This window comes from Chiroxiphia lanceolata, chromosome 10 (assembly GCF_009829145.1).
Source record: "Chiroxiphia lanceolata isolate bChiLan1 chromosome 10, bChiLan1.pri, whole genome shotgun sequence".
In the NCBI taxonomy this organism is placed as follows: domain Eukaryota; kingdom Metazoa; phylum Chordata; class Aves; order Passeriformes; family Pipridae; genus Chiroxiphia; species Chiroxiphia lanceolata.
In genome coordinates this window covers 14,163,689-14,307,867 of record NC_045646.1, presented here as the reverse complement: position 1 = coordinate 14,307,867, position 144,179 = coordinate 14,163,689, and the positions used below count along the sequence as shown (strand labels likewise).

Below are 144,179 nucleotides of genomic sequence, written 5' to 3'. Positions count from 1 at the left end.
CACTCATCACTTCTTAGACATTTAAAAGAGAAAAGATAAAAATCTAGTAAAGTTTGCTGTAAGTTTTTATCATGAGCAAATATTCTCTGGAAGATGTTCAGTCCAAAAGAGCTCCTTTGGCTTATCTTTGAAGTAAGGAGCAGCACTACAATACAGCATGCTGCACATAAAATCCTCAGCTTGAAGATAAACACATCAAAAATGAAAGAGCAGACACAGATGGGAATATTTATAAAATAACTATACAGAAGCAGAATTTATGTATGAGTTACAGTAAATGCAAGGGTATCCTCCTCTAAAGTTTCTTTGTGAAGCAAGGAAATATTTTTCAGCTATATGAGACCAATTCCTTTTGCAATAGCTAAGAGCTGAAGTTTTAGTTTGTGCATATTTTACTCAGTTATCTGAAGAAATCAAATAATGCTGTAAGGGTATTTCCAGCAAAAAGAATAAGATTTGCTTACTGCAGATCTCCTACACTTTGTCAACGGGAATTTCTTTACATTTGAACATTCAGATTATGTATTTTATCTATTTCTCTGAAAGAAAGAAGTGTTCACTTCTCATGTGTTAACACATTTCTATAGTTCTAGTGATTTCCTTTGCTCAAGAACTGTATTAGCTTCCTTCATTGCCCAGTGTCAGTTCCTGCATGAAATCTGTCAAAACCACACCTGTCCCTACACTTGTCTACTCTTTTGCCTGCTAGCTTTGCAGAACTTCTTTGCCATAGAATTTTAATGCCAAGCATGAGATTGGATAGGTATTAGAGCTACACGCAGTACTGCATGTGGGAGCTTCTCAGCTGGGGAACGCTGGCTAGGTTGGAAGTTTGGCTATATTTTTGAACACATATGCTTCAATGATACCTATCATTTTTGGCTGTACATGAAGAAAAGACCCTTTAGGAATAAAGTCTGCAACTAGGAGATCTTTAAGACAGTTAAAATGGTACGAAAAAAAGAAATAGGTCTCCAGGCTGCGGTATTTTGATGACATTCCTCAAGCGCCATCTCAGGGTTCTGGTCATAAAATACTCCATGTAGGGAATATTTTTGTTGTTTTAATGGCTGCAAAGTTTTCCCCTCCTCTGCAATATAATCTCAATTTATTTTTATTTTTTCCCAAGCTTATGATTCCCAGCATTTGAATGCTGCTATGGCTTTATAATGTCCTTTTGTCCCCTTCAGACTAAAAGTAAATAAAAATGGGAACAACTTGCCAAGAACAGATCCATTTATTTGCTCAAACAACATTTCAAAAACACCTGCACAGCTATTTTGGAAACATACTGAGATGTCCATTCAGCCTTTCCTGTCTGTGTAATTTCAGGTAGATTATGTCTACCTAATGATGAAAAATGTACAGCATTTCCAGTACGTCTGTGTTCAAGCCGAAATATATCTCATTCATCCTACTTCTGCTATTTAAACAATCAATTTAATTGCTATTTAATCAATTAATTCATGCAAAGTTCATACTCATATTCCCTTTGTGTCAGTGATATTTAGAGAAAAATAAATCAAGTCCTGTCTGTGTACTCTTCTGTGCGCCGTAATTATCAGAATAAGGGAATAATTTCTTTCAAGTCTAAGCTGCATGAAGAAAAAAATCCTATTTGCAGAACAAGGCCAAGATACAGCCATGGAAAAAATCAAGCATGGGTTTGTGCCAGTACACACATACACACACACACACACACACACACACACACATACACACACACACGATGGATAATGAGATGAAGACTGAAAAACCCTCAGCAAATACACACCACAACAGTGAAACATGGCAGTGGTCACCTACTCTAACAGCCACCAGCAATGCCACAGGTCAGCATGAAGGACTTGCCTGTGGGATCCGAGAAACTGCTCTTGCCTGGAGCCCTCTGTATCCATCTCATCCCATTGGCTGTATAAACTACAAGGAAAAAAAAAAAATCAAGAAATGTCATCTGTGCTGTTTTACAGAGCATAGCTCAGTTATACCCCTGATATATAATAGCTACCTAGTTCTGATCCTAAGGCATCTTTCATTAGGACGGAAGAAACAGTTTAAAAATTTACACTTCAAGAACACTTTAAAATAAAGATCCCTTGTGTCTGCCTTCCTTGCTCCTGTCTACATTTATGCAAGAGCCATTGGCCACCCGTGCTCTTTTTTTTTTGTCTCTGATGGAAAGCTGACATCTGGCAAACATATGGGACGTGAAGGGGGTATGGTTTGCATGGAAAGAAATGTGCACATCAGGGATGGGGGCACATGCAAGGAGTATAGAAGAATCAAAAGTTCATAGCTTATGTGGCCAAAATGCTCTCATGCAAATTAATGCATGTGATTGAAGTACAAGAACTGATAACTTCCTATTTTTTCAAGTAATGCTATCAAAATCTCCACTCTACAATTGATGATGGCACAGCAAAGAAAAGTCTGAGACAGCTGGATCTAGAAGTTTTATGGCAAAATACCACTTTATACACCAGGACCCGTCCTTCTTTACATGGTACGTGTTTTAAAGAATGACCAAATGCTCAAAATAGCTCCCTAGTGAATCACAGTGTACAAAAGTGATTCAGAGATGATGAGTCTCTAAATTTGGCTGGGCCAGAAGTTCACTGTTGCATTGTGCACCCACCCACGTCTTACATTCTCCCAGTATTGCCAATGGTAAAAACTAGCTTTTAGTAGCTTATGCTTAATAATTTCTTCCTCAAGTTCTCATGAGTTTGTGTTCACTTCATGCTAGAGTAACTTTCTTTAGAAGGCACTTCTTACAGAAATGCCTTAAATACCACCATGCCTGAGTTACAAGTCTGAGAAAAAAGCAAGTTAACCCCCCAAATCGTTGTCTCTCATAAGCTCAGACACTTGCTACAATTTAGGAGCTAAAACATCCAAGGAGTTCATCCTTACAAAGCACAGTCCATTTTCTCCAAGCACTTTATAAACACCCTGGGGCAACTAAGTTAGATCAAGCAATAGCAGCAGACCCTAAATTTCTCTGTAATCAGTGTGTTTACTGTGGGACTCAAGCAGGATGAAGCTTGCTTTCTCAGGCACTCTCACCAACTCCATCTCTCCACCCTAACTGCTACCACAAGAGGATGAAGAAAGACCTATCATTCAAATATTAACGCCACCAGTTGGACACACCTACTCCTTACAGAAGAACAACAACTGTTATCAGTCACCAATTTACTTTAAGGAACCAAGACCTGAGCACTTATTCTACTAGTTCTGCTGCTCTATGACATGGAGAAGATAATTTACTTTTTAAGCTTGGAAGAATATGCTTTAAGGTAAAACTGAACACTACTCTAAAAAAACAGTGGAAAAAAGCAAGGTTGCAAACCTTCTCTTCACACACTGCAGTGGATGTACACTGTGAGAGATTAGTAATCCATGTCTGAGAAAGCTTAAAGCCTGAAGTGTTAGTCAAGCCCACTCTGAAGGGTAGTCTTGATGTCTTAAGTATAGTAAACCATCTCCCAGGCTTACAGTACTGCTCACACTCACTGCCCCTCCAGCTGAAGCTGTGGAAATGCAATGCCTTCATGCCCCCTCCCTTCCTCCTCTTTCTGCTCCCCACCCTCAACAGAGTACAGAAACAAAATGCTGCAGAGTCATTAGTAGCTGAGCAACTCATTTAAAACTAAGCAAAATTCTTCAAAAAAGACAAAATTCTGATTTGATGCCAGAAGACTAGTTCCTGACTAAATTTGTTACTATAGGACTATATATCTCCCTTGCCAACCTCAGGCACTGAGACATTCGACAACCATAAACCACTAGTAAGTGCAGCAGGCAAGAGCAAAGGGATCAATATTCAGGACCCAAAACCCAAGTGAGTTTTTTCAAGAAAAGGCAGTTTTCTCCACTACCTAAGGGCCATGGCATCACCCCAAAGCACCACCTGCAACACAGCCAATACCTTCTCACTGGCCAGGCTCTCAGTTTTGCTATTTCTGCAGCTGCACTGATGCCAATAAAGGCTGTAATCATGCTGACTGAAATCCTTCTTCTGAACTGTTGCCATACTCCATTAAATAACTTAAGACCAATATGTTTTTATCAGAGAGCTGATCTTACATTTGATCCTTGTGCAAAATAATCCTGAGGGGCACTGCTTTAGCACAGCCAAAACATCTTTTCTGAAGTGAAGTTCAATCCAGAAAACTAACTTTCCAGAAGCAGTAAGTTACCAAGAGAAAAAGACGATGCTGCATTTAACAGCCTTAGCATCATGCCAGGATATCAACTGCTTCTCAGATCTCCTCCTGTTAGTTTAGGACTGAAGTGCCATAGGAACACAGCACACAGCTCTGCACTAACAGCTGCAGAAGAAAGCAATTGCATGGGGTGAATTCTGAACTGTCCTCATTCCACCTTTCCCCAGCCCTAAAATACACTAAAAGACAGCCATCATCCTGTGAGTGGGATGCATTTATACAGATCTCACCCATATATCAAATGGGAAAATAATTATAGAAGGAAAGATTAAAAAAAAAAAAAGAGGGAAATGGCTAAAAATTTTGCTGTAGATAAAAGCTTCTCTTTCCAGTTGTATTTCAGGTTTGGACCAGGGGTCTTCAGTACTGTTGAGTAAGATTATCTTCTTCATTAGATTCCAAAGAACTTTTTATATGAAGATGAAGTAAGTATTTGGGAAACCATGTTGGAAAGCTGTTTGAAGTGACACTTCCACCATCTAGGTACAATAAAATCCTGGCAGTCAAGTCAATTACTTATTCTTGCAACTCTACAGTTAACTCTATTAGTGCAAATCTCATCTCTAAGAACTACCAATATCAGTTCTATAAATTTATTTTATGAAAGTTGTGCCCTCCAATTCACACTCTCCTATGGAATCAAAAACATCCCATACCTATAAACACTAATAGTCAAGTCATTTATCTGACACCTCAGTCATACAGGGCTGCTGAGACAGATAATATGTTCCCTTTCACTCACAAAAATAGCAGAGCAGCCTACTCTGCCATGCAAGAAAGTGAGGGTTCATGGAAGAAAAGATTCAAAAAATACTTACTCATTCCAGAACTGAATCCACTGAGGCCATGTCAGAAATAAATCAAACAAAACTGAAGTTCTTAAAAAATCTCATTGCAGTAGCTGAAAAGAAAAATCTGAACCAATTCTTTGAAGCAGAAAAACAAAAGCAAAACTAGATACATGCACATGGGTGGAAATAATCACAGAGGTCCTTTCTAGACTTTTCTGTCTCTTTAATATCCCAATCTCCTTATTTCATACATGCTGAGAAACTGCTGTGGAAGCCCTGCATTGAATTAACATTTATTCCACAAATACAGCAGATATGGGAAAGGCATTAAAAAGAAATAGGCACAATCAAATAGATTTCATTATTATTGCCTTACTGCAAAAAAAAAAAAAATCTATCTTCTTTTGGGGCTTGTAATAGCCTTACTCCTACCCATTCACAATAAGAGTGAAACAGTAATCCTTTGGGAACAACAAAAAAAAAATAAAAATAAAGTGACAAATACATATTGGAATTACTTGTCCAACATGTGTAAAATACTACTAAATGCCTTGAACATTTTTTAGGAGAACAGATGGAATAGTTCACAAATATAAAATAAAACCAAGCTATACTCAGTATTGTTAACCAAAAGAAGACTTAAAAAAATCTATTGCCTATATACTGTTCTCTTACCCACATCACAGTCCCTCCAACTACTTAACAGTTAAAAGTAAAGTTAGATGAAAGCAGAACAGACAAAATATTTTACAAATGTCTCATCTGTTGCAGAGCACCCTTATGTCCCTGTACTCCCAAGGTTTTCTCATACAGTGTTGGAATTAGGGTTGCTGCTTTCCTACTAATGCATGTATCTTCCACACCCTGAAACAAACTTTGTTAAGGAGATACAAGAGTCTAAGTGTTTTTAAGAATAATGAAAGAATATTCTAATAGAGACAATTCTGTTTAGCCCGTGTCAGCCTGTGCACTCAACAGCATAGCAGAGCTTTTGGAACTAATTCAGGTGAACTGTTCAGAATAAACTTCTTTTCCTGGCATGTGTCAGCTTCTAAGAAGTTCATGAGAACACTTCCATACCTGTTGCTGTCCATCTGAAAGGCAGCTGTCAGCTTTTGCAAATACTTCATTAAAAGAAAAAATAAGTGAGAATCTTAGTAACTTGAGCATGGTAAACACATTTTCCCCTCCAACAAATGTGCAGCACAGTAAACACAGCATTACGTGTCATTATGTGACAGAGGGAATTAATAGTTGTAAACAAAAATTTAAAAGTAAGTAAAAACATTCATATGTTTGAGGGGAAAATATGCATTAAAAAAATAAAATGTGACAGAGAATAAAAAATATATAATTAAACCATAAGTGTGGGGGGGAAATCTGCAAAAGAACTCCCCCTGTGTTATAGGATTGTATTTTTGTGAGGTTTTCCTCATAACAATAAACTGACTGTAACTGATCCAGTGGTAGAAATATCATTCTAAGTCAGCTTAAGAGATCACAGGCAAATTCTCAGAAAAAGATGATTAACAAAGGCTGCTTTCATTCTGAAGGCTTGAAGATTTTGTTATCTGTAAGGCTTGCCTAAGCACAGGCAAGAGAGAGAGAGAGACACTAAGACAGCTGTTCCACGCCTGGAAATAAAGTTGAGGGATATCAATCTCCAAATATTAGGCTGAAAAGAAGAAAAGTTGACAGTGTAAAGAGAAATTAAAAGAAAGCAATGCATTTCCCATCAAAAGCCATTCCTTTTCAAGCCAGCCCATTTTAATACATTTTTGAGGTTACCTCACTTTGATGTATTTGCTTCAGCATAACTTTAAGTACAGAAAAATGTAGAGTATGGAAATAAGCAGACATGCTTATACTCAGTAAAAGAAAAATCTTTGAAACCCTCTCCCAGTCCTGTCAGCTGCAAATAAAGTTTCTGTCTGGGAAATGTGATATAAAGCTTCTTCAAAGATTCACAGGTAAAAAGTGAATACTGTTTAGATCATCAAATAGCCTCTATATAAAAACAAAACCAAGAATTATCACTCCTGCTGGGGTCGGTCTGAAAATGTAATGCAAGGCTTGGTACACGGGCACCAACACACAAAAGAAATCATTTGAGTAGTAAATAAACCAAAACCCTACACTTAGAGAAACCTCCCATCTAAATGTATCTACAGATCGTTAGAAAATACTTGTCAGTAAGTCCAGTTTCTGTAAAACAATAGCAAATGCAAAGAAACTATCTAATACAGTCAAGTAAGAGCTGTTACATTAATTTAAAATTACCCTTTATTTTTCACAAGTTTTTCCAACATGTTGTGCATTTTGGCACGGTAGACTTTGAGACAGCTTCAAGTTTCTTTAAATTACAAACAGTAGATACAGTAGGAATATTTTAAACCAATTTCTTTAAAATAAATGTCAAGTTAAGACCCTTAGCTTTGAAGAGAGACTGCCACCATTTCATCTTCCTGATACAAAATTCAAGTAATTTTAAGAGTAGAAAATTGTCTCTAGAAAACATCCTATTATTACAATTTACCAGCATTCTGAAAATAAACATCAAATTTCCAGTAACAATTGGGTGCAATTACACACTTAGAAAAATAACTCACTTTAAATGAAGGTCACTTGCTGAAGAAAAGTAAGTTTTCAACAGGATGAGTTCTCAAAAACAAATCATAAACCATTTTTTCCTTGGATAAATGACTTAATCCTTGTTCTATCTCTGCAATTAATTTATTTTTTCTTCTAAAGGTGTACATTTCAGAATTGAAAATGAATTAAGGAAACAGGCTATGGGGATATTTTCCCTTCAGTATATGCCAGCATATGCAATTATTGCTTATCTGAAACAACTGTAAACAAGATGCACTTCATTTTGTTTTTATGTTGTGATTTTTCACTGCTTGGTACCAAATATACAGACCACACAAACTTTAGCTGTGTCACTTTACTGCACGAAAACCACAACAATTTTTTCCGATGATTTTGTATCTAGAGTTGTTTGGGTTTGTTTTTTCCTCAACGAAGAAATGGATTCACTATGCTTTTCCATTTGCCCTCCTTACCTACTCTTTAGGTCAGCAGAATGAAAAAACAAGCAGGACACGTTTATTTGTGACTGAAGGCTCAGAGCAGATACCGAGAAATCTTCAACAATATCAGAACATTTTCTGTTTTTCATTCTTTTTCCCCAAAGTACCTTTGTTGCGTAGGTACAGGAACTTAAAGTTTCTTTTATCACCATCTTCCAGAAGAAATCTATAAATAAATGTTTGTGTAAAGAACACTGCTGTTGAAGAGGGTCAAAAAAAAAATAAAATTAAGGATCAATAAATGATACTGCAATGTATCTTGTGCCATTCAAGATAGGAAGTCCTTCGTGTAAATGTGTAAGCCTTCCCGGGTGCATGAAACTCCATCCTTTCCTGGGAGACTCAATGGAGCAGTTGTACCTTATAAACTTACATCCACCTCCCTGTAGTAAAAACACAAACAAAGTAAAACCCTAAACATTTATCCAATGTTTTAGTAAAGTAAGTTCATTTGTATACATTCATGACTTCAAATATTTTACCATTATTAATAGGCTGTTAATTTTTTTCTTTTACTATCCCAAGGTTATTTAAATGACACCATCTTTAGAGCATCACACACATGCATCTGCAGTCAAATATTTCCCTCTTCTTTGCTTTAGCATTTGCTGGATAACAACTCATTCAAGCAGCAACTCTGAAAAACATCTTCAATAACTTTACTGTAAATTATACAGGAGAGAAGCAAATCATGTTCACAGGCCTTGTTTCAGGACTGCATCCCTAACCAGGATAGCATTTAAACAAATCTTAAATGAATTAATCTGGCTGCTGCTTTCAAACTGAAGGTTTGCTTTCTAGAGTAGTAAATGTGGCAAGTACATTTATGGGTTTTAAGGACTATGGATGATACAGGCTTATAAACACAACAGGTTAAGCTTCTCTGCTAGTCAATGTTGGATATTACTGCCACTGCCCTGCCTAGCTCTATGCTCTGGGGACTGTTTTATTTGAATCAATATCAGAGTAGAAAATAATTTAGCTCAGAAAAAAACTAAACAGGTAAAAGAGTTGAAAATTTTCATTCTGCAGCTGATCTAAAAGAGAACCATTAAAAAAGTTCTATAGAAAAGAAGCCATTTGAGTCAACTTGGCCCTATTTAAACCTGAAAAGGAATGAAGGAATTCAGAAATATTAAAAAAGAAATGGTTAACATCTCCAAAGTTTTTCTTTAAACCCCTTCTCTCCCATCATCTGAAACCAGTTTGATCAATTCAGCCTGACTGCACCAACAGATCTGAATCCTGCAATTAAGCAAATTTAGTACTTGTCAAAAAACACTAAGGCATTATATATATCCCAATTTGTGATGTGCATCTTTTCCTTTTCATCTTGGTCTCTAAGAATATGCATTTGGGCTCTACTTTGAAAATAACATTGGGCACTCAAAGGACATTTTTTAAGTCGGTAAGTTGTCAACTTACTTGAAAGTCCTCTCCTACTTTGTTGAGAGCGATGTTGATTGTGAATGTAGAGGAATCATGATGAGGTCTGAGCGACCGTTGTCTGTCAGGGCTGTATTTCACAACAAAATTCAGTAAAGCATACCCCTGAAATAAAATATACAGTCAGACTTCAAGTTGTCAACTGCCAAGTCACATACACGACTCTTGGGATTTTTTCAAGTTTAGGTAAAAAAACAAACAAACAAACAATATTTGTTTATAACTACTGCTATGCCATGTATAAACTCCCCAACAAAATCAAATAGGGTAATTCGATAAAACTCTTAAATTTAGTCATGCCATACAGTAATTATCTGCAAAAGTTTTAATCCCATACCTTGGTATAATAGCCAGCAAACACTTTCAGCGTCACTGGTGCAATGAACTCCCTTATGAAATGCAGCCATTCATTATCCAATCCGATTTGCTTCATATGAATATCATCAGTTGGGACATTTTCATAACCTCCAGAAATACGGCTGTCCTAATGAAAACACCACAAACAGCCATGAAATATGAACACGAAGTGTTTCTGGCATTTCTACAAATATTTATTTGAAATCTACAGAATCACAGAACTGCAACAAAGCAATACTTCAGTGAGCACATGTGAGCTTGCTGTATAGCAAATTCCACAGCTAACTGTCATAGAAAAATCCTGAGACATTAATTAGCAAAAGCTGGAAGTTTTTTAAAGGATGAGTAAATATTTGGATGTGTTGCCTGTAAGTAAGAGGGCTTCTTGGGGTAATGGTTTTATTTATTGAGTTGCAGATGGAATTGAAGTTGTATCAGATTAAGAGAGTACAGGCCTCAACCTGACATGGCAAAAAACATGGAAATAATTTGAAGATGAAAGTATGGTAAAATCCTTTCTGGAGGCTCCTACCTTCAGTAAAATTGTGACTACAATTATTCTCATTTCCATGGTACCACATTTGTGAATTAGACAAATAAAATCCTCTGATTTTGGTGGTAGTTAATAAATACCTCGAATTTTCTGAAAACACTGACACAACATCTCAGAACATCCCCTATAGGGGGATGAATTTGATAAATTAGTACTTAGGTGGTAAATTAGCAAAACTTGTGGAACAGTTATCAACAGCTATCCAAAAATCAGCCTTGGGTAACTGTCAGGTTACCACTACAGAAACTGCACTACTGTTAGTGTCTAATTTGCTAGTTGAAAGCTCGCATCGGGTTTATGTGGCACTTTTGGTAGCGGGGGGGGGGGCTACAGGGGTGGCCTTTGTGAGAAGCTGCTGGAAGCTTCCCTTACATCTGAGAGGGCCAATGCCAGCTGCCTCCAAGACAGACCCACAGCAGGCCAAGGACAAGCCCAATGGTGTCAGAGACAGCACCTGTGTGATGGCCACGTCTTTAAGAAAGGGGGGAACAAAAACCAGTGCAACAGAAATTGCAGCTGGAGAGGGGAGTGAGAATATGTGAGAGAAACAGCCCTGCAGACAGCAGAGTCAGTGCAGAAGGAGGGGGAGGAGGTGCTCCAGAGATTTCCCTGCAGCCCGTGGTGCAGACCATGGTGAGGCAGCTGTGCCCCTGTAGCCCACAGAGGTCCAAGGTGGAGCAGAGATCTACCTGCAGCCCCTGAAGGACCCCATGTCAGATCAGGTGGATGCCCAAGGAAAGCTGTGACCCCATGAGAAGCCCATGCTGGAGCAGGGTTCTAGCAGGACCTGTAATGCTACAGGGATCCCACACTGTAGCAGACTGTTCCTGAAGGGCTGCACCCCATGGAAAGGACCCACACTGGAGCAGAGGAAGTGTGCAAGTCCTCCCCCTGAGGAGGAAGGAGTGGCAGGAGACAATGTGTGATGATCACAATCTCCCATTTTCCCATCCACATGAGTTGCTGGGGAGGAGGAGGTAGAGAAAACGAGGACTAAATTTAAGCCCGGGAGGGAGGTGTGGGGAGGTGTTTTTAAGATGTGGTTTCATCGCTCATTATATTATCAATCAAATCAGAGTAGGAAGGAAACTAATCTCCTGAAGTTGAGTGTGTTCTGCCTGTGATGGCAGTTGATGAGTGATTTCTCCCTGTCCTTAACTCATGAGCCTTTAGCTGTATTTTCTCTCCCCTGTTCAGCTGAGGAGGGCAGTGATAGAGTGGCTTTGGTGGATGCCTGGTGTCCAGCCAGGGTCAACCCGCCACTGGGTTAATTGAAGAATATCTCTAAATCTACTGAACAAGAAGCTACATGCTAGACAAAACTAAGCATTTTACACCACAAAGCAGAGGTTTCAGGCCATTGGCAATTGTTGGGATATTTTTTGTTGCAGTACACTGTGACTCACTATTGTAAAGGTATTCACTCATTAAGGTCATGTTTATATAGGCTGACACTTACTTGGTGTTTTCCACCAGACCATTGTCCAAAATGTTCCATTTCTTCTACCAGTTCGTCACAGGCAGCGTCAGAAAATATGGGAAACCAAAACACATCTGGACACGGCTACAAACAAAATAAAATTTAAAAACTTGATCCACAAGTACATTCTCACAAAAGCAAAAAGTAGGAGCTACCTTGTAAGCCATGACCCAGCATTAACAGGTGTGTCAGTGTACCCATACATTCTGTGCCTTATGGGTCTAAATAACAACCCTGATCTTCTGCATTACAAACTATTATGGGGAACAGTTTAAAACATTGTTTTAAGCACAAAAACAATTTATCACAGCTTCTTAAGGAGGCAAAGTTCATTAAGTCACTGTCCCTAATTGTCACAGAACTCATCATCCAACACAAAGGCTCTGTCCAGATCAGCTGCATGAAAGCAAGAAGCCTGGACCAAATGGACCATCATGGCAAATATTCAGTTCCGATCCAAAACATAAAAAAACCTGTTCAATCACAGACCAAAACAGCATTTGTGTGGAAATAGTTACTGTATGCCAATTTATTATCAGTCAGTTCCACAAATTTTTAGAAAACTACTTATACCCACCTGTTCTACTATATTATCAGTGAAGATCTTTGAGTAGTTTGGGTTTATATAAGTTTCCTTCCAGTCCTAAAAGAAACATGATTTTAAAACATTACAACAAAACAAATAAATTTAAGTGACAAAAAACAGTTCATCATCTATTCATTTGCTCTACTGAAAGCAGTGAAACAATTAAACAATTTCTTATACCCATAAAAAAATTGGTTCTTATCATGTCAAAACTCATGAAACCTGTTACATCAGGGCCATATCTCCAACTCCTTACTCTCATCATCAGTTAGCTTATTGCTATATTGTCATTTGCTTAGATGAGTCAAAGAGAACACCTTTCACACCTTTCAGTACATAATCAATATTTGGTGCATAGTAGACAAATGTTCTCCATGTAAAGTCTTTAAAACCTAAGCCCTTTATAATATATAAACTTCACTTTTTTTTTTGATAAAATAACTCTTTCATCAATAATTAGATGCATACCACAGGATTTTCAAATATCTGCCAGAGGTCATTGTTGTAGTGGGAAGTATTGTAATTGGCTGTAGAAAGAAGTCTTCCAAATTCATGTCTGTTGGTAATGTACATGAAAACACCCTATACCAAGTAGAGAAAGCATCATTAGCAAAACTGTCCATCTTAGCAAATACCAAGTTTTAAAAAGGTCTGTTTATGACTGCACTTCCATAAAATATATCACACATTTGTACACACATATTATACATGTGCTGATCATTTAGCATCCTAATTTTCAAATGTTTGATTCCAATCACCAGCTACTGTTCATAATATTTTCCTTACAAGTATTTGGTTGTATTATTTTCTAAACACGTTAAACTGAAACATATATTGTTGAGAACATAAAACCATGTACAATTATAGAAAGGAAAAAACAGAGAAGCAACTGGTTGATTTGTTTTCCAGAAAACCTAAGCAGACACACTGGAAGCATCTTTTCTCAAACTGAAAATGCTCACACAAGAAAACCAACATCTAGGGTCTAGTTTCCAATTAAAAACTGAAAGAATAAGCTAACAATCAAAGGGCTCTTGAAAGTCAGAACAAGAAACTTATTTCAGAGTATTCACTACGTGATCCGTCTGGTGAACTGGCCTGAAATAAAAAGATATTGGCAAATACAGCATACAACAATATTCAGATCAGCATACAAAACAGCTGAGCACTCTGAAGTCTGGTCACGTAATTATGTGCAAGATATGAAGTTTGGTAAGATACAGCTTTATTATCAAGCTATTAACAGAAGATATTAACAGAACTCTCTTGATTAGAAATAGTAGTAGAAAATAGTATTTTTAAAAAGAAACTTAGGTTCTGTGGGACTTTTTTAGTTTACAGTTTTTCAGACTAAAACTTCATTTCTGAAATGTTTGTGACTTTTGGATTTGCAGCGGATGAAGACATGACCATTTGGGCATTTTGGTATTTCTGTCTATGTTTTTGTCTGAAAAAGAGTTAAACTGTTAGAAAGATAATGATTATGTTAAACATACCCAAAATCATTGGGCACTTACCAAATCATAAAATAGCTGCAGCAAGGAGAATAAGGAGGGCCTGGGTCAAGAAATACAGCTTAAACTGACATTGTGGTCACTGAGGGGGCCTGGCAGACCTGGGTGATTAGAGCTTTGCTCCTTCCTAAGACTGCTGAATCAATTTTAGCTACAGAGGCACAGCGTCAGCACACCTTGGCCTCAGAAGCACTGAGAAACCTCCCTGGGGAAACAATGAGCCTCTCTAAGATACATTGAGCTGGTCATGAAGAACCTGTCCCTGGCAAAAACTTGAACCTCAGAAGACTGAAGAGAAAGCTAGAGCAGTATTTCATCAGAGTGAGTGGACAGAAGAGAAGTTATCTTCCTGTGGTAGAATAATACTGCATGTAATAATAACTCATTAATAAAAAAAATAAAGCAAAACCTTTGGGGGTCTGAGCATATGGAATGTTTCCGAAGAAGGGGAGTCTTTTTCCCTTTGTAAAGTCTAAAATGAAGGAGAATCATCACATCAGTTTTCTGATACATAATCTCTCTTTTTCTGACTACGAATAGGTTTCCACAGTTACATCAGGTAAATAGCAGCCTTTGCTTTATAGCTGATATGCCTTTACAGACAACATGCATCTCCAAGCAAAGCTCTTAATACACATGTCCAAGCTGTTTCCACCAGCCCCTTCTTATCTGCTGCCAATACAAAAACAAGCACATACCAAACCATCCTACAGCCCAGACTGAGAAGGGGGAAAAGAGAAAGCAATTTTCTGAGGAGCCAGTCAGATTAGTTTAATGAGCACATGGAAAGCACAGGTTGGCAATAACTGATGCTGAGAAGGTTTGAACACAACAGGATTGGACAGGAACGTTCTGAGGAATCAGTACAAACAAAGGAGATCATGCCTTGTTATGAGGGAATAAAAAAATCAATACTTGCCAACTTTTCTTGTTCAATTCAGCAAAATTATTTTTCAATGCTATAGTGTCTGGAAATAGGTCTGGTTTAGGTCTTATTTGTTTCTGTGCTGAAACTAGTGTAAATATCAGTAGAAATGTGGATTTACATATTCATAACTTTACAGTACAAATACGATTTCTCTCAGTACTTACAGCTTAATGCAAGTAACACATTTCTGATACAGTTTTTATCTATCTAGAAAACTTAATGAGTAATTCATGCTCCTTAAGAAGATTCCGACCATTTGATAAATGATTTAGGCTTCTCATATAACATAGCTCACCATTATTTTAAATACATACCTACTTAGATAAAAAAAAATTGCAAAATATTCCAACTTAGTCTGCTACAAGCTCCACATTGTATAAAAATGTGCATAAAAGAGGTGGTCCAAATGCACTGGTAAGTTTTAAATAAAACACAGCAGAGAAGTTGAGCCCTCTTTCATCTGTTGAGGTTGCGCCAATGAGAAAGGTATTTTAACCTCAATAGAAATTTCCAGGGAATTTAAGTGGAAACCATCATGCAGTCAGTGCACCAGTGCACTGCCTTTGCAAAAACCTCTATTCTCAACAATGTAAAGAAATAAACCTAGTGTTCTATCTCACAAAAATTGGCCAGTACTTTAAATTAGAATTAAAATATAATATCCAAGATCAATCAAGTAAAGCAGTGAAGTACAGCAGGACACACAGACATGAGTGTATTTGAAAGCAAGCTGTTATAGATACACCTTACCATTTCCCTGGCATTCCTGCAGAGTGCCATATCAGGATCCAACTTATCACGCATGAAGTAGTTCTTTTCTTTCATCTCTGATCTGAGAGTTTGTCCCTTAATTAAGTATATATTAGCCATGTAAGGTATATTCCATACTCCTCTGTTGAAAAAAAACCAAAAACAAACCCAACACATACAAATAGTTTAAAGCTATGAAAACTAATTTGTTGCCTATTCTATTAAATCAGGATCTCTATATCTGCTGACAAGAGTAAGCAATTTGCAAGGAGAAGAAGCTGAAAGGTTCCTAAGACATTTGAAAAACTACATCTGGACATCTCAAACATAGGCGTAGGCAGTAATTCAATTTTTATGAAGTATTGTTATAAAAATATAGAGAAGTCAAATTCTCTATGGAGTTTTAACTAGAAATTTACTTCATATTTCTATAGTTAAAGCAATCAGTCAAACTATCTTAAAATATTATTCTACACTGCCAGATGGAGAAAGTAATTCCAAAACAGATTTTTATATGAGTTTAAAGACTTCACTGAGACTTCACACAGCTGGTCTGACCTCCTCATACAAATACCCATGGACCACAGCAGGCTGTGTATTTATGTGAGTTGGGCCAATATCAACACAAAAGCATTGCTTTCAGAATGCTCACTCTGCAGATTTCCTCCCTCTCAGCACCACGAGTACATCTTTCAGTACAACTGAAAACAAGCAGTCAATCTGTTTCTGACCTTTCTGTTCTTCCAGAGCAATGAAAAGGCATCACCACATGGGAAAGTCAAACTTGGAACAACTTACATCACATTCATTAGGGGAAGGATAAACCCAAAAGTTTATCCTGGACAAAAGTATTGCCGAAGAGCTCCTTAAGATATATCTGACATAATATACAGGATGAAAAACACAATGAAATTACAGTTGTCCCACTGGTCAAGCATTTGTCCCAAAGAGATGACATTTGATGAATGCAACAATCATTCCTTTTGGCTAAGGTTCCAGGGACAAAGTTTTGGGGTTGCTATTTTTTTGTCCTGCCTTTTCCTGTATTATGCACTGCTAGAGTAATCAGGCACAAACAGACCAGTACTAGTAATGACTGTGTCCAGTACTAACACCAGCTCATTAGGTTAAGCACTTTGCTTCTTTTTTTTTCAAGCTGTGAATGGGAAATAACAAGTGTATTTCTATGAAATCGAAAATGCAAAACAATATAACTAACCTAAGGTCTTCAGGAATTTTACCATATTCTTACATTTTCATGCAATACATTGCTAATAACCATATTGGGTGCCTTGGCTTTAACAATTAGCTTACAACTACTTACACTCTGTTCCCTTGGACAATATCAACATAATCTTCTGATCGGGCATAGTAGCCATCTGGGCTCAAAGCACCCCAGAAATTGGACCAAAGCTTCCCGTGACGAGTTACGAGCGGAGCAATTATCTTTCTGCGAAATGACATATTTGAATAAGAAAATATCAAACTCTGAAGCATTTGAAATTCACATCAGGAATTGCTGCTTGACAGGTACAAAATGCTTTGTGAATTCTTGGTCTCCAAGCCTGTTATGGAATGTGGCAATGAAATATCACAGGTAAACAAAGAGGATCAAACTCTATGAGAACAGAGGGGATCTTATTTTCTCTGGACGGGCCCCCGAGAATCCTTTCAACCCAAAGGAAATTCTACAAAATAAGAGATATACTACACCTGTTCTGTTCTATCAGTATTCTTAAAGTTTTTGGGTTTGTCAGCACGACATCTGCATCTATACTTAAGTAATATTCACATGCTTTATCCTGACGACAAAGGTCCCTAAAAAGACAAAAAAAGAATGATTAACTCCCATGTGTCCAGGAAAAAAAAAAAAAAATCACAAACAGTAAAACAAACAAACAGATAAAAAACCCCAAACCACAACTAAGTACTCTACTAATTCATTGCATTAAAAACCCTCTGCAGAACAGTATTGTAAAGAAAGGTGTGTTTGGATTACAGTAGAGTGATTAACTAAAAGAAGATTTAAATACATGGATCAGATGCCTTATATTTTTCTTTTAATAAACTAAGTGACCTCTAACCTTTACCAAGTTCAGTAACACCTACTATACAGTTTCCTAATGGACAATAGGGTGGGGGAATCATGCTACTAATTCATATAGCTGGATATCGGTACAGTCACTTTATAGTGAAGTAGTGAAGTATGAGTAAGCTCCTCTAGTAAGTAACTGCATGTGGTTGTAATGTTATCTTTGGAAAAAGATTCTACAGATGTGATCTGATGATCTGAATAGTAATTGAAACCTTATGGAGGGTGTAAGACAAAAAGTATAAAGAAATATACATTTTAAGACCTTTTCTTTGTCTTTTTTGTGACTTACAAGAACAACAGGGTTGGTAATGAGAAACATAAACAAAATGCACAGGCAATGAATAGAATTAGAAAAAGTAATTGAATTTGTCCACACACTATTTCTATGTTACCATTTTGATCTCAGAAGAATAAACTATCCGTGCAGATTCCCAGGCCTTCAAGAGAAAGCTGCCACCAAGCAAAAAACACATTCTACTGTAAAGATAAAGGATACACAGACCAGGTTTGTGTGTTTCTGTCAGGCTGCACTTGCTAGGATACACCTGCTAGAGTGAATTTAGCTTTCCTATGCCATCAGAACAGCAGGAGATTACAGCAAATCAAACATACTTTTAGAGAAAGTGCAACAGTTTCCTCAAGTCAATACTACAGCAGTAGCTTCCTATCATGCAGGTGGTGGCATTGATTTTGTGTATTTTTTCCCTATTTTAATTCCATCGTAACAGCTTGAAACACTAAAATTATTTTACTTTCTTGTTTTAAAACATCTATAAATACTGCTTTAGTTTAAGTTCCACTTGATTTGATTGATTGTGACTGTTTTCTGCAAAGGAAAAGATCTCTGTCACTTCAGAAGATCTGATAAACACTGGATGTGACAGGTTACATACAAGTCAAGAAAACGGCTGGCATGGCTTCCTGCCTGCTTTTCTTCCCTTCCACTACCTAGCACTAAATGTTCCATAAGAACTACTACTTATCAACATCTTATAGGTCTTTTTGTTCAAACTTTCTTCTGCACAAAGGACTGAAGAGGTGTAACTTGGCTGGCATCATAAAAGGTACAGCTTTTTTATTCCATAAATTTAAGACATTCTTCCTCTTCAAGTCTGATCACTAAAGATGTGATAATTGATCTGAGATAAATTTTTAAGATACTCAAATATCAGAAGTGGTCTTCCCATTACTGCTGAGATCACTGTGTTTGGACAATACCCTCAGTTTAAATCCTTGGTCTGTCCTTTGAGGTAAAACTAGAGACTTTCTTCCACCATATGCATATATTTTTATGACAGAAATTCCTTAATCAGCACTTTCACACATAATTGTCCCAGCTGAAACTACCAGGTTTTATTTTGGCCATAACATGGTCCTACAATTCAGTCTTTATGACATTTTCCATTACTAATCTATTCTGTTCAAAGCTTTATAACTACTGAATGCAATTCACATGTAGCTTTATCATTAGCTTAATTACAATTACTAATAGTAACCTGACTTTTATATTGCACTTGGCATTGGATGTTAATTTTCTTCCAAAAACATTCAGCTCCTTTGTCATTATTCTAATGAGAAAAATAAACCCAAGAGACCAACAGACTTGATGCCAGTCCAGGGTTCCAGCCACAACACTGGCCAGCACGTCCCCAAAAGCAGGTAAACTGTTTTCTGCTAAAGAAAAATATGAGTGGAATTAACATTTTTAATTACAAACATGTGATAAAGTGGAACAGATTTATAGTTAGTTGTAGATAAACATAACTGGAAAATTAATTGCATAATAACAAAATGAATTGTCCTTCAACTTCTGCCTTTTTATTTTTTGCGTCCCCACTCCCTTTAAATCCAGAACCAGAGAATTCTATTACAATTGGTCCCATGTGCTTAGTGTTAGAAATCCTCCTGTTCTTCATTCACACAGTAATCCAAACCACAGAATACTAAAAAGCTTTGGTCTAAGTCACATTCATTCATTCAGTAATCTACTGAAAACTCCTTGAAAGCATTACTGTCTTAAATAGTCCAGAAATGTCAGTGTTACCATTCTGACTTATTTTTCCCTCCTATTTCTTTCTCTACAACGTTGAAGACTGGATTACCAAATGGTAAAACTTATTCTTCACATTTGACATGATGACTTGTACCTGAAAATGCTAGGAGAATTATGCTTTAAAACACCAAGTTTTGCCATTTGGTGATCCTTTGTGCTTCAAGTTCACTAACAAAAATCTCCCTAAAACACTACAGGTTTCACATAGAGATAGAAAGACACTGATAAAAGTTTCAGTCAACATTAATAAAGCATGCATACTCTCAAGAAATTCATGCATCTTCTCTTTAGGCTTTCAGTGCTGCCAAGTAGCTTTCTCAAGGAGATAAATGTAATCCTGAATATTCTCATGCTTTAAAGTATTACATTCTTACAGTATATGTTAATCTCTCCAGATGCAGAAATCCCAGATCATATGTAAAACTATTTGTTATGTATATCCAGGTCAGTGGATATACAAGGAACAAGTGAAAAGTGCTTTCTAGCAATGCTCATATGCATTGTAATATACTTTCTTACCTAAATGCAATGGCTAAAACCTTCAAACTACTTGCTTTACACTCCATCTGCTCTAAACCAAGACCAAATGTTGAAAAGAAGGCTGTATTCTTGTACATAGAGTAATTTCAGTGTAGTGATTAACAAAAATTTAGAAGGTGGCCAAGATTTTTTTGTTGGAAGTGTAAAGTGAAGCTCAGCAGATCAGTTTGAAGTATTTTGCAATCAGAGTGATGTTTAATTTCGTTTACAAACCACAAACCCATCTGGAACAGTGACCTCATCTGAAAATGGGAAAGTGTCACTGCTCTCTTCCTCATACTTTCCACTGAGATATTCCAAAGAATTAGCTGTTTATAAGAGTGAGACATATTGTCTACCCAATTTCTTTGCCATTGAGCCACCTTCTTTTTTGACACAGTTTGAACTTGCAATTAATCAAGTTCCTGTTTTTACACCCCTTAGTTTGAAAATACAATTCCAAATGTGGACTGAAAGCCCAAAGTGAGAGCACTTAAACCATCTGACAGATCTCTGAAAAGGTGTTCCAGATACAAGACTTCAACACCCACTGAAAGACTGGGTGACATCACCTGCCATTCAGAGTCGCATTTTGCATCTCTCCAGGCAGCCAGGATAGTATAAAGAAACTCTTATCAACCATCACTAAAAACAAACAAATGTAGCCAGAAAACAGCACTAATGTTTACTTCTGCCTCTCATGTTTAAGTATTGTTACCACAGTCACCACACCCGGAAGCTACTGAAATCAGGAACAGGTGGAAAAGTTGTTTTTCTGCAACCCTCAAAACTCAAAATGCTGAAGTGTTTTGGAGAAGCAGCTCCAGAAAATCCAAGTCTCTAATGGAAAACACGTGACATCTAGGAGAAAAAGATTTAATCCCCCCTGCTCTTAGTTCAACCACAGCCAAGACACTTGCCCTACTCAAAGGGCTGAAAGGGGGTCCTCCTGTGTCCATGACATTGTTTATCAATACCAAATGGGAGCTCAGAGACAATGATTTAATATCCTCCTTCAAGAAACACACAGGAAATCCCAAATTTAGCTCCAAATTCAACGGTGTTGTCAGTGAACTCTAACTGATTCTGATCTACTCTTCCTGAAACTTTGGAAAGCTTTCAGTGTAAACTTCCATTAAAATGTGCACTTTACCACTAAAAGCTGAGCTAAAAGAAATTTTTTTTTAAAGTTGAGGAAAAACTGCATGCAGTTCTGTTACTAATGTTTTTGAGGGAGGAGAAAAAAAAAGAATCAACCCCCCAAAAAGAAAAACCCTGAAGACTAAGTACTGGGGGAAAAAATATCACACAAAATAAAAAGCTTTTTATAAATAAAGCCTCAGAAATGCATGAGATAAACACCCATATTTCCTGATTTTCTGTTATTGCTTGAACATATTTAATTACTATTTTATGTTTTCTGACATAACAAATTCTGTAACAGCTGGCTGAAATCTCATCTGCAACCAAGGCAAAAATCACAGATTTTTTTCTTAAAGAAAAAAAGAAAAAACTGTAAGAACTATACCTTATAGACAAAGGCTACAAAAAAAAAAAAAAAAGACAGACATGGAAATCAAGTGATGTACATTCAGGAACATATTAAGAAAACACAGCTGAACCTTCCTTCTCTTTATTCTACTTTGTTCTCTTTCCATTTTGATTCAGCCCACAACAAGGCAAGTTGTGCACTCCTGTTCCCCAGTATTGTTGAATTCTAACAAGTTTTTGCAGATTGTACAATTTTTGGTCCCTACTCAACTTTCACAAGCGCAGGAGAGGGCTTTCCATGTCAAGAAGAAGCAAGAAAGTAAATGATTCAATTATTCTTTATTATGTGAATGAGAAAAGTAGATCAACTGCACTATATACTCAAAGTATTCTGCTGAAAAACTAGTCCTTCAATGCTTAAGTTGCCCCCTCTATATTTATTGAATCCTGTTTTGCTTCTTCAAATAAATAGACTCTGTGTGAAATGTGCAAGTGAGGAGAACAAATTAATTCTAAATCTACTGGAAATTAACAGAGATACTAAAACCAGCTAATTTGGAAAAGGAGAGAAAGCAAGTGTTTGAGGCAGATGGAACAAAACTATCAGTCAATAATGCAGACAGAGGCAGGAGAAAATTAATCAGAAGACTGAATATATCAATCTCTGTAAATCAAAACAATAAACAAGTTTGAAGAATTATTCTTTTCAAGTTATTCCCATTGCAGTATTAGTGAGAAATGAGGTTATGATGCTCAAAGCCAGATGAAGGGTTGAAAAGCAAATAATTTATTAGAGCAACTGCCCTTGCCTTGAACATCCTGTACTTCCAAATTAGACTTTTTAAAAGAAATGTAAAATGTGCTTGTTTCAGTGAAGTTGGTGAGGTTCACAAGTGCAGCCTTGCAGACCAGGTGTGCAAAGCAAGCAGCAGATTAACTGGATCTGCTTCAGACAAATTGAAGAGAGCCACTGAATTATATCTACATTGTTCACATGAAAGATCCTACTACTAACACTCAGGCTTTTTGGATGATTCAGTGTTTTGCCATTGTCTCATTCCACACACATTATACTTCATGTTTTCTCTATATAGGATGTATCTCTTTAGGACAGACTCTTTATTAGAGGGGCCTTTCAAAACGGGAGCAACATGGGTCAAATTACATCCACACAGGGGATAACACATCACACATATGATTATCTCCTTGCCTTTCAAATGGAATTTAAAATAATTTTGTGTAAATATTACAGAATCACAGAATCAACTCGGTTAGAAAAGGCTAAACAAATAAAAGACCTCTGAGATCATTGAGTTCAACCGAAATGGATAGCATTTTTATTTATTTAGCATGCTAAATATGCACTTAAATTACTATTTTTTTATCCATAGATCAATCAAAGACCATATATCAAAAGCTCTTTCACATAAGTAGGTAGACTCTATCAAAAGACGACAGGTTTAAAGATCTTTGGGTGAGATTTAGTAACAGTATAGATAGTGATTACACTGAAGATTCTGCTTTATGCTGTCTATATAGCAACAAAGAGGCAAAGGCAACTCCAGAATCTCCACCTCAGTTACACATAACATACACTAAAAAGAGTTTGCAAGCATGGCACATTTGCTTTAGAGACTATTAGAAATAAAGAAAAGAATTATTTATAAACAAGTGAATGGTTGCATAGACTAACACTGGACATCTGCGGCATTCCTAGAAAGGCAAGGGGAGAGGCTTGGATCTCAGCCACAGATCAGTTTCCAAGTGGCTTCAGCACAAACAAAATGCCATTTAAACAAATTTCCAAGAACACCAGAGAAACTCAAGACTAGACCTTCATTCTTTCTGTTGATGCTATGAACAGCCTACGCTTTGCTCTTAAGCTCTGAACAGAAAATGGCCTTTTCAAACTAACTTCTCTGCTTATGGAAGATTTGGTAGAAGACAGAGTGAAAGAACTATCAGAGAATGAAGTCTGCTCAAGGGCCACCTGGGACTCTGATCTTGGTGGGATCCTGGTCTGTAAAACTCTATACTATGACTGATGACCTGGAAGAGCCACGAGCAACTCTGTGGTAGCAGCCAGTGCTGCAGCCAGTAAAGAGACCTTTGGACAGGGAGACCTGATGTGGGATACAAACTCCGAGGTTCAGATTCAGGCCTGGCAAGTGCCAGGTTTAAAAGTTAAAGTTTTGGATACTCTAGTAAGAAGAAAAAACAAAACAAAACAAAACAAACAAACAAACAAACAAAAAAAAGGTAAAAGGCAAGACAAAGCATAAGATAAAGTCAGTTGCCTTTGCAAGGTTCGGTTTTGGTTTGTTTTTTCCTTTTTTTCCCCACTGGAAGCAGAAGCTAGATCACTTAAAAAAATATTCCTGCCTCTTTGAACCACAGGAAGAAATATAATTCCATCACCTGTACACCCAGATCAAGCCTTAATGGTATGTTTACTTAAATATAATGTCACTTGAGGAAAAGAGTAGAGACTAAAACAACCAAAGTGCGACTGTTAAAAGCATATCCAATGCAACAGGTACTTCTATTCCATAAAAAGTTAGCTTAAAAATGTTTTGAATAAAAAAAACAAAAATAAAAAAGATACTATTGTTTATGCATTGTCTATGCCTCCATCAGAAGATGAGACTATTAGGTAGTCCAAAGCAGAAGGATGTTTTCACAATGACTAAAAGCTTTTTATATTAGACAAAACCATAAAACACTCAACAGTTCATATCTTATGTCTAGATCTTTTCTACCAAAAAAAGCTCCCACTTTCATATCTGAAGATGTAAAGTTGTTAATGGTTAAGATGCCAAATAACATACATGCAAAATGAAAACATGCTAGTGGTACGCATCAATAGAACATATTTATAAATTACAACTTACATTCCCATGTTCCGGGCTTCTGCTTGACTCAGATTTTCTTCAGGTCCAACAATTTTTATATTTTTGATAATATTCTTGGCTTTTTCCCAGAATTTCTTGATGTGCTTTTCATGGTAAACCTCCTGCAATCATGTTAACACTGTTTATAGCAGATGTAAAGTACACTGCTATGAAATCATAAACATAAGTGTCCAAGAACACACTGTATTCTTCCCTAAAGAAACAGATGCCAAACATTTAAAATAAAGCTCTTCTGTCCAAAATTTTAGCAAAATAACCCAGAACATCAGCAATATTAATCAAAGTTGTACAATGATGCAAGATTCACAGATTGTTTATGCAATATTTTTCAGGATATTTATGTTACAATCTTTAAAACCCATCCTACAACCTCACACAGGAGTTTTTCATGCCACTCTAAATCGCTTTAGAGCAGGAGCTGCCACCTGTATCAAAGTGTGCAGGTACAGTCATGGTTTCTTTAAAATGCAGTCACATAGTCACACTGATTGTTTCTTTAATTTCTATTTACCCTACTTCTATTTACGAGAGCTCAGCTGCATTCACTACTTCCAAACCAGTGTCTTCAGAGTAGCTTCTGCCTATTAAGCCTGACTTTAGAATAATTAAAATATTGGGTAAGGGTTTTCCTCCCACTATAATAAAAAGCTATTCAGTCTTTATATTCATTTCAAATACCATATGACTTCTGGCTGAAGTAACAAAATAGCCTACAATTCCTATGTGCATATCACATTTATACCTTTAACATCCCCTTAGGAAAGCACATTGAAGGCTTTAAAGATAAGCTCTACTTCTGTTACTTATCTCTTTCATGCTATCATATCAATAGTAATGTACACACAGTGAGAAAGGGTACAATTAAGTTTTACTCCCATTTCTCTTCCAGCCCAGTTTCTTCCAAACGAATCAGACACATTTGACACCTTGCTCACTAAAATCACAGAATGGTTTGGGTTGAACAGGACCTTAAGGATCATCTCCTTCCAACCCCACACCTTCCATTAGACCAGGCTGCTCAAAATAGCAAAACTTGACTGAAGGTACTAGTGAAGGATCAGCAACACCAGATCATTAGGTAATTAGCAAAAAGTATTCAAAAGCAACTTCTCGGTAGTACCAATCAGACTATATCTGAACACATCAGTCTTTCCCGTGGATCCCAGCAGGAATGCCAAGAGAAACACAAATGCATTGGAGTATCAAGATGAAAAGAAAAACCCATGTCAATTGGTAGATGACAATTATTAATAACATTTGGCCAGTCCTGAAGTGGTCAGGCAGTTGGCCCAGATGATCGTTGTAGGTGCCTTCCAACTGAAACTATTCTATTTTTACTCTCTTCTCTTGTTTTATGTCAAGCAGTACCTCCCCCAGAAGCACACACTTCAAAATACATTCTTTTTCATTACTAAAAGAATCTAGGCAGTTTCTTTAAATAGATTTCAGTAAGCCCTGCCATAATTTCATTTAATTTGTGCATTTTTCACAGTTCAGCATACTAAACTAAAAAATTATCTCTTCCTATGCATTTTAACTGTGTTCCTATATAGAATCTATATACTCCCTCACACACTTTGATTCATCACATAATTTCCAAAATTGAAGTTTTGCACAATAGTAACATCATACTTACATTATTATGAACGAAGATACTGAGTGCCTCCTGTGGGTAGTCCAGAGTCAACAGTCTGTCTAAAAATTTAGGTAGGAAAGGAGTTGGTTGTTCAATGAAAACACCAATTTTTACTCTTGGATATTCCTAAAAAAAATGATATTTTGACATAACCAATAAGATTTGCCTCCTTACTAAGATTAGTTATATTAAAGAGCAACTAATGTCACGTTGTAGTAAATTTAGTCCACACAGCTTTCAAGCAATCAAAACCAACCAGCTCAAAAGTGCTATGTACCCTGTTTATTTTCTCTGGCTTCACAAAAAAGCAAAGATAATGGATTAAATATTGCTGGAAAATTCTTTGAATTCAATAACAAACTGGAAGCAGAAAATAATGTATTATTGTTTTTAAAATTCTTACTTTAAAACAATAATAAAACACTAAAAGAAGCATTTAAGGAAATATACCTAGAATGGCATGGTAAACTCATTTTTTTGAAAATAACACACATACATAAATAAGTTATATTTACAAGAAAATATAAGGAAGACTAGCTTTTTAAAAATAGTTAAAGAATAAATACCACAAAATATTTTAGTCATTTGTACTTTAAGATGAAAATTGCAGTACCCTTCTATAAATGTATATGCACTATTCCTCCCTGATCATTTCAAGTGGGCTTTGCATTACTTCCCCATCCACTGATTTTAGGAAGACCTTTGATAAACTAATTAGAGATTCTCTCCTCACATCCAAAGATATTGAACTTTTATCCACCTTATTTTAATGTGAATTCACATCTTTTGAACAGTGGTATTAATTCCTGGCGTGAAATTCCTGTGCTTGATAGAGATCATAACCACTAAAACAAACACTGACAGCACCTTTGTGCTTTGTGTATTCCTAAAGTATAGCATTACATTATGCAAGACAAAGAAATTTAACCTTCAGAGGCCTCAACTCCTACACAAAGAAATACACTGATTTAACAAAAATTATTTCCATCTCAAACCCAGACAATTCTTACAAACGTCTAATCCACTACAAGGCTCAGAGAGAAACCTTATATGAGTATAAAAGGCTGCCAGTTAGCTTTCCTTAGCTTTCCAACACCCACTTGAAGAGTGTCTGGATAAACCATCAACACATGCTGAGATTTTAGTGTCACTGTCTACATCGGAAATCCAGAAACACCCTGGCACAGGCACCAGATCGGAAACATTAGGCACCAGTGTTTACCCTGACTACCTCCTATTCACAACTTCATCTGCAAACCTAATAAGCACTCACAGGGAGATCCTAATATCTTCAAAATAACTGATGAAGACATATGTGTCTTGAAAAAGGCACCTGAGAGTGGTGGCACAGGAACTGGTACCACTGATGGCCAGGAAAGCCATCGGACCAAGCTGAGCACACACATGTGCTGCCAACGCTAGAACTGCTGCAGTAATTGTATTTTGTCATTCTCCCCTTATTCTCTAGGACAAAGGGAAATAGGTTCAGGCTTGACCTGCAAAGATTATACAGAGAGTGAGGAATTATTGACACTGCTTCAGTACACTGAAGTGTGAACTACTTGGCTCTGCACTAAAATCTGTGACCAAAGCAAAATAGTGTTTAAAAAATTAAAAGTAAAAATTTCTGTAAACTGCATCTTCTCAAAGTAGAGTTCATCAATGTAGACCTTCCTTTACCACAGAGTTGTCATGCATAATCTGAATCTACATTACAACAAGTATTTTGAGTATATTAAGTCAGAGGTTTTGGTTCTTCCCTGTTGTGCCTAAGCAAAAACACATTGGAAACACACAGTCTGCACCAGGATGTTACGTTTTCTCTGAGGTCATATATTTTTACTTTTTCACAAGCAGTAGTTGAGCATGTGACAATTTTTGGAAGAAATACAGAACAGTGTCTCAGTACAACTACACAGAGCAAAGTCCCAGATCTCCTGACACAGGAGTTCCCAGTGAAGTGAGAGGATGAGTGAGGTCATCCTTTCCAGATGCACTGGGAAGTCTTCATAGCAGTAGCAAGCTTTAGGACTTAAGAAGCAGTTCTAGGGCAATTAAGTTTGTTGTCCAGTTTAGTTTAGGTTTTGGAAAAAAAAAAAAAAGAAAAAACCCAACAACTTAAGAAAAGTGGCAAGAATTTACATTTTTGTCCAGGTGCATTCTTCAACTTATTTTCCATTACCTTGCTTTTATCTGAAGAGATAACTAATTTGAGGGTGGCACAGGCTGCTGACATTACCAGATGAAAGCAGCTACTGAGTGTTTCCATACCTCAGCCATGATCACTGCCCAGGAGATCCTGTTTCTGTGAAGGGCGCAAGGACTGAGCAAAAGACTAAGCACGTGAACCTCTCAGCTCCTTTGAACAAAACTCAAAAAACCAAGCAAAATCCTCAGAAGATATGAGTGTACAAATGCAGAAAGTTAAATAAAACAATATGGCAAAAATTATCAGAGTAGTACTGCTCTTTTCACTGAGGATTTCTTGTCAAGTAGCAACCAGACAGGCCTGAACAGAAAGCACGTTCAGAAAATGAAATACTGCTTGTACTTCGAAATGCCTGAAGTAAACACTTCCACTGAGGCCAAGAAAAGCCTTGTTATTTCTACTGGCAGAGTAAGCGAGGTATGAAGCCCAAAGAATGCAAGGAATACACATTCCAAGCAGATGTACATAAACCATAGGAAACTGTCCAGTAAATCATTGCAAGCTACTCCCCATCACTGGCTTTAAGATTTAACTGCTCCCTCAACCATGTTTTAATTACCAGTACCATTAGAAAAAACTTAGACAATTTGTTTTCTGCAGGTAAACTTTATGATGCGAGTGCCAACACTGTTTCATTAAATCACCATTCAAATGTTGTCTCTTAAAAACAAAAATAAAATTAAAAAATATTAAAAATATCTGAAAGTTATTACAATCCCAGTAATGACTTTTTAAATTTATATCCCAGTCCATTAGCTACTTATTGCCCAGAAATTCTCTCACTTTTTCCCTTCACTATAAAGATAACAAGCCACTACTTCTTTCATGCTATCCTCAACACCACCTTCTAAGACGTGTTCTCATTCAAAACTTCAGTACAGAACAGAAACAAAACAGTTGCTGGAAACAGCCTGTTAAGAAAAATCAGAATTTCTTTTTAAGTATAAGCCTCACAATTCCACATGGTAGATCTTAGTCTTTACTCTGCCTAAAATTTACTGAGTACAAGCTGCAATATTCATAAAGACACTGAAGACATCATGCTTGGAGCCAAAGAGCCAAAATTGCCAAATACTGGATATACACACAGGTCATGTGTATGTTTTTTCTACAAGAATTCTGTACTGAAATCCAGTCTCAATCACATCATACTTTTTCTACAGAAACACATTTACATATACAATACAGATATCTGTATTGTCCTTTACAAGGTAAAGCAGTTTTGACTGTTTATCTCAGAAAATAGGACTTGTAACCATATCAGTTAACTATTAAACACTACTTGTAATAGAAATTGTTGAATTGATGCATACTTAGTATGTTGTAGGTCTGCTGCTAAAAATCTGAAATATCTAAAGAGTTTTTCTACTTCCCCCAAAATTCTAATTATTCACTTGTACGTTGTATGATTCAAAAATTATTAATTCACCCTCAGTAACAGAGGTAAAGATCTGGAAAGGCTTTTGCAGATGGGATCATTTTCAGTAATATTGAGGAAGCCTATATTAAAGCCACTGATTATTCCAGTGAATTAGAATTTCACCTTTACAGTTTCATGTACCAGAAAAAAAGTCCTGATGTGTCTAAGAAAGATGATACTGCATAACAAAGCCACTTCGCCTCAGAAATCACTATACACCTCTCAACTGTATTCAAAAGGGGTTTGTTCTGGATATGAGTTTTCTTACCGTTAATGTTGACAGGTCTAACAAGTCTAAATCACAAACACTGCAACCAGTTTCCCGTGTCCAAGCATTAGGAATATAGTTTCCCAAATAATTCAAGTGAATCTGGTAAATAAATGAACAATTCAGATTAATGAAACATGTATGCAAATGGTGATCTGTACCTTTAAACAATTCAGGCTTATTCTTTAATCTCTTGTAACTAAAGGCAACTGACAAGAAACAAACAAAAACAGACGGTAAAAACTTTTTCTTATTCTTTTTATTTACAAAACAGATTATATATGTACCATAAAGTCTATGAAAATGAGTACTTCATAGCAATGACATTGCACTTGAGATAAAAAAAAATATTTCATGTCAGAAGGTGAGGATAATTTGGTATCCATTTCAAAAAGTTTCTCTAACCAATGCTATTTACTAACCTGCAAATTGGAGAGATTAAATATGAAACAGAAGTATCTTCTAAACAAAAAACTTTGTTTGGAATAAATTCTGGGAATTACTTTCATGCTAGTTTCTTTACTAACTAATTAAAAATTTTTCCAATCCTAGTATACTATTGTCCTCTTAATTAAATTCTAAGTTTAAAAGAGAAGAATCTAACCACATTGACAAAGTGATACATAGTAAGAGTTTCCTCTTTGTTTTTAAAACCACATCACTACATGCAGAGATTGAGTTTTGTTGAATGTAACATAACTCATGGATTGGTATAAGAAGTTCCATCCTAAACTGTGTGCCCTACTGTAAAATACAGAACTTTTCTCTGGCAATGTGTCAGTAAAGCCAGTGATGACAGATAACTTCAGGATTTAATTGAGGCAAAAATAACTGTAGCAATATGGAAGAAATTGGTCAAATATTTCACTACTAGTGAGTAATTATAAGCCGAACAGATCACGGTATCATTATATTCACTAATTCCAAAAATGAAAAGCAGTGCAAAAACTAAGCAGCAGCCATCTCTGGGATATTAATGAGTTTCAAACCTAATTCTCCTGAAAGCCATTTTTCTGAAAACAAGGAGCTAGCTATAGTAAGGAACAATTATTCAGAAGAACTCAGAAAGTAGCCATGCCCAATCCTTCAGCCACCAGATGCTCCTATAAATGATGCACCCTTACACTTCTTTGACACAGAGCAAAAAAATGCAACTGCCATATTACCAAACATAGTCATTTCTCTCAGAGAAACTGTGCAAGGTTCTCTGGACCAATGAATCTCACACATGCACAGAATCTGTCACAACAGCTCTTTCACAGGGCAGAGAGTGCTCTACCATGAACCCAAAGCTCATGAGCCATGGGCACACCGCAGGCAGTGATCAGTGACACTGAAGACAAAAAAGCCACGCACACACATAGAGAATTTTTTTTTTGCCTGTATTCGATACGTGTTTTTATATATGTATATACACACCCAGGTCTCTGGTAGGAATGGATGTGTTACTGCTTTGTATCCCAGACTGTCAGTCTTGGTTAGCTTACCTTCCCCCTGAAAACCTCTTCTTCTGATCACAATTTAATAACCAGATAGACATTCATCTCTAGCTTCAAGAACTGTTTTGTGCTAGTGAACAAATTAACATAAGCTTACTTTCTCCTAATATCCCATGCTACAATGAATTTGGGAGCAGAACAAGTTGTTTCAGCAGTGATATCAAGTTACAGTGACAGCAGAATAACATGATTGAGAGAGCTATTAGAATAGGGGTTTTATCCTTGCAATTCCTAATATTAAATGGAAATGTGTAGTGGTGGTTGCTATGACAGCTTCAGACACTTCTACCACTGTTTGGGTTTTTTTTACTTATATTAGAATTGTGGTTTTGCAAGAAAATAAAAACAAACTACCACTCACTTTAGTTGGACCATTTCCATGAATGGTGACTGGTAGTGTGTCATACACTGAATTCCTTGCTCTTACTTTTCCTTCTTCAAATTTCAAAAGGACTTCATCTGTAAATCAAAGCCATACAGTAATAAGTTCATAAATAAAAGCTAAAATTTCAGAGTTCTTTGAGTCGTTGCTGATACAATATACCTTGCTGTTGCTATCATTGTCAGTGTTACTTATTTGGAAGGTTTTGTTCATTTTTTTTTTAATTAGATCTTGAATTCTAAGCTCTTTATGCTAAATAAGGTGACATAAAACCTCAGAGTTTGTCATCAGCAGCCTTCAGTATTGGAATAAAATCTGCTTAAAAAATAATGCTAATTTAGTGCAAAAGCTATTTATAGAGAAATCATAGTTGTTTCAGATGTGATCTGATTACAAAAAGTTGTTCCATAATTGGAGGTTAAATGTAAGAAAAGAAGTTTGCACAGATGCATTTTTCTATTTAAATTCATGACATTTGAGTAAAGGAAATTCTACATTATTCCACATTGCATTTCATTATGTATAGCCATTTGTTTGAGAACATCTAAAATACAATTTTAATTACCTATCTTACTCCTGTAATTAAGTTTGTGGAAGTTTATGAAAATTTTTCTTAACTCCGTATTTACTGTTAACTTAATTTATTAAAAAACTATTTTTCTATTTTAAATCAAATATTTTATCAATATGAGAAATCAATTAATTAATTAATATTCAACTGAAAAGACCTGTAACTAATCTGTTAATCAGGTCTATCCATCCAAATATTTCTTTAAAAGAAGCATATGTTTAGGTAACTACATTCATTGTTAAGCAAAGAAAGTGTTAATAACAGTTAATAAAACACACAATGTGCAAATCATACACTTACCAACAGCTCCATTTAGGGTCTGGAAAATTGTACATTTGTGGTCCAAAGTAATGTTAATGCGTTCCTGAAATAAAAGTACCAAAGATGTTGAGGCATTCTAAAAGCCAATATTTTTACAGTAATGTTGCAATTATACCACAGTGGCAGCAAGTAATCAGGCAAAACTACACTACATGTTCAGCTCTTAAATACAATTCTTGATTTTATATTGTTACTTTTTTTGAATTCTAGAATTGTGCAGTTTTATATATGCCAAATATTTAAAGTTGAAGGATAAAGGTCATAACTCTCCAAAGAAACAGCAATTTAGCAGTATAAGCCAAAGAAAATTTGTGTCTCAAGAAAATTAGCAAGCCTTGGCCAAGCAACAAAACATACTGTGTTTCACAGTTTCAAAAATACAAAAGTCAATTTTAAGTATCACGTCAGAATAGAAAACACTAGCGGTTTTAAAACATGTTTCTAATGTTGTATTATTAATCCTACCTCAATTCTTACTTTGAGTACCATGTTTTACCATTTTTAGGAAGTTGATCAAAGTAGATAACCTTCAAAACACAGTTAAAAACCCTTTTACAGACAGCACACTTTGTTTTGGTCTTCCAAAATTTTCTCACGTATTCTACAGCATTGGGCATTATCATATAAAGCAGCAGCAGCAATGCATAGTAAGCACCATGGAGGTGTTTTGAATCATGGTGCAGTAATGCCTTGCACAGAGATACACATTTCTTGTCTGGAAGACAATCTGTTTAGACAGTTAATTATATTACTTCTGACTTTGGTGCAGAGTCAGCTTTAATGTCTCTACACCGTGTCTTTTCAATTGCATACCTGGCATCTGACTTCACTTCCATGAAATCAATTCAAACATTAAAGGCTGGAAGGAACATGCTATGAAGAGCTGCTGAGGACTCCAGGTTTGTCTAGTTTGGAGGAGGTGGCCCCTCAGCCCCTTGCTCTCTACAGCTTCCTGAGGAGGGGAAGGGGAGAGGGAGGTGCTGAGCTGCTGGGAGTGGTTCAAAGCTGCACCGGAGGAGCTTCAGACTGGACATCAGGATGCATTTCTTTATGAAGAGGGTGGTAAAACCTTGGATCAGGCTCTCTAGAGAGGTTGTCAATGCCCCCAGCCTGTCAAGTGTTTAAGAGGCAGTTTGACAATGACTTTAACAACATGCTTTAGCTTTTGGTCAGTCCTGTAGGACTAGATGATCACTGTAGGTCCCTTCTAACAGAAATATTCTATTCTATTTCTGAACCTGCATCCAAATAGACATGATTTTCCATTGAGTTATGCCAGGAAAAACATGTATATATTTCAAAAACTTTGCATCTGCCTTAAGCATACAAATTATCAAAATCATTTTCAAAGTTTGTTTTATCAGCTTCTAAAAGTCTTTTTGCATCAATACACTGTTAACTTTCCTTAGCTCTCTTTTTCCAGCACCAGGGACATGCCTCTGACATCTATCATGCTTTAATGCTTCTACTCAGCAGAGAACTTTGTTAAGCTAGGGCACAGAGAGGTCTTCACCAAAAATTTACGATGCAGCTTTATTGAACATATTTGCACAAAAAGCTAAAGGCAGGATCTGAAATGGCAGCAAGTCAAAGTATAAAACACTGGATCAGCAAGTAGTTCAGTGACACCCTGGAAAAATGCCACATTCTCTGGCCATCAAACTGCCAAGTACATGGGACCCTCATTGAGATGAATGTGTCTGATCATATACCTCAGAGCTATTATTTCTAACAGTGAAGCTCAACCTGACTGGATCTGAAGACAGCCTGAAATAATATATCAAGTCATGACCCTTTGGAAGCCTGTTCATCATTCTTGCAGTAGGAACCTCAGGAGAGCAAACACAACTGTCAATATGGCACTCCAGAACAAAGAGACAGTATTCCTTTTCTTTTTATCTCCTGGTGTTTTAAGAGGAGTAGCATGTTATTTCAAGCAGAAAGAAATGAGAAAGCCATTCACTACCTACCCTTGCCAACGGGTCAACATAGATTTTGGTGTAAAACAGCTGGTCATCATCATTATCCTGCAGATTCCATTGCTGCACAATACGATTTATATATGGAGCATAACCAATAAATCCTGCAAAATCACACCCACAGAAGTTATTTCCATAAAAAGCACTACCCTGCCAATGCTGTCCACCAGTCAGGGACTTCATTCTGACTGGTGCCAGCAAAGGAAAAGTATGAAATTCATACAACTTGGCTCAGAATGCAGTTTTCTTCCTGTGATATGTAACAGTTCTGTTTCAAAGAGTTCATAATTAATGGTTACTTTTATACTAATAGCATTTTAAGGGAAAAATTAAAACATCTGTTTAGGATGGTCCTGAGAACACCAAAGAGATCAGAGTACCACTTTTCCCAAGAAGCCCATCTGTGGAAAAAGTTCAATATTCATTAGTCACTTCTTATTGGCAGAGATGCCTGATTGTAATACTGTCAGAAATATAAAAAGAATTCAACTCAAAACCAATATACATTATTTTTAAGCCAAAACAAAAAAAAGATAGTGCAGATAGGTGAGGTAAAGGAGGAGGTAAAGAAACAGGGACACTCCCAGACCCGCACACTGCCCAACTCCATGTACTTAGAAGTGACGTTCTGTGCTCTGCAGCAGTTACAGAGTATCAGTGTCAGTGTATGTATTAATCAACTGCAAAATTATTACCAAAACTGGCATTTAAATGAGGATTCCAGAATTAACCCATCATTGAGTTTAACAGGAGTAACTCCCACTCCATTTGGAATGAGCCATGTCAGCCATGCTGACAGGCTGGGCAGAGCTACCAGCTCATCTCCCCTGGATGCAGAGAACAAGAACAAGGTAGCCAAGTCAGAAAATTCTGACCCAGCTAAACTGCACCTATAAATAATATCATGTGATGCTTTGACTGGGCTTGAACACTACATTGTTTCTGAAGCAATTGGGTCATCCCTGTGCAACATTTCCTTGCAATGCACAGTTGCTTGCTAAGCTGTCATTTTATTTACCTGCTTTTTAGAAGTTACTGCCAAGGAAACCATGCAAATTCAAATGAAAACTATGCTTGAGCACAGAAGAGCAGCTATTGAAGTGGGAAGGAGAGGGGAAGAATAGGACAGCAAACTCAGTCCTCAATATTATACTTGGGGAATTCAGGAACAGTTCCACATACAAATACATAAAACAGATAACAGAGATGAGTCATGTTGAAGTCCAAGGGTTTAATGGGTTCACAAGAGGATCACACTTGCCTCCTGAGTTCAGGAATCGTTTTCCACTCCGGACAACAGGATACTTGTCAGCTAGCCTTTTATCTGGCCAAATTAGTCCATCTGCTGCAAACACCACTTTATGATTAGCTTCCTGAAATTTCTTTAGGAGCTCTTCAGGGCCCCCTGCAAAGATAACATCATAGCTGAAAAGTAAAGAAAATACATCCATTAGATTAGTTTAATTTTAATGCTTCTATGTTAAAAAAAAAATCATTGGACTATTCAAATTTTAAAAATCAAACAGCCCTTTTATTCTGAAAAATGACTCAGTGAAATCATGTTTTATCACCATGTAAAAAATTTTATACCCTTCTAGGAGAAAAATTTCAATCAACACTATTTATCTAATACAATTTCCCCTTCTGCTTTTTAATCACCCACATTTTAGACATTGTTTTTCCTTGAGGTTTCGTCTGCCTGAAATCGATTTGCCTATTTCAGGTATTTTGAGAAAAAAAAATTCCCTTTAGAAAACTGTTTATGTTTTTAAGAACAGCAATCAAAAAAAGTCAAAACAGATGAAAGTAGGACTGAAAGATGATTTAGGTGACTTTCACTGGGAAACTCTAGATGATCTTGTTCCAAAACACAATAGCCCTGACTCTTCAGAAAAGTATTATTAAGAATGTATTGTATTTAGAACTCAATAAAGTCTAGTTGCACATAAACTGTGTTGCATCCTAACAATACACACATTTCTCCCTAAGCCCCTTTAATGTGCTGAAGACCTTAAAAGGCTCTAAATGTCACAACATGTATTTATGAAAAACTTCACCTGCCTTTACGTGTTGATCACATTTGAGTCTCAATTCCTATTGAGGACAAAGAGCTAAAAAAGTGGAAGGCTCATCTTTGGAAGTTACCCACAGCCAAAGGTCAACACTACCCCAAAACAGAAAGAAATCTGGATGAGGTTGGCAAAGGTCATGTAAGAATGTGGTATCACGAGCTTAGTGGTTTCTTGTTGTTGAACCATATCTAAACCAATGCCTCAGAGGGGAGGCGTGGAGCACAGCCAACCAAACCAAACAAACAAAACCACACACAGAAACCAAACCAAAACCACAAAATACATATAAAGTATTAAAATATTCACAGTATTTTGTACTTGAGATCCACATATAAAAGCATCATTCATAGAATGGTTTGGGTCATAAGAGACCTTAAAGATCATTTATTTCCAATTTCCCCCCCCCACAGGCAGGGAATCCGCACACTAGCCCACTTTGTTCAAAGGCCCATCCAACCTGGCCTAGAACAGGGATGGTCAGTTTTAGAGGACCCAGGGATGGAGTATCCACACTTTCCCTGGGTAACCTGTGCCAGTGCCTCCCAGTTCAAGGATCACTTTACACAGCATGAAGAATGACACAGTAAAATTGGAATCACGTCACAGATTAGTCTCTGGCTGAAGCAGCACAATAGTTTAATTTAATGGCAGCATCTCAGCCTCAAGGTTTCCTCATCTGAATACAGGTATATTCTTATTCCACACATGTACCTTAGTAACTGAAAGTCATCAGCCCTGATAATGGGCAAAGGAATGGTACAGCTGCCAAAAATCAAGGTCTAACCTTGACCAAGACGTTTTTCTTGCAAAGTCTTTTAGCTGCAGTAGCTTTCAGCTTGCAGTGCACAGAACTTTCTGCATTGCAATGTATTATTACACAGCAATAGTGCCAACAGATCAACCATTACTGACTTATAGTACTCCTTTATTATAGTTCTGAAATTATTCGAGATGTCTTTAATTCAAAGAGGATTTCATGAAATTGGCCTAAGAGAAGTAACAACAGCTGGCTTACAAATGCAAAAGATTTTCACCGCAAAGCAAAGTATGAACCCTGGAGAGGAAGTGTGTTATGTAGTCTATATAAGTAAGTGGGTTTCTGAAAACTCTCACTGTTATGTTTTTCTGTAACTTTGGCAGAAGAATGCTGGAAAGAAATAGTGTACATTTTGGAGCTTCCCCAGTTTTGCAAAAAATGCCTGTTTCTGCCCAAATATACAGGAATACACTTCACTCTCTTTTCCATTCGATTTCTGTAGCCCGACTGAATGCCAGAATGAGCCTGTAGAACATGCAAGAAACAGGAGACAAGTTGAAGGCAGACAAAAAGAGATTTGTCTGAGGCTTCAACTTAATAGCTTATGGCAGGCTGTGCTTCTCCTCTTTGATCAGGTTAGTGCTGCTGCTGCTATGACTTACAGCTGCAGGAAGGAACCAAACAGCCCTGGAACATTGCTTCCTAGGACTGTCATTCTGTAAAAGAAAGCCAAAGTTGAGCAACATGCTGGGCCAGCCACAGGCTCTGTTTGTGAAAGGGATATGCTACTTAATACAGTACAGTTTATAATCCAAAGCACAGTATTGAGTTGCTAAACTGCAATGGATATTATGCAGGAGTATTAATCCAGCATGAACCTACATTTTCCATTAATGTCCAAGGCACCCTGTTTTATCAAGAGGTGATTTACTGCCACCACATGTCTTCCTGGGCAGGACCTCCACCAGCCTTCTGCCCCTTGCTGCCAGTGTCCTCATCAGCTGCTTTTTGAGGCTCCCACTTTTCTCTCCAGGCAACAGGGAAACTCCCGGAGTCAAATGAAAACCTACAAATGCATCATTTTCCTTGTTTACCTGTTATGTCAGATTACATTTGGCCTATCCAGCACTCAACTCCTACTGTAAGGGAAGATTCACCTCAGGTCTACACCACTAAGACCACCATAAAACAGGTCCCAGGACTATTCTTTACAGTTTATGCTTTTATTAAGGGCGATGCACATGGCTTGCTTTAAACAGGGCTTCAAAATTTGACAGGGAAGAGTGTGGATATATCCAGGAAAAAACAGGCTTCCTTGGCAAGCAGGAAAAGCTCAGATACTCTAATTTATTCTTCATAATTCCTTCTGATTAAGTAGAAAGCAAGGGGAAAAAAAGAACACAAAAAGTTTCCACAACCCAATCCCGTTTCCTGAAGCTCCCAGATGGCAGTTGCTTGGGACTGGAATCTACCCATGTCTCCTCCTCTTTTGCAGGAGCAAAGCATCCTGGCTGTGCACCCAGCAACAGTGACTCGGGTCCTCTAAAACTGACCATGCAATTTTTGCATCCACAACTTTTATAACAATGAGAATTTGTTACTATTGGAGCTGCAGGTTAAGAGCTCAAAATACAAATGAGAGAGGGCCCACTAGTGACTAGCAATTCAGGTCCCCTATCTCATCTATCTTAGCTGCATTGTGCAGCCACACAGCTATTTTGTCATTTACACAGTATCCCCACCAGGATCACACCTTAAACATTTTGGGATATGTTTATCCCTTAAACTGTTAAAATTTAACATTTTAACAAATGTTAGGAAAAAAAACCCCACAAAACAAAACAACAAAACAAACAACAAACTGAGAGGCTTCAAAACTCTTCCATGATACAAAGAGATGGCTGTGGGAATTCTGGATGAACAGTCACAGCATCAACCAATTTATCCAGTCTATACTGGCCATTAGCCAGTTCAATCTCAAATGGTCCAAAATAAACCAGTAGTTAGCTCAAGCGAAAAAAAAGCCTCATTTAAATGAGGTTCCCTCTGCAGACATTTTTCTATCTACACCTAGACATGAATTGTCCACAAAAGAAGCTCAAACTATTTCCAGCATTCTGAGTTATTAAAAAAACTGCTCAAAAATAAAAAACCCAAGAAACTAAGTTTATTAAACAGTTCTCTAGAAATTTTTTGCCTAGTTACAATAAGCAAACCAGACATTTCCTTTCCCCACCCCCAAGATTAATATTCCAAATGCTTCACAATGAATATAATAAGAAACACTTGAAGAAGAAAGGAAGTTCATGACACTTGTCTTTTCCAAACTTACTGTTATATTGATCAACACTTAAATTGCAAGCCGGGATTTTTGGAAATGAAAAAGCTCATTAGAATTAAAATATAATGCTAGAATCAGCAAACTATTTTTTTCTCCTATCTGGAAACAGTTCCACCAGTTTTAAATAAATATGTACTTGGGATTATGGACCTTGAGAACTTGAGAGGCCTTAAATCCTGTGATTTTTCATGGCAAAAAAGATTATTGCCTCTGCACTTTGACACTCTCTCCTCCACGCCAGCAGACAGCCTGCCCCTCAAGAGAATAAATTATGTTGGAGAGGAATTTGAGCTATACCCTGATAGCAATCTGATAACAAATTTGCATATTTTACTATATAAGAAGAAAATAGTGATGAATCAGGATAATAAATTTGAAAACAAAGAAATTCAATATAAGTTGAAAACATTTGGAAACGTTTGATTCATCTGAGCTTTAGTAAAAAATAAAATCTTCCAAATTAATCTCTTAAAGTTTCAGCTATTGTATGGTTAGTAGGATAACATTATGAACTAACGTGTAATATATTTACTTTTAGAATGATCCTTTTTCCACTTAGCAAATGCAAAATTGATCAAGTCAATAACAAAAAACATTCAAAACTTGAATGTCTACCTCCAAACTATGTTACCTTTACAGTCAACTAGGCATACAAAGAAAATCTTAAGCATAAGTGTCCCTTATAATGCTTTTTTATAAATTGCTGAAGATGATTTAGATTTTTGGCTTTCTAGGTCTATCTTCAACTCATCACAAGGGGTAAAATTAGAACAAAAAACTGAGTAACATCTTTGAATTTGCTACCAGTTTCATAGGCTACTCCAACTTTCCTGAAGTGATAACTTCAGCAAAACAACAAATTAACTTTCCATAAAATGCTGCTGTCCAATCTCTTCCTGTCTTGTGATGTCTGCTGTACAAATCCTATCAAAACTCTATCTCAAAAAAGTGTCCCTAAAATTCTTCTGCTGTCAAATTTCAATAAATAAATAAATAGAACAAGTTAAAAGCTGAAAGACAGTTCCAGAGCAGACATTCCAATTACTTGGTACCAGCAGTGTGAATCCATGCATGCATCTCTGCAAGTCTGCACTCTCCAAGGCTGCCTGTCTGCAATCAGGGCTTCTTGTCCCTGATTCGAGGCTCGGTCTTATGCCTTCCTTGCAGAGATTAAAGCTGTGACCCTGCTCTGGTTAACTTTAGTGTGGAAGAGCTTGGTAGTTGCTCTAAGTTGTATTCTTGGTTACTGTGATCATGTTGTTGTCACGGAAGCAAAATAAGAGGAGGAGGAGAAGAAAAAAGCAGAGGGAAGCAATGGAAAAACTGTGATTTGAACATGTTTGAGCTCCATGTTTTCTGTGACAAGGAGAAACCTATCTGGCCTCCAGGGAGGATGTTCAAGCATAGCTGTGCTATGAGCTATAATCTGGCACCTGCAGACAGCAGTACTGTCTCTCCATCCTTCTATCACACAGACAAGACAGATATAACTGGCACCAAGTCTCTTGTCTTGGTACTCTAACATGTAAAAGCAGTTCTCCTGTTAAATGCTTTCCTCAGGGATCCATTTTCCAGCTTCCTCCATATCACTATAACTTCATGGAACAAGATTATGCCTCTAGTCCCTACTGGCCACTTTATTTCTGGAGCTGCTTTTGCTCCCCCTCCCATTCACACTCCCAGCCTGCAGCCACATCCTGCTCTCACCACAGCTGAACAAGGAGAGGACAAATGCTTCCCTAAAAGCCTGTCAGCTCTCAATAACATTTTTTTAGCCCCTTGAGGCAGTAGAACTATGAACAACTCTTACATCTGTAAATCTGTTAAAAAAGTAATGATTGCTCCAAAAGCAATCTACTATTTTTATGAATGAAGAAAAATAGAAGCAAACTCTCTCGAATAAAACAGCGAGGAGGAAAAGCAGTGTGCAACTTTCAGCATGTCACAGCAGCTACTTTTGCATGCCTGCCCAGCCTAAACTATAAAGACAAGAAGACAGGTTTGCTCACCATTCAACAAACAATACAACCAAGTCCTCTTGATCAGCGTAGCTTTCTATGCCTTCTTTCAGCAATCGAACTTTCTGCCCTCCACCAATAGAGTTAGGTAGCTCACCACCTTTCCACTCTTCACCTTTTCCAAGAACCTGGAACAAGAAAAAAGAAAAGCACTTTTTGCTAGTACCCAAAACCACGAGGCTTTTTTAAAGCAGGCCCTTATTAAAAACAGATGCTAAAGCAGAAGCAACACACTAAGGCATAGCAAGCCATCATTTCCAGCATGGTAAGTTTTCCATGTCTGAAGCAGCATTCAGCACAATGACATCACTGCAAAAACACGAGAGAGACATTTTTTAACCAAATAAGAATCGAGCAATTGCCTGCTACTGCCATTTATTTCAATGTGTCTCCTTCAGAAAGAAAAAAGGCAAGAATTGTACCAAAATTTCTATTAGAAAAACATTCTGAATGAGACCTTTAAAAATCAATAGAATCACTTTAGGAACAGGAGGCTCAAGAGACTTTGGTGGATCAGGGTATAACTAATTCAAATTGCAAGCTCCAGTCTTTTTGCACAAAAAGGGAAGGAAGGACAGGTTCCCCACTATACAGCTCACTGTTAAAAATCAGATAAACAAAAAATTCCTCCCAAGCCAAGCACTATAGCAGATTACCTGTCAAAAAAAGAAAAAAATGAACTCTTACTGGTTTTTGAACATAATATTTTTGGAACATACAAAGCCTAGAAGAACTACATTGCATGATTTTTTGGACAAATCTGCAAAGCTAAGAGATGTATCCAGAGATCAGGCTTCCCGGGTAGAAGTCAAACTTCAGAGACCCAAATAATTTCCTATTTATAGTGCAGGCACTGTGGTAAGTAAGCTGAAAAATTTCATAACACCATATGAATTCCTGGATTTTTCTCTTGGCAGAACCAATTTGTGGGCAAAGTTTAGAAGGTTGGTGCCCTCCCTTTTCCCAAGGTCATGCAGAGGTCAGCCTAAGAACGTGACATACAGAGGCATGGAGTGAGGCAGAAAAGGCTGGTAAGAATTACAGAAATGTACTGTCCTCTCAGAATTAGAGGTTCCTGAAAAACACAGTGAAATTTTCAGTTGTGACCCTCCCTCCTTCCTTGCAGCAGTGATCCAGTCCTTCTTGAGGAGGGAGATCCAAGCCCTATGAGTACAGTACAGCTTCCAGAAGTACTCATGCAAACAAAATCAGCCACACTGAAAAACAAGGCTATATGATAAATCATCACAGAACCGGTGAGTGACTGAGGATGCTGACCACAAGGGCTACAAATCTGTAAAGCAGCTCCTAGGACAATGGAAGCATCTCCCTCCCATGATGCTTCAGAGGGGAACCAGCAGATAAGCAACAGGGAGAGCAGCAAGTGCCCTTCCTGCCCCCAAGCTCTGCAACTATTTCACTTTGTCCCAGCACACAAGAAAGCTCAGACAAGGTCAGTTACTCTTTACTGGTTCTGTTTTACAGCATGTACAGTACGAATATTTGGTACAAAACATGCAATACCTTCACTGTGTAGTTGAAGTGCTTTGCAGTTTGCATGAAACGGTGAAAGCCGTCGGTTTCTTTAGTTGCTACAGTAAAGACTAGTAGTTTATCTGAGGGAGAAAAATAAGGAACACGTATTAATACGTTTTCAGGGCACAGTTTATAAGAAAAAATGCACGGAACAGAATTGGATCGGGGGCTTTATGACCTGCCTGTATCTCATTCAAATAGAGGAGGCAAATACACTGTCATATTATAGGCTTAAAACATCACCAAACAAGAACTGCTATGGACAAGGGTGTTGTATTTAAAATTATCCTCAGGAAGAAGAAGCAAGTAAACCCATCTACTCTCTAAATAACTAGATCAAGACAAATACAAAGCTAGTATGACTACTGGACGGGAAGAAATCTTCAAAACAAAAATAACTTACTAGTTTTCAGTCTGAGCTAATTCTGTGACCTCTTATCACAGGACTGAATGGTGCCAGAGAGCTTCACCCATCCTCAGTAACTCCCCTGAAAGCCAGTGGTTCATACTCTTCATGAAAACAAGACAAAAAAACCAGTCATGGAAATCAGTCCCCCAAAGGACAGCATTTAGTGCTTTTAAGACCTTGGGCAGAGACAAAAGGGAAGGGGTTTGCTTGGTTGGTTTTTTTATTCAGAGCCTATGTACATTATAGCAGTGGTAATTTTGCCCTCTTACTGCATGCAGGCAAATGACCGTGCAACCCATTTCCTCTTCACATTCCAGAGCTTTTAACACAGTTCGAATAGGGTCACAAAATCCCACTAAACAGTTTCCCAATTAAACTACTGAACAACATTTAGAACCCTATGCATTACGCTGAATAATCAAACTATCCAATTCAAAACTACAAGGAGGACAGGACCCCTATCCAAAATCAGGTATTTAATCAGACCAGCCAGGATGCCAGAGATTACTGCAGTTCCCCAATTCAGTCCAAGTGCAAGCAGCAGCTGCCCTCTAAGCAGAGCCCATAAGATCAATCCTCACAAGAAAGTAAAATCAATCGCCTACAAGTAGCATTCCACACACAGTGTTTGTTGCTGCTTCACTTTCTCAAAAAACATCCTCTGGATTTATCTTCACCAGCCCAGTAACGTGCTATAAGTGGCTACTATGGAAAACATTCCTATTAACCCTTCAGCCTTGCCCACCACCGCAGGCTTAGCAGCCTTCAGACACTCCAGACAACATCCTAAGTGTATTAAAATCATTCACCGCTTGCCATTTTGTTCTATATGACACCAGCAAAATTAACACATGAGATGATAATCCACTTCTCACTTTGTGGAAGAAATGCACTTTGCAAATTACTCATGTGATGCTCTGCAACCATGTACTAGGATACTTCAAGTGTACTTCTGCTCAGTCAAGCAAAAATACCTGTCAGAGCACACAGTCTGTAGAGAAACATAAAACCCCTTGTAATGAAATTCAAGTCTGTCTGAACTAGCAGTGAAACTGTGGAGATTAGTCTCAGGAGCCGCCAGGACTGTTTCCACTGAAATAAAGCTTAGATTCAGCCCTGGTCTGATCACTTCCAAGAACACACTACTACCAGGCCTGGCTAGTCCATCCTCAACTGCAGCTGTAATGGTGTATGTGAGGAAGAGCAGGGATAAGATAACCACATATGATGCTTTCTCTGCCTTTTTTTTTTCTTGAAGGGTTTTCCTGACTTAGATGGTATTTCTGTACATTCCAAAACACTCGATCTGCTTTGAGACCTTGCTCTTACCTAGTCACTCCTTGATGCAACCTTTAAGCAGTAACAACATCATGTACCCAGTACCTACAGTTTTATCTGACACTGCCTAAGTTCATCAACTACAGACAACATTTCTACCTGCCCTTCCCACCACGAACAGCTTCATAGATTTCTCTCACATCCTGACACCACTTTTTCTTTTTCAAGTGGGAGTGGGGGAACAGGTGACAACACACAATCCTTTTCCTCAACAGTCCCAGTGACAATTTTAACTGCTGGCTCTACTGAACCAGACTGACACTCCTGCAATACAACACATAGCAAAGAAGAAACTGGAAATAAATACTTCAAATGCTTCGATCAATTCAAACATCCAAAAATTTGGGTAAGACAGATTTGGAAGATAAATTGTTCCATCTTTATCCCACTTAAGTGTTAGCAGCCTTTTGTAGGCAAGAATCAGAAGAAAATCCCACAAGTACATCTCAAAAGGACAGGAGGACATCCACAGAGGATTCCAGTGCAAGGCGTTCACAGACATACTGACTCACAGAGAGACACAAACACAGCAATTATGGTTCAATACCTTCAAAATCATTTATTCTAAAGGTCACGCAATTTAAAGTAATTCTACAGAAGCCACCACAGAAAGAATAAAGAACATGATATCTTAGATTATGACTAAAACAGAACAGAAGACAGAGGATAGGGTTTTCCTCTATGGAACAGATTAAATTATGACTTTTTTTTTTTGTTCAAGCACTACATTTTCAAATTACAGGGAACTGGAAAAATCTGATCATACCAGACTGCATTACCAAGCCAAGAGAATCCATTATTAAAAGTTTCCTAGGTGACCAGTCAAGCACTGACTAGAACTATGGAATTTGGTTTGGAGTAGGCATATTTCACACCTACACCTTCCTGAGGAATGCTAGCAACAAGGATTTCAAAGATCTGTACTTGACAACATCATGTAAATTACAAAATGTGAGCTGTACCAGATTCCCTCCATAGTCACTAAGTCAAAAAAAGTATTAAAGTAACATACAAGTACAGTTTGGCAAGCAAAAAATAATCTACTGTCCTTTATGGGATATTGTTACTCTCTCTTAATGGAATACACATTATTCATGTATTTCAAGAACCACTATGGGGCCTGGTATGTTACTTGACTTTTGTGGAACAGGAGGAAAGAGAACAATGTGCCAAAGCATAAGGGATTTCAACCTGAGCTATATAAAATGAAGAAAGTTGAACAGACAAACAATGCAGTTTATATTGACATGAAAAAGGAAAAGAACCTGTATTGCACTGGCAGACAATGAAGAAATCTAAGTAGGCTGTCTGAGTCAGGTTTGCAAACAGACACAGTACAAAAGAAAGCTATTTTTAAAGTTATTATTCATGTTGAAAATGTTTTTCTTTTTAACATACTTGCCTATGGTCAATTTTTTTAAATTACAGATTAAAAGGTTTAAAAGACTTTATTTTCATGTCTTTGTTGCACCACTGACTTTTAGACGCATGTGGTACTTAAATAATTTTTAAGTGCAGCAGAAGTGTAATTATAGGATTTAAAGTCCCTTTAGAATTAGAGATTCTTTATAGATTACTTAGGCTTTGTTGTTTTGTGGGGTTTTTTTGTTTGTTTGCATTTGTTTAGTTTGTGGTGGTTTGTTTGGGTTTTTTGAAGTAAGCTGTGTCTGACCAAAGTGCAGAGAAACATGTTTTTATTCTATATATAGTGTGTAGGGAGAGACAATGCAAAGTGTATTAAATGAGAGTTACCTTGGCACATTATAGAGGGTATTATTATCAAATGAGGAAAGCAGAACTATTTTCCTCTAGCTAACAAAAATCATAAATCTAATTCCTGTAGGCTGCTGTGATTTTATTTAGATTTAAGTGGCAACTTGTACAGTTTCACTGGCAGACTTCCACTAAAGTGGAAGTGGGAGACACTTGTTTCTTCCAGTGGAAGTGAGTGAAGAGAATGCTTCTGACCACTGAATACTTCTGCTAATTTCTTTTTAACCTTTTAATTGCATTCAGTTTGAAAAATCTGTTCCTTGCTCACTACATTTAGGTCCAACAACCTCTTAGAACACTTGCCCCATTTGTGTTTAGCAACATGAATCCAAAGTGACTTTCATGATGGCACAGGAGCGTCAAAGTGCAAGTACAACACTCCCAAGGGAGTAAGTTTATCCAAGCGCGGTTTCCATTTCAGGATGTGCTGAGCTACATCTATCTCAGCTGCAGCCACCCGCAGCGTCCCTGCTGTGCAGAGCAGGTCTGGCCCCACGACAAGCCCCGTCAGTGCAGAGGTTCAGGGTTGCACCAGAGCCCTCCCACACAGAGGTTGAGTGACCAGCCCAGAGTCCCCAGCAGCATCACTGTACCAGCTCCAGGGCTCCAACAGGGTGCAATGAAGACCAGGGAAGATGCCTGCAATTACACAGAGCCCAGGCTACTACTGTGGCCCGGAACTCCCCAGTGAGAGTGCCACAAAAAACTCACAAGGATTTCTAGCTGCAGCTAGTTCCTGCTTTACCATCCACTTTGCACAAACCCCTGCCCTCCACTGAGGTGTTCACCCTAAAGGAGCTCTGCTGTGTGGTCTTACATATAGGCTTGAGCTCTACAGTTTAAGTCTGACTATCCCCAACATACAAGGGGATGAATATACACTCTCAGTAATATCTTCCCACAGTAACAGCATCCCCAAAGTGCAAACACATATGAAAACAAGAACACAGCAGGTGGTCACATTCCTCCCCACTCACATTCCTCTGAACTGGGATGCCACAGAGGGTACAGGCTGCCTGGAAGGGCTGGGCTACCCCAGCACACAGGCTGCCAGAGGCATCTTGGCAGTCACTGGAGGGGATTACCAAGCTTGGTATTTATTTCCACAAGTCAAGTCAGTTTGTGTAAAAAGGAAATGCAAACCCTATACTGAAGTTCAACAGGAAGGCATGAAAAAAAAAAATCTCCTCAGAGCTCCATGCCAGGTATGAGGGTGCTTAAATTACTAGAATGCAATTTTTTCAGGCAGATTTCCAATAGTTACACCCACAAAACAGCTGTTCTGTTTTGAAAACAAGCCTGAGAGAGCATGTGTTTGGCCAAGGAAAGTATATCCAGTGACATACAGAATTCATTTTTATATGCAAATTCGGAAACCCTTTAGCACAGACAACACCACATACAGAGCACATGCAGTGCATTAGGAAATCCAGTGAAGGTTTATCAAAACATCTCACTCTTCTACCCATTTTTTTGTGCTGCTATCTTCAGGGACCTGGCTGCATCAGAAATATTTATTTCCAGAAATAAGAACAATAAGCCAAAGCCTTTGTCTTCAGTGAATTGCCTGGCAAGGTCTCTCAGTCAGGAATTTCCACGGCAGGACTGCTTTAAGTAGCAGTGACCTTTCTCCTTGTATCCTGGCAAAGAAGCATGCAAAGAACTGCAGTCATTCCTCACACACCCACATGGTTCTTATTTATCTTGAATGAACACTGACAGAGATTACTACATAATTTCTACCAGGGGTTGTGGGCACTAGTATAGTAGATTCAGAGCAGCCAAAACTGAGGATATTGCTTACAGCCACACGGAAGCTGACATTTAGTCCTTGGATTCAAGTACCACGGACTTCTCTGGAACAGAAGCAAGCTGGAAGATCAAAGGACATCTGTGCATGGTACCACATTATGACATTAAAATCTATCTCTATCTTTAAAACTAGAGGCTTATAATGGTAAACAAATGATGTTTTGTACTTGTAATACATTTTTATTCATGTTCCAGTGTCTACATTAAACACAATCTACTTTCCCATTTGCACATTACACCCCACCCAGAGCTGCTCAACAGAGACTGTGTATCCATCTTCCCATTAAATGTGTAAAGTTATGTATAATTGAAAAATAAATCACCAAAAATTTCCAGCAAGCTAATAAACAAGTTGCTGGAGATCACAGAAAACCTTGGAAACCAGAAGCATACTAGGAACACCTCCACAGATTTAAGGAAGGAAAAAAAAAAAAGCCCACACACTGGCAAAGAAAGGTCAGGTAGTACTAAGGCATGGCTGAAGCAGATGCCTGGAAGAGAAGATGGATGGGATAGATAACTGGAAGAAGCACATAGATGCATCCAAGCCCATTGATTAAGCTATGTAATTGTGCCTACTATGTCTCTTGCATCTCTGGAGATACGGGAAACCAACAGGATGTAGTTTCCCACAAAAGCAAACAAAGGAAAAAGAAAACAAACTCCAAACTTGCCTTTACACCCCACAGGAGCATCATTGGAGAAATGCACCAAAGCTCAACACAATTAAAAAAGTGTTTTCAACCTGAATTCCTCTTGTCACAGTTCAAGATCACAAAAAAACCATTCTTCTATATGCTTTCAAGACAAGCTGAAGCTCTGCAGATGGCTACAGAGTCATCAGTGGTGCCAACAGTAACTTCTGTTCCCTATTTATATGGACTTAGACTGTATGTTCAAAATCCAAAGAACCATTAAGACAACTAAAATATCAAAGAGTACTTTCAGACTCCAGATCTTTTAGCACAACACGATCTTCCACTTATCCTTCACAAAGGCAAGATTAGACTACTCAAAAAGAAACTTGATTTTAGGACTATTGCCTAAACTTAAGATTCTGCATCAAATAAAACCATTGAAAATCCACATACTGTGAAAAGATGACAAAGAGACAGAGACAGGAGAAACCCATCATATACAATGTAACCATTATACCTACAGATATATACTTGGCTAATGTAATCCAGCAGCAAACAAATCTTAAGTACACAACGAGAAAAAACACAAGCTTTAAACATATATACCCATCCAGTGTGAACTTGTGACGTACATATGGTCAAAGAAAGTAGTAAGCCAACAGAAGAACTTCTGGTCAAGTAAAACTTTTGGCTTAAAGAGAGAAAAGACAGAGCCATCTGACAGCTGTTTATTTTCTCCCTAGGATTCTTTAGAAAGGCAACAATGTGCTGAAATAGCAAACATGGTCATCTTCTTTTCTCAGTAAATAAATGTGCATTACACTGCAGGAGGGGGAAAGATGAATGGGGCATAAACAATACTACTTCCTATTTGAAGTCCTGAAGTTTTTTTAATCTGATCTTTATATAATACAGTCAACTTCCGCTCTGCACAGGACACTGCTGCATTCCTCCATTTATCCCACATTTTTGTGCTTCCCAGAAAGGCAGACTGGTTTCAAAGTTCCACTAACCATAGCCATGATCACATTGTAAGACTGGATTCTCTGCAACTAAATAGCATGGTTGGATTGATGCTAAAAAATACCCTTGGATGGGAGACAAAATGTGCTTGAAAAACTCATGAAATATCAGCAAGAACCAATGCTTCAAATACTTCTGAAAGGCCAGATTTAGAAGAAGCAGACCTTCCTGTACCAACCTCTTCTGAAAGTTTGGTCTGTCTTCCTCTGTATCACAAACCTCCCTTTAATCACTGCACTTCAATGCATGCATACACACATGCCTTGCTGCAAAATACAGAGAGTAGTACAAACATTATTTATGTGATTTCCAAAAACTTAGAAATCCTTCTTAGCAGATTTGTGGAAACCTTTATTTTGTTGGTATAAAGTTATTGCAGAACTAATGGAGGTACACACGTATCATCCCTCCTACCTGACCCTTAAATTGGTTAAACCTGTAGGAAAAAAAGGAATAACTTCTGCCTTGAAACTGTTGCAAACAGTTTCTGACCACAACTGGCATTTATGGTTATCAGGATCACTCAATGCATGGCCTATCTGTGGATAATCCTTCCTGTGCTCCTCCAGGTTGTTTGTAAACCTTGCTGAAATTACAGAGCAATAGCCAGTGGTATCAAAGCTGCCGACACTGTTCCAAGCCAGGGAATAGAACCAATAAATGCAGGAAGCTTTCAGGAGCTCCCTAGGGAGATAAATATAGAAAGTATCATTTCCTGGTTTCAGTTACTTTCAAATAGCTGGTACTATTGCGACTTCCTCAGCCACAGTACATTCTGCCTGTTCTGGTGTGTTTTAAAGAACAAAGAAGCTTGGTTAGCAGAAACGCACACTTAGACTGAGCAGGAGCTGCTCTGAATTTTCTCCTATTATAGAATCTATGTTAGATTAGCACTTGCTAACACACAGCTCCTGGCCAGGACACTAATTTTTTTTTCTCTTCTTTTTCTTTTCTTCAAACTGTAATTCCCTCATGTTTTAATTCACAGTACAGGGTGTGAACACACATTTCCCTCTCCCATGCAGACCAACTCCAACAGCAAGCCTGCTGAGCTGCTGCTTACTGTTGTCTATTACCACATCATTTCTGATGTTTCATTGATACAGCACCTAAAATGATTACATTAAAATGATCAAATGTTGAACAGAGCCAGTTCTAAAACAATTAAATAAAAACTCGTGGCCCACAGGCTGTAACTCTATTTTTCTGTATATGCATATACATTACCTATACACAGCTTCAAGGATTGGCAGTTACTCCCAATATACAACTGATTTCAGGAAACATTTAAAAGCTGATTATGTCTCAGCTCTTAACTTACTTTTTTTTTAATTTAGTAGTACTGAACACACAGTCAACAAGAGCTCGTTAAGAACTGTATGTGCACTCATCAATCACACACATCAGTCCCGGGTGCAGCGCTGGCCAATGCTCTGGCCTGCACTCACTCTAATGCAAGATTTCCTTGTTTTGATAGTTGAACAAAGCCAAATACAAGCAGGAGTAAAGTGTTTTTCCATCAGTTTCAGAGGACTTGGATAAGACCCTATTTACTGAGTCAGTTATTCTGTAGTAAAGCAAAGATAAGACGAGTTCCTTAGTTCCCAGACGAGAAAAAAATTAAAATCAACTGTTTGTAAATGACATCATTGCCATGCATGAAGGAACTGCCTAACTTCCTGACAAATGGGGAACAGATCAGGTTACTGCTGTTTATTGGTGCCCAGATAGCAATCAAACCACAAAAATCTTCTTGAGAGTGGGAATGGATGGAGTCATGGCACGAGCTGTGTCTTGCTTGAATGCACCGATTGGATGGCCCTGCTATAAACTGTCATCGGGGCTGTGCAGCTGAGAGCAGGACACAATTAGCATCAGCTGGCTAAGTGAGAAAGTTTACTCAGCTTCTGCCTTTTTGTAGCCTTGCCCTCTCTGCTTCTCTCATAAATATGTATCTAGAGGAGAGCATGTTGCTTCTTAAGCTGTTGTTTAGCAAATCCAGCTGTTTAAACAGAAGCAGTCACACGCAGCACCAGGTATCGTTCAAGTCCATTTTTTGACAGGTGATCAATCCATCAATGAAACTCAGCAGTTAGGACTTACAATAATGGTTTCACCTCAGACTAGTCTTTTCTTTAAGAAAAGAGAGAAATTTAAGCTGGAACTGGAGCCATCCTGAAGATACAGAGCTGTCCTTCGTGCCCGCACTGTGGTTCATGTTGTAAGCAGATGCTACCACCCGGATCAGACAGTTCATTTGAAAAAGCTGCCCTACAGCTTCACATCTGGTCCTGTGTACAAACACTGGACATCTAAAATTCTCCAAACAGAACCACAGGCCACACTACCCTGGAAATGAAGGAAATCCCATACTTTTCAAAGTTCTCTTTTCTGCACAAACAAGCAACTTAAACTCCACACTGGTGGGATATAGGTCAGTGCCCTGTTTTGAATAACTCAGTTCTTCAAATCATAGAATAGCAGTAAAAACTTCTGTCCTACTTCTGACACAAGATACAATGACATGTCACATATGATGCATGTTTAAAGATGCTTTTAACATAATACACTTGACCCAGCAACTTCAGCTCATAAAGTTATGGGCCTGGTTCTGATCCAACACAAGTACAACTGCTTTACAGCAAAGCAAAACAGCATTAGTAAATTGCTTATGAAGATAGTCTAAGGAAATACTTTACTGTATTAAAGTTTCATGTGAACTACAAAACTGAACAATCTACTTTTACTTTTTAAAAAAGTAAAAAATTAGGAAAGCAATTGTATCAGAAACTGATTAGTTCTTGCAAAGCTGATTTCAACAATGGGCTCATTCAGAACACTAACACTTAGACCCACAGGTACAGAATTCATTCTCAGAGGAGTGGCATTTTGATGACAAAACTATTTTGGTTTAGCTTTTTTCCCTGTGTCTTTTGTTTCCTTACAGTTTGTTAGCATTAATTACAAATACTGCAGCTTTAAAAACACACTTGCTCTGTCATTGCTAGAATCAGTACTATCATCAAAAAGGATTCCCCACACACCTTTTTTTCCCCCATGTCTATTTTTTAAGAAAATCCACAATAAATCAAGAGATTGACAATTTTTCCAAGAAGGAACTCTCAAATATTTTCAAAGGGCAGACCATAAGAGCTGGTGGGGCAAACACTAAAATAGAGGCAGTTTCTTCAGAATTGTCCTATAAATTTGAAAGTAATGTTTTAAGCCAAAGTAGAGTTCTACTGTTTAGCTTTAAACTATTAAGGAAATTCGTCTGTAATTACTTTGTAACTCCATTACAAAAACAGTCATGTCTGAAAAGAAGTTATACAGTAATACAGAGTATCTTTAATGTTGGTTCATGCAGAAACAGAATAAAATATTCAAATATGTCAACTGTATCATTAGTCAATAAATATTTAAACAATGAGTAGGTATCTAAGTTTCTCCAGTCTTAGTGTTCATTGGAACCAATGTTAGAACATTATATTAAAAAAACCAGTTCACAGGAAGAAAGGCATGCACACACACAGAAAACATGAAGAAGCCAGATTACTCTGATGATCAAATAATGTTTCTTCAGTGCACTTGTAATTTGTTTTTCTTTTGTTTGTTTTACTTCTACTACAAATTGTAAACAAATTCTAGCTCCTGGAAAACAGATACCTGAGATGAAACAGCATCTTTACATATTTAGTCTCCTCTTGACCAGTACCATCCATATTTTTAAAACTGAATTCACCTTAAGGAAATACTCCAGGAGCAGTTCTATTAATCCTAAAGCCACTTGTGGTGTCAGGCTGTGCTTGCAAGCATGTATTCCTTGATAATTAAGTGTTGTTTATTCTCTAGAGCTACAACACTCCCACACATTAGTAGCAGGATTGTGTCTTATCTGTTTGGTCAAGCTGTGTTTTGTGCTTGAGAGAACTCTGCTCATGTTTAAATTAAGAAGGATCAAAAACATTCTTCACTTTCAAACTTGTTTGCAACTGGTCATTCAAAAACTATAAAAACCCTTAACAACATAAATAAAAACAAAAATGCCCTTATTGCAACCATACTTAGTCTTCATGACAAGGAAATTCACTTGAGCAGCATGTCAAGTAATTTGCAATTCAGATTGGCAGCTCTACACAAATGGAAAGATAGGGCTTCTGATTACACAACATAACAGTGTTAGTTCAACAGACGAACTAAACACTTCCCTGTGAAGAGACTGAGTCACTTTTGCTTAAATAAGCAGAAAGGAGGGAAAAAGCCAAGAACTTGCACGTAAATAATGACCCTCCAGAATGTGCCATGAACATAAAGACAACCTTGAGAAATAATATTAGTTTAGACCCCTGACAGGGACACATTTCACACAAAACAGCCCTGGCTCAGATAATCATGGCAGTCATTCCACTGTACCTTTACAGTGCAGTTTACAGCATCTAATGCTGATGATAAAGGTCACAACTGTTTTACTTTTTCTTGCTTTAATTAAAAATGCATTTTACAGTCAAAGTTGCAGTAATTCCACCGTATATCACAGACAGAAACAACGTCACGTCCATCTCTGTGGTCTACTTCCACAGCCTTATTATTCCCTCTACCCACAGAAAGAAAGAAAAGCCTGAACAAAAATGTCTACCTTTTCTTTTGCCACAGATACTGGCACTGTGCAGACTCTAAAACAAGTGCTACACAGAACTCAGACTGGAAAATTTGGGTGTTTTCAAGGATGAGTATTTTCATGGGAAAAAGATGTGATGAAAGAACAACTTTGCTGTTTTGCACCTCCACAGCCATATTTTCTTACTTTTAACTTATTTCCAAATACCCACACCCCTCACTACACACTGTTACATTTGTCAGTCACTACTGATTTCAAAGCTGTAGGCTAAAGGTATCTTTTGAAATAGATACTTCTATTTGAAGTGGAGCACACTGATGCTAAATGTATGATGGTGCCCCAGACACAGGCAATCCAAGGGCTGTCTCCTGCAGGGTCAGTTCTGGGCTCACCAATCTCTGCTTTTACCATTCACCTCTAAGGGGAGGTGGCAGCTTTTTCATACAGTCCCCACAAAAAGGGCACAGCCCCAAGAGACCCAGAGGAGGTTTTTCCACAATACAGGTTTATGCAGCAGTTTTAGGTACTGTGGTGACAAGAGAAGACAGAAGTAGCACCAGCAAAGAAGCAAGACACTGAAGATTGGGCAGAGAGATGGAGGCAGGCATAGAGTGCTGTATTTATGACCTCTCCTCCACCAAGCAGGATGAGTCTGTCAGTACTTCTAATAAGTATGTCAGGATGGCTGAATGACCAAAATCTCTTGTTTGGGCACCACAAGCAACCCAGAAGGGAAGGTCTATCGATGGCTATCACTCATAGATACTATTTTGGCTGACCCCAAAAAAATCAACACAAATGGCAACAGTACGTGCTGTATCTTCAAGTGAGTCCTCACAGAGCTAGGCCAGCCAGCAGTTACTGCTTGAAGCATTTGTGACCAGCAGCTGATGGATGCTGAGGTGGAGGAAAGCCCACTGGCTCCGAGCACTCCCACAGCCAGCTGTGCTGCCCCACCTCTTGGCCAGGCTTCTCTGGAAAGCCACCCACGCTGCTGGAGCCCTCTTCCCCCCAGCCCACCCCTCCCACTTCAGGAGCACACACAGACACCACGGACCCACCTCAAGACCTGCCCGTTTGCCGTCGCTACAACCTGGGCCCCAACACCTCAACACGGCCGTGCTCCAGCCCAGTCCCCACAGCCGCTCTGGGGAACAGACTCAAAGGCAGCAAACTCACTTCCCATGCAAACAGCTGACTGACAAAACATTTTAGGTGAGAACATCATCTCCATCTGCTGCCAAGAGCAGTGTCTGCCTCTCAGGCACTGATAAATGTCATTTCCACTGTCTTTCTGTGTGTCACAATCAGCAATGTGCATGCAGAAAGCGTGGTGCGGTGGAAATATTTCAACACTGGTGTTTTAACACAAACTTTGCATCTTCACCACACAGGGGCCAGTGTTTCAGAGTTCAACAGTGCTCTTCTCTGCAATCGCCTGAAATATAAACCTGCGGCCAAGGAAGGAGCGCAGGACGGATTTCTGCAAACACCCTTTGCCACAGGGCCACACTGACTCTCACTGTAACCAGTGCTGTGCAACAGGCAGCTCTTTCCAAGGACTTTTTGAATAAAGTCTTATTAAGAGATGAAGATGCAGCTTTGCAGTCAGACACTCTTGTTAGAGCTTTTGTCTCAAGTAAGCAATATGAATGGACTGTGTTAAAAATCGACATGCAAATTGTGTCTTCGCCTGCTGTTTTACACCAAACTGTACAAAGTATCAGGAGACTAGAAACTGAAAAACAGATTTCTAGAACTAGAGGCACCATAAGGTCTGCCTCTCTTCAGGCCATACAGCACAGGGAAAACATTTAAGGGTTAAATCTGGAATAAAAACACGTAACACAGCAGGAAGTGTCTGGGGTCAAGAAACTACTCACGGAGTGGTTTCAGCCCTGCACAGATTTCTACAGTTCAGGCTATTCATGTTTAAACTAAAAGGAATTAAGGTCTTCCTGTGTGAACACCTATATATAAACTTATCAGTGCTTTCTTGCACTGTAATTTGTGTAGTGTCATTTTTACTATTGATATAGACATAGCAGTCTATTTTTGGGTTGCTGAATCATACAGAGCTGTCTGGACTATGCACTCTGCTTTTCACAGATTTGAACAGCAGCAGGATTAAAGAAAAATCCTTACCATGCTAGCTACTAGTTTATATCAGCCTGAGATCCCAAGCACATAGTTAAAAAAAGCATTCTTTGAATAGATATGTTTGTGAAAACGTAACTGTGTTTGCAATAACTCATTTCCAAAGGTGCTCAACTTGCAGTCACTGCCCTGAAAACAGGTACAGGAGCTCAACTTTTTGCTCAAAACTGTTCCCGTGGGGTGCACCTCTGAGGGGCAGCAAAGGCTGAATGGTAATGCTCACACCCCTCTGATAGACAGCATCCACACCACAGCCTTCAGATAAATCCTCTGAATGACCAAAACTAGCAAAGTACCAAGAAAAGTGTAAATGAGAAGTTCATTGAGTGGAGTCTGCTATCCGTCAACACCATTCTTTTTAACTCTTTTAACTTTTCAGTAGTTATCAACCAAGTCAGCAGTTTTCATATCAAAGAACCTGCTGACAAAACTTGCTTCTCAAATAAAGCAGCCTCCTTATGCACACTAGAAAATTAAGCCAGATATTAAAAATAACTTGATTACACTCTTGAGTAAAACAAGCCAAGAAATGAAACTATTTTGGATATCATGTGGTAATAATCTAGTGGGATGAAATACCTTTGTACGCTTAGAATAGAAATCAGAACTACGGACTCTCAAAAAGTATTAGAGCAAAAAAAATGTTCTGGCATATTAATGGACATACATGTGCTTGGACACCTCTCTCTGAGGGAATTTCCTGCATACGTTCCTTTATTTTACATGCTGAAGATAAAATTTTCTTCTACCTTCTGGTTCCTTAAAGTTAAAGCTGCTAGAGAACACAAGTGAAAGGCAAGGCAGACACTGCGGGGCTGGAAGGGGCACTGGAGCGAGTCTCCAGCTGACTTTTGCATGAAGTAGGAAACTTCATCAGCGGTTGCTACAGTCTAGAGACACAGCGACTGACGCTATTTCTTTCCCCAGCCTGGAAAAACATGTTCATCAACACCTTGTCTCAGGGAGATGGAAGAAAAGGGAGGAGGCGGGCAAGGCGAAAGTCTAGGAGACTCAATTCCCTTTAAGGAATCCTTTTTCTTTTCTTTTCTCCCAAGGGTGATCGTGCATCTATGACCCCCTGGGCGGGTTAAGGCACTTTCAAGCCGAGCGGTTCCTCTCGTCAGCAACCTGGGGAGCGCTGCCCCGGCCGGCGCCGCCGCCACTCCCCGCACGGCCGAGCCGCTCCGCCGCCCCGAGCGGCGCGTTACCGAGCGGGGCGGGGGGAAATAAATAAATAACCCGGGAAAGCGGCGGGTCCCAGCCTCCACCGAGGCGGGAGGGCTTTCCCTCCCTGGCAGATGTTACCGAGCCGGAAGGCACAAAGCCGCCGGCGCATCCCCGCCGCCCGCACACGCCGCCCGCGGGGCACCGCCATCGCATCCCAACCCCCGCACCGCACCGAGCTCACCTGCGGGGCCGGGGCGCCGCTCCGCCGCCGCCCGCAGCGCCAGGGCCAGCAGCAGCAGCAGCGGCGGCGGCGGCAGGAGGAGGCGCGGCCACCGGGCGCCGCTCCACGCCATCTTCCCCCTCCGCACCCGCCGGCCTGCCCGCGCCACCAGCCCCCGACAGCGGGGGGAGAGGGGCGGGCGTGGAAAACCAGAGGGGAAAGCGGTGCCTGGGGGCCGCCGCGGCGCGGTACCGCTGCTGCTCCTCCTCCTCCTCCTCCGCGGGCAGGAGCGAGGGGCGCTGCCGCCCGCCCCGGGCTTTATACGGCGGTGGGAGGGCCGGGGCTCCGAGGGCACCGGCGGCGCAACAGGAGCCGCTGGCGGCGCACGGTGCTGCTGCTGCCGCCGCCGCCGCCGGGGAGGGGCGAGCGGCCAAGCCCCGCCTCGGCCCCGCCGCCGGAGGTGTGGGAGCTGCAGGGATGGAGCGGAGCGGGCCGGGCTGGCGGGATGCGGGACCCGGCTCGGCCCGCGCTATGTCCCCGCGTCGGTACCAGCCGGGTGCGGGGCCAGTGCTGGCCGTGTGGGCAATTACATTCGCCTGCCCCTCTAGACAGTTGCTCAGTGCTTTCATTGTCTGTTATGTTCCCATAAACCTATTTCTGAAAATTTAATTTTGTTCGGGCGATTGTGAGCACCTGAAGCTGCTGCTCCATGAGCCAACAGAACCAACGCGACCCTTTCGCATGTGCGCCCTGATGGCATCGGGACCGCGCTGCTCACCCGCTCTGCTTGTGGAAGACATACCTGTCAAACACTCCATCAGCTCAGCATTCAACTCTCCATAAAGACACAGGTCATTTGCCTAATCTTAACGCACAAGACTATTACACTTTTAACGTTAAAGAAACGCCCAAAAAAGTCACTGCAGGCAAGCACAGCCATGGTAAAGGTGGTGTACTGGCCCTCTCCACTCTTCTTATGATACAAAGTATATTCAAAAAAACTGCCATAAATCTTTAAAAGTCATTTATTAAAGCAGATGTCAGCCTATTGGAATCAGTGTGGATTTACACCTTGGAAGTATTATTTGAAGACCAAAGGCATAATCCAAACCAAAAATTAGTGGTGAAAGCAACAGTCGTGTCTGTGAGATCCACCTATATAATCATCAAAGACACCCCATTTTTTATCCTAAATGTGTCTATGGGCTTAACAGATGTGCTTTCTTGGAGCCATAGAGAAAACAAAAAAAGGGGGAAAGAAGGGAAAACTTGACCTGGGCTACTGCAGCTGTAAGAAGTGTGTGCTTTTCTTTGGAACCCAGGGCAGAAATCAGAGCCTGCATTACGCGCCCAGATACTTTTACGTTTAATTGGGAGAGCTCATTCTTTCTGGATCAGGCAGCACACACAGCAGGGAAGGAGGTAGAGCCAACCAAGGAAAAAGACTGGGTCTTTGGTCTGAAGGAGCTCCTACAACATAGAAGCTCATGAAAGCAGCAGCTGGGAACTGAAAATGTAATCATGCAATTGATGATGGTGCAGCTACAAACGATGGAGAAACAAAAAAGATCCTCCAATTCTTGGGCAATTACTCATGACATACTTTCTCCTGCCACCTCCGACAGGCACACAGAGATTCACCAGAGAACAAGTATCTTTTAAATGTAAACAGTATGACCACATTTATGCACATGTCCATGATGGGATGCTACTAAATCTTTGGTTTGTTTGTGTTTTTTAAATAAGTTCAAGAAATTTTGCTAATGAAAAACAACAATGGAAAAAATAATATAGGACAGCTATAGTTTTAAGGTAGAAAACAATTTGAACAAGTATTTCAAAAGAGGTCCTCAACAGATCAAACCTCACCTCAGATCCAGAACAGCTTAATCATAACACTTGTACTGAGAGATTAAAAGAATGTGTAATTACAAAGCTGAAAAAAGTAAAAACACATTGAGAAGAGATTAAATCAGAAAAGACATGTAGAACACACTTAATACCATCATCCCTGAAAGAAATGACTGATTTCATCACTAAAGTCTGCGAGGAAAAAGACAGGACCGTTGGGTAACATTTCAGAATACCATGGAGATGATGTCATGGCTCCCATCGGTGGGACGGGAAGCAGATGAAGCTTTGGCCTTGAGAATTGAGAGTAAAATCATCAGCTGACTGTCACGTACATACACAGTGCTCTGAGAGATCAGTCTGGCACCTCACCTCTGTCATAAGCAGCTAATTTCACCAGAGAAAACACACAGGTCCTGAAACAGCACTGTTAGATGGAAACCAACAGGCATAAAGAGGAGGGAGCAGCCACGAGAGATCCCATGAGGCATTTTGTTATCAAAACATACACGTAAACAGTAGCAGGGAAGAATGAAAAGAATTGTTGAAAGAACTCTGTAAACATGCAACAATGAAAGGAAAGGAAATCGCTGGAAAAGAGAGATTTCTAATGTATGAGGAAAATGGGTTGAGAGAATTGTGATATAAACACAGCTCATACCTGTAAGGGCAAGCCCAGACTTGGACTAGAAACTTATACATTTTCTTGTCATTTTCCTTGGTCTCTTGAAGGCTAGTTTCATTTTTGACTGTTCTTAGAAGCTTTGTCCCCAGAGAAAAAACAGAGCTGAAAGCTACCCAAAACACTCTTTCAAAGTGACAGATGTGGTCAAGACATCTCCCTCCCCCCAGAGGCTTCACTCGGACATTGGCTGATGGAAGGGAAAATGTTTGTGAAACTCCAGAACAGAGCTCCACCAGCTGTGCAGTGCCCAAGGGCTCTGTCTCGCCCTGCCTTCACAGACACTTGGGTTAGAAATGTTACTGTTGTCCACAAATACCAACTTCAAGGCATGAACTGGCAGCTGGTAGTTAGCAGTGTCTTCAGCTCTCCTGATGCTGTTGCTTCAATACTATATTACTGTTATAGCAAGTCATCCTTTAAATCTCTGAACTGCTAAGTAGGAACTTACCCTCAAACCAAAATAATTTTTAAGAATAACATAAGCAGTGTGCAATGTAATGTGCAAATATACCTGTTATGCTACAGAGGTTAACTGCAGAAACAATTCCTACACATGTCCCAAAAAACAGGGTCACTTTCTTGCTCTTGTCACTGTTTGTTCTTTTGACTTTTGACTTTATCAAAAGTCCTTTTTCCTTCTCCTCTGCAACAAGACCATTTCTTCATGATTCTAAGAAATTAATCAGTTTGGTTAAGCAGGCATGGAGGAGAGGAGAGAGTTTTAGCTGTGGGGCTCTGAATGTGGGAGCCCAAGGAGTTTTCTTGTCCTAAAACTACAGCAGTAGTGAGGAAAACAAGAACAGTTTTGCAAGAAGTCCTCACTTCTGAAAGCAACTGTGAAAAGTGATTTTCTAACCTCATAATCAGTTGCCAAATTTTTATTTTTTTTCAGACCCTGTGCATTTTCAACAGATCAACACTAATATCTAGGATTCAGCTGGCAGGTGTTTGGGCAAAATTTAACAGGACCTTTGCAGAAGACAACATCTCCCTGAATTGTTTCTAATCTCAATTCCTTCAGTGCCCCTTTCTCAGATGTTTAGAGAGTTCTTTTACGGTCTTGGCAACTCCCTGTCTGTATCTGCCTATCCACAGATCTCTTTCTTGATTGTCTGTAGGAAATTATCATGGGGTTGGCAACTTCCATCTTCCCCAAACCACCACCAATTTTATTTCAAAATGCATATAGATGGTGTCACATGGAATGGAAACAGAGAGAGCTCCCAGAGAGAGTTACCATTGCCAGCCCACCACTGCAGTCATAGGAAGCTGCCTTCTAAACCACAGACACTTCTTATGGACCTTTTTCACATCCTCTGACTACTCTTCATTTCACTGTCTTTATAAAACATAGTCTTTGCTCCTACTGTGCTTTGCCTGTCCTTGAACTCACCTCATCTTGCATCTAGGGCTCTAAAGCTATTCTTTTATTCTGGAGACCCACTAGAATATCTTTTCAATAAATACTACTATGGAGAAGTGTTGGTCACATGAACTTCCTTCACTAATCTTATAACACTGAAATTGTTCATTATATAGTAATTAAAAGAAAAATAACAAGATTGGTCTGTGGAAAGCCATGTGACAGAAGTAATTGTCAACAATTCCCCAGCAGCAGTATAATATAATAGCAATATAAACTGACATTCTAAAGTAATAAAAAATTTAAAAATCGCTTTTCAGTCAACCTTCTTCAGATATATTTCATTTAGATGCCTGAAGTTGTTTGAATTTGACCACAAGCCAAGGGAATTAATTTTGGTTTTTCTTTTTTCACAAAAACATTAATATGAAAGTCCATCTGGCAATAATATGGCACTAAAATGTGCATCACATTGCTTGACTTATAAGAGCCTGTAATAAGGGCCTCTTAAGTACTTAAACCCTAGTAAGATATCTTCCATAGACAATTTATTTCCAAAGAATCAGGCTAAATGTTACTGAAATTCTAGACTTGCTGTCTGAAAATAGTTTCTCTTTGGTTGCCTCCCTTTAATTTATCCCCAACTTCAATAAGAACATTTCTTTCAGCTGCTGCCCCAGTCTTGTTATTGTGGGTGTGATCCAGCCCATTGCCAAGATGTGCCCAGTGCTCCTCAGGGATGCTGAGCCCCCCTGATTTCAGTGGAGGCTCAGCACCTTGTGCTATTGAGCACTGAGTGAACCCTTTGGGCCACAGTCATCATTTCTTTCCCAAATCAACCAATCAGAAATTACTTCATTTTATTTACTCATTTATAATTATAGCTATAAACGGCCCATATGAGCAAAAGATTAATAGTGTTAGCAAGCATTTTCAGGGTATAATCGGCTGTCATCCCATAATTACTCAAAAAGATTGAACGAGTGGCTTTGAAATTACAAGGAGAGTTACATTCCTGTACTGAGATGGGAGCAGCAAGACATGAGTGCTCATGAAAAGCCGTGCTAAGTTTTTGTCTGTGGTCCATCCTCTGGCATTATGACATGATTGCTCCAGCCTCAAGGGCTATCCTGTGCTACAGAAGTCTGTGAGCAGCATAAGAGAAGAAATCCTGCTCACCTGGCCTTAAAGCAGATGCATTAGACCTCTGTCACTGCTTCTGGTGGACACAAATATCTGATCCCCATTTTCCACTTTCATTGCATTCATGTTTATGTTATTTATATAGGCAAAGAAACCAAGAATTAAATCCTGCAGATTAAGCTGATCACGGTTGATCTTGTAAAGATTTTGCTCCCATCACCCAAAAAACTATAAAATGTTTCCCAGATTCTCAAATGAGAGGTGTTGAAATGCACAATTAATCATAATGCGTAATGTAAAGTGTTGCTTTTCTTATTTTGGGATGCAGAAAAGAATATAACAGAAAATGAACTGACATTCAAGAAAACTGGCAAAAAAATAATTTTAAACATTAACTGTGGGATTCATAGAAACTAGTAGAAAAATGCCTTTAAGAAATTTTATGAAGCTGGGAGGCACTTGAAGTTTTGTGTCTGTCAACAAAGGATCGTAATGTAAAAGTGTTCCTCCGAACACGCCTGTGGTATTGAACAGGCCAAAGTGTGTCACACGTGTAGGATCGACAGAGGAGAGGGGGTCAGTGTGTGTTTTACAATAGTTGACCTAAAGCCTACTTTTTTTGTGATTTCAGAAGACTAGTGGAGAGTTCTAGAGTGGCAATTTGGGAAAACCACTGGAGCAGAGAAGCATGTCCCACAAGTATTCCCCTACGGGAAGACATCAGATTTCATATTCTCTGTTACTGGAATGGTTTTGGTCCAAGTTTCTTTTCCTGCCTCTGCTCTGGGAGTTTTGTGTCTGTTCTGTCTGTCCACAATGATCTCATTCTCTCCAGCTGACTTGTATAAGGTAAATAGAAACTGCTGTCTGACAAAACCTAATTTTGACAGGTAGGTTTTTTTAGTAATTTAGTTTGATTTATAACAACGTTGCCATTAAATTAGTCTTATTTCATACTTTCTGTATGATCTAAATGAGGAATCCCAGATGGCTCAAAACAACTTCTGGCAGCATTTCTGGAGCACTGGATTCAAGACAGAAAGAAAGGAGGTGGACTGACCATTATTTTGCTGCTGCAAAGTCCCCTTGCACAGAGCCTTTCAGCTCCCCCTTTTCAGCAGGCAATGTGTGAAAGAGCAACCACAGGAAAGGTGAGGAAAAGCTAAGAACCACAGATCTTTCCTAATTTAGTCATTGGTCAAAATACTATATGGCTTTGCAATACCTAACTATTTTGCCTCCTGACAAAAAAAAACTTTTATAGGGAAAAAAAGGTGGCAGCCAATAAAAACAAGGTGTGGAAAGCAAAAATAGCATCTTTAAATGAACAGCTAAATACAGTTACCAGGAAAGCTGAGGTTTTGAGCAGTGTCCTTGGCATAAGCAAGCAAGCAAGAAAATCTCATGACTGAATCAGTAGGAGAATGTGCTTTCAAACTTAGAAATAGTTAGGAGCTTTATACCTTTGAGGGTTTTTTCCTCATCCTCTTCTCCCATCTTGCATTGTGTGTGTACATAGTTCTATTTGATAAAAGGAGATATGAAGGGAGGTTAGGTTCAGATCACTATCAGAAAACTTTCTTTGCAGAGCAGCATTCACAACTGTTAACCCACACTTGTGGACTTAATCACTTCACTCAGTCACTGATAGGGCAAGTGTGAGAGCAAAACAAATTCAGACCTTTAACACTAAAATGGCCAGGAGTTACTGAAGCAATGAAAAAGTTTTAGGTTACAGGCTGTGTACTGTGAAAGGGAAATACATCCAGTACACTGGATGCTTCTTCTCAATTGTATTTTCCAGGCCAGTGAGCAAAAGCACACATCCCTTTTTTTAAGACTGGGAGCTTGACTGTTCTCAGCTTACATGGAAAGGGGCATAGAAGAGGCAAACTTTGAATAGCAGCATAGTTTTGATGAATGTTATCCACTCTGCATTCAAGACAACTTACCTATCAGCTGTTAATGGAATGACAATAAATTAAGAACTTCCAATAGATCCTCAAGAGGACTCTTCTCAAAAGATTTTGAAATTTAATTATTTTTAGCACATCACTCAACAGAAGCCAGGAGGATGGCTACTTTGAATCTCTTGAAATAATTTCTCAGAGACTGCAATTGTGCTTCTTTAGTTTGGATGCTCAGGAAGATGAAGTCTGTAACTAAAATAATTCTGATGACGTGTCAAGGTTGGCAAAACCTGACATTGGCAGTACATCTTGCTCCTGTAGTCTGGGCTTTAGGAGGGTGATCTGGCTGCTTCACTTCCAGATAATCCAAAGCCTGTGCTGTTCAAGGCAACATACAGATTGAGTCCACATTAGGGAATGTGATGGAATGAAATTCCTTCCTGTTTAAAGTAAACTAAACAAACTTGCTCTACGTATTGGAAGGAGGCAGCAACCTCCTCCAGACTGGGGAGAAACAGTGTAATGGATAAATAGCAGGAGTCACAGGTAGCCCTGCAGTGCTCCAGCACTGTGAGTGGCTGTTTATAAAATCCCAAACAGAATTAACAAAGTGGCCCCAGATGGCACATAGACTAAATAACACACGCAGGCAAGCCTGGGTCTCTGTCTTCTTCAGCTTTTTCCTCTTCCTCAGTCTTTTTCCACTCCACCAAGAGGATATGTGTAGTATATTTTCCTGCAGCCAAAATCACTTCTGTAGGGTGTAGAAGAATGAAAATTACAACACTCAACCTAACAGCATCCTCAGATAAACCACGCAGGCAGCCTCTACTCCAGAGTGCCTAAAGGAGGCTGGAAACTTTGTAGGCACAGAGCACACATCCCCAGGACACTCCTAGTAAATCTCCAGGTAAAATCCATCCTGTTGTCATAGCAAAGAAAAGGGGTGGATACAACTCCCTTTTCCTTGTATCCCTGTACCAATGTAAGGATATACTTGCCTTTGAGCTATTTACACATTAACAGTGTTTTTTGATGTAGCCAGAATGAAATAAGGAAAAACTTTTAGCCCCTATATCTGACTCTGGCAGGCAGCTATGTAGCAAATTATCACCTCTGCAAAATTCTTATGTACACAAAGTCTTACTAATGTGGCTGTCTCATTGTGCTTATATTCTGCATGCTAGAATTTAGAATTCTTCTGAAATAAGGCATTGTGCTCAGCTGTAATGCTCCCCACATGTAGTGGGGAATATTAGTATTCCTTGCATTCAGATTCCCAGAGTGAGACTTGTACACATGATTCAGGAAAAAAAAATCAGTAATACTACTCTAGTTATTCTGCTTGGAAAAGCTACATAAACATTTGTGTTAAGCTACTAAAATGTTTCTAACCGGAGATATTTCATACAAATTATAAACAAAAAAATAACCTTTACACCAGCCATTGTCATATCATTTCCTTTTCATGTATCCTTGTTTTCAAGATGCTTCTTGTTCACTTTTTTTTTTACTGCAATATGGTCATGAAATGTATCTAGAACTGCATTAGCCCAGTCTCAGTATAAAAGCTCTGCAGGTCCATACATATTTCATTCTCTGCGTTTCGTGACAGGGACATGTGACTATCTTTAACTCTGTTGTGTTTTTTTGTGTATAATTGTTTGTCCTGCCCCCTCTGTGTGGAGATGACTCAACTGTCTCTAAGTTCACTGGTCTGCTGCAACCTGGAACAGTGCTCAGGAACATCACCATGCTTTTCCAGCCCCTTGGTGAACGGATTCAGCCACAAGCGTTTCCAGTCCTTCATTTTTTATCAAGATGCTTTTGAAGTTATTGGTTCATGAGAAGGAAGAATCACATCACTTTGCATGTACTTTTATACTCCAGTTGGAGTGTTTATACCTACACTGAATGCAGATCCAGGCAGTTGTTGGATCAGGCCCCTGAAGGTTAGTGCCATACAAAAGATTTCAAGTTGCCAGATAACATAAAAGCCATGGTTTCCAGTTCTCAAAATAGTGTCCATGAAAGTGATTTCGAAATTGTATTGTGTGCAAGAAACCAGGGACTCCTACAAATGTTACTGGTTTCTCATCCTAAGGCAAGGCAATTAGGCAAGTTTTTTTATTTTTCAGCCTTGCCTTCCTAAATAACATATCCCTATTATAACCATCTTTGGAAGTTTTTTGGAGGAAAAAAAAATAATTAGTAAACATTTTTCCTCAGCAGGAAACATGAAGTAATCCTAGTAGATTAATTTGATTTTATTATTGCTACCAGTTTAGTAAATATGGTATTGTTTGACTCCAGAAGAGTGTCAGACACATTATCCTCAGCATTGTGGTGACAGCCTGCAAAAGCCTACTGAGCACCACCTGGGATAGTGTGAGGCTAGCAATCTGAATGATGATGTTGAGACTGTTATTAAATATTTACTGAGCCATCAGGACTCCTCAAATCACTATATAAAGCCGTTGTGAGGTATTATTATTGCCACAGGCTATTCACGTTACTCAGTTTTAAGGTTCACCCCCCAAGAGGTAATAGTGATAACATCCCCAGCTTTCCAGTATAAAGAATAGAAACCACTTGCTTCCACGACAAAATATAATCTTTAAATTGGACCATGCTCCAAGTAGCTACCAAAGCCAGAGAGAGAACTATGACACAATTTCCAAAGCAAAACAAAGACAATATAAAGGCAGAAAAAATTCCCCTTTAAATCAGAGAAATTCAAGAAAGCTCATATGCCACTAAAGCCAGGATTCTGCAAAATCTCAGTGGCAGCCTCTTTCTGTCCTTGATACCTCATGTGTCTTTTTCCAAATCAGTATCAGAGAGAATGAAGATTCTTGTTGTTTTAGTAAGAGTGGGCCATTTAATCCTGCTCTTCATATCTTCCTTTGGCTGCTCAAAAGCAGCCCAGATTGCTGTATATCAATACACAATTGTGCTGTTGAATTGCTATAAACAATCCTCTAGTTCTCAAATATGATTTCAGCTTTTTATTCTCCCTGTGCTCTAGGACTATTTGAGACAGCTGATGGTGTAGCTGAATATAAGCCTCTATAAACAAACGCTGTGCATTGGAACTGAACTGCACGTAGGCCATCCACACACTCTTTCCACTCTGGCTGCTTCTCCCTGAAGCCAGTTGGGGAAGATGTTTTGGCTGTGACTCCACTACAGGTTATTCCATATCAAACCAGCAACCAACTGGAGTGAGGAAAAAGCTACTGGTTAAACGTCCATGGTTTTCAGTGGGCATGCCAAAAGCCTCTGACAAGATGCACTTCTTTTCTCTTCTGAAAAGGATCAACATTCCCAGGCTAGCCTTCAAAGCTGAGCTCTGTTTTAGGGAGTATGTGCTGCTCACCTCTCAAAGACAGGGAACCTACTGCAGCAATTAAAATTTTACTGTCTGAGTTTGCTTTTCATATAGCGTAGATGGGATATTAGGCAGGGATTTGCTTTACAATCACCGTTTATATCATTTACTCTCATTCTTTTCATCCCAGAGAAAGCCTAACCTTTTTCCCATGGAATTTCTCTTAAGTGAGTCACAGAAGTCAACTGCTGCCCAGGCACTCACAGGAAAAAAGGATTTACATTTTATGTGCATTTTTAGGAACACTCTTCTATCACACCATTCATCTCAATGACTAAATTAGGTCATCCCTTTGCTTTTTTCCCTCTTTGCATTGTAGAGGAAAACAGACGTGATTTATCAGTCTCTCATTATGGAGGAGGCTTGATTCTGAATTTGTCCATCCACTTCTAACTCCACGCAAACCTCAGTCTGTGATTCCCATCATTTTGGGGTTCCATAACCAGAGAGCATGACTGGGCAGAGAAAGGCTTTGACACTTGGATGATTAAACATTTATAAAACACCTAATTTAGATGACGGGTGGGTGAGAGTTAGAAAGCAGCACCTCTCTGTGACGTGGTCTCCCCATGACCCACTGGAAAATATTTGGCAGTAAGCAAAGATTCAGAAAACAGGTACTAGCAAATATGCTTTGTTTCTCCACGTATGCTGTGGCTGAGGTGCCAGTTCATGACAAGTCACTGGGGGACAGCACATGTCACTGGGAACAGGACCTGCAGCCCCTCTGGCAACACCCTGGCCCTCCCCACCTGCCTCGAGATCACTCCCCATAGCAGTGCTGCTGGGAACCCTGTGCCTTTTCAGTGGTGATAGAGGAAGTGAATACGACTTTTAAGGAAATTATTCCTGTGAATTCTTTCCAGCCTGGAATAAATTCTTAGTCTTGCACCAAAACTCATTTGCAAGTAAATTGCATATGTAAATTTTAAACCAAAGCAATTTTTTGCACTCGTGATCTACTCCATTATTACCATGGAACTGATGGGACTTGGAAGAAACTTAGTTACTGCTCCACAGTCATGGAAATCTCCAAAAAACAGGACAATGTCTAACTAAATCTAATATAACAATTAATTCAAGTATCTTATTTAGACAAGTCCATCGTATATGAAAATATAAAAACCTTATGCACAAAATTGCTAGATTAAGAGGAGCATCTTCATCATTCTTCATGGTTTCTTTTTTTTTCCTTCTTTTGTAAGAAAAAATTATAGTTCTTATATTTTAACATGAGAAGAGACGCTTGATCAGGTGTTCTGGCCAGAACGGCACACTCACCGCATTCCTCTTACATACACTCATATTACAGCCAAAAAAGAACATGCATTAGATTAAAACATTTTGGTCCTCAGCAGAATTAACTGTTCATGCCATTCTGACAGCCATCAGCTATTAGTAGAATTGCTGTGGGAGTTTGTAAGAAGGCATTTGGAAATGTTTATCAATACAAATTTACCTCAGCAGCAAAAGGACCGACAGAATCAGTTGTTGTAGGCTGGGTGGATAAGCCTTGTTCTTCCTCCTAGCTGAACAAAAAGCACCTGAATCAATATGAATTGCAGGAAGATAGTTCAGGAGCTATCTGGGGCACAAGATAATGGTCTCAGGGGAGGAATGAAGTTCCAGGAATTGCAGTAGTTTTCCAATTTTTACCTGTAATCAGGCAGGACCAAAGCACATCTCCAGGAAAGCACATCCCAAGGAAAGCCCTCATCATGATCTCTTATCCAGTCACTCCAGGCTGCAGCTTGATTATGCTGATATTTTTAGCCCCCCCTTCTCTTGCTATTTTCCACTATCAGCAGCTATATTTGCATTTCTAAATGGTCAAATTCTAATCATAAATGTACATTAACCAAGAATCACCTAATCTGTACCTGGATAGAAATACTGCTCTGGCTACATCTGAGCTGAGATACAGGGATTACACGATGTTAGGTGCCCTCTGGACCAGGTAGCTAACTGCCTTTGACTTTGCAGAGCTTTAGCTCAAAGGATTTTGAAGTCAAACATGTTTTATAGATGTTTACACCTCATTACATCTTTCTGAAAAGATAAAAACTTGACTTGTGCATACTTCCATCTACAAATTTGGCTTGAGTTTATCTGATAGTGAAAGCTTTTGCTAAATTTCACCACATAATTACTGAAGTGCAAATCCCCAGGAAGAACAATTTGCTGTAAAGATTTCATATTTGCAGCTTAAGAGATGTTGATTAGTTGCTGTTTTACTGTGGCACCACATCGTAGTAGCTTCCTTAGAGCATACATAACCACTGACATTTTTAAAATTTATTTTCCATTCCTTTTCTTTTATATGCACTTTTGCACAAATATTTCCTTCAGCTAAACTTATTGCTTAAGAAGCTGAACACCATAAATGGAGCACAAACAATGTTCATAAATATAGTTGATTTAGTCAACAGAGATTTTACCTTTCTCTGTCTTGCACTCCTCTCTACTACTCAAATATTAACTAATTGCTCCTTTTTTTTTTTCCCATCTGTTCTGCAACACAGAGGTACGTTCTTGTTCATTTCAATGGCTGGCTTTAATTCTTGCTGCATTTTAATATTAGCTTACTACCTCTCATAGCCTTTCCAGAGTTTGTCCAGTGGAAAGGACAGGGCACAGTGAGCCCTTGTCTGTGTTGAACAACTTTGCTTGTATTTCTTTTCTGTCCCAAGCTGGCAACAAGCAGAATACAGACATAAACAGAGTGTCAGCAAGCTCAGCCTCAGTCTGCTGAAAGACCTATATTTCCATGAGCCACAAATTCTCTTCTTAGAAAAATGAGGCACTTGCTGACACAATAAAGCAGTGTGCCTTGGTTCCATTGTACAGCCATAATCAATGGGATTAAAAAAAGAAAAGTTTTATACCAGTTAAAAAGCAGGATTGGCTGCACAAGTAGAAAAAGACAGGGTTTAGGTGCTAATGTGTAGGTCTTTGGCAAACATACACAGCCCTTACAGTATCAGGATTGATTTTGTTCAAATTCTCAAGGGCAAGTGTTGTTCCTTGTAATACTACATGGCTGGAGAGAGCCACAGTGAGACAGAGCCTGAGCTGAAATACTGAAATATCAGCTGGAGTTGGGAAAGATTCATAAATAACTGAAGGAGCAACTTACAGCCTGCAAAGACTGTTGGAGTGAGTTCCTCAGTGATGTATATGACAACTCAGTTCTATAGCAGGGTATAACTAAACAGAAAGTGGACCAGCACAGAGCAATGCTTGTGCAAGTTCAGATACCTTGGGAAGTTGTGCTGTTCAAATTGTGCCAAAAAAAATCCCAACATTCAGGAGGAACAGTACACTTACACAAGAGGGACTGTACTTCAGAGCAGGAATATGCAGCCAGGACCTCAATTACAAAACACTACTGCACTGACGTGCAGGTCATACATAATACCAGCAAAACACTGCTGTAAGCCACTAAGTCAAGGCAGCCCCAAAGTCTTTAGTGTCTTCAGGGTCAAAATGTATAACTGGGTCATTTAAATTAGCAAGTTACCTTTTGTTTATACTTCTCTTATTATAAATAGCTTTAACTACAGCCTTTACCACAAACCTGAGCCTCACCAGTTTGTTTAGGAGTTTCCATACAGCATTTGCCACCCACTGCTCCCTCCTGGGGCCCTGTGCCAGCTCACTGCACCACCACAGTGCCAGCACCACCGTGCCAGTGCTGACTCCCAGCTCCCCACGCAGTGCTATGGCAGCGTTGCAGTATTTGAACACTTACCTTTGGAATAAAACTTTGTCCGTGCTCCTTGAAGTTGTGATGTAGAGTTGCACAGGAATTTTCCTGTTGCTGAACATCTCTGTGTCACTCCCTCTCTGTAGCACGTGAATCAAGGAAGAGGAGGCTCCTAGACAGAAGGCAGCCAGAACATCAGTACCTGCACTGCACTAGCTCACTCTCCCTTCTTTTTTTTTGGCATGCATTTGCCCTCAGGGGCTGATGGTGGTTGTGCATCAGGGGCAGGGACACAAGAAGCTTCAAGGGTCCTGGTGTATAAAGGACCACTGCAGGCTCCCCTCTGTGCTGCTCAGCTTCGCACCCGTGTCTGTGTGTCTGCTCCTCGGTAAAAGGCAAGTAACAAAGGAGAAATATTGACTTCCTCAGATGCTACCAGCTGCCCCGGTTCAATAATTAGGTCAGCTAAAGGTTAAACCAGCTGAGGCATGAGCAGCAAGTTTAAATGTAACAGAGAAAAACACAACCGAAGCCTGGGGGGAAGCCTGGAGCAGATCCCTCGTGTCCCTCGCCCTTTCCTCCACTGCCCTGCAGTGTGGTCCACGTCATAGCCAAGCACATTGAGCCTCTCTCATGTCTAGGGGGCTAAATGCACCTCAAACATAAATCAGTGACATTAAAGCAGCAATGAAATCAGCCTGTTTGCTTTGATGTACCCTGCTGTGGTATATTAATAACTTTTTGCTTTCAGTAGTAAATTCTGTCAGAAATCATAGTCCAATTCCAAATTATACCATTTACCAAGACTAATGCAACTTTAAGGAAATTACACAGTATTTTGTCTAAGTATTCTAAATCAATCATGGTTTAACATACTTCATGCACATTTTTTAACTTTCCTAGTGGTGCATAATTGCATTTGAAGCTTAGGATTTTACTGCTTGGGTGGGAAAGACACATCGAGCTTTCCACACTCATGTAGGGAATACATACTTTGGACATAGTGTAATCTGAAATTCTTCCGCTAAGAAAATCAGAATCACATCTAAGCAAATGGCCTGTGGATCTCATAGCCAGGTTTTAAGCAGTGAAAAAATAATTTCTGTGCTAACACTGCCACCCATCGAAAAATAGGAGACACAGTCATATATCCCTGTTTTCATCTCTTCGCCCTCTTTTGGTATGCTGCAATGCTCTCATGTATACTTAATCATCACTACTGTCTTTAATATAACAGTGTCATTAATGAAGTGTTATCAGGTAAAACATGTAAATAAACTAGAACTAAGGGACAGGTCAAATATATCTATAGAACAGAAGATAAATTCTCTCCAGAACAAAATCAGTAATGTATGGAAGTCTCCCTGTGAATGGTGACAGGGAGCTACTAGAGCCTTAGAGCAATCTGATCAGTACATAAGCATATATAAGCATATATATCATGAAGAGCACATAAAGCCCCTGATCCAATCCAACAGAATTCTCCACTAGCTGGGCTTTCCCTCCACCCCGAGAGAGCTGCACTTTTTTGTTATTCTCTCCCTCTGACCTCTTGCTGTTTTCTGTGGTGCTCTTGTACCTTTTTTTTTATCTCCTGTCTCACTGATTTAAGACCAGTCACATAATTGCTTTTTGCTTGACATGGCTTCTTCATCTTGTAAAGTAGTGGTGGTTTTCCCTGCATACAACCTGTACCTGTTCCTTGCCCTGATCATGAGAGGTTCCCTTATCTGCAAGTTTCCCTGGTTCCACAACTCCATCCCTGCATCATGCTTTTACCTTTACCATTTATCAGTTTCATAAGTATTCCTGTCACAAATTATAACTATCCATATCATACAATGCCCATTAGTAGTCAAACACTTTAGCCATGCTATTTTTCAATAAATTCCCTTGAATATACATTTGATTTTCTTTATTATCACTCGTATTTCCAATGTACCTGTACCTACAGTAAATGAGATAAATTCAGTTCAGGAAAAACAGTTGCTTTCTCCTTCCCCGACTCACCTTTTTGTTGTGCAGTCTTTCTCCCACTCTCAGCTCCTGGTCAAAGTTATTATTTTTAGTAAAACCAACATGAAGTATGTGAGGGATGTAAGGGCTGCCCTTGGGTCAACAAAAAGACCCAAAGAGATCTTATGATTTTGCAAATATGAATTAAAATGTTTTCAAAAGACCAACTGCTAGACAATGTACTTTAAAACAATGCTCCTTCTCTTTTTTCACATTAGCAAGATTATTCTCTCTCTTCAATTAGCAAAAAACCAATCTTGATTATGACTAAAGGAATAAATTTTTTTGTTTACACTTATAATTTTGGTTTCTGGAAAAAACCAGAATTAACTGTGCTTTTTTACTGAGAAACATCATATAAATTATGTCTTTCTGTGCTATATAGACCCTAGGGTTTCATTAAGTGACTGCATCTCCTGATCAGCTGGAAATTAAAAACTTACAGGGATGATACAGATGGAAAGATCATTAACCGAACTAGAGAAATCCATCTGCAAATCTCACTCTGTAAAGGTTTTATGTAACAGCTCCATCTCACTGAGATGCTGTGGAATAACAGGTGGCATGCTGAAAGTCTTCTAATGTTTTCCATTATGGATGGGGGTAAATCACTCTATTGCTTACAATCTGATGGATGAAGAGTGGAGAGTTCCAGTCTGGTGATTTATTAAATATGGATGCTGTTACGGGTTCTTTCAAAATGAAGAAAGAGGGCTCAAAGAATTATTTATTCTGCATTTACCACAATCAGTTTCAGAAATGAGAAAGTCTCCCGAAGTTCTTGTAAAATTTAAGGATTAAGCATTTTTCAACTAAATAGCAATAGAAAAAAAGTGAGATTACAAAGGTGATAAAATACCATTTGGTTAACTAAAGAGTTTACCCTTGATAGTTTTAGTTAGGACTTCCCAAGCAATATTTTTGCCCTCATAAGAGACCACGAACGTTTCACAAGATGAAAGTTTATGAGGTGTGTAACCAGCATCAGTTATTCAGTTACCAAACCAACGGCAAGTTCCTCTAGTCCAATGCTCTCTCTATCATTTTATGATCTGAGATTGCAGAACTTCTTTCCTGTTCTTACCACAATTCTGGCAAATCTAAGATTCTTAGCTTCTACTTCTTACTCCTTAGCTGGATTCGCATACTTTTTCTCTTGGGTTATCTAATTCTTCACCCTTATTTACTACTTTTGCTAAATAGTGGTAAAGGAGCAAGCTGGAGTAATTTGACCACTAGACTTCAGCAGCATAAAATCCAAAAATCTAAATGGCAACAGCACAACTTCATTGTTGGGATTCACTGTATTTGAGAAACCTGTTTTAAGCACAGATATCTTTGCTTTGATTGTATTTCACAGAATTGTTACTGTTTGCAACTGAAATTCTCCTTAAAATATGAGAGTTGCAACATTTTTTTCCACAACATCTTGATGTGAAGCTGATCATTCTTAACCATTTACGTTCTCGCATTCTTCCCTTACTGCTCTGCAGAGATGTACATGATTTTTCCTTTGTAATTTCATATGCAAGACTGTTGAGGCAATGGAGTTTTCAGGACTTATGCTGAATACCTAAGAACAACATTTGAACAAAAAAAATTTAATTACTTGGAGGAATGAAAATAAAGTCTCCTGGTTATGCTGTATTAGCCCAAGCTCCTAATACCTTACTTAAATTTGCATACATTCCCCAGTTTATTGACAGTGGATGAATTTATGATACCAAGGTTCTTTTTACCATGGGCAAAGAGATCCCTGCTTTGCTTACTTGCAAAGTATTATTCAAACCTTTTGTCAAACAGCCATAGACCTCACTCTAATGCAAATTGTAAATTTAAACTCTATGTAGCACTTGCCATGGAAGTAAATAGGTATTTTCAAGTATCTCCAAAACAATTTTTATGGAATATTTATTTGAGTAACTCTGTTCCCTGTTGAAGTCAGCTATCAAGTGTGCTTGAGCCTGGGACTTCAGAGCTACAGGCAGAACTGAAGCTGTGTGTCACCCCTTTGCAGGGGTGATAATGGTGAACTTACCCATATGAATCCCTAGAGGACAGGTCTGGTCCTAGGTCTTTTACTTTGGTTTCTAATATATGTAGCTTCTATTCCTTATTCAAGCAATCACAAACTTTTAGCAGATTTTAGCAAGACTGAATTTCTGATATCTCAGTAACAGCTGGTTATTAAAGCAGAAAATTTTTTCAAAATAATAAATTAATTCCCTAATAGTGTTGATGAATTAAAAATGCACCTCCAGCAATTCCAAATACAGGGAACTTTAGCAGCAGAAGCTAACTTTAAAAAAGCATAATATACACATTTCATGTGTCTGCTTTTGAAGTGGAATTGTTCTGTTTATTATTCCTGCACCCTCACACCAACAGGCAGACTTAAAATCCATGAAAACCATGGAAAAAATGAGGAGGAAAGATAAGTGGAGAAACAGAAAAGTAACTAACTACTTTTTCCTTGCCTCAGGACACACTCATGCACAAAGCAATTACTAAAGGATTATTAAACAGAAGCAAACACAGACATATATATTTCCTGTCTCCTCTAACTTCCATTACTGAAAATATAAACTTTAAGTTTCAAAACAACCAAAATCAGGAAACACTTAGGAGTTATACTTGACAACATATTTATCACCAGATGTGGTGGGCTGACCTTGGCTGAATGCCAGTTGCACACCAAGCCACTTTATCACACCTCCTTCTCAGCTGCATAGGGAAGAGAAAATAAGATGGAAAAGGATTCATAGGTTGAGATATGTCAGCTTACTAAAGCAAAAATGAAAGTTTGTGTGCGCACAAAGAGAAAAAAAAAACCTATATTCTTCTAATTCTCTTCTTTCTTCTACAGCAAGTGATGTCTGGCCACTTCCTGGGAAGCAAGGCTTCAGCAAATGTAGCAGTTGCTCCAGAAGGCAAACATTAATGCCCCTGCTTCCTCCTCCTCCTTTTCTTAGCTTTTATATCTGACCTGACACCATATGGTATGGAATATCCCTTTGGTCAATTTGGGTCTAGTTGTGTTCCCTCCCAGGATCTTACCCACTCCCAGCCTACTGATGGGGGCTGGAATGTTGAGAGACAGCACTGATGCAGTGCCAGCTCTGCTCAGCAGTAGCCAAAACACTGGTGTGTTATCAACACCTTTCCAGCTACCAACACAAAGCACAGCACTGGGAGGGCAGCTGTGGCAAAACGAAGCCAGACCCAATACACCAAATTAATACAATTTTACACTGATTTCAGATAGTTCTTTTCACATCCATTACATTGTTTTGAACGTATATATTTGATATATTTGGATAAGAAGTTGAAAACTACAGGATGTGAACACCAAGGCAAAACTACCAAAGGATATACAGGAAAAGATCAGCATCTCTTTATTAGGCTCACTGCTAACATTAATATTGAATATAGAAGTAGTCCTCTTTTTTAGGAATTAAAGTATAAGTAGTTACTTTACAATTCCAAATCTCTCAGGAATAAAAAGGTTGCCGTATATTTCTACAAATCACAGTATTCATCTGTGCAGATAAAGGATTTTTATTTCAACACTACAAATTATTTCACCAGAGTACAAAAAAAAAAACCAAATAAAAAGAAGATCATAAAGCTTTTCCCTTCTAGAAATGTAACTGTAATATGTACACTTCTCACATTCTTACTGGAGTTCTGCAATTCACTGGGAAGTTGCGACTTCCAGGTTCTTCTTTCTTCTATATAAAACTTCTAGATTTCATCACCAAACTCCCACTTGCTGTTTCTTATCAGCACCATGCTCAAAAAACATGAAGTCCTTAGGGGGCAAAAAAAAAGCAAACAAACAAATACTTAATGTGGTTCTTATTTCAGAGATCTCCTGGCTGCTCTGCAAGGTGTTCACCTTCCTCTCTGAAACCTCAAATGATAAGAAGGTGGGGGTGCCTGTTGCCATGCCCCCATCACTTGGGTCTCTCAGCACGGGACACCCACAGAGAGAGATGGTGAAAGACCAACATGGAAACTTTTATCACTAGCCAAAGCTAGTGATCCTTTACTTGGGATTCTTGCCCTGGCTTTGTTCAACCTGACTCAGTCCCTTTCATTTTACCTCAAACTGGATTCCATTGTAATAATGATTATCTTCAAGTTTACATGTGGAGGGCCCGTTTTCTGTACTTGGAGTCCTGGCTTGCTCAAACTCACTAACGCTGTACTTGATGCACAGGAACACACACAGCTAAACAAAGCCTGGTTTGTGCACAGGGCTGTTAGAGGCTGGTGAGACCCTCCCAAACTCAAGGTGCTTCACATACCCCTTTCCTCCCCCTCTGCAGCCCTGCCAGCACAGAAGCAGTGCACGTTTTGAAATTATACTGATGCAGAATTGCACAGGTAAGTGGAAACACAAGTGTGTTGCAGCCTGTTTTCAAAGAGCAAAGAGAACTGCACTGCAATATTGACACAGCAGACTGAGTACAGCTGAGAAGTGCTCTAACAAGTTCAACGTGCTTAGCCTCCACAGTAGCCCCTCCATATGGAAATTACTCCTCTGAGAGCATTTAGTCCTGCTCAGCTCAGTGCTTCACTTACTTCCAAGGAGAGTCAGGATGAGCTGGCTGCAGCATTCAACTGTCCACCAGCTCAGCAGGCTGCTCTGGCTTTGCATGGATCTCTTGGCTACTGCTGATCTGTATTTTTCTGGTTTCAACATTCATACAAACTTGCTTTCTTCTGCTACTGAGTCTGTAAGGAGTCTTCCCTCTACACGTTTTTTCAGTCCCATTATATACAAAGCTCTTCTTAAATACAATTAGCACTTCATGTAGTCTGGAACAAGCTTATTATCTAAAATAATTCTGTATTGCCTTTTATGGTCAGTTTTACACACTGAAGTTCAGAAGCTGTCACCCACTTCAAGGAGCTCAGAATCAAATCCTTTACCAGTACAATCTGAACATGAAGATGAAAAAGTTAGTTCCTATTCAAATATTAGTGAACAACAGACTTACAATAAGGAAGCAAGCTCCAATCATAACAGCTTTCATTTTCACATCAAGGTCCATTGGGAATGTGATTCCAAAGTTATCTGCATCTGTAAAGGCTTCTTTCACAAACCCAGTCCAATGCTTAGAAATCCTCCCAACAGTACAAGTCTCATCCAGAGACTTCACCTGGTTTAATAGAAAATCAAAACAACATCATGAAATCTGTCATTCATAATATTCCCAAATCCATTTCAGGGTAGGTCCATTTGAAAGCTTCAGACTACGTTATGTGAATTAATGTGATTACTGAATACAAGTGTTTGTACCAAAAGGCAATCAGACTATCAGAAAGCCATTCTTTAATAGCACAGCCATGAACTTAATTCTGAATCTGACTGCAAGTTCAATGTTTTAATGTTGCTGGGAGACATGCACACACACACACACACTCTCTCCTGGAAGTGCTGTCTTTTAGCCAAGACAGTGAATTATTTTCTCCTTCCATTTATCAGGAACTGCTCAAGTGAAAATTAAACAAACTACATTCTTCTGTTCCAGAGCAGAGATTAGCCCTTTGTCGACATTATGTTTCCCAAAGTTAGGTCAGTCTTCTGGGTCATCTGAAAGACTAGTTCCCAAAATAAAATCATACTAAATTTACTTCAGTAACCCTTTGCAACATTATTTTAAATATTAAATGGTAGGCTAGTATATCTACTACTTAATGTGCATTAATCGCTATTAATTTAAAGTGCAAGTTGCAACTCCTCAGTCATTCAACTCTATATTTTAGGTTTAAATTACCTTGATTTACTAGTTCATTGAATGATTATTAAATTATTAAATATGTGATTGCAGAAAGTCATTTCAATAAATACCTAATACAGCTGAGAATAATATTTTTTGTTAGGGCCTAACATAATAGATTCAAAAATACTTTGCTCCTCAATATTTTAATTAACTAATTTGTGTGCAGTCACAGGGAATTATTCTCACTGATCATGAATGAATGGCTTTAAGATGTAATTTCTGGCATTTCGTCTGTTTTATCTAGAGTAATTTAGATATCTTGAGAAGTGAGTTGATATACCAGCATTAAAAGATTATGTACTAATTACTTAATATATTACCTGTCAACTGAACTGTTGTATAAGTTGAGCCACAAACTACTATGAAGCTACTATCTGAAAACAGATACATGCAAATAATTTTTAGCTTTCCATACCTCAAAATTAACATCCTCAAAACAGCTGCAGACAACACATGGGCCAGTAATTTTCAGTATATCCATTCCTTTCTCATCTTGAATGGTAAACTTTGGCAGGCAGGGATGCCAGTTCTGGACAACATAACCAACTCTTGTTCCTGGAGGTGCCTGAACTTCCACCTTTGCAGGAAAGAGAAAACCTCCAAGTGAGTGTTTATGCTTTGATATGCTTGGGAGACAAAACCCACAACAGCACACAAAGAAACCAAAATGTATTTTTCCACAACAATCTGGCCTTTCAAGGCATGAACTGCACGGAATTTTTTGTGAGTGTTTTCAGAAGACTGCAACTGCACTCAGATTGCAGACCTCAAATTCAACTTTTGCCTTCAAGAAAACAGTAAGAGATACAAGCTATGCATCTACAGTATAAACATCAAAGTCTAGTGAAAGAAATATAGTAAGTGAAGACATTAGAGGGTGCAGCTACTACAAATCCTTGAGTAATAGTTCTAAGTAGGTTCAGATTTAAAGTTGCAGAAGTTGAATCATCTCAGAATTATGTTATCATTAAAAAAACTCATGATCTCATGAATTGAATTTCACTATAGCTTTCGCAGTTGTAAAACAAAAAATCTAGCCATTATTTTATGAAAGCCATTGTCTTACTCTTCCATTCCAAGTCCACCTTCAGTGCAGATTTCAGCACTAGCCACAAGTTCCCTGACGTGCTGTTCAATCAGATTTTTCATTACCGTAATCAGAAATGTCCGGGGTGAGTCCAAGTGTTGCAGCACACTTCCTTCTTCCCAGACTAAGAATCCCACTCATAAATCCCACCAATCTCTCTTTCCACAACAGACGGGCAAAACCTGATTTGTTTCACCTCACCTCCTGATTCAAGACCTCACCTTAAAACTGCATAGGAGGTCCCTGTGCCATCTGAAGGAAGGCAGTGAGAGGCAGCAACTCACCTCCTGCAAACAGCAGGGACAGCAGCAGGAAGAACAGCGGAGAGGCCTCTGCAGCGTTACCACCTCACGGCCCATGTTGTCTATAATCCGGATGGTGAAGGGTCGTGATGGCCCACAGCAATTCCTGGTGAGGCAGTCAGTGTCCTCTGCTGCAAAGTACACCCTTTGCCCCAGTGCATTCTTGAGCTCATATTTGTTCTGTGTTTCAAAGCCAGTCAAAACTGAAAAACAGGAGAAGTCTGGTCAGAAATCTTCCCCTGCTAACTCCACAGCTACCTTTGGGAAGGCAAGCCTCGCTCAAAGTCCTTCAGAGGCAGCTGCTGGCAAAGGGTAACGGGAGGAAGGACCCTGAAGCAGAGAAGCCTGATGAAGAAGTTCAGAGAGAAGTTACCATGAACAAGGACAGGTAGAAAGAGCACGGAGATTTCCACCAGTCCCCATTCCCCCCCACCAGCCATGGACACATCCTGCCAGAGCAAGCACCACAGTTACCAATAACACCATGGAAGATTCTCAGGGAAGAGCTGAACAGATGAGAATTAAAACACTTGTGAATCTGGGGGTGAAGCCAGAAAAGGGCACAAATATGTTCAGAATGAGAAGGCCACTAAAAAGCCTCACAGTCAAGATTCACAGCAGCGCACATTGAAAGCACAAGAACCAGGAGAGAAATTTTAATTAATTTCTATAACAAATGAAAGCACTCTTTTAAGTGTTTATAGAAAGAAAACACAGTAACATTGAGTGTCAGCTGAGATGTATGGTCCATTTTATTTCTTCTATTTGAAAGACACCTGATAACATGACTTTGATGATCTTAAAGTGATGTAATGAGGAGAACAGAAAAAACGCCACTGAGTTTGCTAAAACAGCAGGATTGCCTGTAAACGGCATCAAAGCCACATGCCAGTCTATGGAATTAGGTGGGATATGACAGAAAAGATCTTTAAGTAGGGAAGAGAGGAGAGTAGAAATCATTGTAAATTAATAACATTAGAAATGTGTGACTTTATCTATAACTAGCTACCAAGATTATTCAGTTTCATTGCTGTGTAGAACCTGTTTAAAATCCTCTTCCCTCCTAATTTCTCCTTCCTCTCCTCCTTAACTTCTGCAGGAATTGAGACAGGTTACTAGAGGCAGGAAAGCGAAAGGTGATGATCCACATACATAGTGTTAAAGAAAGTCTAAACTTTACTGTTTTGGGGATTATTAGATTTAAATACTTTGTACTTACTCTCAAGTAGTTCAGTTTGCTGATGAATTAATATTGGTCAATCTGTCCATGGTTCAAAAATTAAACAGAATAAGTAGTTAACAAGTTGTAACTAAGAGAAATGTAGTTTTAAGAGCCATTGCTGTTCATTTCAGAATGAAAATTTGTGGATCATACATTGCATAGAGGCAGATCATCTACCAATAAAGCTGTGGAAGTAGTTCACACCCCTCCTTGTCCTGTCCACTGTCAGTTCAGCAGAATAGTGTTCCAGAGCACTGGAGCTGATGGCAGGAGCTGTACCCAAACTGGTCCTAGTTACAAGCATGCAGGACTAACATGCCCGTGCTCCTTTCAGGACTCGGAGCCTGACAGAGATCCGACATCACAGGTCCCAGAGCCTCCATGCAGACAAAGAAGGAAACTGAGACACTTTAGAGTAGAAGCTCAGCTACTGCTCAGCTCTGAGGGAAATTCAGGAAAATCAGCCTCTCCTCATCACTGCTTTTCTTTTTTAGCAATTTGCAGAACTTGGAACAATACGCACTTCTAATGTTCTACAGTTTCTATATTACAGATATTTGTTGTATACACCTTGCCAAATCATGTTACATCTCACAAACAGCTGCTTCGGGAACGGGAAGGATAGTCCTGTGCCCCTCGTCCTTTAGCATCTTACTTGGACAAGTGCTAGGGCCATAACAGGCACCTCCACACTCAGAGATGCATCTGAGGCTTTGCTTAGCAGCCCAAAAGCAGCAACCCACACAGTTGCACACAGCCAGATGCTTTATTTTGCCTTTTCATGGATGCAGGCTGCTTCCCAAGTGAATCCCCCATCTCTGGAAGGAGGAAAGGTGCAGGTACCTGGTGAGGTATTCCAGTCCGGGAGGGCAGTTGGGAATAGAAGGAGGGATGGGCATCCAAATTGCCCCCCCCTGCATGACGGGCTGGTTCTGGACAGGTGGAAAAGCAGGTCCACCTGGGAATCCCATGGGCTGTGCTTGGAAGCCATAGTTCCCTGCACCTGAGACATTTGGCATGGTAAGAGAGAGACAGTTATGAAAGTTAGATACTGGAAAAGAATTGCCCCGTTGATCTTCAAAAGATTAATGGGTTCACTGTTTTGAAGTATGGAGATCCTTATACCTTCTATATTTTAGTTATGAATACAACAACCTTCATGAAGGAAGTTACACTGGATTGGGAACTTCTAATGCCTTAGAAAACATCCAAACAAAATAAATAAATGCAGCATTCTTGGATATAGCAGAAATTTCATTCATATAAGATAGGCAATTCAAAAATTAGAAATAAATGAATGAAGGTTATTTCTAAGTAGAGAAGACAGACGGCTTTAAATTCCAAGAAAAGCACTGGCATTTACAAGTTGTCAGTTGAGCAAATCAGTAATTTTAAGATAAAGTTTTCCTGAAATGACACCTTCTACTTACGTTAAAGGAAATGCCCTTTTAGCAAAGATCATCTGTAGTTTTCAAACCAGAAGTCTGTGACCTGAAAACTGCACTTTCCCATTTGTTTAATGGATTCTCTGTCAAAACCCAGAAAATGCACAACTCCTTCACAGAGGAGGTGTGCAGTAAAGGAGGAAAGAGTTCCACGTTTTGTGAATGTCAAGTCTCCAACTGGTGCTGAACAGAAAACAAGCTCTCAGGGAGCACTGCAGGGTGTAAGTGCTCAGCAGCCCAGCAGATGGCACAGGCAGCACTGCCTCGGTGTCACGGCCCATCCCTTGTCCCCCTGGGCTCAGAGCCCTGCCTTCCTCCATCCCTGTAGCTGAAGCTGCGGAAGTTGGGAGTGAAAGTTACAGAACAACAACTGTATTTTTTCCCTTTTTTAATACCTTCCTGGTAGGCAGACAGGCTTTCAGTCTTACACAGAGGATTTTACTCACTTTTACTCAGAAGTGAGCACAGTGCAGAAGGCACAAAGAATATTTTTGTGGAGCTGTACAAATAGTTCGAGATACTGACTTGTAGACTTCTCTTAGCCCACACCAGCTCAGCACCAATTGCACATTATGTTACAATACACGGACTGTTACATGTGAAAGATCAGGCTGTGGCCATAACCAGGTCAGTACTGGTGATGTAAATAGCTGTGGCTTAAAATTCATAGGTGGCCAGCTCACCCCAGAGAGAATCCACCCTTGGGAATACAAAATCACTTTTATGTCTGAGGCTTATGCATAAATTATCTACTACTATTGTGTGCAAGTGTGTGCACATAAATTATTTCAAATAAAAATGCTCCCGTGACCTTCATGGCACAGGCAGTGAATGCTCATTCCTTGCTGAAGCCAACTGTACTTCCAGACCTCAGATTGCCTTGTTGCAAGATGCAAAAGCTTTAACTTATGAACAGCACAGTAACTTAGGCCAAACATTTTGCATTTTATCTGTAAGTTATGGTTTGAGCCTGATTGTTAGATATTGCACACTGTGATTCGGTGCTTCAGAAAGCAGTCATTGGCAGAACGAGAGAAGCTATTTAGGAGTGTTGCATTTTGAATGTAGAACAGAAAATAAGAAAGAAAAGGAGAAAAGCAAGTGAGGGAAAGTGGTAAAGTATAACCATGTGCTAAGTACAGCAACAGAGCAAGAAACGGGAACAGAATACGGGGACCAGCAGAACTGCAGGAGGAAAACAATTTTCTTCAGTTCTGGATTTCTTGAGAAAGATAAAGTGAAATACTGAAATAACAATTAAAAAATCTGATCATCAGTAAGAAGTTGCCACGCATTAATTGCTTTGCATCAGTTAACCTCCCTAGCAGGGAAGTTTGATCAAAACACCTCCAAGCAAACTCCCCACAGTGACCACAGGAGAATATCTGACATTTTTAACTCCTACTGCTGTTGGTACTGCTCAGCATACATTCAAAAAGAAAGAAATTACTTTCCAGCAAAGCAGAAATTAAAAGAAACTTTACAGAATGAATAGCAGTAAATTGGAGATGATCACACTTGTACAACCCCATATTCCCCATGGTTATTTCCTAATAGTATCGCAGGTCTGTACCAGCAACCTACCTTGGTAAGGCCAGTGACGTGCTGAGGGAGCCAAAGGGGACTCCAGTGCTGTGGCAGGTTGAGGTCCTGAAAGAATGGAATATACTCTCTGAGTATTGATCTTTCTCCTACCCTAGGCAGAAAGATCCCCAACACTGCCTCCTTTCCAGAATACACACATAAATTAGGCAGCTCTTTTCTGTATAGCAAAAACTGTACATCAAGCTCATATTTATGAACAGTGTGATATTAAACATCAGTATAACTTAAGGAGTTCTGTCCTTAAGGTCAGAAAAAAAGCAGGTATTGCCCATGATGTCATGAATAAGTCACGGACATCATTTGGCTCAAAATGGACCTCTTGAGATCACCTTAGTCCAAGCCCCGCTCAAGTAGGATCAGTTCATTCTGTCCTGCACCAGAGGTGCCTTTGTTCACTGATATTTAGAAGGAAGCTTTAAATGCAAGCATTGTCAGGATCCTGACAGGCTGCCCTTCAGTACAGAACATGGAAATGAGCCACTCCCTCTATGAAAACAGTTTCTCCCAACTTCAAGTCAGACTGTAGTACTTGCCTCACCAGCACACTGGGAGGTCTATGAATTTAAGAACATTTACCAACTTCAGTTTTAAGCACAAATACTTGAACTTCAAGAGTACTTATTTATTATTTTTATTTCACTCCAGAAATCAAGAACTGAAAATGTAAGCTCTATGTTTTGTAAAATATTCAATACTAAAATTTTAATTTACACTTTCATTCATATTTCATGTAAGTAGAAGGTAAACTAATAGCTAAGCCAATATTGTCTTGAACATCTTGGAAGGGACCCATGCTATCTTTGATGTTAACAGAAGATGACATTTTATTTTTTACTCACCTTGCAATCATCGTGGATCTGCTTACAGTTGTTCTGCAAAAGAACATTTTATATCATGATGTTTTTAATATATAATTTCACAAAAGAGTTATTCAGTGTTCTCTATTTCTACTGATAAAAGATATTTGCCTGTCTAAACCATATGGGAAAGCTGAATTACAAATACAAGGTAAAATAACCTTAAATGTCTCAGCTTCCTTCTAAGCTATGTCTCCACCACCACATAAATCTGAATTATCTATGCCTGCATTCATGCTTTGAGTATCCCGAAATCATCCCCAACTCAGAGAAAAGCATTGGGATATGCAAGACTCCACTGTGTAGCCATTCAGAAACATCATGCAATTCATATGAACAAATTACTGCAGTAATTTCAGAGCAGCTGGTTCAGTGGATTGATGCTGACAACAAAACCTGCTGGGTAAATACTGGAGCAGCCATGCTGCCACGGCTACCCCCTATTCAGTTCTTTTTAAACTATTCCACTTCTGAAGTGGTACTACTAAATAATACCTATCCAGTTTTCACCTTCACAAGATAAAAAAGTGGGCTTACACAGGGGAGTGAGATGCTAAGCAGAACACCATGAGTGAAAGGGCCAACTGCTTGTCTTTTTCCTTCTACTCTTCCGGTTGCCAAAGGAATTAAAACAAAACCAAAACAAACAAAAAACCACCACAAAACACACACAAACAACAAACACATACCCCCCTCCAAACAGAAACACACCACACCAGAAAGAACATTTAGTAATAGCAGCACCAACCTTGAGAGATACTTCTTTTAAGTCTCAGGGGGAAGTCTAAAAAGAATGGAATAGGCACTAATTTTTAATAGAACCAAAGCTTTAAATAAAAAATAAATCTAATTCCTCTTCAAAATAATCCAGTTTAATTTAAACTAGTAATATATTTTGTCTGTTATGGATCTTCTAAGTACTTCAGTTCAATGAGGACCGTCCTTCAAAGCTGGGAATGAAACTGAAACTGAAAGCAATTCCTTCCTGTTTTCACTCCCACAGTGAAGCAGATATCATGGAATGATGTTTATTGGTTCTGGGATGGCACGGAACTAGCTCATTTCCCAAAACCTACACAAAATCCTCTTTGTTTAATAAATTGCTCTTAAAGCCATCCTTTCTCAGTATTTTTTTCTTCTATTTACAAATTATATATCTGATTTTAAAAATCTGAAAGAACACATCCAAACTACAAAACTCAAACCTTGTTTTCACAGTTTATGCTATAGAGTGACAAGTTTAATACATGACCATATTAATTATGTTGACAAAACTACCAGCTTGTAGGAGTATCACAAATTAAAAAAGAATAAACAATGTTATTTAAACTAGCAAAAGATCAGTTTATACTGTGAGATGTTCCAGCTACCTGACCTTCAGTGAATGCTGAGAATTACAACTAAACCCTTTGGTAAAAGGAAAGACAGAATCATAAGATTATTTAAAAGAAAGGCTTTATAGTACTCAGAATCTTTTATTGTCCATAAAACCACACATATATGCCATTGTACAATCTAGGATTTAGGAAAAGTGTTTGAGCTGCTCTATAGCTAGAAAAGTAACAAAGATTTTACAACACTCAGCCCCCATTTCATCAGACATGATGTTAAAGAGAATAGTTAAGATTATTTTTTTAATTAAAATTGTCTCTATTCTTCTGCTGCCTTTTATCTAGACTCCTATTACCCCCAATTCAGTCATCACACATTGTCAGTCATGCCCTGCTTTTCATCTGGAAAATTTATAAAGACTGTGCAATACCATGAAAGTCTGAAACACCACAGGAACGAGGAACAAAAACTCACTTTTGTCAACCTCTATATTGCACAATTTTTTTTTTTCTGCCAGGTTTCCACATGTGGTGAAATTCCCACCTGGTGAAACTTCAGTCAAGAAGCAGTAGTAATAGGAAGACCAGTCACTCAGAAAATGTGCCCATAGCATCATGCAATCTCCTGAGTTAGAAGGGACCCACTAGGATCATCAACATCCAACTCCTGGCTCTGCACAAGTCAGCCCCAAGAATCACACCACGTGCCTGAGAGCATGTCTGAATGCTTTTGGAACTCTGTCAGGTTTGGTGCTGTGAACACTTCCCTGTTGGTTCCACCTGCCTGGGTTGCACAGAGCAATAAACCAGAGCCTACATTTTCATGTCAGTGTAATAAAAGGTGGCTTTGTCTGCAGCTAGGTGTTACTAGTTCTAGTAGCACTTTTCAAATAAGGATAGAGAACGGTCATTGAAACATTGCTTACATTGTTGAGTAGAGTTTTTTGATTTTCTTTTTTTAGATTTTTTAAATTTTTATAGATTTTAGAAGTAGTTATGTAGATTTTAAATGTACCTGTAGTGTGTTTCTCATGATGTTATATCTTCTATCAGTATTTTCCAGTAGAAGTAACGGCAGGAGCCTAACGGTTGTACATATCAAACCCCCTTCCCATATCCATTAGTTGTTTAGTCTTCTACCCTAATGCCTGCCCCAGGAATGTAAAACATGGACAACGGCCTCCAAGGGCTGCACGTGCTTTGATGAAGAGGAAGATGATGAAAGAAGAGTCCCAAACTCCCCCAGACTCAATTCTCGAAGGGATGTTTCGGGGGGGGGGGGAACAAGGCAGAACTGGGGGGTGGACAAGCAGGGATTGGATGGACATCATCATAAAAATTGTAACACCTGAGTCGAAGCATGCACGTGTGGGTTTGTATTCCTGGAGCCTGGAGGCTCATTAAAACTTCTGCTCTCTTATATCCTACCTAATTTGGCCTGGAATCTTTTTTTCTTGGTTTCTTAGGCATCAACATAGCAGGGAAAAGTGAAGGTTTTTTGCATTTAGCTCCCACTAATACAAATGAGGGTTAATGCTATTTCTTTGTAATGGAGTTAAAATTATGTAGAATTAAAGAAAAAAAAAGAAGCAAAGTACTTCAGCAAGTAGCAGTCCATCACGGAATTCATTTTGGTTCAACAAAAACAGCAGCTGCATGAATCCCTTGTGCTATACTGGTGACATGCTGCAACGTGAATTCACAATATAAATTGGGATTCAGTGTGTTGGAGTGAATAATCTGGCCATGATGTTCCAGAAGAAGCAGCTGTATATCTTGGTAATATATCTTGTAAACTGCTTTATAAGGCCTTGAACAAAATAAATTTGAATTTAGGCTGCCTTTAAGCAGAGGGATGAAACAAAATAACGGCCAAAGTTTATCCTTTTGAACCTAAATTTTGCAAGGATTAAAAGGGTCCTTCACACTTTATTTCACTACCTCAGGTTTTTGCTAATCAAACATGGACCAAAATCCCACAGCTGAGTGCTGAAGGGCAAGAAGTGGTAGGGACCAGCCTCACCTCTCCCTTGGGCTAGGGATGTGCCAGGGAGCCTGTGCTGGGAAAAGCCATCAAGTTTTGGCTTTCCTGACAGATTCCTGTAGTAACTCCTATCTACGGGTCCACTCTCCCAAAGGGAGTACAGATGAGATATAAATAGCTCTCTTCTCTGAAGTAAGGGACATACTTGGGTTCAACTTAACACAAGGGGAAGACAGAAGTGATTTTGCTGCCAGAAAGGAGGCACTGGGGGAACTGGTGTGATGCAGAAAGTGGCTGCCTAATAATGAGCAACCCTTATGAAATACAGTTCCTGCATGGCCCAAGGTCCCCCTGCTGCACCTGAGCACTGGGATCAGGGAAGGTGGGCACTGCCAGATGCCCCTCCTGAAACTCACAACCTGAGCCCCACAGCTTGGCCTCCAATCTCAACCACTTGAATGCTGAGAGGAAATAAATGGCAGAAGAACCACCACCAACCCCCGAAACAGTGTTTATGTGCCATGTGCAGCCATTCAGCTGGGGGTTGGCACACTGGCAACAGACCCCACCCTTCATTTGCTGTACTGCTCATGAGAGAAAGGAACTGATACCAACAAGTCCAATTTTTCATACCCTGTCCCTCTCTACTGTACTATCTAGAACCCACATTGCCAGCCTTCTTCCACATCCGAAGGAGTTCCCAGACTTTTTGCCTTATCCCAGCAGTTAATTGCTGGGATAGCCTAGACCCTCTCACCCAGCACAGGTGGGTGCTCTCACCAATTCCTTACAGAGTAAGGAAATAACATCCCTAGATAGTTCCTTTTTTATGAATGGCAGATTGTCCATGTTCCTTTTTCAGTCACTTTCTCATTTTCAGAACTACATTACACAGCCCACTCTGACATAAGTCAGTAGATATGCTTCCAGTAATCCAGAGACCTCGTAATTACATTAACTACAGAGCTTCCGCTTTTTATGAGGAAAACAACATACTAGAGTAACAGGCAGTTTCACTTCTTATCCAGCTCATTAAAATGCTGCCAAAAGCATATTGACATAAGCCCCCAAGCACAAACATTACACATGGTTCCATTTAAATATCAAGCCAGACCCTTTCCAAGGAGGTTTAACACTAAAAAAAAAAAAAAAAAAAAGAAAGCCAAACAGCTGTGAGCCATGCATTTGTTTACCCCAGCCAGCTTTGTGGCATTTCTTCTCATTGTCACGTTACATTAGACTATTCAGCCACCTGATTTTAACCTTGACTGCTGGAGAAATAGTATGCTTAAAAATCATCCAGTTGATCTAAAGTTAACAAAACAGTCTTCAGAGAAGGCACAAATGAAATAAGCTGGAAGTTGACTCAAAATATTTTGGTTCTGATGCTGCCCTTACACTGGCATCTCTCCTGAAATCTAGGAGGGCAGACACCTGGCAGCCAAAAAATCAGGTCACACCCAGGGTATCCAGCCTCACTGAGACGAAGGCGCATCCTAACACTGCTCACTTCACTGCTGGGGTCAGGACCACCGCTGCCAGAACTGTGCTGCTGCTGCTCTCTCGGGCAGGGCTCTCCCGACACAGCCTGGGTAGCAACAGCTTCCCTTAAACCAGTCTTTGCAAGCGAGTTACTTCACTAAAGAGAGCTAAATTCTAACTTAACGTGCAATTCCCAACCAGAAAATGTGGTCCTTCTGACCATCAGGCCCTTGTCACAGCCCTGATGTTAATGAGAGCATCCCCAGAGATGCCTGAGAGGACCGCCTAGAAGGAATCATGGGCGATGAGGAAGGACACTTATAGCCACAGCAAAAAGTACCGTTCCCAAAGCCGAGGCGCAGCTCCTCTATCCTCCTGTCCTCTCCCCTGCGGTGACTGTGCACATCTCGCCGGGCGGTTCGGGAACACCCAGCGCTGCGGGGCGGGGCTGCGATGCCGCCCCGGGGCGGGGAGCGAGGGCAGCTCTTGCTGCAGACAGGAAATTGAGGTTTGAGAATTGCGGGGAGACGCCGGAATTTCCACAGGTTACTGAGCTTTTTTCTCTTTGTGGCCTTTACTCTTTCCACCTCCGTCAGCATCAATGCCGACCCCGTGCCTTTTTAGTTAATAATTCATTAATTTAATTGCCCAATTTTTACCTTTTAGTCACAGAATATCAGGTTACATACAGGTGATAACTCCGAGCTGCACGCCCACCGTGGAAGGAAAACAAATGATTTTTGAAAAAATTTCAGCTTGTTTATAAGGCACCATCCCAGGGGGAAAAATAATATATTTACGTGGACTTCATAGTTACAGGAACAAGAACAAACAATACTGAATTGTTTGGGAAACAAAGGACTTGGAGCAAGTTGGCTCACACCCTGATTAACAGCGTTGGTGAACTGGTCTTTGCATCCTTTTCTATAAATTTACCTAGTGACCTGCTGGTGACCACAAAGGAAACTGTACTTCATCTAAAGCACACAAATCTGATCACAGTAATTAGTGCATGCATGAAACCCAGGACTGAGGATTCAATTTGAATCCTTAATAAAGAAAATGGAAATTAGTAAGTGCAGGTGACTTTGTAGCTTTACATACTCTTTGTCTTTTTCTTCCACCCCCCAAATAAGGTGTCCATTTCAATATTGAACTTTCCATAAACAAAACCAAGCCAAACAACAAACAAACAAAACTAAACAAACAAAACACCCCAAAAAAACCCCAAACCCACTATTACTCTAGCCCTGCACTGAACTTCACCTAAACAGCAGATATGACAAGGATTTGGGGATTTTATTTTGCTAGTTTCCTCAGGTACAGAAGAATCTAATCTAAAGCTGACTAGCATTTTTCCACACATCTGCATAGAGTTCACTAAGAGGATTAATAGCAAACACCCAGAAATAGGTTTTAAACATCTTTTAAGAAATAGGTATAGAATTATTTTGACATGGTTGGGAAATTAGAAATACATGGTAGCATTTGATACTACCTTTATTTTTTACAGGAACATAGCACAGTTATATTTAGCTGAGTTCAGACTCGCTGAAATTTAGCAAACATGACTTTTCGACATAGAGATGAATGCTGTTTCTTAGATGAGAATATCATTGTCTTATCAAAGAGAACAGAGACAGCAGCATATATCTTCCTCTTCCATTCAGGCATTTTTCAGTAGGAAAATACCTATTCACCTGCAGTGGCAGAAAAAAAGATACCATGATGCACACAATACACAGGAAATTATTAGCCTTTTCCGTATCAAATAATGTTCCACTTCTTTTCTTATCTAACTGGAATCACTGATGCTATGACTGTCAGCCAGTGCTTTTCTGTTAGATCAATGGACTGAAATGCTCAGTATCTTTTTGTTTCCTCCAGTGAGCAGAGTTAATCAGTGTTGCAGGGAAACGCCTAAAACATTAAGAAAAGAAGTTGGAATCACTTCAAGAGAAATGAGAAAGTGACCATGCTTCTAGTAATTTAGTCTTTTAGGTTTAAGCACGTTTACCTGAAAAGAAACATTATTTGTAGATTCTTGACCCCATTTTCTAGGTATGTTGCTTATGGTCTACATACTCAGAGCATTACTTTCTACTGCTTAATTTCTGAGGCTCCAATGGCAACACCTCAACTCATCCTGTGGTGTCCAACACCAGAAATGGGATCAGTTCTTCCATCAGCTTCTCACATACAGTGGTCCCCAGTAGCTGGATAGAGTTGAGTTGACCAAAGCAGCTTTCATCTTTCCTCATAACACCACCTAAGCAGCTCCTTTTCCCTTACTGCTCAGGCACTACAGTCTGTGGAGGGAGCATGGGAGGAAGTTCAGTCAAGGCTGTACATGAGCGCAAACAGCCTTTGTGCAGCTCAAAATCTGTTTAACCTCATTTAACCTCAGGAAAGGCACTGTTTGCATTGCTAAAGGAAATAAAGTAGTTCCTGTTGGGTTTGCCTTCTGTGCCAGTGGACATGATCCCACAGAAGACTCACTTCTCCAGCATCTGTGATCTGGAAAGCAAACCTGGAACAGCAAGCAGTCATGGGAGATGCAGAGAAAGCTGTGAGTAGCTGTTGTTGTCTTAAATATAGAAAAGACAGAGGATGTGAGGTTTGAGGCGCAAAATTGAAGGAAATAAGTGGAAGAAGGAACAAAGGAAAAAGAAGAAACAAAGGAAAAAGAAAGAAGGAACAAAGGAAAAGATTTCCTTCTCCCTGTCTAGGCCAGGAAAGGCTCCTGAACTGCATTGGGGGGAGCCCCAGCCAAGGGGGACATTTTTTCTGCTATTTCCCATCCCTCACTGTGCACAGTCTGAAAGGCTGCTGACGCTCCAGCCGTGTACACAGAGGAATGGAAAAGGTACTGACCAAGTCCAGGACCTTCAGTTTCTGTAAAGTATTGTAAAATACTTCCACCATTGAATGGAAACTGGTGAATACAGGAGGAATGGTAGATCCTGACTGTACCAGAGATGGCAATATTGGCTGCTCTGCACTGTACAGGTTTTGCTGGTGAAAACTACACAATTTACACTCACACAAAAATGCACTTTCAAAATCTGACTAAAGTGACAATTACCTGATACAATTTTCACAATACTTAGAACTTGCTGGGAGAGTTTTGATTTTAAAAGACTGACCGCAACCCTAAATATTTACATTAAAGGAATCATATCCAGAATCAATTTTTTTTCCTTTTTCCATTTATACTATTTGTTATACCCAAACTAGTAGTGGTTTTGAAAGCAGATAGGCAAATAATAAAATATTGCAATAGGCAAAATCTACATTTTAATAAAACATGATGAGTCTAATATCAGACCACCACCAGTGTGACAGACATGATGTACAGGCAGTAAAAGGCAGTTTAAATCCAAACATTTTTAAAAGTGGATAAATTGCTATTATTTCTTTGATGTGGAACTGGGGCAAATGGATTCCATCCTGCTAACAGCTGACAGGCACCTGACATCCCCAAGTCTCAGTGCAGCTCTCTTTTTTGTTTTGGTAATTAGACCTCCACTATGATAATAAAATATGTATTCATGAAGCCAGAAGAGCAGCTAACACATCATCTCTGTATTAAAGATTTGTAACTGTGGTAACAGGACTGTTCACGTATTTGATTTCATTTAACAATGTCAAGTCAGTCATCAAGCCTGCAGTCTAACAAATGAGGGCTGGGTTTTCCTTTGAGAGGAAAACTGAGTGAAAATGGTTTTAGTACTGTATTATCTTTGTTAATTCAGCATCCAGATAGCATGATTGGACAGTTATGAGTTCCAAACCATATAAAACAGCAGTCCTTATATTTTTACGTATACTGACCAGCAATATGTCCCCTCGGGCTGTCAATAACAATCGTGATAATCACTTACAGAGGAAAAGCAGTTCCTGCAGTGAGCTGTCAGCCATCATCATCAGCCTTTCCTCAAGACATTTGAACACAAGGGGAAAACAACAATTAAATAACAATAGAAACAATACATCACATTTGGTTTTGCTACTAAATGTTTTTGTGCCAAAGCAATTTCTTTCTTTGACTGAGAAGGAGGTTAAATAAAGTTTTACTGCTGCCAGTCATGCAAGTTTTTGAATGTCAGCACTGTAGATGAACCAGCATAAGCCGCTTTGCAGTCAGAAAACAGGATATAGGGAGAAAAAGGACAACTCAACATAAAGAAATAGGCCATTACAGTTTACAGCATTTAGGATTAACTGTGATACCAAGAGTTTAAAATGCAGCTTCTTTAAATCCTGTTTTCTGCTAAAGGGATATTGGTACTGCAAATAGATATTTACAGGGAAGATTTTCCTAGGCATGATTCTTTTTTTCCTAAAAGGCATAATTAATTCCAGCATAATTAATACAACAGGCCGAAAAAGTCAAATCAGGACAATTCCACATGTCCCATCCTGGACATATGTCCAGCTCCTGTGCGTTGAAGCTGGCACTCTGAATTTCCAGGCTGCTTAAAGTTATCTGCATTTGGGTTTGGGTTTGTTTGATTTTTTTAAGTTTTTTGCAAAGCCAAGTTCTTTCATTTAAGTACTGTTGCAGGAGGCACTAGATCATACAGCAGCAGTGACATGTTAGTACTCCTTGAACACTCCCTCTCTTCAGTACATTTCCTCACAAGCACATTCCAAGCACGGGTGGGATTCACTGGCCGAATTCCTTTACAACTGATGTTGCTATGCTGCTATAGAACTGGAATTGTATAAAGCAGTTATGATAGGACACCCCAGGCCCTTGAATTGACATGTTCCCTTTTAAAATGTATATAAAATAGGGAAGCCTGTAAGCAGCAGCCCATTGCCATGGTGCACAGGGCACCTCTGGCTTGAGGGAAGGAGTCTCCTCTGCTCCCTTTGCCAATCTTCCAGAGCCCCCACTTCCCAGATGCATCTCTGTTTGAAAACAGCAAAGAATATCATGCAGCACCCAGGCCCATATCTGCTTTCATTTATAGTATTTTAGTCTTTTGGACACTAACATTGCATTTGAATTCAATGTTATGAAAAAATAATGCCTTTTAACTTTACTGTTCTTGGTTAGGCACTCTTGGCTTGCCCAGGAGCTGTTGATAAAGAAGCAGCTGTAAATGAGGCTGGGTTTGATTGTGCTGTGATATGCACTGGCACTTCTTTTATCAGCATGAAGACAAATACCTAAACACAGAACCAGGCTGAGGAGAGAATGTTATTAAAACCAGTGAAGTCCAAGTTAAAATGTTTCATAAGACTCATCAGATAAAAATGGACTGGGGACATTGAAGCTTTCATTAATTAAGAAGACAATTAAGGAGTTGTAAATGTAGAAGAAACACTAGATCTGCAAGAGTTTATGAGGTGAATTTACAGCTCAATTAAGAATGAAAATTGAGGAAACCCGGCACCCGACACTGGTTCTCACATAGACAGCTGGGGGATTTGGGGAGGTTTGGAAGCTGGAAAGAAGAAAATACAAGGAAAGGAAAATGGGAAATATTTACATCAGACATAAACCCTATTCACTTTTAAGACCTAGCCACCAATGTCAGGTACTGTAAACTCTAACCTCATACCTATTACCTGGGATGTGGAATAATCACATTGCTAATCAAAGCAGTGACCTCATGCTCAGGCCAGGACCACTTCTCAGAAATCCTGAGCACAGCTTTCAGGAGATTCACATTTAGTCCTATTATTTCTTATATCAAGTTTGCCAGGTTTGTTACACACAGACAAGGAGATTTTTCTCCCTGGTTGCTGTATCATGTAGTACTATAAATTGTATTTGCCATCCAATCTTTGATTCAATTTTTTAGTATAATCGAGCTGCTGGTTGTTACTGATCAAGTAGATGCCCTCTCCTCTCTTCTCCTCTCCCTTAACCATGTCTCTGCTGGCAAGGTAGCAGCAGGATTCTTCCACCCTCCTGGCCAGACTCCAGTTTCCCTTCCAGATGGGACAGGTTTGCAGCTGGAGGTCGCTGTATCAAAGGGAGCCAGCCCTGCCGAGATGCACAATGCTCCTGCATTACTGCAAGAGTACCCCTGATCCTGGTCCAGTCCCCTGCACTTGCAGCTTCTGCAAGTTGGATGGGATAAGGTAGCCTACAAAGTCTATACAAGTAGGCTCTGCAGGTTTCTGGAACCAGTGTGCTTCTGAGGCAGGTTTTCAAAATTGAAGTAAAAGTCTTTTCACACTGGTATTTACAATTATTCAATATGGTTCTCTTTCAGTGACCCTTCCCAGAATTTCAAGACATGTGACTTCTGCCTAACTAGATCTATATTAGCATTAATCAGCATTTTCTATGGCTATAGAACAAATGTTTTACACCATTTACTAGTTATTTTCTCTGAATTAATAGTATAAAATGCTTGCTGGTAGAGCTGCCTACAGTTAGTCTGGACTCATCTGACAAAAGTCCTTAATGACCTGATCCAAGAGCTAACATTTATTTTATCAAGATTGAATAAAGCCTTGTGATTTTAATGCTTCACTGTGGTGTTGGAACTCTAAACCCTTCTATGTCTACCAAGACTGCAGTTAAGATGACATTGCTTTATAAGTGACAGACTGAACATAGCTATTTACAAAATCTAATTTCTGGGAGAGCATGGGAGAAGAGAGGAGTCTGAGCCCTTTTTTACAGTTTGTTGGAGTTTTTTTACTACTTCTGCAGTGATATATTTCCTTCAAGAAAGGCTTCTATTATCGCTTTTTATAATTAAGTGATTTAGATTAAAAAGTTTACCAGAAAGCTAACACATAGTTGTAGTAACAAATATATATGTTGTGCCAAGCACATCATTGCTGCATGAGGCATTTTGCATCTCTGCAGATTTTCTTAAACATTTTTCTCTATTAATCATTTCTTATCAGTGATACTCCAGAAGTACAAGATAAGAGAACATTATAGCTTGAAGAGATCAGCAGTGCAGTAGATAACCATGACTCCACCAAGCAGATGCTTATTTTGTAGCAAAGATCCATTACTCTGCTGAGTACATATTTATAAAGAACATATTAGACTTCACAGCTGGTTGAAAGCATTCATTTACACTTGATAAAAATGTTTTATTCTCCTTGTGTCCTGCTAATTTTGTTCCCATACCCTCACTCTTTCCTTAGCTCAAGTCACCCTGTGCTTTCACAAGGATTTGTCTTGATCAGACTCTTCCTCTTTCCAAGCTCCACAATCATTTAGCCTTTCCCAGTCAAGAGGGTGAAGGGCCTCACCCAGGGAGGTGACAGCTCAACTAAAACACTATGTTTAGTGAAACCAGTCAAACACAGTACAGGCAAGAGAGAACTGTGCCAAAGACCGCAAGAAGTGAGATAAACCATTTTATGGGACCATTTTGAGTGAGCGGGTTAGTCAGGTCATGCATATGCCCTTTTAATGCCCCAGCCATATAACCACACCTCTCTATGAAACAGCAGGTATGTGTAATGGAAGTTCAAAGCATATACCCACTGAAGGAGATAAGTTCATCTGTTGAAAAACCACAAATCAGGACAAAACACTGGGTCCCACGGTTCCAACCACTGCAGCTAAAAAGCAAACAGAAACATCTGACAGAAGTTTTTGTGGATCACATGCACATGCTTTATTTAGGTGTCCCACCTGCTGGCACATTTGATATTGGTGTATCAGTTGGTGTTTTTCTGCTCTTATTGAACAAAGTCTTTCCAAGGCACACCCCTGTCTGTTTACACAAATGCTTCTCTCTACAGTCGTCCCTAGATTTAGTATCTCTTGTCCTTAATTTATTACCATGAAACTTTCATATTCATATCCCCATGCACTGTTTGCAGTTATTAGCAAAGCAAATGCACCTGTTCAACCTTTCTCCTCAGTGGCAAGCACAGAATCCCCACACATTGCGTGGGTTTTTAACAATGCAAGTACTGGTCTGGTCTCACAATGATGAACACTCTATGAGCATCCAGGTAGATGAAAGACCCATCTTGCAGATCATCAAAAGGAAAAAAATAGTCTTTAATTTTCTATAGGCTCAATTAGGAAAGTAAAGTGATCAAACTGTGGACTGTACTGATTTTGCCAGGACAATAGCCATTGATTCCAGAAGGATGAAATACACTGTACACCACTAATTCTTGGTGGGGTTTCACTTTTCTGCGAGTTTATATTTATGATGCTGTTTTATATCAGGCCCTTGAAGAGTCTGAAAGCAGTAAAACCCAAGATAAACATTTCCTGATAGAGAAGGACCTCGGACTTGATGATCTCCAAGGTCTTTTCCCAACCTGGTTGATTTTATCATTCTATGATTCTTTTCCCAGTCCTGGTTGCTATTTACGTCATTATCATGACAGGTGCCCAAAATGATTCCTGATGGTAAAATATAATTTTTCAAGGGTTTAGAAAAAACACACAGATAGAAAACTAATGTAATCATTAGCCTTCTCCAAATTTTCCCTAAGCTTCTGCAAGCAATCCATAAATGACTAAGAAAAGACATATGAAGCAACACTGCACCTTGATACGTGCACTGTGACCATTTTCTTTAGGGCTTTGAGGCAGCGTGGTCTAGTGGGAAGGTGTCCCTGCACGTGGCAAGGACGTAGGAACTTGGTGATCTTTAAGGTCCCTTTCAACCCAAACCATTCTGTGATTGTATGATCTGGGGGAAAGGGAGGGGGCAGAAAGAGAAATGCCCGGGGTCAGTTCTAGATAGAACAGGTATTTCTCAATAGAGCAATGTCTGCAACAGAAGCTTGTGCGTTTTTTTGTGATTTTGTTGTTGTTGTGTATTGGCTTTTTCTAATACAAACTCAGCAATGTAAATAAGCACTTACCTAATGTGGCTGGCACAGAGAAAAAGATGTCCTTCAAATGAGTATCTTAAAGTGGAAAAGCACAGCAAATTAAGAGTCCTGATGAAATGACTTGCAGGTGATTTTCCTTCAATACTCACCCAGCTGCCAGAATAAAGCATTATTATAGGATGACTGGCCTATAGAAACTTAATGATGGAAAATGTGTGGTGTGTGCTTCTGTGTTTCCAGCCTAACTTAGTACCCAAGTGCAACTTCCCCTGTAGGGATGGAGAAGAGGACTATCTAGTGTTTTCATAGCACTATCTTTATTGCACCCTAATCTGTCACCTGTACTTTTACTTTACATAACAAGCAGTAGAACTGTTAAGGTCACTAAGTAAGTGGGGACTTTCCTCCCAATTAAATTTTATGTAAGAACACGGTCTCATCACATATTTATTACAGTTAACTAAGATTAAACCTGCAAGGAGCTGGGCTCTTTTGAAACAAAAGCCCACAAAGTGCTCACTTAGCTTTAAGCATTTGAGTAATCTCCATGCTTATGTTTGGCAATATTCAGATTCTGGGACATATTCTGTGCCAGATCCCATGTAATAAGAATGCACAGAACTGAACCTGTAGCCTGTGAAAGCATTGAACTTGGGTCTATACAAGAGTGCTTCACTTATTTATTCCTCCTGAAGGAGGATATTAAATGAAGGGGATAGATTTAATCCATGTCATACAGTAAGTTATTCCAAAATCAAGACTGACAAATCAGCTTTGTGAGTACCAGTGCTGCACTGCTTTGTAGCCAACCCCAGGAACTCCACACTGGAAACACAGTCCACCAACATGAACCTCACTGTATCTCTCCATAGTCAGTGTGACCTGAGGGTGGTTGGATTATGTACTCCTGTGTACATTCATACAGAAGGTTGTATGAAATCTGCAACTTCCAAATAGGTCTGATGGATAGGAGCAGATGAGGACTTTGATTCCTACTGAAATGGTGTAATATAATGTTTATACTTCTTTCCCAGAAGAAAATTAAAGTGAGATAGCGGTAAGAAGTCTCTGTATTGCTCTTGCAAGAGAGGCTGGAGAATAAGACCTAATTATGAATTGAGATGGATTTTCAGTGTCAATTTAGGAGATGCATAACAATGTAAGGTCACCTGCAGGTCTCCTTTTCACAGTGGCAGGAGTTCACTGTCACTTGGGATAAAGGAATGAACATACTTTGGGGGCATAGCCATTGGGCACCCATCAGTCTCTGTCCTTCTAACCCTTCTTTTGTAAACATTCATCTGTTTTTGTAAGCATAATACTAACAAATACATAAGAAAGTGGAAAGTTTATCTGTCCTGGGCTGTCTCTCTCAAAAAGTAATTACTATTATGTTTAAAATTGTTTTGTTAACTACATTTCTGATGACTGAAGTAATAAAATGCTGACAAGTCATGAATAAGATGTTGTCTTGTGGCAGGTGCTACTAGAGTACTTCATTAATGATTTGGCATTAAGGAAGCTATTCCTAAGAGGGATCAAGTTTAGAAAAACATTCAGGATTCCAGAAAAAAAAAAAATCTCCTTTCACAGTATAGAGGTAATTTTCCCTAAGGAGCTAAAGTGGGTTTTGCCCTCTAAGGGATCCAGTTTTAGGGAGAAAAAGCACATTTTAAAGCCCTAAAGTTGATCTTTGAATTAAACTAGTATTTATCATTCTAACATGGAACATACCATTCTAGTTGAAAAGAAATCAATACAACTAAGATGAGGTCAGGAGGAGGAAATTTCATATATTTTTTTTCCAAACAGCTCCACTTAGTCAACTCTATTAGAAAATGTGTATTTTGGATCATTTCCAGGTTTATCTAATCCTAAAACAAATAACCCAATTGACACAAAATGACTTTTGCAATACACACATCAAAGTCTATGAAGAGACTTTTGCAGCCAGCAAATTATTAGACAACAAAAAAATCTCAGAACTTACAGAGATAATGGGTCTCTAGTCTCTTACGATCTTCCCAGGGACAAACCAGCTCCTCCCCAGGTATTGGTGTCATCTGGGTTTGTGGCACTACAGGGGATTTCCATCCCCCTGTCTCAGTGCAGCACATAGTGACAGACTGTCATGACATGGCATGACATGACATTTTACCCACAGAAAACGTCTGCATTTCTAGGGACACACCACAAAGGAATCTCTTTTAGACATGGCACTTTCTGTTTCTGCAGAAGGTGGGGAGTGCCCGGGGGCTGGGGCTTCTCCTTTGTCCACCTGTGGAAGCTGGAGAGATGCTCCAGGTGCAAAAAATAGGTTTAGTGCTGACCAGAAGAGTTCACTTTGTGGTAGACTGTATTCTGCCCATGCCTCAACCACATCTCATAAAATAACCAACAGTTCACCTGTAAGTTGCAGACAACAAAGATGACCCAGCATCGTGTGACAAAGGTTTAATATCAGACACAGAAAATAAAATCCTCCAGTTAAGACCAGATTCAATTAGAGGTTAAAGTATGTTGAACTTTAATCAGCATCCTGGGTACAGCTTGTGATGTGTGAAAAGGTAAATATTGTCATAATGAGCTGTTGCTGCCATCTACTGAACACAAGGAGTGTGTGCTACATAGATTTACAGTTTGGCTAGTGATTAAGAGTGAAAATATATGCTTGGTTGGATTAAGTAAAATTTCTGTTTCATTAGAACTATCATGTTTCTTTCTAGAGTATAACCAGAACATGAATTTGGTTTAGAGAACACCTGTGACCCTTTGGGAGATACTGAATTCTCCTTTGGAGAGCCATGCCTAGCCTGTGGGGGAACTGTGAAAGGTGAGCATGCATAGCTCCCATAATGTGAAACACATTGCTATTAATAAGCTGCAGGTTATTAAAATCTCAGTACACGTTAGCTCTCCTTTAGTAATATCACTCAGAACTCCATCATCTTTGCTGAGGATGAATACTTGCCTTTGTGTGGCAGCTGTGGTTTGGATGAACGACCTTCCAGTTGAAAAAGAACTGGCATTGGCACTGAATTTTTACCAGAAATTCAGTCAAGCAGGCTGCTGAAGCAGTTCTAACCAGAAAGAGCTATCCGAGCCATAGTGCTTGTTTTATTCAGGGGCTGAGCCTCTTTCTGTAAGTCCCAGGGGCTGCCTCTAAGTGTAACCAGAGGCATTCAAACATACTCATATACATACACATTAACAGCAAAAAAAGTTGTATTAACACACAAAACAGCAATAAAGTCACTAAGTGCAAGAAATCCAGCATTATCATCTGGTTGCAATTCATAAAAAAAATATTTTCATGTATTGCTTATCTACAAAGTATTTACGTGGACACTTATAGCCAAACTCAGCCCTGCAGGTAAATAAACCCTATTTTGTGTTGACTTCAAAAGAGGTAGGACAGATTTGCTTCAGAGATGTCTTTGGCTTATTAAGGGTCATAAGAAGACTGCAATTGCAGAGGAAAAGTGAGAAATAGGCAGGGATCCTGCTGATCTTACCAGGCTCTGTATCCAGCTCAGAGTTCAGACACACACAGCTCAACAACAGTGCACGAACATGGTTTTGCACAAGACCCAAGATTATGGACTACAACAATACTCACTTCTGTCTAAAAGAGGAATGTAAAAGGGATTTAAAGAAAAAAATTAATATAAAGATCTGGTTCTTTTTCTCAGTCTACATTAAAGTCAGGAGTTAAAGGGCTGAATTTAAGAGTGTGAAATTAGCAAGAATAGCAAAAAGCATCCTTTATTCCTCTGCAAAACCATAAATTTCCACACGAGGGAGCTTCTTACCCACGAAGCTCACAGGGTGTTCCTCCTGGGAAAGGTGGCAGCAATGGTTCCCTGTGAGCTCATAACTTGTGCAGCCTGATTGCACTGCTGAGAGTTACAGCGAGAGCCAGTAATGAAATGGTTAACAGATAATGATGATTGTCAGAGCTTGTTAACCACAATTATTTTCAAGACATATGTAAATCTGTATAAATACCTAAGTGTGGTATATAATCTAAAACATACTGTTTAAATCTATAAGCATTCCTGAGTTAATTTCACTATGGGAACGTTAGTTGCAACTTCCTGACTTCACTGTGTTTGAATTCATATCCATGAACATTAATTTAAAATTAGTCTAAATATTTGTTGAGAATTAATCACCTGATAAATTTAGCTCTTTTTCATTTTTATGAATTATTCATTATCTCCTCTCTTTCCGTTGATGTGTTGGTTGTTTGCAAGAATTGAATTACTGGTTCACACTGAAAAAAAAAAATCCAGCATTTCCAGTGATTTGTAAAATGTTCCCCTTAGAAACTTGACTGGTGACTTTGTTGGGTTTACCACCAATATTGTAGGGTACTGGACTGCTTCTTGAAGGACCCGCTGGAGTTTTTGGGAGGCATAAGCAAGTTCATACAGCAAATATTTTGCAACAAAAAAAATATTTCTGTTTATGTCTTCCATATATATCACATGTTTCAACAAATGAACTTGTATTAGTAAAAACCTGTTAGTGGGAATGTTTGGGAACAGTATGAAGTGTTACTGCAGGGATGAACAGCTATGTACAACCGCTGAACTACAAAAAGCTCCTTTTGCACAGCCCTGTCACAGAAAATACCTGAGCTTGCCAAAGGAAAAGAATAATTCTGTTCTAGGATGGCCTCAGGCAAGTCTGAATGAAAAATTATCAACCACCAGATATTATAAAGAAGAACAAACCTTTTAAGGAAAACCTTGAGTGGATGGCAGCAAGAATCCTTAACACTGGATAGTTCAAAGTGAAGTGCTCTGTGTGCCTCTAGCACACAGAGGACCATCTCTCAAATCTCATACATGGCCTGCCTTCAGTGGAAATAGAGGAAGCCCAGATTTTCTGAATAGAGCTAACATTCCCAAGTCTAGTGCTGGAAGCCTAATTTCTGGCTGCCACTCATCAAAACAATCTTTGTCATAAAACTAATTTACTTGTCAACATAACTTCTTTCAACACACTGAACAGGTAACATCTTGAACTTCCCATCGCGTGATGTCCTTAAATTTGTTACTGTCAATATCAATTTGCTACTATTAATTAAATAAAATATCAGAAAATTACTTCTAAAATTATAAAGAAGCAACACCCCCAGAACACACCCTGGTTAGTAACTGGTACCAGCACTTGCAAAACATCAAAGGCTTCTCCAAACACAGACTTTCATCAATGATGCTGCAAGCCTTCATCTAACCTTTCATGATTTTCCATGCAGGAACATCAAAAGAGAAAGAAGAGGATAGCACTGTTCCAAAGCAACAGTGCTCTGTGTGAAAAGTATGTGTTTAGCTACAACACACATAAAGTGTAAGTGGCGAATTATTATTTACGTGAGACATATTTTAATAAACATCATCATTAGCTCTCTATCTTTTCCTATAAGGAACAAGGATTTTTGCAGTTCAAAATCACGTCCAAAGCTGAAGTGATTTCTGGAAGAAAATGAAAAAGAATTAGAAAGTATCTAATGTATAAGTCTTCAAAGCAAGACGATCAATTTATGTTCATTTTTACCTGCTGAAACACATTCTGCATATTTCATTGTTTCTGTCATCTTGTTATAATCCATCCAAAGAGTTTTCAAAGAACATTAGGTCCTACAAATAAACAAACTGTGAATTAGAGACGGAAGACATAAAAATGAACAATTACTATCAAAAGTCTTACTTGTAGGCATTTGTTACACAAAGTAATTAGATTAGGCAATCACTTTCTGTCAGTGCCACTGAGCAACAGGAGTTTTGGAGGGGACAATTCAATAACCCTAACTGTCAGTTCTATCCTAACAAAAGTAAAATTTCTAAATTGTAGCAATTTTAAAGCAAACACTTTTCAGTGAGTAATTTAAATAGGTTTTTATTTTATATTTTCTGTAAGTATCACAGATGATTGTGAAACCACTGCATGTTAATATTGACACAATTGTGTTGGCAGAAGAGGTACACAACAAATATCAATTTATAATTCTAGAAAATGGGCATCTTAACTTCATCTTTACCCTTAACACTGAGTATTCTTCTCATAAAATTCTTATCTTACAATTATCTTCACAAGGGAATTTTTGTAGGAATTTTTATATGACCCGAAGGTCTTACATGCAACATTCAACAGAACTATTGAATTGGTTTGAAATTACCATTAGAAACAACATAACTTTTTTTCGTTCATACACTTGTTCAAAAACAGTAAGGGGCTTGAGGGGGTTTTGTAGGTTTGATATGTTGAGATTTGATCCTGCCATATAAAATATGTGTAATACTATTTAAACTATTTAAGAAACAAAAAATTAAGAATCCTAAAAAGCAAAAGCAGACATAAAAATTAAAATGTTTTCAATTAATTTATCTTTTATGTATTGGGTTTGGCTTTCCACTGCACTTACACCTTTGTAGGATCACAGCCGATACCAGTGGACCCTCTGGCCCCAGTCTGCACACCTCTATAGGTCTACCTTTTCACAGTGCATACTTACAATGAGGAAACAAGCACCAATCATTACTGCCTTCATTCTCACATCAAGATCTACAGGGACCTGGATCCCAAAGTTGGCAGTGTTGGTAAAGACGTTGTTTACAAATCCAGACCAGTACTTGGAAATTTTGCCAATTGTTGTCATCTCATTGAGAGCTTTTACCTGCACAAATAAAAAACAGGAACAGACACAAATGTAAATAAATCAAGTGCACACTGATGACATCTCCACAGAATTAATGAATGTGCCCTGACATGCAGAGTATGCTATAGTTGTCAGGTTCCTCTTTATTCTTATTGCCGAGATGTTCTATTAGTGTCAAATTTGCCTTCAGGAGTGGCACACAAGAAAGGGTCTCAAGTTTGGAAATCAGCATCTTCAGAACTGACAGAAAAGTGAAGGAAAGCAATTGTGAAAGTTTACACTTTTGTTCCTCTTTCACAGTGTTGGCTTTTCCCTGCCTCATGTTCCCAATATGCTCCTCATCACAGTGCTGTGGACCCCTGTCCCCTCAGAGGACAGATATGTTCTCAATTACGTAGCCATCTGCATGCTTCTCACAGTATACTGACATTTCAGACAGTACCCACTGGAGTCTTCTGATTTGGGTAATGAGTTGATAAACCCAAAAGTTCCTTTATGGTTCTCAACTAAGGCAAAGCACTTTGTTCACATCAGAAAACTCCATTCAAGGTTTCTTCAAGCATCTCCCATTCTCCCTCTCACCTGAGAAATTTATTCAAAACAGTAAAACTTTTAAATTCTTAACACTCATAAGAAACATACCTCAAAGTCAACATCTTCAAAACAGCCACAGGTTGCATATGGGCCAATTATTTTTAGTACATCTTCTTTACTTTGGTTCTGTATAGTAAACTTTGGCAGAAAAGGGTCCCAGTTCTGTACAACATACCCAGCTGTTGTACCTGGTGGAGACTGAACTTCTAACTAGCAAACAAAAGAAAAAAAAAAGTAAAATGTTTCAAACTAATTTTATATTAGTATATTTTTCTATGATAGTGTACAGTTTATATAATGCCAAAACACTTATTTATTGCATATAGCAATATATAAATTTACCAAACAGTGAATTGGATATTGCAAAACAGTCTAATGGTGTTTTTAAATATAGTGGAAAATATGAAGCTCAAAAGCTCCACCAGAAGTGACTGAACATCTTATAGTAAGACTTTACAAAAGCCATACACTGTGAAAAGATTTTGTTATTGTAATCAGCGAGTATCCTATAAGCTTTTTTTAAGTTGCTGTGCTACCAAGGAATCTTTTTTTTTAAATCCTGATGAAGGGCTGAGAAGGTAAGTGTAATGTAAAACATTTTCATAAAACAAGGAAGAAGTCAAAAATATTGCAGTCAAGTAAAAAGTATCTGATACTCTACAGTATCTCCATTTTTCACTCCAAGCAGCTCACTTCCATTTTCTGCAATTTCCCAGAGATGTGTGGCCTGGAAGAGGCAGAGTCACAGACCAAAGCATCAGCCTCCTCAGAGGGCTGCTTCCCAGTCATACCCACACACACCCATGGCCTCCAAGGATTTTCTATCCATCACCCTCCTGGACCACCGTGGGTGATCTCCATCTGTGTCAGGGCAAGCAGTATTTTGGGGTGTGATGTGAATGGAGAGACATCTGTATCATCACACACAGAAGCTTTAAGTGGGATGCAAGGAAAGCAAGGTTCCATGAAAGGGAGGAGGTGCACTGGGAACGTAGCTCATAGAAGGGCCTCGTTTATCAACAGCACTTCTAAAGGAAGGCCTCCAATCCCCCAGGATGAGAAGTGGCTGCGAATTCCTTCCTGCCACCCTCGCAGAACTGCAGGAGGCTTCATTAATGCTGTGCACATACAGCAGGACGCTGGAACAAAAAGCATCTAGGATTCCCTCACCTCCTGCAGGAAGCAGGGGAACCAGCAGCTGTTGCATCTCAAGGGTCTGATCACTCTAATCACTTCTCGGCCCATGTTATCCGCGATCCTTATGGTGAACGACCTTATAGGCGAACACAGGTTACGGTCAAAGCAATCATTTTCTTCTATTGCAAAGTAAACTCTTTGTCCCAAATGGTTTTTTATCTCATATTTGCTGGAGGTCTCTGTGCCAAGTATGGCTAATAAAGCAAAACAAGCAGAACACTAACTTAGTATAACGTTAGTCATTACCTTAGTATAATGTCAGTCTATACATATATGGGTATATATTCTAAAGATACAGATTTTTTAAACAGATTGTTAAAAAAGTGTTTTGAAATAATGACACAAAGAAAATACACAATTATAAAGAAATAATAATGCCAGGTCTGTATTTTGAAGAAATTAGTTCAAAGACTTTGATTTGCTGTACGCTAAAGTACATATCATAAAACAGAATTTATATCCTGAGTTTTGGTTTAGGCTTTTTGTTACTTTATCATCTGTGAAAAGTAATACTATGAGGCTGTCCCACCTCAGTGACTAAGCTTTCACCCAGTGGGTCATTCAAGAATCAGATCAAAATCATTTTGAATGGGAGAAATACATTTTACTTGCAGAACTTAATACTTGTTCAGTACTTTGAAATTCTGAGAAACCATGTAATTAGAAACTCTTATGCTTCACTTTGTGTCTTCTGATCTTCATTTCTCTATTTGCTTTGTTCCTCATAGCACGTTAATTATTGTTAAAGACAATAAATTTTTCCATGGATTGCAATGATGGTCAAACTTTAATAACACTGAGAGGGAAGTGTCTGAGGGAGAGAATTTAGGACTGTTGTACAGACTACTCCCTGTAATCCTTCTCTTCTCAGTGGTTTGCTGCAGAACAGGCAAACAATAAAGTGAGCCTTTCCCACACTATCGCCTCATTACAGCCTGACACAAGGGCACTGAGAGGCTTCACAGTGACTTCAGTGAGGAGGGGCAAGACTTGGGAAGCCTTTTGGAGACACCTGTACAGCAGCATTGTTAAAGAATGACAAGGATTGCACCATACCTTCCAGAAGCTCCACTTGCTGATGAATAATTATCTGGTCCAGCTGTTTAAAAAAAAATAAACAAGATGGTGGGTCTTGGATAGGTCTGGGGCTGCCAGTGGTCACCTGTCTATTTTTATTGCTCCTCTCCCAGTTACTAGGATTTCTTTCCTTCCAGAGGTGCACAGGCTGGGTGTCTGAGGGCTGTTTCAATCACACTTTAGAATTCTCTCTGAAATGACTGCTGAAGAATGTGACATTGGGTGCTGTGGCCATGTAATTCACCCACATACTTGAAGGAAAATAATCTTCCTGGGGGAATAAGGAAGGCAACAGCAATAGAAAGCTGTGTGTGAGGAGCAGGATCCACCTCTTGCTCCTGTTCCTCTTCCTTGGCAGAGGGGAAGCCCCTTACCCCAAAGCTGAGGTTGGTGCTGGGCACCACGGCAGTGCAGGAAGGAACAAGTCTGGATTCAAGCTTAAAATGTGCTGCGAACACATCCCAAAGGGCCTCGCTGGAGCAGCCCAGCAGGGCAATCAGGGGATGCCAACAATGGCACACAAGAGCTTTAGTGCTCTAATCTCAGGCACAGGAGCTCTGCATGCTAACTCTGGCAAATGGTCATGCCAGGGTGCCAGAATGAGCAAAACAGGAGCTCCACAAAGAAACCTTAGCTGGCTGAAATTTTCTTACCCCATGAGCTGGTTACAAATGCAGGAGAAAAATAGCTTGCCATGATACCCAGCTTTGCTGTGCTTATCGCCCCTCTGACATTATTCTTCTTTAGAGAACAGTTGTTGGTATTATAAAACCAGCAAAACTTAATTTCAGTCTACCTTTCAGTTTTATGTGACTTTAATGCCTGTTTTATGTGACAGTATATTTAGGCTTTACCAGTCTTTTCCGTAAATTCCTGATGGGCAAACGCTTGGCACAGGGTCTTGCCATTACTCACAGCTGCAGACAGAAAGCACACAGCAACCTTCTGAGACCAGCATGTCACAGCTCTCCAGTGCCTGTATATTTTACAATTGATAAATCTTGCCTGGTACGTATTCAAACTGTTGCAGCCATTTGTCACTTCTAGTCATCTCCTGCAGCTAGTTCAGGCTGCAAAGAAAACCTGGTAAAAAGAGGAACTTCCTTATCCCTTTCATTAATCTCTGAAATGTGCATGCCAGTAATTGAAATAATAAAAAATATTTAGACTTAAAAATATTCTTCCAAGAATCTTTGCTGTTTGTTTAGGTTTCATGAGAGATGTGAACTCTTGGAGCTCACAGGAAGGGCTCTGCTGATGAAAATAGAATAAACAAGATATTAGGGCTATTTTAATATTTTAGTATTGATTTTAATATGGATTTCTTTTCCCCATGTAGACTTTCACAGGGAAAAGAAAATTAATGAGCCTGAACTGTTAAAAGCTTTGAGTGATTTTGGTCTGTGTATTGGTTTATTGTGCCCAATGTATAAACAATGTTGAGACAACACAGCAGTACCACTTGTTAGCTTTGTTTTCCCTTTCACTGGTTTCTGCAAGACAGCTATTCTGATGCATTTTTATTGAGGCACTTGTGGATTAAAGGAATTCTGCACTTGCATTTGAAAGCATCCAAAGCCCTTTGGTTTACAAGGGTCTGCTCCTCTCGAGCTCAGATATGTTACAATTCCTTATACACAGCTAATTCTCAGTATTCAGTTCTGTGGGCATTACATTTACATCTGATCAGTCTAACCAAGCCTAAACTAAGAAGTTTTTTACAAAATTGGTTAAGCCTGAATGGTGGCACAACATGAGGCTGAGCTAGTCAGAAAATTTTTCTCCAACATCTCTCTTGTCTATTCCTGCTGTGGGAAGAGGTTCCCTTGATTTTTATGATAGATACTGAACAATTCTTCAAGTTATGGCTGTGATCTGGAAGATGATAATGAGGTTTGGGTAACATTTTGCTTAGAAATTATTTAAATAGTGTCACTTTTGTGATAGCTATAGAAAGCATGGTATCTGTTTGCTGAGGCAGAAGCAGTTTTTTGCCCTTCTCTGGTGCACCTTAAACAGCTGATTGAATTGCTCCTTTACCTGAACTCCTTATCTGCAGAGTGAAATATTGCTGTCAGGCCTTAAAGTATAGGACAGATATTTTTCTTTCCTCTCATTCAACACTGTGTGCTGTGTCCTTGAGTTGCTATTTAGAATAAGATTGTAGGGATCCCTCTGAGATTCACTAAATCTGCATCCTTGTTTCAGAGTCAAACATATCATGCTCTTATTAAGAAATATATTAAGCTTTTTCAAATCTATCTAGCTATCTTCCCCACTCAGGTTTGAGATAATCCCAGAATGTCCTTTCTATTTGATATCCTGTATTTATTCACAACCACTTTCTATATAATATTTCTTCCAGTAATATAATTCTATAAATTAAATGTGTCTCTTTCCCAAAAGTTGTTTACTCTTCTAGGTATTTAGTCATGGTTCCCTCTCTGGGAATGTTTTTTTAGTCTAAAAGATGAAACAACTGAAGTCTTGTTTTAAAACAGGTTCTCTATTCCTCATGCCCTTCCAGTAGCACCTGTCTGTGCCTGTTTCAGTTTGGACCCACCTTTCCCCAATACACACAGCACCAGAGGGATGCACAGTCTTCTAGTGGCAAAAAAAATTTGCCAATTCTGCTAGAAACATCTTCATTGGAGAATTTCATTACGTGAAAATCTCTGAGTCCATCAGGATAAATCCCAGGTGATTATGCTGGCAGCTGTGAATCCCACATTCATTCTGCAGGCAGCCCTCTCCCTGCTGGTGGGATCTCCTTTATGCCCCAGTCTATCCTATATGAGCCTGTTTCATTAGTCACACAGACAGTATGACTTCAGCATCACACACCAAAATGTTCTGTGATGCACAGAAACTCGAGCTGTGGGTATATGCTGACAATCAGCATGGCACACATGCTTCCCACTTCACAGACTGCAGAGAAAATTAAGAATACTTAGCAGTACAGGCATATGGTTATGGGGCCAAGAGCAAGCATGAATGAGGTCTTCAATTCCAGTTACAGTTCTAAAAGCAACTTGCTTTTTTGTCTTTATATCAGATGTGAAGTTTCTATAAAATGGAGCAATAATATTTGCTTGCCCACATTGTCTAGGTAAATCTGAGGTGTAATTCATGTTCGTATAGGAACCTGGATATGTAACCTGCCAAGTATTCACTATCAAAATCACTTTTAGACTAAAAAAATGTAGCTTCCACAGTCTATAAGCAAAGGCTTGTGTAATTGACAACACATATCATTTTGTGCTTGGGCACCTTGAAATGAAAGTCATAACTCCACATGAAAGACTGTTTTTGAAGGGTCTCCAGTTTCATTAGCTAGCTAGGTAACTTAGCTTCAAATATAAAATAGATTCAATTTCTGCTTCTGTACAAAACTACCAGAAATGTGTGCCTAAGATATAGACCTTGAGTGAAGTAAACATTTCCCATCATCACCAAAATGCAAACACAGCAGAGATGTGGGTATCAGAATTATGACCTGACTACACTGGGGGCCTGATTCTGTCCCTACCCATACCAGGCAGGGGGTATGAACCTTATACAGCATATATGAGAGTGGCAGAATCCAGCCACATGTGAAATGCAGACTGGAGTCAGTGTCAAAGTGACACCAGGGAGCGACCTTCCTGGTAAAAAATTTCAGGAAGATATGAAACTTCTGCACCGGAGCTGCAGATCATCACAGCTGTGAGCTCCCAGACCTGAGAGGTTTCACAGAGTGAGAGGAACAGCCACACACTTAGCAGTAGGATGGAGAACACTTAAGCATTCCCTCTCCTTCCCTCCTTGTGGTCTACTTGTCTGCTCCCATTTCCAAGCATTTCCCTCTCTCAGGCATTAGCACTTTCCTCCCCCTCAACCCCACAAAGGGTGGGTGCAGGTTTGTAGCCACCCGGGCTTACGCTCAACTAACTTGTCTCCTTGGGAGCTTGCCTCCTGAGGAGAGCAAGCCTCTAACCTGCAGAGGCAGAAGGAACTTGCTCAGAAGACTCTGATGTTCCTCAAAGAATGAGATATAAGGAGGTGACAGCTCCTTCACACACTGCCTGCTTTAGTCTTTTTGAGGCCAGCTGGAGTTTAACAGCCATTTCGCTGAGGGTGAGCTCTCAAGGAGCTGGAAGGAAACTGGGGGAACAATGAGACTCGTAATACTATGACCTAGAAAATGTCCTAGAAGGAAGAAAACAATGGTTTTGGTGCAAGGAGAGCTGCATGCATAACAAATTAATATCTACAAAAATGAATGACAGCAATGAAGAAAGAAAGAGCTTGTTATTCCTACACTCCTTATTTCACAGTAATATCAAACAAAGAAAAAGCCTCTACACCTCCACCTACCCCTCCCCAAAGGAAAAAACCCAAACCACCTCATCCCCCATGGTATCAAAGCAGCATACGAGGAAAACATAAAATTTCTAACATTTGGAAAGATTCAGGACCTGGTTCAGGTACTCTAGACCAGGTGGCAAGTTATGAGTGTGTGATGTTTGCTTCCAGAGACTCGTAGGTTCAACAGGCTTATTCTGTTCAGGAATGTCAGAAGAACCAGGGAGGTAATCCTTAAAGATGGGGTTGGTTTGTCCCTGAGATTCTACATGAAAAAAAAGGAAAAAAAAATTAGAAATTAACAGGGCCAAAGAGCAGCTAGCTTCTTGGATCAAACCTGGAACAATAACATCACATTTTGCATGTGACTCTATCCATACTTTAGTTCAGATCAGGAATCAGGACCCAAAACAAATTTCCTGATGGTCCTACACTTCAAGCACTCTGATTCACTTCATAAAGCAGCCTTAGAATATGCAAAGTGGAATCACTGCAGAGGAAGCTAAACCAGGAGATGTGGTTTTGGAGAGCACCTGATCTGCTCAGACAGCTGGTGAGCAGAGAGCCTGTGTGACAAGGCTGGAGCTGGTCTGGACTCACACACAGGGTGGCCACAAGCTCCTCGGCACAGGTCACCCAGCACTGCTCCCTGTGAGCTGCCCTGTGTGCCAGTGTACACTGAGCTGCTGAGGGCTGGCCCCCACCAAAATGCTCTCTAGCATTTTGAGGGCACGCATATTTTCTCTTAATTAGAGACAACTTTTCCAGGGATCTCAGATTCCCCAAGTGGGATGTTACAATGCTGGTAACAAAATCTACACAGCCTCTTACAATGTATTACTCATTACTATCATAATGAAAAGATCGGATACGGTTATGTTGTGTTTTCTGGTTTGCTATCACAAACACCTTTAGGACACAGTGATGGTTACCTTGGCCAGTCCTGTGAAGGTAACGAGGGCATTTACTGTTACAGGCATCTGTCTGCCCACACCCCGTGCTCAGGCACCATCTCCCACAACACTGTGATCACCTTAGTCATTTGACTGCCAACAAACTCCTGCTGGTTTTATTAGGCACTTCTTTCCTCAGCCTTCAGCAACATTGGCTCTACCAGAACAAGAAAAAGCAAGGTGAATCTACCATTAGCAAATTTGCAGATGCCACCAAGTTGGAGGGGAGTGTAGATCTGCTGGAGGGTAAGAGGGCTCTGCAGAGGGACCTGGACAGGATGGACAGATGGGCTGAATCCAGCGGTATGGGGTTCAACAAAGCCATGTGCCGGGTCCTGCACTTTGGCCCCAACAACTCCCCAGTGCTACAGGCTGGGGACAGAGTGGCTGGACAGAGATCAGGCAGAAAAGGACCTGGGGGCTCTGATTGACAGGAAGCTGAACTTGAGCCAGCAGCGTGCCCAGGTGGCCAAGAAGGCCAATGGCATCCTGGCCTGTATCAGGAACAGTGTGGCCAGCAGGACCAGGGAAGTGATTCTTCCCCTGCACTCGGCAATAGTGAAGCCACACCCTGAGTCCTGTGTCCAGTTCTGGGCCCCTCAATTTAGGAAGGATGTTGAGGTGCTGGAGCATGTCCAGAGAAGGGCAACAAGGCTGGTGAAGGGTCTGGAGCACAAGTCCTATGAGGAGCGGCTGAGGGAGCTGGGGGTGTTTAGCCTGGAGAGGGCTCAGGAGAGACCTCATCACTGTCTACAACTGCCTGAAAGGAGGTTGTTATCAGGTGGGTATCAGTCTCTTCTCCCAGGCAACCAGTGATAGGACAAGAGGACACAGTCTCAAGCTGCATCAGGGAAGTTTTAGGTTGGATATTAGGAAGAATTTCTTCACAGAAAGAGTGACTGGACATTAGAATGGGCTGCCCAGGGAGGTGGCAGAGTCAATATCCCTGAGGGTGTTTAGGAACAGACTGGATATGGCACTAGGTGCCATGGTCTAGTTGACAAGGTGGTATTCGGTTGGAGTTGATCTCAGAGGTCTTTTTCAACCTAGCTGATTCTGTGAAGCTCTCCCCATATAAATGGCAAATCCTTGGATTTAGCTGAGCCTCTGTGATTCTGCAGTAAAGCAGTCCCCAAATTGATAATTTTTATCTCATGTGTGACAATACTTAGGCACGATGGGGTTTGAGGTCCAAAAGGAATTTTGGCTCCAAGTCTGAATCTCTCTTTTGCTGTTGTGGGTTTAAATGAGATCCTTTAGTATTATTTGAACTCACTGTGCAAGATTCATCATTTAATAATATTTTGATCTTAATTTGTCTTTGCAGCCACTGCTTTCTTTCAAAGTCTAAGACCACAGGAAGAAGTAACCCCTTTGAATTTGTAGCTGGCTTTTAAAAATGTATAACTGGGTAATAAATATTTTATATGCTCTTCTGCATCATTTTACCTCACAGGGTTCTGTTACTGCCGTAACTCTTGTTGTTACATGAAATGCCACGAAGTGGCCCAGTGTTAGTGTTATTCTTGAATAATAAAGAGAAAAAAAGACAACAAATTGCAGTTCTACCTGTCAAATTTTAAGCTATACAAAAATCAAACAGTAAATACATTAAATATTAATGACAATCTGAGCTACTCTGACACTTTGACTATTTTTATGGATGATTCCCATTTCATTTCTAATATAGAAAAACTTAAAAGTTACTGTATGATACAGCAAGTATTCTGTACAAACATAATTTATAGAGTTACATGTTCCTAAATGAGGTATATTATCAAATTTATTCATTCTAAACACTATATTTCACACCATTACTATTTCACTGCTTCTACTAACTGATGCACATCAAAAATACGCAAAAACAGATCCCTCTTATATGGCTAAAGTGAAGCAAAATAAAAAACCCCACCTATATAGCTAGAGTACAACAAAAACTGCTTGCTGCTGTGTACCTTTAATGCTCTAAATGCAGAACGTCTTGAGTATTTTTGGAGCAAAAAAGAGGGGTAAAAATTTGACAAACGTAGATAGACATTGCTGAAACTCCCCAGGCCAATATCTGCCTCTGCACACCTGAGTACCCAACCAGCTGCTACTGAAAGTCAATACATGACAAAGACAAACCCAGATAGGAGTAATCTGATTAAATTCAGTTACTCTTCAGATATTATTTTCCATACATGGTTAGCAGGATTCTGGCCAGTTTTGAATGTGAAAATCATTTGCTGATGTAGTATTTTCAAAGTGGAATAGGGAAGAAGTGTGCAAAAACAGGGGTACCCTTGGCTCAGTACCTACCCTTCCCATGCATTCTGTACTGACAGGTTTAAGCACAAAGATACAAACACTAAATTTTATAACTGAATGCAGATGGTAACATTTTATAACATATTTTATTCAAATAACATCCTAGTATAGATTTTAGTCTCCTTAGGAGACTCTTGGATGCTGAAAAATTAAAGGAGGGCAAAACAACTGTGCTTTGACTGATGTGGTTTTAGCCTGAAACACTCATTTCATCAGACTGTTGATTGCTGGAAACATACAAGACTGTAGTTTTCTGTAAACATGATCTAAAAATACAGACTATAGATGCACTTACCTTGAGAGGCCATGAAGCTTCCTGAGTTACTTCTTCAAAGGAAGCCAGGTTAAAAGAAAAGGCTTTTCTTGTTGCAGCAAAGAAAAAAAGCGCACAGCATGCACAAAACTTCAGAAGGTGTCTGTCTACTTGATATCAGCTCACAAAGAACGGGAGATGTGTCGCCTTCCTCATGGTGCAGAGCGCTGCATTGTCAGAGCTGGACAACAGGGGGAGATGCTGCCAACGAACCGGGGGAACATTGATCCATTTCAAGGCATTTGCACCAACAGAAAGAGGGAAAAGTGCTTTGTGAGCACAAAGAGGCAAAACTTTAATGTACCCACTGGGTAACTGAACACAGCAGACCTAAAATTCTTCTTTATCGTGTATGTGTTAATTTTAAGACTACAGAAAACGCATCTTTGTAATTCAATATTTATGTTTCCATTTCTTCAAACTATCCAGTAAAGACAAAGGAGTTAATGAACTTGTAAATGACCCATCCCTAGCCATGTTTAAAGCCAGGCTGGATGGAGCTCTGAGCCACCTGGTCTACTGAAAAGTGTCCCTGTACGTGGCAGAGAGTTTGGAACTAGATGATCTTTGAGGTCCCTTCCAACCCAGGCCGTTCTGTGATTCTATAATTTCCCTATTGCTGACCCCAGTAAACATTCTCCATGCACAAAGGAAGAAAAGCTGACCTGGATTTCTCACTGTGTTCCATCCTTAGCATCAGCCAAGGGATGTCCTCCAGTGGATGTCATGTCTAAACCCAGACCCAGAAAATTACCCATACATTCCCTCATGCCCTCCCCCTCACATCCAGATATTCACACAGGGTTCTGCTTATCTGTGTGAGGTGTTCAAACTGGCTTTGGAGAATTAAAACAGTCTGTCAGTGCTTGCTACAGACAAGCACTATCCATACAAAAACATAGCACATGTAATTACATGGAGGAGAAGGAAGAGTAGCCTTGACTTACCTGCTCATATTTCTGCCTTGAGCGCCCAAGCCTCCATGGAGATCATCACGAGATCTGCACACAGAGGTGATGCATGGCTGCAAAAATGGCAGAGCTTAAGCACAGAGCCCAGCAGAGCAGAGTGAGGTGTTGGGGACCATTTTGTGTTCTCTCTGCTATTGCAAGTTCTACTGGTTTGAAATGGTCTGCCAGGAGCAAGGTTGAGCAAGTTAAATTCCAGAGTCTACAGTTCAGGAAGATGCTGATTCCCTGCAGGAAGAATATATAAAATCCATCCCCAAAAACACCTCAAATTATATGGAAGCTGATTTTTATAGACTATATTAGCAAATGCAAGAGCCTTGGGTCTACTTATGGGTTTGGCTATGTGAAGTTTCCCAGGAGTTTATCATTGCCTACTTGAGAAGTCTCTGGGTGCAGAGCCAAGTTCAGGCCAGGCCAGCAGCTACACTCAGCTGTCCTCACCCTTGGAAACCCCCAGAAAAGGCAGTCCACAGGCAAAAACTTTGGTGACTGAAAAACGGGCACTAAACAAATCCTTCTGGATTAGGAGGAAGTTTGACATCACTGGAAATAAAAAATAAGAATGACCTCAAGTTTTTGCTTCCTTTCTCCCTGCCAAAGATGTGCTTCTTTGGAGCAGAGGCTTTAACCTGAAGAGCAGGTACACAGCCTAAACAAAGAAGAAAGAGGAGAGGGAAAGCTCTGGATAATAGTAAACTTAACTTTGAAAATGACAGATGAAAACACAGATGAGATGGCACTCATTTACCTTCAAAATTGAATAAAGACAAAATTAAAGGAAACAAAAAGGCCAACTAATTCTGTCAATGCATAAAACTAGTGTAGTACATTAAGAAAGGTGCTTCAAATAGTCAAAGCACACCAAAAACATATGCTGAAAGAAGATGTTTCAAAAATTGAAAAAGCATTTTTTGAGAAACCCAAGCAGTTCATTTGCTGACCTGGAGGAACATACAGACACAGACTGTGCTGTACTGGTGCCTGTAACAGGGGATCAGCCCTGGTCTCTCCTGCAGCATTGGTGGGCTGTGGGACAGGACAGCCTGGACGTGTGGGGAGCTGCTGGAGCCCTGGCACAGGCTCTAGGTAAGAGCTAAGGCAGGTTCCCCTGCCTGCAGGAGCCAGGCTTCATTATCCTGCCACTCGTGAAATAAACATTTCCCCGAAATAGTTCTGCCTCAAAGAACTAATTTTCTGGCGTTATTTACAAAATTGCAGTAAGTAGGTAAAAGAAAGATATAAAACTTGGCTTTAAGTATATTTTATGGTTTTTTCATTTCTTTCACAAATTTCCATACCTTTTACAATGTCCCCTCTTAGCCGCTTCCTACTGTTTTATTCTGAAGCAATAATTTTAGTAGATTATATCAGTGGATTTCTGTAGGATTTGCAAACAATAGTCTTGCATTGGCATAGGTCCTTAGTAGTAAAACTTCATGTTTAATATTTATTTAATCAGAATTTTTGGTGCCTTTTTTTCAATAAATATGCGCATATTGGTCAAAATTTACTCCAGAAAAGATTAAAAGCAGTCTCACTACGACACAGGGAACAGAAGACTTTATCAAAAGACTTTATCCAGGCAGCCATACTTTGGTGCTATTTAGACATGCACAAGAAAAACAAGAAATGAGGACAAACATTTCAAGATTTGTGTAGTGCTATTTCTAACCAAATCTTAAGGACTTCAGGAAGCAGAGCAGCAGCATGCAAAGGAGAATTTCACCAAGACATCGAGCTCGCTGTCCCTGCCCCTTGAAGAAGACTCTGGGGAAGGATATCATTGCCTCTATCATTTGGAGTCTGAGCACTAAAACAGAGTATGTTGCCTTCTTCTCTGTGAATGTGCTGGATATCTGAAACACATTCACAGGTATTAGGGAAAAAAAAAAAGAAACTGAGCGTACATACATGTATTCCCTCTACCTGCACAATATTCTTGCTCCATCCCATGCTGTAAAGCTAATACAAATTGATGGGCAGATCCTTAGAAGGTGGAAGTTAGCATGGATCCACTAAAATCAATGAGACTATTCAGATCAGGGCAGGCAGGGCTTGGCTGGAAGAGTTTATACATCTAGAACCTTCCTTTTTTTCCTTAAAGAAAAATTACATTTTATCTTTTCTATAACTACCACTTCTACGAAAGCTCAGAGATCCATCCCTGCTGAGCTGGTGTACAAACACCACTGCAGTTAATGGCAATTACATAAAATACTGCAGCCTGTAGGATACCTATCCATGGACTAAGACATCATTGTCCCTAACACAGAACTAAACCGCAGACTTTCCTCCAGAAAGCATGCAGTAATAGTCAACCAGGTGGATCAAGAGAGCAAAAATGCCATATGGCTCAGCATAGGTGCTGTTTCTCTGGAGCCTACTCACTCTTCTTTTTTTTTTTAGGCATCACAGCCAGAGTGTGGCAATGGTTTCACAAAATACACCTTCACAAGAGAAAAACAAGAGACAGCCAGAAATTTCAAAGTATTAGGAAAAGCTGTTTGATTTCTTGTCCTGCTCCCTGCTGCTCGGAAAACTGTTCCATGAGCCTGGTGCAAGACATTTGCCCTTGTACTCAGCAGGGAAAAGACAACACACCCCTTTCCCCACTGTATCACATCATCTCCTCCAGGTAAGCAGAAACTGCCTCTGCCCTTGTCCCGATGGTCTCGACAAGTTCCGGTGAGAACTCAGCTCCTCCCCACCTGCCCTCACTGAGCTCCAAGCAGGCAAGTGTTAAGAGCACTTAAACACGGTGCCATCCATGGTTAAGAGCAGGGTCAGAGCAGCACACAGGCATCATGAAATGCACCCCAACCTCACCAAGCAATGCCTGAGCTTCCCTGCTGCTAAGAGGGGTCATTGCTAATCACTGTTTCCATTTTAAATTTGCTTTCCTCAAAATATCAGTGACCAGCATTAAAATGCACTGTTGCTGTCAATTTTTTAATAGGAAATTATATAGCCTTTTTCTTCCCTTTTCTAGTCTTGCCTTTAGTACAGGGAGACATGCTGAGCGTGAGCATAAGTATCAGACTGTGACCCTGTGCAATAACAAGCCCCAAGTTACATATTTTTACCCAGTAGTGCTTTCCGCACTGGAGGGAGGGGAGGGGGGAATAATTTTCTTAAATCAGCTCCCATCTAGTACGGTTCTCACCTTGAACTTTGGTTTGTGAGGCGTCTTGCTTCAGCTGGTGTCTGCAAGAGCTCCTCCCCTCCAAGGACGTCTGCAATCATGTTGGAATTCCGCAGCCAGGTCCCCGGCACGGCAGCGCTGAGGGGCTGGATCGCAGCCAGTGCCCGCTGGCAGCGCACGGAGCAAACACGCTGCGGACCTGCCTTCCCTGCCTGCCTGTCGGCGGTGGGTTTATCAGGCACTGCCATTAGGTGGCTGTTCCACGAGGTGTCTGTTGTGCATGGATTAACAGAAAAATGCAATCTTTAAAGCAACGACTCTTCACCAATCCGATCTTTATTTTGCGTGTAACTGAACTGGGAGAAATGGGATTAAAATAGCAATCTTGAAGTGATGGTGTAAGGAAAAATCAAGGAAGAAACCTTTTAAGCATTTATGTTTAGAGGTGGTACATGGTACAGAATATGTATCAGAAATTGTAATGCTACCCCCCCCCCCAGAAAGTATTGATAGGGATGAGAAACTAAATATAGATGTCAGCAACATACAGCAATCAACTGGAAATTCATAAAACAGCTTCCACACCAAATTTTGACACAGGACTTGGACAAGGTTTTTGGGGGGTCAGGGGCTGATTATCTGTCTTGCTGATGTTTTTTTTGTCGAGCAGGTGTTTGGTTTTGTCAAGTTTGTTTTTTTTGGGGGGGGGCCCACTGGATTTCTGTTTCATTGGGGTTTTTTTGTTTGGGGGTTTTAAAATCACCTGTAAAATCTTGTTCTTATGAAAATACAGCCTTTGAGGGGCTGTGGGCACTGTTATTGAGCTCAGGCACATCCTGGTTTCCCAGCAGTTCTGAAACAGCTGCACGAAGCAATTTGTCCAGAACACTGAGTTAAACCCCAGACCCAAATATTTCAAGTTGAATCATATTAAGCATGTTTTAGGTCAAAAGCAGAGGAAGTGTGGTCATCAAGAGGCTGATTTACGTAAGCAGATCATGTGATTTAAGCAAAAAAATAAGGCCAGAAAGGAGCAGTATAGAAGACCTGATTGTATCTTGCATCAAAACCTGTACCAAAAACTCCTTGCTGGTCACGAGGAAATTTTGCAACTGGTCTTTCACCTCTGAGTGAATTTGCCCTTAACTCATGAACACTCTGAGGAAATCTTTTTACATCTGTCCTGAAGATGAATCTATGCTGAAGATCTGTTCTGCTCTAGATAAAAATCCTTTAGTAGTAATTATGTCTGAGTGTCATAAAGAATAACTTTATAGCTCTCCAGCAAGAGCACGCTGGAGATACAAAGTTTACTTGATTTAACTGTGTATTGGAAGCAAAGAGATTTTATGCTTCTTTTCTGCTTACTTTAGTAAACTGAGATTAATCTATTTGCAGAAGCTGAAATGAACTTATTATTTTTATTTTTGCTTGAAACCATCTGCCAAGTTCAGCTGAAATTCACAAACCATCTGAACTTCTGTTTGCTGATTAAACACACTCAACAGTAACAAAACTGCATCTTGCCCTTCCTTATGTGGAACCAAATCCCTCTGAACACTATGCAGGCTGAAAGTAAAAAGAGGCATTCTTCCTGGGAAGTCATAAGCATCCACAAGACTAACCAAACTGCAACTGCCCAGCAGCCCCTAACAATTAGATTTAGTGTTTGTCTCTAATTAAATTTTATCCATTTAAGCCTGAGATAAAATGGGATAAAGTACTCAATATACAGTGGAATATTAATTAATAAGATTATTTCTGTCTTCTGGTACACTGAATGACAGACGTCTTGGACACAAATTGCAATTAACACTCTTGGTGATGATGCAGAACTTCTTTGCTGGCTTTGAAAATTCATCAAGTAAAATTAGAACGGTGCTTTGCTGTAGAAGAAAAACTAGTACATCTCTCATACCTCTCCTTTTCCCCTTCTCTCCAATGAAACATATAAATTGGAAGAAAGTGTACTGGCAAATCAGAGTATCAGAAAACATTGAGGATATTTTAGGTGGTTTTTTCTTGGGTAGAAGTGACTTACTTTGAAATCAACATTTGCATCAACTGTCACATCAACAGTGTGATCTCCTGTCAAGGCACCAGGTAAGATCTGGACAGCCCTAGCTCTGTCCACGTTAGCCAACAGCACAGCACAACAGCAGCAGACCTGGAGAAAGAGAAGACAGGCACCAAGGACTCCCCATGCTCAGTGGTTCTTTTGCTTTGGCTCTTGTGTGGCTCTTCAGTTGACCACCATTGGCAGGTTTTGGTGTGCGACGGGAGCACATCCTCCAACTTGGTCCCACCCAGCAGGAATCAGTCTGCACACTCCAGAAAACACGATTCAAATCTACACTCAAGTACAGCAAGTCAAGACGACCAGGAGATTCCCTTAAAATACTCTGTACAAACTAAATTACTAACATGGACATACTCTGCTGACCACAGTATTTGCTGTCAGATAACACCTTCCATCCATGAAAGACATTTCATTTAAAGTGCAATACGTTTTTGGCAATCATTATGATGTCTGTCCAATGGTTGAGCTTTGCTAGTTCCATATCTGTAAAATACAAGCCAATGTTACCAAGGTACTCTAGGAGCCTACTGGAGTGTCTGTTTACAAGGTAATACTGAGTAGTACAGACCCAGTGATCCAGAGGTGAACAGTTTTGTGCTCATTCAGAGCACATGAAGTGATGAGCCCTGAAACTACCATGACAGCTATAGCTATTCCAAGATTACTAGTTGATCTCCACATTTTCAGTAAGCCACTGTTCAGTATTCTAATTCTAAATTCAAACTAAATAAAACATATTTCACTTTTTGAGGGAAGGAAAAAAAGAGAAGTGTATAAGACATCCAGAAGATTTAATGACATAATGGTAACTCTATTAGGACATGAAAATTAATTTCAGTTTCCCTGAGGTATCTTATTTTAATTAACAAATCCATGATCCTGCTCTATTAATTAGCATACTGAAAGAATAATAAGTTTTAGATGAGCTTCATTCTAATAAAGCTTTTCATCCCCTAAAAAAATAATAAAAGGAATTAAGAATCTTAATCCAATTTATTGTCTACATTTAGTACCAGTGTTTTGAAATTCTACCCAATAGTACAGCACAACTATTAGTCATTTCTTTTAATTTGAAAATATTTTGGTTTTGCACTTGTATTTAAGACATTCTACCTATTTGAAGGGGTGGCAGTAGCTCACTAAGAAAAGTAATTTTTGCAGGATTCCAGGTAATGTTATTTTTCATGTTATTTTCTACTGATAACCAATAGGAATAACATATGGAATTTTTTTAAATACTTATCTAGTGCTGATTTTCCAAAAAACCCATACAATAACAGTTATCCATCAGCATCTCAACTGGGTCAAATAAAATTCTAGGAACTTATCTGGGACACCAAGCTACACAGCAGGTGCTTTGTGCCTCAGTTTCCCAGGACCATTCAGTGGTTGCAGAGTGGCCACTATACTACTGGTCCAATCTCACATTTTTATGGACATATTAATGCATTGGTCTGCTCAGAGCAGATCTGGAAACCTGATGATTTTTTTCCCAAGTTTGTTTTATGTTCCTGTCTTCCTGTATCACAGGCCTCTTACTGGCAAAAAAATCACAGCAAATTTTTCCATTTGTTTTTGATTCCAAAAGCAACAAGTTTGTACCTTAGACTCCAACAAAGCACTTCACAGGATTTCCTGTTATACAAAGTAAAAGAAGAGAAGAAAACCTCAGCAAATCACCAACGGCTTAGGTTAGCAAAAAAAGCTAAGTGAAAAATTTCTGCATAGATGAAAATGGATAGATGCTCATAACTTCAGAACTGTTTGTCCTGTAAAGACAGGTTGCTTCTTTGACCTAGCACCATCTGTAAAACAAATGAGAGCAAAAGTGAACACTAGGAGGTTGCATGTGCACAATTTTTCTAATTAGTATCCCTTGACAGCATTTTGCTTATTTATTTCAAATTATCAGGTTGAATGTTTTCAATGCTTTACTGAAGAAAAAAAGCCAAAACAGTTATTATGTTACAGAAAAACAATCAGCATTAATCAAATTTGTAGAAAGAGATGAACAATTTAAAAACATGGGTTGCAATGGAAAATGTCTGCCAGCTCCATCACTGCACAGGCTTCCATCAATCACGGAGACTGCAATGGCAGGAACTGCTCTATACCCATAACAAGATGCTCTTATAGTTCAAGTTGGTCCTGCTGTCTCCTCATCTCAGCTCCCTTAGGTTTGATCAGCACTGTTGTATATCCCGTGGGATCCCTAAGTGACACCCTGGTGCTGCATTGCCTCTGATGTATGCAGGAAAATGACGGGTATTCTCTGTAAGGATACTGAGAGCATGGACAGTTCATTATCACAGACAACAACTTCTTGCAAGAATATCTAAATATTCATCTGTTTGCTTCTTTTTTTTTTATTTATTTCATTTCCTTTTCATCTCCATGTGGTCCATGAAGGAAGCCTAATTAACAAGTCCCTCTCATATCTTTGTTTTTTCCTCAGACACCTAATAGCAATCATTCTCTGTGTTTATTTCTAACCATTTATGTCCCAGGCATCTTAAAGAAGGATGTTTCTCAGCAAAATTATTAATATGCTATCACTTTATCATGTATCTTTAGGGTTTTCAACGTGTTTGGTAGTTTACTCAAAAGAAACACAGAAGTTCAAAGAAACTTCCCCTCCCTCTCCCCCCCCGCCAAGAAAATAGAGTGGTTCTTTCACAGATTCATTGCTCTAATAATTTATCTTCTGAGAAGAAACTTAATCATGGAAGAGTGAGACCATGGAAGTAGTGAGCATTCTTATTTCATACTTTATGTTTCTTACTTAGTGTTTCAACATCTCATGATTGATATTTTTGCTGTAGTGGGGATTGGCACAGATAGAACCACTGATTTAAAAAAAGAAAAGCTATTTTTCCTTAGTGGGAATACTAAATTAATGCTTAATAATAGACTTAAATAATAACATCTTAATTAGATTTCCAGCTCTCATACTCATTGTGTATGAGGTAAAAATAAAGAACTTCAAGTTCCAGATTTATTCAAAAGAATGAGAAGTTAAAAGAAGAATCCCCATCCTGCTAAATACACATACCATTTTCATGTGGCAATTATACTATTTTACTCTAATACTTACACTTTGAATACAGCAGACAGACAGGGAAAGACTTAGTGTACCAAAACCAGAACATGTAATTAATCATAGCAGCAAGAAATGAGAATAATCACATATTGGATGAAATTCTGCTGTCATTTACTCCAGCATAATAGTTTATGTGAATGTGTCCTCTTTTATACATGTGTGTGTGTGTATGTATATATATATATATTTGTCCAAAGAACTATACATTTTATAGACTGCAGCAGTTGGTTAATGGTTACTAAATCTGACATTTACAGAGACATTAGGAAAGATGGTATTTATTTGCAATTTTATTTCCCTCATAGTGAAACATGGAATCCATACAGCTGTACAATGAAGATGATTAGAATTGCCAGAAATGAAGGCCTCCTGGGAAAAAAAAAATATCAATAGCATAGTTTAACTACATGAACCATAATTGCATTATTAGCTCTGCTGTGCTCTACCACAGGAAAGCTAATGACATGATTCTGAAGAAGCTTTATAGATTATGGAAAACTATATAACCTCTTGCTCTCCCATTGACAACACAACTCATTTGAGATCCCTGCCATTAAGGGAAAGGAAACTGCCTCATTTTTCACAAACCTTGTGATTATGTCTTTTCATGGATTTTAAATATTAACTGTATATATGCCCATGGACCAGCAGCTGAAATAACAAATAACCAATTGTTCAATCTTAGCTGTGCCGAATTCAGCTGTGAATTGTATTTTCAATCTGAGTCCAATACATAAATAACTGTTGCAGAAGAAGCAGAGGCACTCCCTGATCCAGTTATGCACTGGCTATACCTGAGAGGTAGCAAGAGGGTCACTATCAAAAAGTGTCAGTGAAGTGAAATGTCTGGGTTTTTTCAGAGTTCTGATTGCACTTACTGCTCAATCAGTCTGCCTACAGTTTACTAGCAGAATGCCAGTTTAAAAGCACAAGATCAAATAATTTTCATTATGTTCTAACGACATGCAGTAGTTATTCCCAGTGAGTCATTGCCACTTTGTTCCTGTATTCCCCCCCCCGCACCCCACCCCCAGGTTGCAAAACCACAGATATATGAAAACCATGATTATTTCAGTAGTTACTGAAATAGAAGAAATGCGTAATTGAGATTAATAAATCTCAAAACACAAAATTATCCAAGACACAATCCTAAAACATTGGGCCTGGGAGACACCTCCTCCATCACATTTCACAAATCAAACTTGCTCCTTGGAGACCTGCAACAACCTATAGAGACTTTTTTCTCACTTTGTATGTGCACTGATAGGCATCTGTGGGTCTCCCCTTACTGCTGCAAGTTCACCATCATACAAGGATTAGCAGTTTCTTTTTTCACTGGGAAGGTTTAAAAGTGGATTTGTGGGCTCTGTGGCAACTGAAAGAGAACCAGCCCTGGAGTATTTCCCAATTCACAGCTCAAAGTGGGCAAAATTAATTTAAACCAGTTTAGGTGATGGATCCCTTCACTGCACTGAGCAGCTGTGGGTGGCACCTGCATGGTTCCTATGCATGGGCAGAGCAGGGCAGCCCGGCTGGGCACAGCCCTCACCCCACAGTGTTTGGTAAATGGGCAGGTTTGCTCCTGCTCTTGGGGATAAGGTGGTGCTTCTGCCCTCACTGGCACCATAAAAGGACTGAGAGCATGAGACAGAAGGCTTGCCTTTGAACTGGAGATGGGGCAGCGGGATAAAAAACGAGCAGTGATGGACCAGCAAAATCAACTGTAATTATTTACACATTGTCTTCTGTGTAAGTTCCTACTGAGGCGACTCCCCAGTCTGCAAACCTGCCATCCCGTTCTGCCCACTGGGGCTCGAAAGGGCTGACTTACTGAAGGACCCACCAACACCCTAAATGAAATCCTCTAACAAGGGAATTTCTAAACGGACATTCAGTTGAGATATACACAAGATACATTGGCTGAGAGTCCAGAAGTTCTTGAAAAGCAATGCCGTATCCTGAGGAAACGTGCATGTTTCGGGTTTATAGTTTCCACTGTCAAATTCTGCTGGGTTTACCTATGTGCGGTAAGATGTTGCCATCAAGCGGCCGTTCCCTCAATTACAGAGAGCCTCCCCTGCGGGGCAGGCTGCCTGCCTCTGCCCCTGCGATGACTTCCTACTCTGAGCTGTCTGGTGTGTACGTGTAATAACTCAGCTGCTAATACATTACTCAAAACCACTTTTAATCCCAATTGCTTTGAATCTCCAAAAAGAAGGAGGAGATTTAAAGCATCTAAATTAGCAGCATCTGACTTATTTATTAGTAAAATCCAGCCAGACGTATTTTCCTCTCTAGCAGAGGAGCATAACATAAAATTCTAATTCTAGAGAGGAGGTAGGTAGGGAAGCATTGCCCTTAAAGCTGTTGCACATACTTCCTTACAAACCATAGGGGGCATTATGTTACCATGGTTTGTTCTTCTCATTTATCAGTTTAAAATGATGCTCTGCTATTGTCATATTCATCAAGCTCTCAAAATCCCTGTCTTTGCACCAATGCAAGAAATAAAGACAGAAAACTATGTTATATACATCCTGCTGTTTCAAAAGTCCTTTTCAGGACATTCAAAATGTGGGATAGGCACCCTTTCTTATTACCTGCATTTAGATCCATTTACATGCTCTGAAATGTGCAGATTAATCTATAAAGTGTCAAAAATCTGTTGCTGAGTGAGTGTACAAAGAAAGCAAGGGACTAACCTTCTGGAAGAGATGAGAAAAACCATACAATTTTAGAGTCCCGGGCTCTCCACAGCATAAGAGTATTTCCTTACTGTTTACTTGAAAAAAAATGCAACAGCAGGTGTGATGGGAGAGGGCAGGATGGCTCTGCTCCAGCTCTGGTCCACCTGTGCCTTCACACAGCACATCAGGCACCTGCAGGAGAACCTGTAATCTGGAGTATTCACCCAAATTGCTTTGGCTCTGCCACCAGGTCTCAGCCAGTCTCTTGGGCCCCTGTGACGTTGCCTGTAAACACCCCCACACAGCCAGCAAAGGCCCGGGGACTGGCGGCAGGGACTGTGCTCTGGGTGCCATCACTCGGGAGCCTCTGGGCAGAGTCACGCAGTTGTTTCTACAAGCACAGTGATTTAAAGCTCTGCTATCCCCATTCGCCTCTCATGTGGCTGTGTAACTGCAAACATGAGCACAGGTCTGTAAAATAGCAGTTTCCATAACCCTTTTGCAGCCTGTGCTCCAGTCTACTTGTACAGCTCCCAGTGCCTGGTGGCTATGGAGGGAGGATTAATGTGCTTATGCCTACAGGTACTCCCAAAGTCCAGTTTAATCATCTTTGCATGCTTTGTGCAGAAAGAGGGTCTGAGGGTCTTGTAAACAGCAGAATTTAAAGGCAATTTCAGAATTGGCTCACAATTTTTGCTTACGGGAATTATCTTTAAGGGAGCAAGAAGGAAACCTTTCAAACATAAAAGTCACTGTGATTTAGCCCAAATTTACGTTTAAAAAAGTAGGCATGAATTAGCAGCCTTGGTGAATCTAAACTTACTTTAAACTTTTGTCTAACAGGAAAAGGCTGATTGAAAAACAGATCCTCATCTTAAGTTTCCCTTGGTTAAGAAAAAAAAAAAGGGGGTGCAGATTTTGTAGCTTGCTTTAATAACAAATATTTAGACCACTTCAGAATAAATGCTAACTTCTGAGGGTAAGATTTGATACTCTCTATGGCATCAAGACACCTCCCTAGTTCCTTGATCAAATAAAGACTTGCCAGAATAAAATACAGGAGAAACAGACAAAATTTAAAGTATTAGATTGTAAAATGGCAACTGAGACTGGGGTTTTGTGAGAGAAAAAAATTAAGTATCAGCCATTTTTATTAAGAATTCTTAGGAAACGTCAAGCTTTTAGTATTCATAAACTCACTGCTTATTACTGTCATCCTGATAAGAGGAAAAGGAGACTATAATGAGAAAGGCAGAAACATTTTGTGGTAAAAATATGTTTTTCTGAACCACTTCAAGGAACAAAGTAACAATTTGCTACTAAGATGGTTCTCCCACCTGAGAACTGCAGTCTATGTTTAATTTTGAAAAAACTGATGTTACTTCATACCATCCAGTTTCTCTCACATTCCTTTCAGTACAGAGATTCCTCAGATGCAGAAAGGATGTATTGATACTTCTTGGTCTCACATCACACTTCAGCCACTCAGTGCTGGTAAAAAGCTTCTGCCAAAGAGAATAAAGCCAGCTGCATCCTTCTAACAGCAAACAATGCCTGATATCTCTGACAGAAATAAGGTGTAAAGCAATCCCCATGGGTTTTGCTATCTCACAATACAAAACACTAACACAGTACTGAACAAAAGCAGCAGAAGACAACCTGTACTATGGGAAGAGTGCCAGCCTCAGGAGCACCAGCAAAGTGCTGGTTGTACTGCATGAAGACGTAAGTGATCGAACCAAGGGGAGAGCTCAGTGCTCTTGACACCTACAAAAACATTACCAAGAGAAAGAAAGGGAGATGGGGCCATCTAATTGCATAATATTAGAAGAATACTTGCATAATTACAGAGCGACAGTGACAGCTGCTTACGATGTCCACGATCACACACTGCAGGTGGTAATTTATCCATAGGTTTCCCATTCAGCTGGATGGAAAGCAGCAGGGGGTGGCCCCTTGGCATCCCACATAATGGCAGACACTTAAAGCAACTACCATGCACTAGGCCCCCATTTTAATTTTGGGAAAAGGATACGGACTCGCCTATTGTTAAGTGCCAGTTTTAGGGCTGTATTTTTTATTTTCAGAGATGTCACAGGACAAATTGGAGATGAGCAGGGAAGTCAAGTAAAGTTCCTAGGACTTTTGGTTATACACACCTGGTTTCTGGAATTTTCCCTTAAGATGTATTCTCTACTGAGAGTTTTTTTACAGGAGATGGTAAAGGAGAGTTGTGCCATTTAAAATTCAGGACTCTAAAATACCAGCAAGTGCAAAGACAACTGTTGGTAGTTTGAATAATAATACATATCTACAAAAGCCTTCTTTGTTATTTTATTTATACCTCAATTATATCGCTTCTAAAAACACAGTTTGGAAAGAAGGGCATAGCTCAGTGCATATCCTTTCACCTCCTTCATGCATATGAGTATACAAAATTCACCTCAGGGTCAGAAATCAAATGGTTATTATGGCTTCAGAAGGAACATCACACATGCCGTGCTCTGTGGTGTCTCACAATACAGTCTCTTCATCTCCTCAGTTACCATCCACTCTTTATTAATAAGCAGTGAGCTCAAAACAGAACAAAGCTTTAATCCTATACTTCTTTTGAGCAGGATGGTGTGCTATCTTACAGCCTTCTCTTAGTGGTATCCACATACCACATACTTACAGTGATATTTGCTTTATTTTTATTTCCATTTAAGACTATATGTTTTCATGTTTTCCTTAGTGTATTTTAATCACTTGTTGAGCAATGCTTACTGCCTTGGTCTTAACAATGCTGGGTGTACTGCCAGAGCTTCCAGAAGTAACAAAAGCCAGTTGCAGCCATGCCTATTATTCTCAATGCTGCTGGGAAAAGCTGGCAGGCTCACTTTGTCACTTTTGCAGCTGGGTGGCATTTATGAGGTGTATTTCATGTTTTCACAGCACTAACTTGCATCACAGAAAAGCACAAAACTATAATTTTAATTGGAGTAATCATAGGTATCATTCCTGCCACTCTATATTACATTAAGTTAATGAACTTTGGGAAATACACTTGAACACATCATCGCGATCAGCCCAATTCATTATAAACCGTATGCTTCATTTACATGGGCTCCTAGTTTATTTTACTGGGGATGGGGAATATGCACCCTCTATAATCAGCTCGAATTTTTTTCTTCCACACACAAATTATTACTTCTGACAGACAGCCTGAAGTGACAGAGGAACCAAAGAAGCATAAAAAGAATATGTACGTACTCTAAACCAGTACTGTATTCAGGACTGGAGTGCTAAATATGAAAAAAGCATGAAATAAGGTTTTGAAAAGCTGCTTGTTTGTTTGTTTGGGTCTTTTGTTTGGTTGGGGTTTTTTTTAAATCCTTTTACTTATTTATTTGTTATGGGGAGAGTGAGGCAGCTTTTCCTACCATTCACCAGGACTCTCCTCTAGAACTGTGCTCTCCAGCAGACCCCATGCAGTAGGGAGGGATCCTACCTTGCAGCTTTTGGTTCTTGTTTCCCTGCCTCCCTTCCCTTTAAAGCTCAACTTGATTGAAAAAGAAAATAATCACAGCTGGTTTAGAGTTAAAATTAACTTGAAGGAAAATGGAGCATCTCAAAAAGAAAACAAAACACTGAAAAGTCACTCTCCCTACATTTCTGTCAGAACAATCTCTTCCACTAGTTGACTAAGGAACTTTCCAATCTCATTTTATTTGCTGTGCCATAAATATGAAACTAATTCTGAATAAGAACATGCCTGTGCATTTTTATGTAACAAAGCTGAGACTGCTATTACTTTAGAGTTCTGTAAGGCCATTCCAGGGACAGAAGCAATGCTCTTTCTCTACCTACTGCTTTTCCTTGTCAACCAGTTCACCTAGAAACTCTTCTGCTCTATCATATCCCATATTTCTTTAATTCATGCATTTTTCTTTTTGTATGAAGCCATAAAATAGCAAAGATCTTGCAGCTTTCAGAATTTCTATATACCCATTTTAGGCTACAGGCATTTAGAACGTACAACTGTGTAGTAGCTCACAGCTCCAATGGCAAATTTTTTGAAAGAGCAGTTCCAGGGAAGCATGTACAAAGTACAAAACTCTCAGATAATTTCAAGGTCACTTTCATCAGAAAGCCTGACTCAAGCCCACTGTGTGTCAGAATTAGCAAGCAGCTGTAGCCATCATGCCCATGCAGTACTTTTTGATAAGTTTGCCTGTGAAGATGATAAGTAGAACATATAGGTCATGATGACAACATGCATCTACTAACTAGCTCACGTTAGCTAAAGCTGACAAATGTAAATTAGCCAAAGAACATTTTGTTCCCCAAACCAAGAAAATTCTTTCTAGTTTTTTCAACTTGATTGTTGTCTTCTGATTTGCACATACTCATGTTATATCACTTTCTCCTAATTAGCTAATAGTACATTTTAAAAATGGGCAATTAAAAGCATCAAAATTCCCATTATGTTATAGATCACATCTGTCTATTCTAAGGATGAACAAACTGCAAAACCCCGAAGCAGCTCTGTCATACTACAACCAGAAGCATAGTTAGACTTGGCTACTATCAACAGAATTAGAGGTCCCTTTTAACCATCATGGTCTTTAAGTCTTATTTTCCCACTACTTATTTTTTGGTACACTTTTTGCCTGGAAATCCAAGTGTTAGATTAAATGTGTTTACTGTTCTCTTTCCAAACAGCTGTAGGTTTCTGCAATAATCTAGTGAAGAGGGAGGGAAAGGGTTTACAACAGCTGCAAGTATTTGTTTTTTACATGTAGATGCCATGATACTCTAAAAATATTTGTCAAAAATAAATACAAGCAAAATACCAGAGACACTGTGGCAATACCTAAATCTCAGTTGCTGTCAAGTGGTCTGTAATCCTAAAGGTGACTCAAGCAGTCTTGTAGGGTGGAGATTTCAGCATATCTTGACTTCTAATAACCTTACTATTGAAGCAGCTTCAACTTTTTATTCTCAGAAATTTCTTATCTATCTACCCACTCTTGCCCCCTTTGCAAGTTTTGCACAATAATGAGAAGATGAGAATATTACTTTGTTGTAAGAGAGTGGGTGGAAAAGAGTAAAAAAAAAAAAAAGATATTAAAATGGATGATGTGAATAATTAAAACCACTTTTCTACCTACTGAAGGAACAGAAAGCACAAAGATGAAAGTGAGGTCGCTTGTTTTATGAGTTGCCTGGCCAATCAATACCATCCGTCAGCAGCAACTGTATAAACACATCCTCCCAGCAAAGCCTTTGTAGAGCCACCTGCACCCTGAGCCAGACTGAACCTCAGTGACATTTTAAACATTCTCACGAGAAGTTTTCTTCATTCGATGAATACAACATACTGCATGGCTGAGCAAATTACTGGAACATATGCAGTGGTAGTTTAGGATTTGCCAGCAGCAGTTTAAGTTGTTGTTTTTTCTTTTTTAACCGATGCTGCTTTTTAACATTTGAAACCCCTGTATTCGTTTCCATTCATGTTCCAAACAGATTTGACAAAACTTTTGCATACTTTGCAGCTTGACTCACAACTGCCAAATTCCCCAGACACTGTAAATCAGTTTATCTGCACTGAACTCAGTGGAGAGAGGTGAATTCAATCTAGCTGAGGATTTAGGCTATTGCATTTTAAAGTTTAAAAAAAAAAAAAAAAGGCAGCAGCATCATGAGCAGTTATTTATTATTGAGCTATCAGGTTTATTTGTTTTTTGCAGTGTTTGACAGAATCATAGAAGTGAATTGTCATTGCAGTAAGCAGGGGGTTATACATACAATTCTCATTAACAGTAGTATTCTTCTTGGGATTTTGCAATGCCAATGCCACCTAATCAGTCCTAGCTTTCATGCTTCTGCCTGCACAAAGCAGAAGGAATGAGACTTATGGAAGGTGAAGCAAAATTACTATGCAAAAAAACCCCAACCTGGTTTTTTGAACTTCGCAATCCCCAAGCAATGTAAGCCATGATACTTAACAACATTTCACACTGAATTCAAGGCAGTCATTGTCTTAACCAGTCTGCTCTCAGTCTCCAGGTTTACCCTATGGAGTGTTTCCTTGATATAAAGATAGACTTTAATATAAAAGGTCTGTCTCAAAATTCTATTAAAAAGTCCATCTTTACATTAAACTTCTGCCAAAAGAAAATTTATTTATTAAGAATACTATTTATTTTTCTGTTTAGGCCTGAAATCAACAGATGTTTTTCCATTTCTTCAATGACAGAAAAACAATAACCCACAACTGGTTTAATGCATGTGTATAAAAGGGGATAAGACACATTGCATCACAATTTCCTCCTGTTTTTCCAGAGCGCTATTTAGTTTTGTGTCTCCATTCTCAAGTTGTGTCTAGAATCAGGGTAATTCAGTGAACAAAGAAAGAACAGAAATTAAAGATGTGGCAGGAGTGATATAAGAAGTATTTTCTATTAGCATTTTTATTTCCCTTTTCTGTCCAGTCAAGCACAGTGATACTGTGGGTTTACTAAAGTGTAACTTTTTCTTCTTACACAATATTGGCAGATTCATCACCAAAACTTTACAATCGGTGTGTATGCTTGACTGCCAGGTACTGAATGATACTGTCATTGACAGGTGGTTTGGTTTGCCAGAGATTTGGTCTCTAAAGCAGGTGACATTACATACCAACAGTGACACTGGGACATAAAAGGGGCAGAAACCCAAGAAGAGAATACAGGCAGATCTACCAACCTTTCCTGTGAAATTTCCAGTACTTGTTCACCTCAGTCAAGAGACAGCATTCATTATTAAGTTTTCTCTTTGCCATCATGACCAGGAGAAGGAAAAAGCCAAGCAGAATGAAACTGTGAAAACATTAATTTGGAATCAGTTTTGGCAAAGGAAAAGTGCAAATTTCTGCACCTGCCTTGGAAGTGAAATAAGCAATGAATTATGAACTCGAAGTTCTGTAGATGAGATCTGTCCATATGATAGAAACTGCTGTAGTTGCACAAAACAGTAAAAATATTTGATGAAACATGTTCTGCTTCCTAAAAAAGTCTAGTTTTAATGAAATTGGAATATTTCAAACAAATGCTTGCACAAAATTATATACAGTGCATCCCATAAAATTCCGTGGGAAAAATTAAAGGAGGAAAGGGGATAAACATAAAGACCATGTCAGAAAATTTGTTCTTCCAGTAAATATCAAAGGAATTCATTGTAAATACAGTGAGATTATGAGGCTCCACACTGACTGGTTAAGCAACCCTATGTGCCTGGCCTACACAAAACTTTCAGTGCAGTAATCACCTAATAATTCATTGATAGATGTGTCGAACAAACAAACAAACCAACTCAAAACAAAACACCCCTATAGGCAGAATATGCAAAATCTCCTCATAAATCAGTAATTATCTTTTTCAGTGCACTTCCCAGCACAGAAAAGCATTACTGGAAGCAGTGGCTAAGCAAATACCTCACATTCCAGCCTCTTTCTGACCTTACCAAAAGTATAATACAGCAGAACAACTATTTTTTTTTTAGACTTTTTGCTTATAAAAATGATGTGAAAATGGCTTATTCAAGTCTAGAACAGCTTTTCTTTTAACTTGGGAATCCTTGTTCCAATGGCCATCTTTTAACCTGGGCCTGTGTTCACCTGAGCCTGAGTTATTTTGGTGTTGGGTATAGATGGCATAAACAGTGCTGGCTCAAGAAGAGTATTTTCCTGCAAAATCTATTTTTAAGTTTTCACTGTATAGTTGAGAAGTGTTCAAAATCTTATGTTCTTCTAATGAAATAAAATAAGCATCAGGAAAAAGTATTAAAATATATTTATAACCAGAATGAATTCAAAGATGCTGCTGACAAGATCATACACCACACAACACAGAAACATCTTAACTGATCACATCCCACTGTAGTATAAAATCATTTTGAAAAATCACCTTTTTCTGTCATCTTGTCTGACAAGCTTTGTATATTTTATTTGTATGCAAGTGAAGGAAAGTTTATTGTGTCCCAGGGGATGAAGTATTAATGATGATTTGCTCCCTGCTGTGTGGCCTGTCATAATTTTGAATAAAGACTGACAGAAGTGACAACCACTCAGTTGGGTAATACTCACCTGACAGTGGCCACTCAGTCCATTTTAACCAAGGTCCTTTGCCAAATCCTCAGATAATTTTCATTTTTAAAATGCAATTTTTGATAGCATCTGCCGATTGCTAGATGGGAGCAGACTAAACAAACTGTATATTTCCTTTGTGTAGCTGTCAGACTTCTGTCTCAGCAGGTGTTTTCTGGAAAAAAAGACTTCCAATCTGAAAGCTCATTTTGGTCAGCAAGAATCAATCTCTAAAACATTTGGCAATTTGTTATATCAATATCTTAACATGGCGAATTCCTTGCAGCATATAAGAATTAAATCCAGTTCTGACAAGTAAATAGAAGGGAGAATTTTTTAAAATGATAGTACAAAGTCAAGTGTCAAAAAATCCCACAGATTTGTACAATGTGTTGTCATTCATTTTTCTCTTCTCTGCAATGCTGCCTGCTTCATTTTACCTTGAGGCTTGTGGAAAAATCCAGATAAAGACAGTTGTTACCAACTCTGACACACAAATAACCTTACATTTTATTAGTCATTTTATATCCTGTAGCCCCATGGTAGATGCACTCTGAGCTATTAAAAAAAGTTTCAAGAAAATGACTTCTGAGTGTTTTCCGAGCACAAGGTACCGATGATTATGGAGAAGATTAGCAGATGTTGGTACTGATAGTCAGTTGACATGCCCCCCACAAAAAGAGCTGTGTTTCTTTCCAAGCAGCTGCATTTTATTCTTATTCACACTGAAACAATATAGAGTCTCAATATCCCTGTAATTTGTCTGAAAGCTAAATCCTGACATGAATGATCCTGGTGAAAAACTGATATTGGGAGGAGGAAAGTTTTTTCTTTAAATATGTATATATATATATATGTATATGTGTGTGTGTGTGTGTATATATATATATATATATCTATATCTCAGTGACAGGTGCACATCAGCTTGAGGCAAACCCTGCCTCCTGGGTGACAGATAGGTTGTGACAAGGTGTGACATGGCTGACGGACCCTACCTGGAGGAAGCAGCATCACCCGCTCCCTTCCCAGTGTGTGCTTCCGAGACCTAATGACAGCCAATATCACTCAGGTGTTGCAGCAATAACATTTTGATGTAAATTAAATAGATACATTGCATCAAAGGCATTTGTATAAATGGCATAAGAAAGGGAAAGAGACTTGTTTGCTGCCTGCTGTTCTTTATATGCAAATCTGAGTATATTACATGGCAACATACTTGCCTTCCATAGCCACATAAATGTTTTACTGTTTTATGAGATGTTTGCAATAAATGTGATTGATGATGATTTTTTTTTTCATAATTGCCTATTAGAAATACACTATTTTGGTGACAAATCCTTAAGGGATATCTCAGTTTCAAAACTGAAAAGAATGAGAGATACCTGTACCAGGAATGGGGTGGTACTGCTAACAAATGTCAAAATGCACATTCAATCTGCTGGTTAATTTTACTCATACATTTCTTTAAGCTTGTTAGCATCCTTTCCAGGTTTACTGAGTTTTGCATTTCAATCAGATACAAAGATGTATAAAAATACTGCTACTGTACCTTAGGGCAGGCAAATAGCTTTAAGCTACACACACAAATAGTCACAAGGGTGAATAGCTATAATTATGTTGGAGTGCATCCAAGAAACCAGCTATTCTGTTTATACTTCTTGCCTCTTTGAATTTATGTGCACTTCAAGCAAACATACTGTAAACTGATTTTAATACTAAAACTGTTGACCTCAGTATTGCAGCTTATTGACTATTTTTCATACAATTGCTATTGTGCTGGAAAAGATATAAATGCCTGGATAAAAATTTATAGCAGGAAAACTCCTGGACCATTTGTAAAATAATCTTGGGTATCACTAAGTGGCTTTAAAAGCAGGAACCTTAAAGATCTTTGGTCTGCAGTGCTAAAGCCAAATTCTCTCCTGAGCTCCCTGAAATTGGTCGAGGTGTACAAACAGAAAGAAACCAACTCTGTTATGCTGATACACACAGTCCTTTTGAAATGCTAGGTATCTCTAAGTTTCTTCCAGCACAAGTCACATCAGAGCATGGAGACAGCTGCACGAATGCTCTAAAGGTCATACATGGATTTGCACTCATTAGTGGCCCTTGTAATTTATTTGTCAGAGATTTGGCTCCATTGTTTGCATTAGACCTCTCCACATATCTTAAGGAAGTGGCAGGAAAGCAGGACTGTAGCTGTTGGCATGAAGAATATGAATTATGTTCCAGGAGTATATGTAACTGTATCTCTCATCTATATCCTGTTCACATAAAATCAAAGGAGCATGCATAGACAAGCTCATGTTTGAGTGTGGCTGCTGAACTGTGTTCAGGACCCACTCCCTGTCACAGTTTTGCTTTTGTGGAGACGTGGTGCTTTGGTTTTCCCAACATTAAGACATAAACAATGAGAACTCTTTTGTACCGCTTTGAGTTCTAGCAAAATTGCTATGGACACATTTCTGCTCATGAAAATGCATCATCCACTCATTAGCAGTGCCCACAAAATATAAAGAAAATCAATTGGCAAATATAATATTAAATAAGCATGCAAATAATTAGAAAAATCTTCTGCAACATTTAATGACAAGAAATTAATTCGGTATCATTTATCAAGCTTTTCAAATATATATATGGTACAATTAGGTCTTTTGAGTTAAATTATAGCAAACAAAAATAGCAATTGTAAACTAGTAAATGAATGGAACCAAACCCAGGACTTTCGCATCTGTGAATTATTAGTCCCAGATTTCCATAACAATACATTTTTTTCTTCTAGGTTAATTGAATTAAGAGGAAATTTGTCCAATTTTTTGCCAAATAAATTAGATTTAATATATTAACTTGGGAAGACATCAGAGGAAATTTACTGGGTTCATTAGGCTTAGGAAATTAAGTTACAGAAAATTGTGCTTCCTTGTAATGGATTTAAGCAGTAATATTTAGCAGTCTGCCAAAGATACACATTCCTCATACAAATAAATATCTTACAATCTGAAAGAGCCACTACTGCTTCACAGCACCTGCAGTCATGATTTGTAGAAGAAAGACTGTCTCTACTTCTAAGAGATTCTAAAACATCTACAGAACTCCACAGAATTATAGATAATGTTACTTGTATCCACAAAAACAAACCACTTGCCCATTATGTGGAGTAAGCAGGGGTTACTCTGAATAACCAAAAATCTTAGGTAACATCAGAGCATCACAGCCAGACACTCCAGACTTGGCACATTAGCCCTTGCTCAGCTGTGCTGGTCCTCAGCACTCACCCCTGAACCCCTAAAACACCTGGCACCTGCCCTCTGTGCTCCCTGGGGGCTAGTAGAGAGAGAACAGGCCAGCTTGGCACACTCAGCACCCAGCCCTGGCTCAGTGTGGCTTCTCTGAATTCACAGGAAGATTAATCCACAGCCCAGACAAAACTCCCATGATACAGTGTGCACTGAGGTAGAGAAGTGCACATTCACAGCCTGGGAGGCTTGGAATATATTCTGGTGGGCTGCAGGTGTGCCCAGGAAATGCAGAGTAATGTACCTACAAAACACTTTACATAAGTGCTCCTACAATGCTACCTTTAAGCATCCTCTAATAACAAGTTAAACAAGGTGTTCACTCTAACTCCATTCCCTTTTTTCCCCTACACATGTAGAGAAACAGCCCAGAAAGAACTATTTTGTAGAAGCTCATTTGTGAATACATTATCTCCTGTTGAAAAATAATGTCAAAGAAACCAGAACAGATAGGAAGTAATTTTCTTGCCTTGTAAGGAGGTAAGAACCAAACCCTTTTTCAAATGAGGCAAAGGAAGAACCCCTACCCTCCCATGGTCATATCCAAGACTGTGACAGCCCAGACCTATTCTTAATCTGAATTAGGCCAAGGAGTTCAGTATCCTAGGGGACAGAATGTGGTTACAGCCATTTCTGAAAGCTCAGAGGGTGCAACAGGAGAGACAATAAAAACTCTCAATCTAATGTCCAACCCAAATAGGAAGAGAAGAATTTGAGCTGCTGAGTTCTCCTGAGCAGGATGACACAACCACCTGGGTGGTGACCTTTTGGGAGAGCATTGTCAAGTCTCATTAAATTCTATCCTAGAGGTACAAAGGTTTTCCAAAAAGCATTGGTGCAACTATACCATATTCCTACGAATACTTGATGTTTGAAAAGTTACCTGTGGCATGAAATTTAAAAGCAGGATCAAAAATTCTGAAATAGAACTGTCTTACACATAAAACAGAAACTTAAAAAGTTTACCATGATCACCTTCATTCTAACAGGGAGACTATTCCTCAATATGAATTCCTTCCTACCAAAGCAATTTATATTGTGTCCATATAAAAATTGATCTGAGTGGGAGAACAAAGTGGCAGCCTCCTCCTGATGTCACATGCATAGTTAAAGCTCATACGAAAAGTAGTCTGGTTTTTGTAGCTAAATTTGGCCAAAATACCACAAATTAAGAATTTCTATTGGCACAAAAGCACCAAGGGGTTGAAAACTAGTTTCCTAATCTAAACACTGATGAATTGGGGTCATGCAGTCACTAAAAGCCTGTCTAGAAAGAGCAATGCAGACTCCACAGAACATCGTCAGACTTTACTGCCTAAATTCACCCCCCTGACTTCAGTACCCAGTGCTGGCACCAAAGTAGAAAAAGGCACACCTTTTTCAGAGGAAAAAATAAAATCAAGTCCCAGTAATTGAGGGGCCTTACAGCAGGCCTTCTCAATGGTCCTCAAATAACTTATAGCAAGGCTCCTCTGGAGCCCAACTACCTAGAGAGACTTCTGCCAAAGAGGAATGGAGCAAGACAGACCTGTACCACTGCACTTGGGTCAGTGTTTGTGGACAGATTCAAGATTTACATCCCTTTCTTGCAGAGATATATCAAATGAAGTAACTAGAGTTATTACTTTCCTACTCTGTGCCTTCCTTTCTTCGTGCAAATTGTCTTTTGCATCTTATTGCTCTCCCAGCTAGCGAGTAGATAATTCGATTTGTAGAAGAACGCACAGAGGACTCCTAAAGTGGCTTATTTCAAACTACTGGTGGTATCAAAATAAGACTCCAATGGGCAACCTCAGATCCCAGAAGGCTTTGTGTGATCCTGCAAGTATCAAGCAAACAGCAGTTCATCAGATGTGCTGATGAATCAAGTCATGGGTTTAAAATTCTCTATTTGGTAATAACAAATAACAATAATTTGATGATTGAAACATTCTGGTGTGTCATACTGGCATAACTGCTAAACAACAGAGCAGCAGAAATGTGGTATGTGCGGACTCTTTTTTCCTCCTCTCCCTCAGAAATATTTCTAAATATTATATTTGTATTTTCACTTCTGTTTTCATCACTGCCTTCAAGCACAGGCTGCCAGATGTAACCACTGAAATACTTGATGATATCTAGGAATGCCCACTTAAGGAGATGGGCAAAATGGGTGGGAGTTCCTGGCTTGCTTTCAGATTCTGGAATTGAGAACTAATGTTTGAGAAGAATACAATGAGAGGCTACAGAAGCTGTGTCAAAGCATTAGGTTATCCCTTGTAATTTTAGGCTCAACTCAGTCATATTCTACAGTCGTACTTCCTTATTTTTAAATTATTATAGATTGACTATATAGCTAAGATGCACAGAGCTGGAAATACTTTTATATTTAAAAGTGCATCACCCAGCTAATAAAAAAGTATTTTAGACTGATAAG

General features: G+C 39.3%; 3 protein-coding genes across 9 annotated transcripts; all 3 read right to left on the bottom strand.

Moving 5' to 3' along the window:
- Positions 1-7,002: 7,002 nt before the first annotated feature.
- On the bottom strand, positions 7,003-59,314 carry PLOD2 (procollagen-lysine,2-oxoglutarate 5-dioxygenase 2). Of its 2 annotated transcripts, XM_032698126.1 has the most exons (20): positions 58,982-59,108; positions 43,794-43,885; positions 42,261-42,397; positions 36,343-36,506; positions 35,073-35,185; positions 33,082-33,145; positions 32,190-32,287; positions 30,330-30,431; positions 26,433-26,558; positions 24,776-24,897; positions 17,440-17,544; positions 17,051-17,176; positions 15,727-15,868; positions 14,458-14,520; positions 13,003-13,116; positions 12,526-12,591; positions 11,928-12,032; positions 9,896-10,042; positions 9,538-9,663; positions 7,003-8,495 (listed from the first exon to the last, which is right to left on the bottom strand). In XM_032698126.1, exons 1-20 carry the CDS (start codon positions 59,091-59,093, stop codon positions 8,340-8,342), a joined length of 2,280 nt encoding a protein of 759 aa, XP_032554017.1. In that variant the 5' UTR covers positions 59,094-59,108; the 3' UTR covers positions 7,003-8,339. The 2 variants fall into 2 exon arrangements, with proteins under 2 accessions (XP_032554017.1, XP_032554018.1); XM_032698127.1 differs by lacking the exon at positions 14,458-14,520 and having other exon boundaries at positions 58,982-59,314.
- A 19,084-nt stretch (positions 59,315-78,398) lies between these two features.
- Positions 78,399-92,512, bottom strand: LOC116791909 (phospholipid scramblase 1-like). 4 transcript variants are annotated; one of them, XM_032698367.1, is made up of 9 exons: positions 92,473-92,512; positions 88,084-88,119; positions 87,318-87,350; positions 86,458-86,523; positions 84,272-84,431; positions 82,189-82,409; positions 81,233-81,394; positions 80,032-80,193; positions 78,399-78,836 (listed from the first exon to the last, which is right to left on the bottom strand). In XM_032698367.1, exons 5-9 carry the CDS (start codon positions 84,417-84,419, stop codon positions 78,780-78,782), a joined length of 750 nt encoding a protein of 249 aa, XP_032554258.1. In that variant the 5' UTR covers positions 84,420-84,431; positions 86,458-86,523; positions 87,318-87,350; positions 88,084-88,119; positions 92,473-92,512; the 3' UTR covers positions 78,399-78,779. The 4 variants fall into 4 exon arrangements, with proteins under 4 accessions (XP_032554258.1, XP_032554259.1, XP_032554261.1 ...); XM_032698368.1 differs by lacking the exon at positions 92,473-92,512 and adding an exon at positions 89,682-89,705; XM_032698370.1 differs by lacking the exons at positions 86,458-86,523; positions 87,318-87,350; positions 88,084-88,119; positions 92,473-92,512 and adding an exon at positions 83,426-83,460 and having other exon boundaries at positions 84,263-84,423.
- Positions 92,513-106,279: 13,767 nt separating this feature from the next.
- LOC116791593 (phospholipid scramblase family member 5-like) lies at positions 106,280-122,613 on the bottom strand. Of its 3 annotated transcripts, XM_032697780.1 has the most exons (10): positions 122,512-122,605; positions 119,325-119,401; positions 118,360-118,578; positions 114,915-115,066; positions 110,437-110,479; positions 109,354-109,574; positions 108,232-108,393; positions 107,446-107,607; positions 106,488-106,570; positions 106,280-106,405 (listed from the first exon to the last, which is right to left on the bottom strand). In XM_032697780.1, exons 3-9 carry the CDS (start codon positions 118,370-118,372, stop codon positions 106,532-106,534), a joined length of 792 nt encoding a protein of 263 aa, XP_032553671.1. In that variant the 5' UTR covers positions 118,373-118,578; positions 119,325-119,401; positions 122,512-122,605; the 3' UTR covers positions 106,280-106,405; positions 106,488-106,531. The 3 variants fall into 3 exon arrangements, with proteins under 3 accessions (XP_032553671.1, XP_032553670.1, XP_032553673.1); XM_032697779.1 differs by having other exon boundaries at positions 106,280-106,570; XM_032697782.1 differs by lacking the exon at positions 119,325-119,401 and having other exon boundaries at positions 106,280-106,570; positions 122,512-122,613.
- Positions 122,614-144,179: the final 21,566 nt, after the last annotated feature.

What these genes read in the sequence shown, in the direction of transcription:
- PLOD2 (XM_032698126.1), bottom strand. Translation starts at nt 59,093, where the DNA reads ATGGCGTGGAGCGGCGCCCGGTGGCCGCGCCTCCTCCTGCCGCCGCCG. An exon ending in ATGTTGACCCGTTGGCAAGG is followed by an intron (nt 33,146 to 35,072) that starts GTAGGTAGTGAA and finishes CTTTTATTTCAG; the next exon opens with GAACGCATTAACATTACTTT. An exon ending in CTGATAATATAGTAGAACAG is followed by an intron (nt 12,033 to 12,525) that starts GTGGGTATAAGT and finishes TTTTGTTTGTAG; the next exon opens with CCGTGTCCAGATGTGTTTTG.
- LOC116791909 (XM_032698370.1), bottom strand. Translation starts at nt 84,399, where the DNA reads ATGGGATTCCCAGGTGGACCTGCTTTTCCACCTGTCCAGAACCAGCCC. An exon ending in GTCCCTGCTGTTTGCAGGAG is followed by an intron (nt 81,395 to 82,188) that starts GTGAGTTGCTGC and finishes TTTCCTGCAAAG; the next exon opens with GTGGAAGTTCAGGCACCTCC. An exon ending in TTGAGGATGTTAATTTTGAG is followed by an intron (nt 80,194 to 81,232) that starts GTATGGAAAGCT and finishes CTATTAAACCAG; the next exon opens with GTGAAGTCTCTGGATGAGAC.
- LOC116791593 (XM_032697782.1), bottom strand. An exon ending in TTGAAGATGTTGACTTTGAG is followed by an intron (nt 107,608 to 108,231) that starts GTATGTTTCTTA and finishes TTATTTGTGCAG; the next exon opens with GTAAAAGCTCTCAATGAGAT. An exon ending in TTGGTGCTTGTTTCCTCATT is followed by an intron (nt 106,571 to 107,445) that starts GTAAGTATGCAC and finishes GTTTATTTGTAG; the next exon opens with GACCTAATGTTCTTTGAAAA.